Source organism: Anguilla rostrata, chromosome 3 (assembly GCF_018555375.3).
Source record: "Anguilla rostrata isolate EN2019 chromosome 3, ASM1855537v3, whole genome shotgun sequence".
Classification (NCBI taxonomy): Eukaryota; Metazoa; Chordata; class Actinopteri; order Anguilliformes; family Anguillidae; genus Anguilla; species Anguilla rostrata.
Window position 1 is genome coordinate 44,196,183 of NC_057935.1, and position 144,179 is coordinate 44,340,361.

A 144,179-nucleotide genomic window follows, 5' to 3' on the forward strand; every position below is an offset into this window, starting at 1 on the left:
ACCTCAATATTGCACAGGTTTTACCTGGATATAGCCTGGCTACATCCTAGTCAGCTAGGAAACTTTTGCTTTTCAAATATTCACCATTTTAACCAAATTTTCACCACAAAAATGTTCATTGGGTAGCAACAGTCATCGCCTGTAATGTGTGACTAGCTCTTCAGTTATATGTAGTTTGGGATATGTTCATTATGTATGCATGTTTGTGTGTTTCTTGTATTTGGAGGGGATGTATTACCATGGTCACTAATCCAGAGGAAGGAGTCACCACTCAGTCTCATCTAAATTCTCACTTCTATCCATAGCTGATTGTACAGTTTCTGTCTCGGTGAAGATTGAACATATGCTGTGGGAATGCACTCAATATTAAATTAACAAGGAGAAATGGGGGATGTGATTAGCATGTTTCTGTGAGTACTTAGGGGCTCAATCAAGTTAACATTGATTTAAATCCTATTATAGCCAAACACTGCTTTCAAGGGCCAAATCTCAGGCAACCTGGTAATAGAGTGATAATCCATCATAGGCATGTCCTCCTGTAGGTGCCAAAAACCCTTCAGTCAACACAAGTGGAAACATTACACCACTGTCAGGCAAATAGCCTGTTGGATTTCAGTGCCTGCTAATAAAAAGTTGCAGCATCCCAACACTGCAGACACATAAATAACAATTAATGTCTTACAAAAAAGGTTTGAACTTGAATTCTGTGGCCCAGTGATGGTTGTGGCCCTGAACAACTGCCTGGAGTGTTCATGCTAGCAGCTAGCTCTGGGTTTATGGCTGCAAAATGAGTTTATGGCTTGGTTGGCCCATATATATATATATATATATATATAAAGCATGTTTCCGCCTCCATAGAGTCTCTGTGCTTGACTCTTGAGATGCTGCTTAGACCCTGGGAATCGCTGCTTGAAGCTGTATTTAATACTTATTTCTACTTCCGTGTCAACATCCGTTCTCTAGTTTATTCACTTAAGCTATTTTAAAATTTACACATGCATTTTAAATGTCAAGATTGAATGAAAATGCATAACGCAGTTTGATAATTAAATCACTTTAATCTTCTCAGCATGAGCACTGCTTAGTATTCCGATGCAGGTTAGCATTCAAATTGGCACATTTTAGCTCTGCATATTATAGTGCTCTTTTCTTACCGAGCAGCTCTGCACGTTTTAGAAGATGTATGTACATCAATACAATGTAATCAAACTTAAACCGTCAGCCATGGGATTGGTTATTTGGTTTGACGTCTGCAACCTGATAGACATACACTGGAATTCATGCATAAGAACGGTCCACTTATCGTCACTTGCGGATATTGTGTCGCAGCGATGAGATGCAAAAGGGGGGTGTGGGGGGTGCAGGGCACTGACATGTGGCAGGGGTGTCGGAGGGTGCAGTCAAATATAGGTAGCCAATTGTCTCTCTTCAATGTTTGTGAAATAATCTTACTTTGTTTAAGCAGGGAGTGGCTTTGTTTTTAGTTTTAGTATTTTTAATTTGGCATGAGATGCATTTGGGTAGCATGAGTGTGTCAGACAGAGCCTGAGTACTTCAATGTACTGGAGTACAGAGAAAAAACACCAGTACTTATTGACTACATTGTTTATGTTATAGCACATTAACAATGAAATAGGTTGTCTTGTTATGTGTTATGTGTTATGCATTAGGAATACTGCCACATTCAATAATATAATGATGGCACATTGCTGAACAGCACACCTCCATGAACACTTGTCAAAGGTGAGGAGATTATTGTTTGCTTCCTCGGGAGTATAGTGACCTTGGCAAGAGGATAATCTGCCTTCTCACACTCACAAGCACTCCTGTGTGTTTAAAAACAATTTTCCATTTTATCAAGGAAAATAAAAAATTGATTACAATTTTTTTTCCATATAACATGCCCATTTGTGTTACCTGTGTGCTGCTGTTTTAAGTACACATTATTAGTCCTCAAAAATGTTTTTGTATTGTGTGGGAATTCAATGACCTTTGAGTATTTTTTGTTTTTGGCAGGCATTATATTGTTTCATTAAGTAACTTTCACTGTTCATAATAAACAACTGTTGTGCTCATTGATGTCATCCTCAGACATCAGTTTCAGTTTTTAAAACTTTTCCAAAATTCACACATCCATCTGTATTGGGATGTAACATGACCCCTATGTCAAAATACAGAATGCAGTGATATTGTGAGGCAACTGTCACCTTTGAATGCTTTAGTGAACACGAAAGTGTGAGTGTGTTATTTGAGAACAGTTATAAATTGCTTCTATTTGTTCATTTTTATCACCTCCTTTTTTTTCTTCTCCACTTTTACTACCAAGGTTTTTTCCCCCTGAACAGATATTAACAATTTCCTTATCTGGGGCACTTCACATCTGGTTCTATCAGTGCTACTGCTCTAAAATGCGTCAAATGACAATCGCAAAACAACATCTTGAGGAAGTAAAGAAAAGGAGGGCGGGGGGGGGGGGGGGGGGGGGGGAACTGAAATAGCAGGAAATGTAGAGAAAATGGGGGAAATTATTTAATTGAGAACTGGATCAGAAATAAATTTTAATACTTAGTATGTTGTTACAGCTTTAATAATAAAATCTTTTGTATGTTGTTACAGCTGTTACAGCTTTAATACTCCTAATACTGCCTGTATGGAGCATGCTGGTCTAAATTACGCTAGAAAGTTTCAGTAAAAGTATATGTATAAAAGTGTCTTGAGAATGAGTCCAAAAATAATGTCTAGCAAATTGTACAGGGGTTATTTCTTGCATTTTTGCGCCACTTTGAGACTTGCATTTTAATTGTCATAAGAAGTACAGGATGTCCTCTTTTTATACAATTCAGTGACAAGGCTGCTTTTTAAAAAAAACAACTTCGATGTGTCATTTGTAGGTAATTGTACCTTTCAAACTTCTGCAGAAAAGGAACACTGTCTTCTGAAAAGTAGAAATCCTGTCAGAAAGGCTGACCCTAATCATTTACCAGAAAGATCCTTATATTCTTTCCTGTCACATGGTGTTCAGACATCAAGAAGTACCCTTAGAGGTTCTAGTAGAAACTCATATAAGCTCTGCTAGAGTTTAATTATCATTGAACATTTCATTGTATTTGTAGATAGATTCATAGGTACAGTAGAGTGATGGGCAGATTATTTTTGTAAAATGTCATGGCAGCTGGTGATTCAATAAAAATCTTCCTATGCGGGTGTACTGCTTCGCATTTTAGACTTTTAGCATCCTTACAGCACATGGTCATAGACCTGACAGTAGAATAATTACCATACATCACATACAGCATGCATTATCTGCCATACCTTCTGTTTGTGTAGTTATTTACTCTTGCCATTAGAGTGCCACAGGGTTGGCAGATTTTTGTTGTTACTTGGTAATTTTCTGATTAATTAAAGATTATGAGTCTGTTCCATTACATTACAGGCATTTAGCAGACACTCTTATCCAAAGTGACTTGCCAAAGCATAGCAATACATGTGATTACACGTGTAGCTCACCTTTTCTGGGGTTTCTTGGATCTGGTTGCCCGAGGATATCTCGCCATCAAGATCAAATCTTGTATGAAGTAACTAATTTATGATTGCAGTGATTTGGGAACTGCTTAATGCAAATGGTGTGTACCTGTGGCTTGCGGTTTGAGTACGCGATGCAAGGACATATTGTATAGCTAATAGGAAGTCTTGCAGCAACCTTATAAACAGTTGACTATAATGGAATGCAACTTATCCCAGAAGAACTTAGATGTAGAAGCCCTGTCTTAGATAGCAGTATTCAGACCGTTGGAAACACTCTGAAGACCAGTGTGGTGAAAAGGTTTTTTTTATTTTTTATATATCATGTACGTATATCAGTATGCAGTAATTCGCTTTAAAAACAAGTTCCACATTAACACATATTTACATACAGATAGTTAGTGATAAAGATTCACATGAACAGAACAACTAGCTAAGGTAAGATAGCTAAGACAAATAGCTGACTGTATTTGGGAATAACTAACTAGAGCTAAGGTTGCTTGCTAGCTAGCACTAACCATCTACTGTTCCCCTCAGATCACAAAAGTATGTACATTACAGTCACACAAACCTGCAAAGACTGCTCCACTTAGATAATATTATGTAAATGATCTGGCTAGCTGATGCTAGCTCCTTACTAACCTGGTCTCACAACCCATTAGATGCATTTCCAGTACCCTGAAATTTGTGCTTATTACATTACATTACATTACAGGCATTTAGCAGACGCTCTTATCCAGAGCGACTTACACAACTTTTTACTTAGCACTTTACATTGTATCCATTTATACAGCTGGATATATACTGAAGCAATGCAGGTTAAGTACCTTGCTCAAGGGTACAACGGCAGTGTCCTTACGACCTTTCAGTTACAAGCGCAGTTCCTTACCCACTGTGCCACACTCCGTCCCTCCCTGCTTATCCTATGAATGAAAGACTCCTCACCTCACATGACTTGACGTGTTTCTCCGAATGACTGCAAACCAGAACGAAAAGTTTTATTTCATTTGTGAAACAATCAATAAAGTTAAGCCAACTACATTGCATCTCCAACATGTATTTATAGAAAATCTTATTTTGGGATAGCAATTTGATGCATCATTCTCTTGTCTTTATCCCATGTGCCATGTGCCAATTTTGTTATATTATCCCTATCTTCGTGAGCTGCGAAGCTCTACCCAGCATTGCTAGCTATCTAGCTAGCTAGGTCCGTTCAGATCATGCATAGGCTGCAGTATGTGATTAGTAGTGGAACTGAAAACTAAATGATTAATAGTTTTGAATTGTATTGAAATATATAATTGGTTGACAGAACCAAGCAATTTAATTTAAGAAAGAACCATGTCCCAGTGTGCAGTATGCAGGCATGTGAATACTGTATAGTTTTAAATGTAGAGCCAGAAGAACACTCCTTTCCACCCCCAGGGTCAATGGACCAGGAAATTGCTTGGCAGTACATCTTATTAGACCTGCCAACTAAACCCTGGGTTTTACTTTATCCACTGAGAAGACTTTGGCATTGGACTGAAGTAGGACAGGGAGAAACAAACAGAGTATAACAAAAGTATTTGACTTTATTTAACTTAAGTTATCAAGGTTAGTCTCTCGAGGCACAATGTCTCATTTTCAAGAGAAACTTGCAGCAGCCAAGGATAATGATCTTATTGAGGGAACATCATTATTAAGAACTTACTTAGATCTTAGACAACTAACTTACATTATTCATTTTTGCTTTTCAAAAAATTGGAGAGGACCTGATTGAAAGGAATCACATAAGAACCTTCTACCACTTAGACAAGCAGGACACTGTCAGGATGGCTCCAAAACTTTCAGAGAAGCACATACCGCTCCTGGCATTTTCCAGTATGACAGTTAAACTTGCTATATAGGTTTTCTTCCACCCAGTGGTGGATGGTAAGAATCCAAACATACATTTCACATCTAAAAATATATTCCTTTAGCTGCACTGAATCAAATGAGTTAATCTACAGTTCATGTTACTGCAATTAAATACTTGCCATACAGAAATAATCTTACGCACCTAAATTTTATAAAATTGAGGGTATCCACACCATGGTGGAACTCGAATTAATAGCCTGTTTGACGTCTTAAATTCAACGTCAGTTATTTGAGATAGAATCTATGTCACATATAATAATTATACTTTTTTATTAAGATTCAGAGATTCAAATCCTCTGCGATGGGTACACCTACTAGTGACAGACAGCTCCAAATCTTACAAGACTTCATGTCCTGGATCTCCACATGGCAGTTTTGGTATTAAAAAAGAAGCAGCCAACAGCATTTACCAGTACATTGGATATGATGTAATTGCCACGTGTCATAGACTTGGTTAGTTACTGCACATAGACACCATGTTTAGATGTGAAAGGATGTTTTGGCAGTGTGGAGTATATGTAGTATGCCATTGTGAGGTTATCAAGTGGGCACTTTCTATTGCATATGTTTTGTTGATTTGGGCCCACAACAGACAGAAGGCTCAACAGTAGATCCCCCAGATCTAACCTCCTATACCTACAAGCAACACTCCCAAGAAGCACTACACTAACTAAAATCATAATAGGCTTAATTACCTGCCCTGACAAACTAAGGCATCCTAACATATGAAAATATATTCAAAGCAGAGAAATTAATTAAATTATGGCCTATGACAGTAAGATTACCACAGATAATAGTTGTCTGGGCCTGTGCATCAGTATTTTGACTATTGAATTATGCAAGAAGGTGTGGGTGGGATTGAGGACCAAGGAGGTGTGGGTGGGGTTGAGGACTAAGGAGGTGTGGGTGGGGTTGAGGACTAAGGAGGTGTGGGTGGGATTGAGGACCAAGGAGGTGTGGGTGGGGTTGAGGACTAAGGAGGTGTGGGTGGGGTTGAGGACTAAGGAGGTGTGGGTGGGGTTGAGGACTAAGGAGGTGTGGGTGGGATTGAGGACTAAGGAGGTGTGGGTGGGGTTGAGGACTAAGGAGGTGTGGGTGGGGTTGAGGACTAAGGAGGTGTGGGTGGGGTTGAGGACTAAGGAGGTGTGAGTGAGGTTTTCAAACACAGTGTCTACAAGGGCCGCAAAATCCTACATAGTATACCTTTAACAACTCGATATGGCCTAATCTGAAAATCTGAAAATGCATGTATTACAATGGCCATTGGAGGGCATATTTCAACTGTCGGATGCAGTGGTTGGATTCAGTGTGGAGGCGGCTTTAGGGTAAGTATGATCGTCAGGGTACTGGAAATTTGTTGAATAGATGCAAATGGGTTGTGAGACCAGGTTGTTCCTAAAATACGGTACTTAGCTGGTTTTCTAGCTTGTACGGTAATTATTGATCACTAGCTTACTAATGTTAGTACTACACAAGAAATGCACTGTTGCCTTTTCATGTGTTTTGACAATTTGGTAGATATACGCATACCGAAATGTGATCATTATTATGTGATAGCTATTCTAGTTTTTTGATATGTATTTATGGAAAGTGCCTTGTTATAAGTGGAATAAACCACCCCAAGTGCGGTTCTCATGACGTACACACACTTTGAAGACTGGACTGGCACTCCACTTTCAGTCTCATATACATTACCACCCCAGGCATGAATAAATATTGGAAAAACTGCAGAATTTGTCATGGTTTATTCCTTACACACACACACACACACACACAAACCCTGATAAAATGGTTTATTATTCATGCATATACATTATATTCTGTATGTATTTGGACTGTGACATTTCTATTTTTCACTTGTTAACTGAGTATGTACACTAGCACATTGGATTTTGAATAATGAAACATGTGAATTATAGGTTACATAGCACAACATAGCTTTAGTTGCAAGTATATTCACCCAATATGGGAAACCATGTTGGAATTTAAAATTATGTTCATTTGTCTTATTACATTTAGTCCTCTAAAATGGGGGGATAATGTATAAAAATGGATGTAATTCATATATGATTCACCTGACATGGATGTAAATACCAAATTAATAGTAAATTGAAGCTGACATTCTGCACTTTAACCTCATGTGTATTGTTTCATTTCAAATCCAGTGTCCAATGTGTCACTTTCCAAATACTTATTTACTGCACTGTATATAGAAAAGTCTGACTTGATGTTGCAATACTCATTCTGTCTGCTTGAAGACCAGTTGAGGATCCTTGCTGTGGTGTCATTGTCTGTCCTATGTGAAATGACTGAACATGTAGAAGGATCATGTCTTTCTGCTTTGCACTGTCACTGACTGAAAATCTGATCCATCTTCCTGGGCTTCATTCTTGAAAAAGTCGGCCATCGATTTTATATTTTCAACTGAAACTAATTTCTTAGTCTCAGGCTTACTGATGATCTTCTTTCAGAAGTACAGGGTATTGGAGTGAAGAGAGATATTCCTTGTTGCAAATAAGTTATAGCCTACTGGATAAAATCTGTTATGATGAATGCTTCATCACAAGGGTGAGGTCTAACATTTTCTAGAGACTAGTCTGTTCTTTGGTAGAGGTTGCAGAGCTCGGAGCCTAGTCACACAACAAAATCACTCCCCAGAAACTGAATTCAAAACTGTGGTTCATTGAGAGAATACCCTCAGCCAGCCTAAACTGTGAACCCCTGGAAGCATGCCTGTACTGCACTTGTCTCTTTTTTTTCTATTAGCGTATTGAAAACAATTAGATTCTGGACTTCTGTTTAATGGCTCTTGCAAAGGATAACACCTTCTACAGTGCATCACTGTGCTGGGGCATTGAGTTTCTATTTGGAGTGACCTCTAATGGCATACTACCACCTCTCCCAGCAGCAGCTTTTTCCAGGTGGTCTGCCATCTAAGTACAAATATACAAATTAATCTGGAAGCTGGCACACAGCGTGGATGTTTTGTGCCTGTCCCAACAGCAAGTTTGCAGGATGGTTAAACTGCTGTTCCCCCAGCATGCTCCAGGATGGGGTCCCTGGCCACTGAGCACGCTGGTCTTTGCTTATTTTTTTTCCACATTTCTTTCCACCCCTCAAGCAAACAATTTGGTCATGCATGCGTGACCAGTCTCCTGTGGCAAAATTTACACACCTTTCCATTAGGAGTATGTGAATGTGTGGCCACATAAGCCAGATGGAACCCCAGTCCAGCATCACAGAAAACAACTGTGGTGAAAAGGCATTTAACAAATGTAAGTTTTATTTATTTTTTTTAAACTGTGACAGACAGTGCATTCTGCTGCATGTCTTTGGCAATGGCATGTGATTTGCATGTAATAGCATAGATTCTTTCGAAAGGATTTTTAATAATGTCTGACTGTGGATTCGGGAGGAGGGGGTAAGGGTCATGAGGCTTAGGAGGACATTTAGTATTAAGTGGAAGGTGTAAACATAACTGTCACTCAGCTTAATCCATACACAGCATCAAGCGATGTGTCAGTTTCCACTCTTCTCCTTAGGGGGAGAAAATGGTGGCGTCTGTGACTTCATTTCCATTAATCCTTATTTCATGATGATTATTCCAAGTGCATTTGGTAAGCCCACCATGAGTCATGTATTGCATCTCAGGTTTGTTGCCAATGAAAGTGGCACTGTACTTTCTGTTTCTGGTAAATCCACCCTCAATTTCACATCAAATCCACCATGAAATAACATTTTCCTAAATTTTGGATTGCTGCAGGGTTTTTAGACGTGTTTGTTTTTCTCTTATTCTTTTATATTTATCAACCCTAGAGGCCTTATTAAAGTGACACGTGGCCATTAAAACAAGATATTGCTTCTTTAAAGCCCCTGAAAGCCATCCTTGGCTCTGCTTTCAAACAAATTATATTGTCATTTGTTTATCAACATTAAATTTGTGAGTTTGCTGGGATTAGAATTTAAGGTCACCATTTGGGAGTTTAAAAAGAAACAAATGAAGCAATAGTAAAATACTTTTAGCTAGAGATAATTGTACACAAAGAATCGAACACAAAGAAGGGAATATATTTAAATGTATTCAAACACAAATAAGGGAATAACTACTACTGTAAAAACTGTATATATGTATGTACATACATACATACACATGTATGGGGGTATAAAAAGTTAAGTGCTTTCATTTCTTCGTGGTGAACCTAAAATGTATAAGAATAGGCTACCATTTAATACAAGCTGAGCATTGTTTGTGTTTGATTACAAATCAAAAATTTTGGAGCACTGAGCCATATCAAGAAAAAATATGTCTTTGCCAAAAAAAAAAAAAACATGGATTTTACTGCATATAAAATTGTTAAAATGATCTTCACTGCATATAGAATTTAATTGAAGGGGCACTAGAGCAAATGAACGAGGCGTCTCCTTTCTGCTATAGCTTCATGTGGGATTACCCAGTCAGAGAGTGAACTGTGAAGCATCATTTCCCAGACAGGGTTTTCCCTGCACAGTCTACTGGACTTAAGAATACCACCCCCACACTCATTCTCTGCCCTACCCCCAGGCCCCTAACCACCCGTATACTTCAGGAATCCACAAACGGAATCATCATTTTTTCCTCTGGAGGCAGCCAAGTGAGGGTAGGGGAGTTCCGATGATTCCACGGGCCATGACTGACAGGACGCCTCAAAAAATGTTGTCAGTTATTGAAATTGACATTAATAAAATACTAATCTTTTAATGAGGCCAAAAATCATTGGTGGTGCCACATGCCGCTGTCTGGAGGCCTGCCAAAATGTAAGCTGTGCAAGTCTCCTGGATAAGATGCAAATTTGAAATGGCTTAAAGGTGCAGTGTGTAGAATTTAGTGGCATCTAGCAGAACGGACTTGACAGAAATGGAATATAATATTCATAAATATGTTTTAATTAGTGTATAGTCCCATGAAAATAAGAATTGTTGTGTTTTTGTTACCTTTGAATGAGCCCTTTATATCTACATAGGGAGCGGGTCCTCTTCCACGAGGCTACCATGTTGCACCGCCATGTTTCTACAGTAGCCCAGAATGGACAAATGGTTCTAGAGAGGGCATTTCGCGTCCCCCTTTTTAAATTTTGGTTGGTGGCGCAAATGCACCAGTTGGAAGGCAAAGAAGAAGAAAGAAAAGACTGAGTGGTCGTATATTGTCTTGGATAATTCGTTTGTGAAATAATTTGTGATGCCTGGGTACCTTCCAAAATACCTGTGCATAATACCACACGTGTTGTTTGTGGCGTTGTCGCCCCTTTTTAGTACAGTCTGGCTTGATTGACAATACATTTATTCAGTAGGTGAGAGTATAAGCTTTCTAACAATGTATAACATGTCTAATTTTGCTTTTGGAATAGTGTTTTATTGGTCAGCGATACCGAAATTTTTGTTATCATCGCATTCACTTACGCATTCAATCTGTGGTAGCAGTAAAAGACGCTGCACCTAACGAAACGTTGTCAACGATTTTTCGTAATTTCTTGGAAAATAATATTATTCTTCTGGGCATAGCTAAGCCATATGTTTGCTGATAGACCTAGCTGACATTGTTTTCTGGTGTAAGACAGAAGTGGATAGAATATACCATTGATTTACTGTCTCTGTCTCTATCTATTGAAAACAGATAAGATTTCATCATTGCTATGTAAGTATTACTGCTCAAAATATTTTGGTTATGTACGTTATTTTTGAAATTGAGTGTCATTAAATGGGTTAGTGGTGTTTTATAATGAGGATATTGCACACTGTAATCTAGGCTAGGCTAATTTAGTAGTGTAATAGTTTCTGTGATGCATCATGTCTTTCTATGATTTACCATGCAAAGCACCTAACGTTAGCAATAAAACGCTACCACAATGCTGAACAATTAATAATCATAATCACTATCTTACTTGTAAGCTATGACCTATAGTCTTACAGACTAAATAACTAAATACAATTTATAAATCTATCAAGGAACCTCATCACTTGACACTTGGCTACTCGAAGCTGTTGTAGAAAATGACAACAATGACAACATTTTTGGAACTTACAGGCCACCGTAGCTTCTCCCACGTCGTTGGAAAGGGAGGGGTGAGGGGAGGTGGGGGGTACCTGCTTGTGCTATATGAAATGTGATGCTTATGTTCCCTTGCCTAGATGTGTCATTAAATTGCCTGTCAGTCTCCTAATGCAAAAATGATATCACTCTATGTATTTGCTAACAGACCATAAGTTTAAAGTGAGTGTCTCTGAGCTGCCCGGGCTCTGAAAGATGTGCACCAATTATTGCTTTTGTCTTGTCAGTGAACTTTTTATTATTATTTTAAGCTTAATTTGCTTTCACCCCCCAAAGATTTATTTATGCTGTATTCAGCCAGCTGAACATTTATCAGATATCTGTGTGTACACTTCTCCCATTACCAAGATGGAGGAGTGTTCGCAGTTACCCGCTTTGTCCTTTGTTTTCACACAGAGTACAATTTTCAGTGTCTAATCAACTCTGATAGATTACTTATTACACTAATAAAGCACATTATATTTGATTATATCTTATAATATGTTAAGGAGGAAGTCACGGTTCAGAAATCTAAGGAATCCCTGACAAGGTTACCTTATAATCTTAGTTGCAAATGTTGCAATCTGTATTTTATTATATCATTAGTTGTAGAAAAAGGCTTCACATTATGCTATAAGTCTTGTCAATTGCATCAACCCAGGAGACCTAAAACATAAGGCAGAGATTGAGAAACACAGACATTACATTAACATCTGAAACAGCCACCTTCATAACAATGTTATGAAGAGAGAGTAAATGACATTTTATCGGAGAAAACAGCCAAATATGCAGAGAGCATTCATAACAGCTGTAGCTCCCCTAGATTGAGATGTGAATTCACACATTGTCATTCATTTTATATAAATAATTTCAGAATTGTTCATTTTCTGTGCATCAAAATCAGTTCATTCCATGTCAATTTTGTGATTATTAAAGAAAATGTGATTGTGTCTTGATTAAGTATGGCCCAGAGTCTCTTAATTGAATCACAGCATCATTAGAGCATTACAAAGCATTACATTATCATGTGATGTCTTTTGTCTGAGAGAGTGAGACAGAGAGAGAGAATGAAACAGAAGCATTTTCATTTTTTCCCAGCTCATTTTCCAGGATGCCAGTTCTAAAATTAATTTAGGAGCAGGTGGTTTCTTTGAGGAGCTGGCAACCAGAAACAGAGAGTTCTGTTATTTGCTTGTTATCTTTTCTTCTCCAGATTAAATGTCTCCTCACGCAGAAGGCCTGCTAGTCCAGCGGCTACCATTTGTCTCAAATGCCATGGCCTTGGCTGAACCGGGCCTCTGCAAATCTCCACGCCTTTATTTTCATAGAGGAGATTGACAGGAGAGGTCACATGATATGCCTGACTGTACAGATGCATCTCCTCTTCCTGACCAGGACCTGCTCAGGGGTCCAAATCAGATGCACAAAAAGGAAAAATGAAAAAGAAAAGCAGGTGATTGGATGAAGTAATGTCAGTGGTAAATGGATCGTGTGTTGTTCTGAGTCGACAGGTGAAAGCACAAAGAGAGTAAAGTGGGACGCCTGGAAGAAGGTTAAATGTGAATGGAAATTATGAGGGAATTCATGAAGTTTTCATCACAAAGGTGGGTATGCTTGTGTGCGCATGTGTGTTTGTGTTTATGTGTGTATATGTATGTGTCTGCATATTGTGATGAGCATGATGTGTATTTGTGACCTGCGGATATAAGAATCCTGTGTTGCATAGGTTACATGTGTGAGGGGCAGAGAATAATGGTGCATGGTGTAACTCGTAACTATCAAGCTCCCATTAAAGAAGCTATTGTCAAGCCGCCCCAAGTTCATGTCCATCTCCTTTTGTGTATATAAGATGGTCTAGTTACCCCTTATCTCTTCACACCGCACTGATGATCCAGCTCGGTGGAGCGGAGCAGGAACCGAGCCCTTCCAGCACTCAAACCTGGGCACACAGCCCTGTCTGTCACAATATACACGCAAAGAATTCCGTTCTGCTACAGTTTTTTCTACAATTGTTTGCACACAAAACCAGTACAATGGAAACAATGATCAAAACCTATAGCGCATTTCACTTGTTTTCACTTACATATAATTCTCATATGACCCTTTTTTCAAAGCGGTAAGCACAGTTCTCATTTTGTACGTGTCTTCAGAAATAAAGGCATCACAGTCACAGGCCAATGCAAAGCACTGCCATTCAAAATGCTACATTTCAATTATCAGTTGACTGCACTCACTTTCCTTGGCACAGTCTGCAATGTTCCCATCCCATCAGAGCGGAGAGAACCACCCAGCCTGGAACAGCCCACTTATGTTATCATTTGGGACAAAGTAAGCTTCCATCACGCTGCTTTGCTCCACATTTGGTTCAGCCACTATCCTCTATTTACAGTTCTGTTTCTCCTACCCTACTCTCCTTTCCTTCCTATCATATACAGGAGTTTTTCTCGGCATGGTGGTGGAAGGTTTATGACCACTCATGATTGCGTTCAAGGAGCTTGCCAAACTGGTTGACTATTTTGAATTCCAGAAACATGTTTAAGCAATTGAGAAAATCTAGTATGTAAAGGCATTTTCACCAGTTGCCTCCAAAAAACTGAATATTTAACCAAATCAAAGTCTAGCACAGATTTTTCCTTATTCATAGTTGTTTTAAGTTTAATTTAGGAGCCACAGAACTCTGTCCAGCTGAATTGCTGCATAGATCTATTTTTAATGGACTTCACTGAGACTTCAAAAATAGCTGCAATGATTGCTTTTTTCTGCTGTTCTGTCGTCATTTGTTCTCAAGATGCGGTGGTATCTTCAGGAACAGCCATGTCAGTGTGAGAGTTGGGAATCGCCAGCTCCTGCTATCTGTGATTTCGCATCTCCTCACAACAGGAGCGTTTCCCCGGGTCCCTACAGCGTGCTGGGGCATTGTGATCCACAGCAGGCTGTCAATAACGAGCCAGACGCAGGACTCACTGCACCCCCCCATGCCCCCCACCACCCCACACACATACAGCTAGGGGGCCTGCTGTGACACAGTGGAAATAATGGTTTTTAATGGTGGCTATTGCATGGGTGGAGATATCAGCAGGCCAAGGGAGTACATCACAAGTCCCCCTGGACCTTTTAAATTTCGAACTTTTGAACTTTCGCTGTACTACTGCATGACTTCCTTCATGCACAACCAATTCCATGGAGTGGATAAAAAAAGGAGTTCGCAGAGCAACAAAGTAAACAGAACAAGTCAAAGAGCGAGAGATGCAGGCTGTTGCAAGGACACTCCCATCAGGGTTGGGGAGGAGAACCCAGCCAAATGAAACCTTTAATTTCCTGGCTACACTGTGGGCCAAATCGTCATTCACGGTGGCACTGCCAGCATTTGTTTCAGGACAACAGGAAACACCCTTTCAAATAGAATTAGTGGACAAACCAGTCAGGAGAGCAATTGTCTATTTTTTGTATGAAGAAGAAGACAACAAAAATGTACATGTTTTCTGCTAAGGTTGTGAGGCTGCAAGGGTAGATTGACGGTATTTTTAAAATTAGGTCCTTCATTCTGAAAACAGGGCTAGGGTGGCGATTGTTTGGCCATGACAGTAGACCTTCATTTTCTATGATTGGTTCCATAGTATCAATTTGTGTGTGTAAACAATTGAGCAAACCCATCAGAAGTACATGGTAATCATGCAACAACTGAAATCTGATCAATTTTTACCAAAGTTCTAAATATGAGACAAAGAGCATCCTATATTTACAACTGTTGTTGTCTGAAATAGGGGATATTAATCTCGGTTAATACGGGCTGTGCTGGATTACTGCTGGTCCTCTTTGGCAGTGAACATCCTGGGGAGCTGACAGGAGCACATTTATGAGACAGGAAACCTGAGTTACAAACAGTCATCTTAGAATTTATTGCTCACCACTAACCCTGAACTCCTCTATTCAAAGCTCAATTCCACTGAGATATCTGTGTGTGTGTGTGTGCGTGTGTGTGTGTATGCATGCATGTGTGGGTGTGTGTGTGCCTGTGTGAGTGTGTGTGTGAGTCTGTGTTTTTGTGGTTCTGAAATGTTAAAGCAGGGAGAGCAATGATGGCAAGCCAACAAATACAAGTGACAGTACAGCATTTATAGCTGCGCACCCAATATCATTGCAATAAGAGCTGATATGCTTTTATGGAAAATAATGTTGATACATTGTGATGGTGTCATTGCACATATGCGAATTCACAGCATGCACAGGGATCACTTACAGTGGGCTCTAGGATGATTGTAACTGGAAGATGGGTGGATAAGGCTTCCTTATTACCCGTATTATATGAACACATTTCATTGGTGGTGAACCGAACAGCCCTACACCACATGAGTCTAGCTTTTATCTTTCTAACAGCATGCTGGCAGAGAAAACTGCCAAGCCCTGGCTTTACTGTGATAGTCATCACCCAGTAAGGGGGGTATATGAGGGGGGGCAAGTGTTATTCAGGCTGTAATCTAGTTAAAGGGCCATGTATAATATTAGAAGAAGTAACAGGTAGCAATGAAAATTTTAATAAATGTCATCGTCACTGTTAAGCATGATCTATGAATAATTATTAATAATTATTTTGATGTTTGCACATTTGTGTAGGAGGTTCAGTCACTCTGGTTTCTTATTGCCTGTAAATTCTATCACAGTGTACTGGAAACACTAGGCATAAACTATACTTATAATGACAAGTAGCTCAACAGAAATAATGGGTGCAGTAGTCACTTACTATAGAATCCCTAAAAGGCCATGGATTCATACATTTTATTTACTCATTTTTCCCATGATAATGAGTTAATTTTCTTTGTTTTCTTGAGATCTCAAGTTATGTCATTATCTCGAAATAACAAATGTTGTTTCCCTGAGATAATGGCATTAGATAATGGCATTTTCTCGAGATCTCGAGATAACAAAACTTTGTTTTGCTGAGATAACTAAATAAATTGCCAGATAAAATCATTGCAGGAAACTTGCAGTGTGAATTTAGGGACAATAAGTACATTTTTGTGAGGGTCTGAATTGAAAGTCCCAATTATAAAACTACCATTAGTGTTCAATATAATGATATTAAGCTATAATCAAATGCCAGTTTTCCTGAAAATATAACCCATCCTGCTTGAACAATATTATGGAAACTTTCATTTTTAACATAGGCATTGTAAAACTATTAATTTTCTGTCTAAATTAACATAAATTAAATGTAATAGGGTCTTAATTTTTTCCTTCTTTTTTTCTATATTTTAACAGGCACAATAACTTCAAGGAAACATAATTGCATGACTTGTTAATTATGACAAATATGTTGGAATTACTGATCACAAAGTGATCTTGGTATTTCAGATTTAGAGAAAGTTACAAAAAAACATACATACAATACACAGCTTTTACATGTACTAATCACTCCAGAAACATAATTTTTGAATGTCAAAACTTATAGGTTTGAGCACAAGCTTTTGAGATACGAGTTTCTCACTTTCTCACAGATGGTTTATTTTGAACAATTTTTGAAGAATCTGCCTCCTTACTGTTGCTCACAGTCGGTCATTTCATGGTACTCATGTCAAGTGTGACGTAAATGTCAAGAAACAAGCCTACATTAAATTTAATTAGTTTTGTTTTCTCGAGATCTCAAATTATGTATCTTGTTATCTCGGCAAAACACCTTTTGACATCTGAAAATCTCTAGAAAATTATGTTGTTATCTCTGGAAAGCAGCATTTGTTATTTTGTGATAATTACATAAATAACTTGAGATCTTGAGAAAACAAAGAAAATTAACTCGTTATCACAGGACAATGTAGTAAATAAAATGCATGAATCCATGGTCTTTTAGGGCTTCCGTAATGTAGAAAACATTGGTTGTTCTAAAGAAGACATAGGCAGTTCTGAGAAAATTCTGGATGTCCCACAGAAACTACAGGTGACTCAACAGAAGCTTTGCTTATTTATCAGATGCTCTTATTCGGAGCAGTTTACACTGCAAACACAAGCGCAAAGATCAGGGATGGAAGTGCAGAAATTCCCCAGGGGCGAAAGTATTGTCAAGTCAATGTGGGACTTCAACATGTAGTCATGCAGAAAACACAGATAGTTCTGTCCAGAAATGTTGGCAGTAATAACTGCCTCCACACATATACATTGATGGGAACTGCCTCAGGATTAGAAACGATCAGTCAGTCATTTTGTCCGTGCATTTTCAGATTTGCTGAATTAAATACATTTAAGTTCTATGACCAGAACAAATTTGGAAAATATGTAAATCAAGGAGGGAAAGCTGCTGGAGAATCTATTGGAATATAGTACAATGGATTGCAAGCAGCCAAATGGGAAGAAGTGGAATTCCTAAATTAAATCAGTCATCAGTCAATGGAATAAACCCAGAGGATCCAGAGATTCGAAGATGGAGGGGAGGGGACAAATTTACAGGTTTGAGTAGGGGATGGGGAGCTTTGTGAAACTGCCAAAAAAAGAGATGTTATATTTGATGTCCAACAATGGTCTAGACTTTCAGTGCAGTGATTTGGATGGGGGGGTGGGAGGGGTCCAGTGGTGCTGAATGAATGCTTTCCTTGGTATGATCTCTTGTAGCTGGAGGCAATGCTGTAGGTGCACATGTTTGTCAGATAACTGAGTGAGAGTGAGAAAGCGAGAGAGAAAGAGAGTAGTCAGAACAGGTGTTGGTTGGCAAGGCAACCAAATCCATCATGCGAAGGACAGCATGACACAAATAACTATGTGTTGTTTTGGTGTGGATATTCCAACTGGCTTCTTCCAGGTGTTTTGAGAGCAGCATGATTTCTCTTTTGTTTCCCAGCATTCCTCAAGACCCCTCTTGACATCAGCAGCAGCCGCAGAATCTTCCGTCAGCACAGATAGGGGCAAGCGTAAATCATGCGGTGTGCTGACAGCGATGCCGTTCAATCTCGCCTCCAGCTTCACCCAGCCACGCTTTCTCTGTCTGTCTTCTTATGGCAGTTGCGATGGAATGTTTCCCATGTAGTGTGGCTTCGTGGAGAAATCATGGCTGAATGCTGGGGGTGCGCCATGTCTCCTGCTGCAGATACACAGTCAGAAAGGCCAGACCTGACTTCTTGCAGTGCTGGGAAAAGTCCTCACTCATCACTCAGACTCATTAATCATGTTCATTGTGAAGAAGTCATTGCCACTTGGCTCCATGAAAATGCATCAGAGCATCTGCCACACTACACAGCTAAGTGTTTCAATAAAAAATATGTTTGAGCCAATTGCATGCACTCATTTTGCAGATGTGCCCAGCCAGTAAGCTGCTATTAGACTGTTATTGGTGCCAGCTGTGGAACCTCCAGTGTTTTGCAACTTGGCTCTAAAGCAGCCCACTTGTGGCAGAACCAAACTCTCCAGCAGCAGATCCTAATATCAGATATCTTGCTTCACTTGTCCACCAGGGGTCCACTGTAGTACTGGTTTGTAAAAAAAATAGTAAGCCACAGCAGCCAGTGGCTGACTACTAGTGTGCAACTAGTGGGCATTCTATGTTTGCTGGCTGGCTGAGTAGGTAATTTCCAGTAAGTATGGACTGTCCTTATTAGTGAACACATCCATCAAGCCAGACACGACAGGATTCTGTGTGGAACCAGTCACCATGACAACATCTTCAAACTGCCGATTTGCATAATTAAGACGCACATGTGCAGTGACTCTCCTCCTTCCTCAATGGATGAGCAGAAAGTTCTGTGCTATTTCTGGGCTAAGGCTCAGCAGAGACTCAGCTAGAACTTCCCATGTTAGATACTTTAGATTATTTTTGTGACAGGTGCAGAGGGTTTAAAGGAGAATATGCAACTGAGGTGCCTACAATTGATGCAAGCTACATCACTTGCTCGTCAGATCTTTATTTTGAGCCATAACCTATACATTTTCTTTTCTGTATATATTATGACAATTGCTCATGAATAACCTGCTGCCTCTGAATCACAGGTCAGGCCCCCTGCCATGTAAACAAAGACCACTGAACATTAAAGGGGTTAATGATGACTAATAAAAAATATATTAAAAAGAAAAGGATCAAAAAGAAAGGATTTTGTAGTGCTTATTCTCAGTCTGGCTCTATGAATACTGTATGTGGTTATTAATGCTAGCATGCATTATTCATATTGGTTTGACTAATCAGGAGTGCTTATTTTAAAGTCTGTGGCAATATGGTGTTTGGCTCCATTTGTTTCTCTTTGGTTCCATCCAGCTCTGCTTGGCTTGGCTCAGCTTGGTCCAGCACTCATACAGTACTTCCAAAAGGGGACGATCATTCCTCTGTCTCCTTCCCCTACTGTGTTCTTGTAGCAGCGGATAAGACAATAGACATCCACAAAGCCTCTATTCAAACTGGGTACCCAACATGACAACCCTATTAAATAGTTTTAGACAAACTCCGTTAAGCCTACTCTATCTAAGGGTTTCCTCATCCTACTGAAAGAGGAACAATTTCTTAAGGCTTATCTTTCATTCTTGGATCTTTCATATTGTCACAGGGGACCGTGTTATTTTTTCCTGAAAAGGGCAGATAAATTAAAACAGAATTTACATTTACATACTCTTAGGTTTTTATGTTTTTTTTTCTTAGTCCCTGTCATTAGGGGGTAATGAGTTGTAAGTAATCTCTTATTGTACCCTGGAAAGATATTTTACCCATCATCCTACAGTACAATAGAAGCCCAGATGCTGAAATTCTTCCCAGATCATTTTTAATTAAACACCCGGTGCTGCCAGAATCCACAAATAAAAATAATATAAGTAAAGTAATGATCTTATCTACCTGCAATACATTGTAACAACACTGTACATATGTATATATACACTGGATTGCGAATGAATAGATATGGAACAGTTTTCCGTTTATGTGTAACACATGAAGTACAATTATACAGCTTGAACTATCTTCTGTGATCCAACTGGTTCAAATACAAAAGTTACCCCCAAAAGCTCACTTAGTTTCGTCTTGCTGAACCTGAAGAGATTGAGTGGCTTATACCTTTCTTTGTCTTTTTTTGTTGAGAACATGGACCAAAATCTTTTATGTTTGGGCAGATCCTGGTGACACTAGATAGAAATATTGTCCAATATATCCCAGAAGAAGAAAAGCACTGTCAGGTGCTCCCAGCAGGGTTCTTGCTCTTACAAGCAGCAACATATCCACTGCTGTCTTCTGGTCTACAAAAAGACAGCGACAGCCATGGTGCCTGATGGGTAAATAAAGGGACTACTGCTGATGAGTGTTGGGGTTGGGGGGGGGGGGGGTCGGATGGCAGTCAACGATGACTAATCCAAATATTTTAAAAATACAGAAAATGCAACATTTAAAAAAGGGAAGCATTTTTTAATGATGATTCCTGACTAGGCCCTGTGGTTATTAACACTGGCATGCATCACTCGTAATAAGCTGACTAAATAGGCAGTAATCAGGAAAGCTTATTTTAAAGTCTGTGGCACAGAGGAGTTCTGCTCTATTTACCACTGCTGGGTTGGGTTCAGCTCGGCTCAGCTTGGCTCTACTCTGGCATTTCAGGCTTATACCACTCCACCATAAGACTGCCAAAATGAGTGCAGTTCATACCAATAAACCCAAATCACACACCCGACAACACTCATTTCTGCAGATATATCAAATATCTAAAACCAATTTCTAGCCAATCACATTAAGTCAGTGAAAGTTGCCCTGAGTGTGATTTAACCGTAGACACCGGGAATACTTTGAATACATCAAACTTGCATGAACCATCCTATGCGAATCTGACCAGTGTCTGTTGGCATGGCTATTGTGGTTTAAATCAAGGGCTTACTGCTGGTTCACTTATAGATGGATGGTTGCTTAGTGTATAGTGCCCCTCCACAACTACTCTCCGCCTGCACAGGCACACAGAGGAGAGCCCCATGTGTGCACCACTCTGCCTCCCCTCATAGTTTCTGGATAAAACATATTGCTCAGCTTTGCTCTTTAAGCTAAGCCTTTTGATGAATGTTTTTTTCTGTGTCATTCACCCTTTCAACACACACATTTCAGCTACACACAAACAAACATGACTCATGGGATGGAAAAAAAAAGACTTGAGAATTTAATTTAAAGGCCACATTGGATGGAGGCCATTTCTCTCTTATGTTCTCTCTTCAGCTCCAGCCCAGCATTTCCACGGCAATGGCTATACAGTACATAATAAAAGTGCCTGTGTCACCATGGCAATGTGTGATTTCCGCAATTGCCGCAGATGTCAAAATGCATTTGTTTACATTTGTGCTAACCATGCTGACATCGAAAAGCACAGTTTTATTCATTTTCCCACATAAATTGAGGAAGCTGAGACCTGTGATTCAGGTGAGCATAATCATGTTAGCTAAACCATTTGCTAATGTCCTTCATTGCATGAATAATTGTGTTGAACAACTACTAGCTTATCTTATTGTGATTGTAAGTAAATTATAGTTCACCAAGTACAAACTTGAGCATGCAGTTCTGCTATTAAAGCATACAAAAACCTCCAGAAATGTCAAGCCTGTCATGTCTGTCCTGTTCATTAAATGTGCTAAATAGCTTGTTTTATTTTAAAAACCTCCTTGTTCTCCTGTTCTGCTCATTATTCAGGCTTTTAAAAAAACTCAAGTAAGGATTATTTGAATGAACACGAATAATTTCTTATTTCTTCATTTTCAAAAATGAAATAACTCCAATTAAGATTTGAACAATGGGGCCACTTTTTGAACAATGGGGCCATATGAATCAAGAGACTTATTTTTGGGTTTGAGGAGGTATTTATAAAGGTCAAATCTCAGCAAGAGCGAGATGCAGAGTGTAATCTTGCTCTAAGGGAGCTCTTCAGGTAGGGGGAAGTGTTGAACAGTCCCTGACAGAGATCTCTCAAATGTAATAGAATAGAATGAAAAAGGTCATGTGCATCTGAGGAAAAAAAAACACTAAATCAGCTGGATCTCACAATTTCAGGTTTGCTCTATTCTAATGAAAAATGAACAGGTCTAGGGAGAGAGAAGCATCAATTTTAGGTTTTTTTATATTCTTACACAGAACTCCTCCCTCATTAGTTTTTCCTGGAGGCTTTATTGTACTGATGGAGGTTACCATGACAACACTGTCTACAGTACAGATGCAGGCAGACCAGGTATGACTTTTAATGTTGTATTGACTGACTTGACTTTGGAGGGTCAACTGACTAAGATAAACTGTCACCCACAGTCTCTGATTGCATCAAACATTCCAAAGAAGGATTGTGGGTAATGACTGATGGGTAAGCTGTCAAAAAAGCTCATGTCTCATGGCTGGCTAATGACATAGTCATAGTCAGTTTGAACCTGCAATGTCTCAGTTCCCAAAAGCAACAAAATATATATTTTTTCCCATAAATGGATTCAGTCCATTAAATTTTCAACATATATCTTTACACACCAATATCTTATTTCACACCAATTTATGAAATAAGAACCTGTTACTTGGAAAATACGAAATATAGTCAATTACATTGAGAAAAGTGTAGAATACCATTAGGAAATATTGTATACTGTAAAATATGAAATGAACTATTGCTGATTTTGTCTCAGTTTAACCTATCTGAATATAACCAGCATAATGTATTAAGCAAAAGGTCAATACATTAGGATTTATTGGAAAGATACAGTATATTATGAGGACCTCCATATATTCAACTGTATTGTTAAATGTATTTCTTATTATTTCTCACTATATGGAAAGATAATTTCACCTTTAATGGGCTATATATGGCCCAACTTGTTCCTGTAGGGCGCATCTTTACTCACTAATCCAGATAAGAGACCTGTTAAAGTGCCTGTAGGTCCCTGTATTGCTGCTTGTGGTAACCAACCGTGAGGCTTAACCTGAGGCTGGGCTCAAAAGGAGGATGGAAGAGAATAGGAGAGGCGGGAATAGATAGTGAGGGAGAAGGGAAAGAACAGAGAGGCTGAGAGAAGTGGGGAGGAGACAAAAACAGAATGAAGATAGAGAAAAGGGGATATGAATAGATATGCGGAGAAAGAAAAAACAGAAGGAGGATGTAGAGTAAGAGAAAGAGAACGGCAGAGAGAAAGGAAAACAAATGATAGAGAGCGAGAGAGAGAGAGAAAGTGAGGGAGGGAGAGAGAGAGGCAGGGAGATGACTAAAAATAACACCTTGCGATTATTTTCAGGCCATTGCACCAATGGGGGGTGGGGGGTGAGCTGCTGGCAGGGCAGAAAAAATAAGTAAGGAACAATGGTGAGCTTCGCTGGGTAGACCAGATCCCCGGGATGGTACAAGTCAGTCCGCAGAATATGAAGGAAAAGGCCAGGGAGGAGACAATAGTTAGTCATCGTGTTCACGAGCAAGCAATGGTGACAATGCACCACTTAAAATTACGTCTGGGACGGTAAACAATGTTCCCTTATTGAGCGTGATAAAGGTAATGAGATTCACGCCGTGTCAAAAGGTGGATAAATGAGCTGGGTTCGACAATAAACCACGTTTCTTTTATGCGAGGAGAAGGTAATGAACTGGGGGCTTCGTTACAAAGCAGACAGCGCGTAGTCATGAGAATGCGGGGCTGTGTTTGGTTATGATAACTTCTCAGCAGTGATTGCACATTCATACGGTGGCCCTCGTTAACCACACACAGTTATTACGCCCTGTTGCGACCGGCAACGGACAGGAATAAAAAAATATTGCAGTAAAATAATTCTAAAAGTAAGTAAATGAAAGGTCGGCACTCTTCTTTGTAATTATTAAAAAATGTTGACCAAGGATCGATCATTAATTGCCAAAGCTGGCCTTTCTTCAAAAGTTCTGTGCTAGGTTCATAACCCTAAGGACATTTATCAATTGACTGGAGCATGTCAACTAACTTCCAGTAACAACAACTATACTTCTGTGTGTGTGAGGAAATGTTAAGGCTTAGGAGTGTATGTATGTGTGACCTCTCCATGAATCATTGCAGTGGAGAGGCTTGTGTGACCTAAAGATCCAAAGAACTATGCTGTCTCACTCTTAGTATGAGGCTTCAAGCCAGACCTGGCTGAAATACAGTTACTAATGAAAAAGTTTTTATTTGAAGTGCGTTTATGATGTACCTGAGGCATTAGAAAATAAATGGCCCAAACAAATTTCTGTTTAAAGCTCTGACAAAGATTGTTGACTGAAAGCTCAACTCTTTAATAAATGTTCGTGAATTTTGCAACTGAGAAAATATGCGGATATCCTTTTTGAATTTATCACTTTTTCTGCTTTTGTCTGAGTGTCCGGTAGTTCCCTTTATCTATATTTGAAGCATCTGAAAATACTTTCTTGAGAAACCAAATAATTGTACTTTGAAGTATTTCTAATTGTCCAACTAATTAATTCACATATGTCAAAGAGACAAATATGAAATATTTGAAGTATTTTCAAATACTACATTCAGACACTTTTCAAATACTACTTCAAATACATTTCAAATACTTTCATCTAATACAGTACCCAGGAATGTATCAGCTTTTTATAAGTGTTTATCCATCTGTGGGCTCCACCCACTGCCAGGAGAATATATGCCCTGGCCCAATGGTGATTCAGCAAGCTTGGCAATAATCAGCCGATTAACACTACTATAATTATAAAGCTTTATAACGAGCCTAGTGTGTAGGGCACTGTGTGGAGTGAGAGTGTACGTGTGTGAGGTGTTGATCCAGAGTGGGTTGCCTTACTTGGCATGAGGGTCTCTCTATCATCATTTTGTCCCCATAGACAGAGACACATGGACAGGAGGGGGGGGGGGATCAGTTAGAGTGGCACTCCAGGAATTGAGAAAGGTTGGGAGGTAGAAAGACCTGGGGTTAGGCTACCTTCATGGAAAATTGAAAAACCTGCTCTTACTTTGTCCTGGAGTCCTTGTGGAGGGTGGATTCCTGTAAGGGAAAAAAGAACCATTAAAGTTCAGTGTTGGGGGGATAGCATCAGCAGGCTCCTGACACCCAAGACAATTCAGGATCCACCCTTTCTGGAACCATGGATGGTCAGGAAGACGCTGCAGCCATGCCGTTGCTGGGCGGGATTGGTGGGGTCACTGTCCCATGGATTTTGTGTGGCCAGTTGGTCACTAAGTTCTCCAGTGAGGAAGGCTCAGTTAAGTATGGGGGCTGAGGGGTTCAGGGGCAGGCTATGCTTTGGGTCTGGGGACTTGCGGAAGAGCAGATGGTTGACTTCGTTATGGGGCTCTTGAAGGATGCATCGTAAGATAAGTGATGTTAGTGAGGGCTGAACCTCCCGTGAGCTATACGAGAGGAGGTGTTTGCCCCCCACCCCCCACCCCCCACCCCCCCCCCCCCCCCCGCCTCCCTACCCTATTGCCACAGATTCGCATTAACTGTTTCCAGTGAGTGGAGGTCAAAAAAGAGTCGCTTGGATGCGTACCTCTTTTAGTCAAGAGGTGAGCCCGGGTTCTGGGGGTGGAGTGTAACCCTGAGGTAAGGGCTCGGAGTTTACCTCTTCAGACCCTCCAGCAGATTCTCTCAGGTAAATACCTTTTATCTCTGACTCAATCCTTTAAAACGGGACATTGCTTCAGCTATTTTAATAGGCTGAACTTGAAATCCTGACTGTAAAATCTTCCTTAAGCGGCGTACAAAAGTGTAGAACTTTATGTAGGTCAGGGGACATCTGGGATGGGACAGTTGGACTTTATTTTCAGGCTCCTTCATAATAATCTTTGATGGTTTACTATGGGGGCTCTCTACAGCAGACCTTGGTGCTCCACATAAAAAAAATTGCTTCAGAAAGCAATCGATACCAGGCAGCACAAATCATCCTGAATCCCTGTTACAACAAAAGAGAAAAAAAAATCACTAATGAAAGTGAGGGGTGGCTGAGGACAGCTTTCAGCTCTGCGTTACTCATTTCTCTTGAAACATTTTTTCAACACCCCCCCCCCCTTCCTTGTGGTTACCGCTGTGACACCCCTTCCTGCACAACTGGAGCACTCGCACTGAAGAGTATGTACTTCTCCCTTCCACTCACCTGTGAGCCAGCGACTCTTTAAATGGACTGCATTTATATAGCGCTTTTATCCAAAGCGCTTTACAATTGATGCCTCTCATTCACTCATTCACACACACACTCACACACCAATGGTGAAAGGCTGCCGTGCAAGGTACCAATCAGCTCATTGGGAGTGTGGTGTGGGGATGGCTGGTTTAAGCAGCCACACCTGCCCTGGGTCAAGCTAATTAGACCTGGCCAATTGGATAATGGGTTAAGAATTAGATAATTGGCCAGGCTAATTGGACCCAGGAACAGGAGTGGCTGCACCTGTGCGTAGTGAGGTAATCACTGCGCACAGGTTAAATCTGCCATCCCCACCCACATCAGTAGCTTCGGTCATGACTGGTTTACATCTGCTCATTTGGCGTTACCATCTTGCCAAACCCTCGTGAATAAATGTGGACTGTTTTAACATCATCTCCCTGTGTCTCTGTGCTGGAGGGCCCCAAGGAAAGCCACTTCGGTGGCCTGTGGCAGGCGTGTTTGCCACAGTGGCGCCCAACGTGGGGCTCCTCCGGCACGGCAAAGAGGCACAGGAGGGCCAGCCAGGAAGCACACTGGAGGAGGGGCGGCTGAGGTGTTCCCGACAGGGCTTCGGGTGGATCCTCCGGGCCAAAAATGGGGGGCTGAAGATGACCAGGGAGGGGAAGGAGGCAATCCTCAGCTGGGATGCTGAGGAGCTGCACCTGGCCGAGAAGGCAGGTCAGCGACGGGCGGTGCACGAGAGGTGGTCGCGCCGTGAGCTGGACTTGGCCGGGAAGGCGGGTCAGCCACGGGCGGCGCACGAGCGGTGGCCGCGCCGTTTTGCTTCCTTTCTCGTCCGTTTTGGTTGTTTTTAGTTCTTTGTTTTGGCCTGGTTGGTTTGCCCGGAGCCCATGAGGGGATAAGCCTGCAGCCGCCTGCCAGCAGAGCCGACTGGCGGCCACCACAGCCACGAGGGTTCCTGGTCCCCAGCACCACAAGGCCAGTCCACCAGCCCACCAGCCCAGCCACCCCACCACAGCCCCTGGAACAGCCCAAGCCGGTGACGCCCCCACCAGCCAGCAGAGCAGCCCAGGACTTCCCGTGCTCCAGGAGGGAGGAGGAAGAAGGGCTGCCTTGTCATCTGAAGGAGGGTCGCCGCATGTACTGGACTGTTCCGGGGCCCCCCACCCTGACTTTATTTTTTTAGCGTGTTTGGAGTGTTTTTGTTTTTGTTTGTTGTCTTTTGCTTTGGGAGTGTGGGGGTGGGGGGGGGGGTAGGCTTCGGCCAGTGATTCTCCCTGGCCTCAGTTTGGCGTTGGGGGTATGTGGTGTGGGGATGGCTGGTTTAAGCAGCCACACCTGCCCTGGGTCAAGCTAATTAGACCTGGCCAATTGGATAATGGGTTAAGAATTAGATAATTGGCCAGGCTAATTGGACCCAGGAACAGGAGTGGCTGCACCTGTGCGTAGTGAGGTAATCACTGCGCACAGGTTAAATCTGCCATCCCCACCCACATCAGTAGCTTCGGTCATGACTGGTTTACATCTGCTCATTTGGCGTTACCATCTTGCCAAACCCTCGTGAATAAATGTGGACTGTTTTAACATCATCTCCCTGTGTCTCTGTGCTGGAGGGCCCCAAGGAAAGCCACTTCGGTGGCCTGTGGCAGGCGTGTTTGCCACAGGGAGCAATTAGGGGTTAGGTGTCTTGCTCAGGGACACTTTGACACGCCCAGGGCGAGGGATCGAATCGGCAACCCTCCGACTGCCAGACAGCCGCTTTTACCTCCTGAGCTATGTCGCCCCCTACTCTTTCACTCCACTTCACCCAGCATGAAGACAATGGATAAATACTGTGGTAAACTGAGTGATATAAAAGGATTAAAAGATTTTTAATTATGGTTTTTACAATGTATACGCACAGACATGGACATGCACTCGTACACACTCACACTCACGCACACACACACATACTCGCACAAAGGTCAATTGTAATGGTATGCAGTGGGTGGGACCCCTCCACGGAGCCCAGGGGGTGGATAGTTCTCAGACTACCCCCACACCCCATGGCCCTGTCAGCTCCACTCAGCTCATCTTACACACTTTTAGGTGTTTGTGTCACCTGCAAGGCCCTGCACTGCCTGCTCGTGATGCCTGAAACCTGGCCCCACTGCACGTAAAGGGCACCAAACATCTTAACTATCGTGGATGTCTTAGACCATACAGTATAACTGCTGATTGTCCAGGTCTATACATGTCATAGTTTGCACACAGATTGTAAAATTGATTAATCAGTCCATTTGCACATGTAGCTCTTGTTATTCAGTTATTCAGGAATATGATAAGCAACACCTTATTCAGACTAATAAGTTTAATTACTCTCTAACTTGAACATGCTGCAGTATTTTAAAATGTTGTACAGGGGCATGTTAGGTTTTGTTAGAAGCAGTGGGAAATGCCTAAATTAAAAATGAGAGCAGTTATATAACATTTAGCATGGAAAAAAAAAGTTAACTAAAAAAATTAATCCATGATTCAACTAATTAGACACGGTCTTCAATCAAGACCTTAAGTTGAATCAGGTGTCTTAGCTCTGGTCTAAAACAAAAGCCTGAACCCACACTAGTCTTTTTGGATAAGATTGGACACCCCTGTTTTACATGGATTGATACTCAATCCTGATGCTGGAGAGCCACAGAGTCTCTCCAGGACCAGAAGCGAGGACCACTGGCTCAAACACATGCTTTTCGTGGCATTCAAAGTTCCATCTATGTTCACTTTCCTTCCTGACGTTCTCCATGTTAGATCAAATAATTGTTTGAATAAATGTCTCAATTAGAAACTCAATTGTAGGAAGAGTCACTTAATTGAGCCAATACAAGTTCAAAACCCAGCATGGTGGATTCAAACTGGTGGCCCTATATATAATCAATGAGCAATACCTACAACATTATCCCTAAAGAAAATCCAAAAATAAAGAGGATAGCTAATGAGGGTCAGGGGAGCCATGGTGCAGCCTGAAGAAGATGGACTTCAGGCAATAGATGTGACATGACAGGGGTATTGATGGACAAATTGCTTTATTATTGTTTTCTAGTCTGCCTTGTTGTTTTGGTGAGATGCATTCATAAACCTCTAGGGACTTTTCCTCCGCACAAGCTGTTCACTTATATTTAGTCTGTGTAGAACTCTTGTTTCATTCTGCAGTAATAAATAAATAAATAAATACATTTAAAATGCAGACATGTAGGAGAAAGCAGCCAGGTCCCTGGAGGCAGCAGAATGGAGAGCTCTGGTCGGTGTGTACGGTCCGATTATCTAAAACAGAGCGAAGATACAAAAAAACTGTCCCTTCAGCTGCCCGATAGGCTAACGCTAAAGTTTGATTTGATTTTGACGTAAGCCAATGTGAGTGGCCAGTGGAGGGAGATGCAAAGGAAAGCGACATGACCGAGCCTAAGGAGGTTGTAGTTCACGTAAGATACAGCGTGTTGGATGTGCTGGTAAAGGAGGGGAGAGCCCAGAAAGAAAGGAACTGCAATAGTCCAGCAGGGAAATGACAAACACCGGACTAAGAGCTGGGGGTGAGAAGGTGGTGAGGAAGGGGTGCGAGCGTGAGTGTGTATGCATGTGTATTTATGTGCATATTTATGTGTGTATGTGCTCGTGTGCATGTTTGTGTGCATATGCATGTGCATTCATGTGTATTTATGTGCATATTTATGTGTGTATGTGCTCATGTGCATGTTTGTGTGCATATGCATGTGCATTCATGTGTATTTATGTGCATATTTATGTGTGTATGTGCTCATGTGCATGTTTGTGCATGATCTATTGCATGTGCATTCATGTGTATTTATGTGCATATTTATGTGTGTATGTGCTCATGTGCATGTTTGTGTGCATGTGCATATGTATATCTGTATGTGTGCCCATACATGTGTGTGCATGTATGTGTGCCTGTTGCCAAACAGAAAGCCCTCTCTGTGCTGTGAGCATGAGCCTGCCGCTGGTCAGTGGGCCTTCAGCTTGGGTTGCCAGTCTGTGGAAGAGGTACTTGAATCCCACACTGCGGGTGGTCTGTACTAGAGGCAGAGAGAGATGTGCTTGGGGGCGGGGGATCTCCCACCCCCGCCAACGGAGTGGAAAAACACGCCTGGCATCTCTATTTATATCCCATTCAACCTGAGCTCAAAAAGCGCCATTTCCTCCCGTCTCCGTGTTCCAGATGGAAAGACAAAACATGCTTGAAAAATTGAGTCATCAGCGCGATACACTCAAGAGAGATAGAGAGTGAGAGAGAGAGAGAAAGACAAAGGGTTTATTCAAAATAATACCTTATGAGAGGGAAGGGGAGGATTGTTTTCATATACGGTAACAATGAGAATATGAGAACATGATTTTTCATTAGTGTGTATTGTGCAACTACAGCCATCTGGAAATTAGATAGACTCTATAGACCTCTATTTTAATAAAATGGCATACCCAAATGATTTTTGTTGAGAAATTAAACAAATCTGTGATAATCAATTGACGTTGTTTGCTGCTGGCCTGTTTCTCTCAGTGGTCCACCAGCTGAGCTGCACAGAAATTGCATGAAAGAAGCACCTACCTGTTTGCCTGGGTCCAGACCTTTGAATCTGAATCCGCCCGCTGCAGATGGAAATGGAGTGTAACAAGTCGACAATTCTGTCTTATATCAGGCTACCAACCTGTCACTGTTAGCGCAGGCAGGCAGGCTACAGGTGGCACCCTCTTGTGATGACTGTTCCAGGGCGACCCTAAATCCAGTTACTTTCCACCCTGCAGGACTGCTGACAACAGCCATCCCTGGCATGGTCAGGATATGATGGTAGACCATGGGGCATGTCGTTACACTGCAAACCAGCACTTTAATAGAAGAAATCAATAATGAATGTTCTACAACAGGGGCTTTCGACTCAAATACAGGAACGCCACAGCATCAGCGGGTTTTTGTTTTCACATCAACAAGCACATATGATGATTTAACTATGTGAAATCAATTGCTTTAATTGACCAATGACGCGTTCATTAACAGCAAAAACGTAGCACACGTTGCAGCCCTGTTCTACAAGTAGAGGGAATGGACATTTCAAGTGCATTGTCAGGCGTGTGCAGAACAGAGTCAAACCCACCATTTGAGCCACAGAGCTGACAGACAGAGCTACAGACAGACCACAAAGAAAAAGAAAGACCTGTCAACAGCAGAACGGATCACGTCAGACAAGCAGGGTACGGGACAATACCCGACAAGTGCAACTAGAACTCTGTCTTGTTCTACTTTTTCTCATGGTAAATAGGATCTTTTTTGCAACAATGTTTTGTGTTTAGCAGTTATGATTTAGAAACTTGTAACAGATTGCTCAAAGTGCTCAAATATAAAAGGAATACACAAAGCACAATACCAAAAAAATGCAACTTGTGACAAGTTGTTCAATGTATTGAAATATATAAATTTAAAGGAAATGCACAATACCAAAAAAACAATTTTTCCAAATTACATTTCTGTGCTGTACATTTCAGAGATTAGATATGTGAAAATACAGTCAGTGTGACACAGAATATCATTCATGTGGAAAACAGAAGCTTTTTTCCCCCATGCTCACACTTGTGGCCATGTGAATAGATGCATGCACCGTGTGACTCAACGTATACGTAAAAAGAAGTGAAATTTATTTTATTTGACCTGACAAAAATCCACATTACATGTAAACGTCAAAAGAAATTGCTTTATTCAGATGGCATTTCACCCAGTGACATTGAATCATTATTATTCTACAGTTACTTGATATATTCCACCTACTGCAGGGACTTCACTCTGAAATATCAATTAAATGTCACGGTAATGTCACCTGGATAGTAACACCGTATGACATTCTTTGCCCGTAGGTCTGACAATGCACATATTTCTTGAGCAGGTTTATCGTAATGCTGTTTTTGAAGACTGTTTTCTTCAGATTCATTTCGTTTATTTTGAGAGAGAGAGAGAGAAAGAGAGAGAGAGCGAGAGAGAGAGAGAGCGAGAGAAAGAGATAATTATAATTGGTTTTTGTTTTAACCCAGTGAGTCAGACCACCTTTTATGCATTGTAAGAAAAGGCCTATAGAGCTTTTGACTGACAAATCACAGGTAATTACACTGTTAAGTGTATGCCTTGACACTAAGGAGCCCCCTACTTTTTATGATAAGTGTCGTTGGATTTTTAATGACCACAGGGAGTCAAGACCTCAGTTTAGCATCTCATACAAACGATAGTGTCTCCAGTGTTCCCAACACTGCACTGCGGTATTGGCTCCCCAACGACCCACCATCACTTCCAGCAGCAACCTAGTTTGTCTCCCTTCCAAGTACTAGCCAATCCCACATATGCTTAACTTCAGCCATTCAGCATGAGCAGGATATATGGTGGTATGGCTGCTGGCCTACATATGGTACTTCAAACTGCCAAACTATACTTCTACCTAACTGTCAGCCTTAACTATGGGCCTGCTACCACACAAAGAGAGAAGGTGGAAGAGAAGGAAAATGACAAAGAAGGGGGTTTTTGAGTGAGATTAGGGGAATTACATGTGAAAGACTATTACAGTGTGCACTAATCTGTTTTCAGCATTCAGAGAACTGTCAGTTAGGTTGGGAAGGAGAAGAAGAATGTAGCAGTGTCTGACTGAACCTTACTGAATTACAGTTTCCACTCAATGTCACTTAGGTAATGAATGCTGACCCTTATGCCACTCTCTCTCTGATAATGTGTCAGGTGCCAAAATCATTTATAGATGTTTCCATATTTCTTGTGTAAATGTTATTGCAAAGTTAGAGACAGGAAGTGTATTGCAGTTTGAGGTCAGAATGCATACTTTTTTGACCCTATATCATATGGTACCATTCCATTGCATTGCCCTAGTTTATCATGTTATTTTGCAACAAACTATTTCCGTTTTAATTTTCAAACCATCATTCTCCTTCGTTTTTTTTAAATACTTGTCAGGACACCAACCCTCGTCATGGTGGAGGTTTCATTTGAACCTGCAGACCCTGGAAGACCTTTACACTATGTGAAAATCTATTTCTATTCTCAGATTTACACCAGTAAATTTCCAGCAGCCATACCACACATGCAATAGTAGTGGGGGGGGGGGGGGGGGGGTAGGTGGGGGTTATCTTCCTTCTGGAACAAACCAGTGCCCAGTGCAGTGGTAGAAACACTGTGCTGTAAGAGATGGCATTTTTCAGATAAGACATGAAACTGGAGTTCTGGCTCACAGTGCTCAATAAAGGTTCTGTAAATATAACCCTGTCTCCCTCACCTACCTCTGTGGTTCGAGAGAGAGTTGTGGCACAGAAAGGTGACTGAGTATTTCCCGGGTGGGGTCCATATATTGGCGGTGGTTATGGTGAGTTACAACCCCCACACTGCCACCCCCCCCCACCTGCAAGTTATTAGAGAGGCACCATCTCTAAAAGGTTGTTCTTATTGATTTTCCAATACCTTTGATTGTACCCTTGCAGTTGTGCATATATTCCTTTTATACGTAGAGCTTTAGACTACGAACATTGTATGCAATCTGCTGTATAAATGATCTCATTTTATGTTTATTTATAAGTATTTGGACTATTATTATGCAGCCCATTAAAATGTGGGCAACATGATTTCTCCTAAGCAGGCTTCAGAACCTGAACACATTGCTGAAAATGTACCTGGGGAGAGGGTGGCCTGGAATTACACTGTTAATTACAGCGCTAATTGTCCCGAATGTAATTACCAAGCGAGCTGATTTAAACAAAGATAACTCATCAGCTTCAGCTTACTGCCTCTAATGTGGCTGCATTGGCAAGGTATTGGTATTGATGGCCGAAGAGCAACTGTGCTGTTGCAGTGAGGCAAAAACTGACTGAAACACAAAGCTGGGAATTCGGTTAAAACCCATTCCCCCCCATACATTCCAAATTAACCATATTTCATTGTTATAGTGACGCTCACAAATGCACAAATGTATATGTAGGAACACATGAAACAATAAAATGAATTTTCAATGTTGATATCAATATGTTCACAAATGCATATGTAGGAACACATGAAACAATAAAATGAATTTTCAATGTTGATATCAATATGTTCTATTTCAGCAAAAGAATCAAGCATGGAAAATTGCTAGAAACTCTGGGTCCCCCTTGACTGGTGTACTTTCAGGCATTTAAGAAACAAATGCATTCCAGATGATAGAAATGCAAAAAACTAAATAATAATGCAATTCACTTACCAGCACTGGCAGAAATGCATCAAAATTCTGAAAATTAGTAAAATCTTGTGGTAATTATCACGATTCTGCCCTTCCTGTGTACAGATTAATTATGAAAATTGCTTAATACCCAGAATGCCGAAGACAAGAGCTGCCTTTAATAAACATTTTATTGCTGCTGGCCAACTCTTTGATAGAGAGCACAAAAATAGCCCTTCTGTCAGCCCTTTACATAAATCAGCTTCTTCTGATTTATGTTTATTGTATTTAGGGCATTGTCTCCCCCAATGTTACTCTCTCCCATTTTACCTCATCTAAAGTTTTAGCTACACTTATATCTATTAACTCATACAATTCAACTGGAGCTGATGGTCTGTTGATGATCTGTTTTTCCTTAAACTTTCAGAATGAATTCTGCATATATATAATATTACTATTGCCACCAGTGTAATCCCCAAAATTTGGAAGGCTGCACATATACTCCCTTTACATAAAAGGGGCAGATTTGGGTGATTAAAAAAATTATCATCCTATTTCTAAGTTACCTTGCTTAACAAAAATTTTAGAATCACTGATAAATGTGAAACTTAAGGTCTTCCTGGCTAGCCATTCAATCCTCAATTCAATTTAGTTGTAAATGATATATTGTATCAGCTGTGGACAATCATCAATTCTGCACAGTTTTGGTCACTGTATGCACATCTGTTGAAAATCTTCAATATCGTATGAATGAGAAAATTAAGAGCCCCTTTTGTGAACCTCTGCAGTCTGACTGGCTGTAGGATAGTGACCTTGCATCGTGTATTCAAAAGATATCGCTCTGAAACCCACCAAGTCTAGGAATAGTCAAAGATCCCCACAAACATGTTCACTAATCTCATAAAACACAACGGAATATGACTCAGTAATATTAACCTAGCAAAAGGAAGGTTCACAAAGTACACCGTAGCTAAGGCCCCCATCTTTGAGACCTGTATGCAACACCCACTACAAGCTCTAATGCAGTACCTATTTAACACTACTGTAAGGAAGTATGTCTGAGCTGTTATGCCATTATAAAATGGGATTATATAAAGCATCCATTTCATACAAAAAAATAGATCAATTTCAAGGAATAACAGTATTACCATAAGCCATTAAAGTGAAGCTGGTTTATCCTTTCTTGATTGAAAAAAAAAAGAGTAAAAATTATGGAAAACTTTACAAAATACAGAAATATAAGCAAAACTGGGTAGGACCAGCTGGTCCTCAAAAATGTACATTTTATTGAGGGCCCGTGGGACTAATCGGTTTGAGACGCAGACACTGCACACCGCATTTTCTGGAAGTTCTGCCTATCATTTCCCAGAAACGTTTTCCAAAATCGTTGACCTGGACGCTCCCAAGAGTTGGCTCTTCCTTGGAGAGTACAAACAGGATGAGATTCTGGAATCTTCTCCATTCAACTTCTAGTGTTAGAAGGCCTTCTGACACCAGATATTATTTATGACAGCCCATGCAGGCATTAATCTGTAACTGTGCATTAAGCTTCAGCTCGGGCAAGGAGGGGGGCTAGAGGGAAAATATGAGAAGGAGTGTGCTTCCCTGTACATCACGCAAATGGAACTTTAAAAAAAGGGGGGGAGGGGTGGGTGTGTTTGCCCATCCAGTGAAAATTAGTTTTTTTTGAGGCAAAGATCCTTTATGGAAAGAGAGAGACGCATAAAGTCAGGCTTTAGGTACATGCAGTTCCCCGTACAATGCCTGCTTGAAGGTAAGGCTGGTCCAGAAAGTTCTATAAGGGACTGAGATAAGGTTAGATTTATCATAGCCCCCATTGATTGCCTTATTATGATTAAGCTATTTTTTGGTTTTAACTAAGTTCTTAATACACATTTACACGCATGCTCCCTGCAACAGCCTCCCACTGTTAGGGGCAGATGGCCACATACAGTGTTCCTTCATTATTTGTAAGGTATACAACAGCCACAGATCAACTGGGTGGCACCAGCAGAAGATCAAATGAGTGTTCCCGGGAAATCTGGGTGCAATGTGCATTCCTTCCTAGGAATGTTGACACTTGGCAATTGTTACACCTCTGACCAGGATACTTAAACCCTCGCTTGTGGCTGTTACGTTAAGATTCAGACGGAATGTTTGTCGAAGCACCCTCCCTCCACAGAGGGAGAAGATTCCCAGCAACTGAAAGTAGGACACAGGATTAACCAATTCTATTGCCTCTTCAATCCAAATCCAAATCCGAATCCACATGAAAGCCGAGAATTGGCCTCACAGATGCTAGGCATTGTACTTCCAAAGCATTTGGTAAAGACCTGAAAGACTCAGCAAACGTGTTGTTGGGAAACTAGAGGTTTTTCGCCTGGGGAATCGGTCTGTGCAGTGCAAATATTTCAGCCCCATATAAATGAAACCCATTACTTCACAGACTGAATAAAATATAAACAGATATATCTTCTGCCTGAACTGACGCGGCAGGTCTTTAAGTAAAACACCCAGGTTTTTTGTAAGTTCTGGATATTGTCATATTTTTGTAAGCAATGTACTGCGGTGGGGTGGGATGGGGTGCTGTCATGGGGAGCAGAACAATCTATAAACTTAATGTGCGTCTTTAACAGCCCAACATTTCACAGGCGAATACAAAAAGTAAAAACACTGTTTGATTTGATAAGGTGCCAGGACAGGAACACATCAGGCGCTGACTGTTGTGGCATGGATGTGCAAAACAGAACGTGTCAGGTGTGTGTGTGTGTGTGTGTGTGTGTACTTCTGTGTGTGGAGAGGCTGGGGGGGCTGTGTTGTCAGACACTGTTTGATTTCATTCCCAGAGTGTCTGCTAGATTTCCTTTGCATTTACCCAAATCCAATACACAGGACAACAAAATGATATTCAAAAACCTCATGCAAAATGTATCACTTGTAGTGAACCAATGAAGATTTTGTCAGTTAAATGATCAGTGTATATGCATCATGGATCAGTTTATTAATAATAATTTAATGGGAATAATAATGATTGAAGTTGCACAATTTTATATCCAAAATTTTAGCTGTAAGAATATTACATCCAAACTCCCAAAGGTATTCAAACCACAAACAAATACAAAAAGCTTGTACATTGCTGTCAAATATTCAGATAAACGTTTAAATAGTTAATACATCTTCCAATACAGTAGTTACTAACTGCAGACCCATTTTACGTCATCTTAAGAGAATGGTAAATTGCTTGCCACATATCCTGGGCTGAAATCCTGAAAACCATATATACATAAATATGCATATGTCTACATTTACTTTAAAGGTACAGTACACCCGAAAAACAAATTAAGGTACATTTCAACTTACCCGGAGTAGTATCTGTCCATCTATATAGATTGGCTGAAATGTGACAAAGGACCTCCTGAGTCCATCTTTGTGTGGCCTCCAAGTGCCAGAAGTTAGCGCTCGAAAAATTCAACAGCAGTCTCAGCAATGTAATCCCGTGGTTACTCACAAACATCCACAGAGCTCAACTTAGCACGGTTTCATCGAGAACTATTTCTACCAAAGCACACCATAGAGTGTTGCAGTTTGTAGTCCTAAAACCCGCAAATGAGTCACCACCATGCAAGTTTCACGCTAGTCTGTCCACACAAGACTGTGTGGCTATTGCACAGTTGGTGTACTTCGATAGAAGAAGTTCTTGATGAAACAGTGCACAAAATAAGCCCTGTGGATATTGTGAGCAACCGAGGGATTATACTTGGAAAGAGACATTGTTGTTGAATTATTTTTATGTAAATGTTGCACACTTAGGCCACACGACGTTGGAGGAGTCTTTTATCAAGCTGAGCTGCAGCGAATACCAAGAAAACTTGTCACATTTCAGCAAAACTATCTGGACAGACAGATACTACTCCAGGTAAGTAGAAACATACCTTCATTTCATTTTTAATACAGCTGCAAAGCACTTCTCCTTTGCAATCAATAGTTCCCACTAATCCCATAAGCTGTCACTGTTATCTTAGCCTGCTGGTGTTCATCTCCAAATAAATCAAAGGCACATCTGACTGGGGTGAGGGTGGTGATTTTTTTGGGAGGGGGTGGGGGGGGGGCTGGTAAAGCTATCAAAGCTATCAAATTTTAGCAGTATCCCCTGCTACTCCTGATCTCAACCTCTTCTGTAGTCAAGCTATACAGTGCCAGGTTTGCAACAATGATGACTTTTTCTTTTTTATATTAACAACAACAGCAGACAAAGGTGGTGGTGTGTGTGCCACAAAGTGCTACGTCACTGGGGGAGATGCATTTATTTCATAAATACCTCGGTCTTGAACGGGAACACCACTGGTAAGAACATGCTTTGTCGTAAACCCCACACAAACAGGCTATAATTATTGAATATGAATAATACTCATTAATACTTTATCTTTTTTCTTTTGTTCTTAATTCAACAAAACCACAGCTGAACAGGCAGTGTGTCCTTTGCAGGCATGTCTACCCTCTGGGTAGAAAACCATTGCTGGGGTGGTTTCTCATTCACATGTCACAAAAACAAAACACCATTTAGAGATGTGACTGTATATGTACATATATGTCCATCTATCTCTCTCTCCACACACACACACACACACACAGAGACACAACTGGTCAAAAGGAGTTTTAGTACACCCAATCAGAGATAAAAAAAGGAATAAACACTTTTTGTTTTACAAAAAAATAAATAATCGAAATCTTACATTCCACCTTTTCAGTAATAACTGCTGAGCATATTCATGTAAATTTGTCTGCAAAGGTAGTCATATGGTTATGAAAGTTCACACCCAAATGTTTATTAATGGGTATTTTAATACATTTAGGTTTCACCATGTAGAAACGGCAGCACTTTGTATACATAGTTCCACCATTTCAGGGCACAAATGGCTTCACAGGTGTTTTGTGAGTAGTCAGGTGTGTTCAACCGCTTCCTTAGTGCAGGTATAAGACAGCTTTCAGTATTTACTCTTGATTCTAGGCTTTTGATTGCTTTTGGAAAAAGGTCTTGAGCACAGATGAAACCAGGTTTCACTTGTATCAGACTGATGGCAAGTGCAAAGTGTGGAGGCACCCCCTCTCATTTCTGAAACATGATGGTGGGGGTGTTCTGGTTTGGTCATATATGGCTGCCACAGTTACAAGCTCACTTGTCTTCATTGATGATGTAACTGCTGACATCAGCAGCAGAATGAATTCTGTAGTGTACCGAAGTCTCTTATCTGCTCAAGTTCAACCAAATGCCTCCAAACTCATTGGACGGAAATGTATCCTACAGCAAGACAATGGTCACATTTACATGCACACAGTAATGCTATTATTGTCTATATTGTGAGTGTGGCAACAGTTTAATTAAACCCATTTACATGCTTCTGCAAAAAGAGGTGTTTCCCTAATACTCCAGTTTCAATGTAAATAACAGATAATTCCATTAAACTGACGTAGCCTAATAGGTGGGCCCAGAGGCCTTTGGCCCAACTGTTCTTTACCTTTACATTGCTGTAAGTATTGTCTTAATTTCATAAAAATCGCATAATTAGTGTGCATGTAAATGTGGCCAATGATCCCAAGCATATTGCTAAAGTAACAAAGGACTTTTTCAAAACCAAAACCTGGGAAATTATTGACTGGCCAAGTCGGTCACCCAATCAGAATCCAATTGAACATGCATTTCATATGCTGAAGTGAAAACATAAGGCAACTAGCCCCCAAAACAACAGGTTCTGAATATGGCTGCAGTCTATGGGTCACAGATTTCAAGCAGTCATTGCATGCAAAGGATGTGCCACGAAGTACTACACACGACTACTTCCATTTACATTAATATGTCCCAAACATTATGGTGCCCTGAAAGGAAGTGGGGGGGGGGTGTATCTATAAAAAGTGCTGTCATTTTCTACATGTCGGAACCAACGTGTATGATAATACCCTTAAATAAAAGCTGAGTAGGTGTGCTTTAGCCATATGACAACCACATTTTATGATTACAAATCTAAAGTCGACAACAGAGCCAAATCAAGAAGAAGATGTCTGTACCAAAACATTATGGAGCTCACTGTACATGCATGCACGCACACAGACGCACACGTTTTCTACAGGTGCTGGGAATAAAATGACAAATCTTGTTTTGTCGACACTGTAATATCACATCACAAACAAATGTCACTGAATTAAGAATGAGCTGCATCTTGAAGTGCACACCAGACACTAAACACAGGGCACTGGGCCCAATGCATCAGAGATCCGAAGGAAGGGTAGGCAAAAGGCTCCATGCAGCAGAGGTAATACTTCGGAACAGAGGCAGCAGAGAAGACACCAGACATTACTCACTCATGGAAGCACGGAATCAACTAACAGACAGACCGGTAAACACTGGAGACACAGCCAGGTCTATCTCCGCACAAGTGAGGCCTGATTTGTAAAGCCTGGGTAAGACCAGTGATAATTAAAGCAAAACAAAATGAAGCAAAAAGAAACTAGAGCCGGACAGTGTTTGGGAGGATGCTTGCCAGTGATGTCATGTAGCCACTTGGGGAGAGGGTGGAGTTTAGATGGGAAGCTGAAACTTGACGTCCACCTGGGCCTCTTTCGCCAGCGAAACTATCGCAGAAAGCTTTACAACCTGTAAACACAGAAAGGAAGCTTTACAACCTGTAAACATGGAGAAACGCAACTTGACAACCTGTAAACACAGAAACACACTTTACAACCTGTGAAAACAGGGAAACACAGCTTTACGCAGATTACTAATTACCTACAAAGTACACGCTGTCACCCTCGACAACCATGTCATACAGTTACAGAAAACAAGTTCCTGTAGGTGCACGAGCCCATTAAACGCAGCAGGACATTTGCTGTTACGATTCACTTTTTCTTCATTAGCAAGCTACTTGACATTCACTAACTTTGCTGGCTGGTAAGGACAGTTCTGTGTACTCAGGACTGAACAATCACGGTTATGATCGTGACCTACGTCCATTGTTAGCTCTTTTCAAGTATTCGACAGCCGTTGCTCAAACAGTTACTGTAGTAGATGAGTGAATGCTATCAACCCATGACAACACCAAGCAGTCGCTGGCCGTGCGAACAACACAAGCCACTAGCATCGCTGGAGAAAATTGCTGGAGAAAATGCCAACATTACATGTTCCACATGCAAATGAGGTTCAAGAGACCTTTGAGACATGTAAACACTGAAAATGGAGAACTTCATACTCTGGAATACTGGAATGGAAATATTGGACACTGAAAGACGTGCGATACATTTCCTAGTAGCCTACCATTTTCGCAGCTTCGTCCAGGTCATCACAGGCCAGGATCTTAAGGGGGCTGGCAGCGATGAGGGTCTTCGCATCGTCCACCCTCGTTCCTAAAATACAGCAAGGCGCACGCTTGTTGGGCTGTCCAAAATAGCTTGTGTATTCAATCAGACCACCAAGTGTAGCAGAAAGCTGTTCTTATACTGAAGTGGGGTTGGAATGATCAGCACTCAGTAGAAGAGGATGGTAGTGGGTTCATGGAGGTAGAGGGTTATGTTCTGCATTCAGCACAGAAGAAAAAGAGGATTATGAGTTGCTGTGCTCAGCTGAAGGTGATGGGGAAAAGCAGGGTTCAGTAAAGGGTGGGCAGTGCAGCGGTGGTGTTGGGTAAACGGGAGGTCGGCGGTGTTCAGTAGAGTGGATGGAGGTGGTGTCAGTATAGGGGAGCATGACGTTTTCAGAAGAGAGGAGGGTTCACCAGTGCTCAGGAAAGGAATCCCGAACGCTCCGTACCTTGCAAACGAACAACGATGGGGATCTTCAGATCCAGGTCTGTGACAGCCATGATGATCCCCTGGGCGATAACATCACATCTCATGATGCCCCCAAAGATGTTCACCAGGATGGCTTGCACCTGCGACACAACAGTGAGGTGAGCACCTATGACAATCCACACAGCGAACGTCGGTCCCGATTACCAATCACCTATCACATTGCTCACATGCTGCAAGAGACGTGCGGTGAGAGAAGGAACACACCCGTTCATCCTGCACTATACACAGGAGATGCCCCTTTTGTTCCCATCACCAGTCTGTTCTCCCTATCCCACCATCATTTCATTCTCACCACCACTCTACAATGGCCTCCTCTAACTGGAAACCCTCTTGCTGTTTTTTTTTTTTTAATTTTCAATTAGATATTCTCAACTGTTTACTACTGCTTAAAATGATGACTCACAACTACTCAATGTACACCCTCTCAGTTTTATGTATCCAATATATATTTCCCCTCATCTAATGTCGCCAATGTCCAGCAGTTTATACACCTTGTTTTCTTTCAATAACACTTTTTTTAAAGAACTGTGAGAGTGATGAGTTTGGTGACACCTCCTACGGCTATAAAAGACTAAAAATGGGAAGTGGCATTTATCTTCCCAGAGAAAGGCACTTCTGTGGGACCCTGATTAACTAATCCAGCTCATTATTTTCTCCCTCACACCACAGACAGTAACTCACACCTGCCTCTCGCAGTACCTTTCTGTCTGAGGTGATCAGCTTGAAGGCTTCTGTGACTTGGTGTGCCGTGGCTCCGCCCCCTACGTCCAGGAAGTTGGCGGGAGTGCCCCCATGGAGTTTGATGATGTCCATCGTCGCCATGGCTAAACCCGCACCATTAACTATATACGAACAGACATTTCCACTGTAACGTGCTCTTAAGCCTTCTGAAACTACAATCGACCCATACAGCATGTCTTTTTCTCTTGCTCACATCAATGTGAAAGTTTTATAGACCAATAAGTCTAAATTTGAGATTATCGCAAGTAAGCAATTAAAACGTTGGCAAAGCAATGAAAGACTCTCGGAACTATGTCTACAACCTGTGAAGCATGGTGGAGAACCAAGTTTGGGGGTAGTTATTTGGTTTTGATTGTAGGCATCATGAATGCTGATAAATCCAACCAATCATGCGATACCCCTCAGGACAAAATTTGACCGGGAGCAAATTCATTCTACAGCAATTCACAGTTGTGTGCTCACCCAGGCAGCCGATGGTGCCGTCCAGGCCGATGTAGTTGAGGTCGGCTTTCGCCGCCTGCTGGTCCCGCGGGTCCTCCTGGGTCCAGTCCCGCATGTCAAACACCTTCTTCTGACGGAACGCCGCGTTGGAGTCAAAGTTTATCTTAGCATCCATGCACATCACTGCCAAGACACAGAGAGCAAGACATACAGATAGAGATAGAGGTATACCTGTTATTACATGATTAGCCTAATTACACACCTGTTCTTACACACACAGATGACCACAGCATATCAAAAACGTGGCCCTCTTATTAGACAACATGATGTATTATAAACTGCCAATATATCAATATAACGTATACTTTTTCATTATTTAATATAATGCCAATATATAATCAATATATCAGCACTCAGGTAGGGGTTGATGAGGCTGAGCTGGTGACATCTCACTCACAACAAAACTGGCCTCAGATTGGTTCTTGTTTGTAACTGAAGTCCCCACAGGTAACAGAACAGTGATCACCTGGTGCTCATACTCACCGTAGAGAAAGAAAAACAGTAAATCTTCAACACAAACCCACAAACTGGGCCTAGCCTAAACCATGAAAACCAGCCCCAGACTAAAGAGTCATATAGTCTATTTCAAGTGCCTAGGCAAGATGTTGAATCAGGATTACCGAGTTAGCTGGATAACTGCACCGTGTAAAACCCAGAATAGTTCTTTTTTCATGTTACAGACTTGGGAGCATTTCAGGTTTTACTCAGTGCAGTTATCCAGCTAACTCAGTAATCCTGCTTTGTGACTGCAACAATGTGTCTTTCATTTATTATTACACACATGAAGTCTATATCCATGGGCTACATCTGCACTGTTTTAAAAAACAATTTAAGTGTAGCAGGCAGAAAAATTCTCTGAGTCACGTTGATTACGTTGGCTTTTTGTCTAAATTTAACAGCCATTTAAAGTAATATTGTTCTGTACTTTCACAGAGTGGTAGATATTTTGGTCTAATGTGTTTTGAATGCAGGCGAAAAGAAACCCATTCATGAGTCAGGAAATGTATTGCCTCTTGAGTCACTCGTATTTGTATTGGTGAGCAATATAACCTTTGTTAATGGAATGCACCTTAACGACTATCAGTTATTCATTTGTAATATTAAAATTAATCAGTCAAAAAAAAATTTTCAATTTGCATGCCTAAGACAAACACACACGTCACACACCCCTCCCGCTTCATCTAAACTTCAACTGTCTTTTGGCTCTGGATGCTCGTGTTTTGTGATGCATTATGCTGTGAATGAGAAAAAACAACCACACTAGGAATAAACTGTGTATCTACTCTATTTAACCAACCTAATAAATTGCAGTAATCTAATCAATTAACTATTAAATCTGATTAATCAACCCATCTAATAAATGTATCTATTAAATACATCTAATCTATCCATTCATTTATTTTATCAATCTACATAATCTAATCGATTGATTCATCTTATCTCTCTACCTATCCACACACACCATACTCTAAAGCGTCACTGGAACAGGACCTGTCTGAATTCTGTTATGCATGTAACAGCAGGGCTAGATGTGAGTAGCACTGGTGTGATTCAGTTCTGATGTTTCTGAACCTCAGTGTGCAGGTGAACAGAAAGGGGTCCCGAACCCTGGCAGAGCAGAGCCAGACACAACAAAAGCTCAATATTATTACGGATGAAAGAGGATAAAATAGTCATTATTGGAAAATGGGAAAAAAAGGATGTGGCCTCCACTGGTCCAGAAGGTCAGGACAGAACCATGGCATTTGGAAATATCACAGAAACTCCCACCTCTCTCTGTACAGACCACCATTGTGGTACATCACATTTAGGCTTCACACATACACACACACACACACACACACACATGCACACACAAACTGCTGCAAGCACAGACAAACTTGCCCACACTGCCCAAATCAACTCCCCTCTAAACAGGTCTCTCACAAATGAAATGATTATTTTTATGGCCACTGTGTCCTCACTTAACCCTTAAAAGCCAAATGCATTTCTGCCAAGCTGTCTGTCAGATGCACCTGCGGCACTTCCACTAACTTACTTCACTGCACGACACCAAGCAGTAAACTGGCCCAAGGTGACAGTACGCTGTCCATTCCCGCATTAAAATGTAGTCTGGAGGTGAGACGTGCAGAAGCGTCCAACCTGTGATGTCATTGTGACATCAGCACCCACCTGCTCTCTATAAACTCAGCTCTTTCCACAAGCTAGTGGATACAAGAGCTGTGGATTATTTATGAATCTATCTAACTGCATAAGGGTATCATTTCTTGGGAGAAGGGCAAGTTGAAGCCAGTTATTAATATTAACAACCTAGCTGTCAGTTATTGGCTTGATATACTGTATAATGAATCAGGACTGAGAATGTGTGATAGAAAATTTTCTGCCAAAACATCAGACCATTTGAGAGAAAATGGGAGGTGATTTATTTATTTTTTTTATATAAAACCAAAAAAGGACTCAAGGCAGTACACACTCTAACAAGCGGGACAGAAATAACTGCAGTGTCTGTAAACACAGTAATTTAATGAAGAGTGGGTTTGGCTGTGCTCCAGTGTACACAGTACTGGGGATCGTACAGACCAGTGAGGCTTCCGCAAGCCACAATACAGCCACAGGGAAAACGGCCCAACGCTTAACACCGTATTCATACCCAACGCCTTAACACTGCCTTAGTACCCGAAAACTTAACACCATTTTCATACCCAAAGCCTTAACACTGCCTTAGTACCCGAAAACTTAACATCATATTCATACCCAAAGCCTTAACACTGGCTCAGTACCCGAAAACTTAACACCATTTTCATACCCAAAGCCTTAACACTGCCTTAGTACCCGAAAACTTAACATCATATTCATACCCAAAGCCTTAACACTGGCTCAGTACCCAAAAACTTAACACCATTTTCATACCCAAAGCCTTAACACTGCCTTAGTACCCGAAACCTTAACACCATTTTAGTACACAAAGCAGAACACCGCCTTTGTCCCTGAATCTTTAACACCACTTTAGTACTGAAAGGGAATGACACTGTGGAGAAAAAACAGGAGCAGCTACAGGGAGGTCAGAGAGGGAAAGGGAGGGAGGGAGATAGAGAGAGTCAGAGAGAGAGATAGAGAGGTAGGCCCTCAGGTAGGCCACCCTCGGAGCAGTGATTCAGGCCCCCGTCTCCCCCCCCAGACCATCACGTCTCCACAAACGCCTCAGAGCAGCCCTCACCTAAACTGAACGAACGCTGGTCCTGGCTGCGCGCCAAAGTTCAGTTGCTCCGGCCCGCCTCCGCAGGCCCACGACGCACCCCGCCACCCCCCAGCCCCGCTACAGGCTGCTTCACGTCACACAGTCATCATCCAAACAGACAGTTTTACAGCGTAAGTGTGAAGTGCTGCACTCTCGCTGAAGTAAGAGACAAGGAAGATCCACTGAACTCAACAAAAACCTCATTACAGGAGCAGTCATCTCCGTTCTTAACTCTTTTTAATGCACTGTTTTGACTGCGCTGTCTACTCTGAAAGATTTGAACATGCTTTTCCGAAAAGATTCCGTCTCGTCGCAGTTTTGATCTGGACTGTGATTGAGGCATTTCCTGTTGCTACGCGCTGTATTCCACACGGATATGACGGATGTGTGCGCGTGTGTGTGTGTGCATGTACATGTGCTAGCGTGTGTGTGTGCGTGCGTGAGCTTTTGTGTGCGTGTGTGTACGTGTGTGTGTGTGTGTGTGTTTTTGTGTGCGTGTGCACATGCGCAGCAGTGTACCGATGCCTGAGGAATCCTCCACCATTGGGTTGATCTCCACCATGGAAGCGTCGTATTTCATGAACAGGTTGTAGAGCTTGACCATATTCTCTGCTGCCTCGTTTATCAAACCGGGTGGAAAGCCCATCTTCCGCGCCACCTTCAGGCAGAGAGGGGGACAGAAGGAGTGAGGGAGGGAGAGAAAGAGGGAGAGGGGAAGGGAAAGAGGGAGGCAGGGAGGGAGGGAGGGAGGGAAAAGGAGTAGGATAGAAGAGGGGAGCGAATGTGGGAAAGGGTGACAGAGGGACAGAGTGAGAAGGTAGGAGAAGAGAAAAGAGAACAGAGATAGATGGAAAGAGAGAATAAAGTAAAATGGGAGAGAAACAGAGATTTTGTATTCATCTGTACATGAAAGCAACCTGGTCTTTCCCATGTGCAACTGAAACAGATACTTACAGATGTTAGTACTTTGATAAAAAAGAGATGGCATGTGCCAAACTACGTTATTGGATATCCTTCCCCTATTCTACATTGATCAGGGAGACTCTAAGCTGCACACACACACACAGAGACTGCAGGCTGTACACACAGGGAGACTAGGTTGTACACTCAGGGAACCTGTAGGCTGTACATGCAGAGAGACTTTAGGCTGTAGATGCACTGAGACAGCAGGCTGTACACACAGAGAGACTGCAGGCTGTACACACAGAGTGACTGAGGGCTGTACACACAGGCAGACTGACAGCTGTACACACAGTGAGACTGCAGGTTGTACACTCAGGGAGACTGAGGGCTGTACACACAGGGAGACTGCAGGCTGTACACACAGAGAGACTGAGGGCTGAACACACAGGGAGACTGAGGGCTGTACACACAGTGAGACTGCAGGTTGTACACTCAGGGAGACTGAGGGCTGTACACACAGGGAGACTGCAGGTTGTACACTCAGGGAGACTGAGGGCTGTACACACAGGGAGACTGCAGGCTGTACACTCAGGGTGACTGAGGGCTGTACACACAGGGAGACTGAGGGCTGTACACACAGGGAGATTGAGGGCTGTACACACAGGGAGACTGAGGGCTGTACACACAGGGAGACTGCAGGCTGTACACACACAGAGACTGCAGGTTGTGCACACAGGAAGACTGCAGGCTGTACACTCAGGGAGACTGAGGGCTGTACACACAGGGAGACTGCAGGCTGTACACTCAGGGAGATTGAGGGCTGTACACACAGGGAGACTGCAGGCTGTACACACACAGAGACTGCAGGTTGTGCACACAGGAAGACTGCAGGCTGTACACTCAGGGAGACTGAGGGCTGTACACACAGGGAGACTGCAGGCTGTACACTCAGGGAGATTGAGGGCTGTACACACAGGGAGACTGAGGGCTGTACACACAGAGAGACTGCAGGTTGTACACACAGGGAGACTGCAGGCTGTACACACAGGGAGACTGAGGGCTGTACACACAGGGAGACTGAGGGCTGTACACACAGGGAGACTGCAGGCTGTACACACAGGGAGACTGAGGGCTGTACACACAGGGAGACTGAGGGCTGTACACACAGGGAGACTGAGGGCTGTACACACAGGGAGACTGAGGGCTGTACACACAGGGAGACTGAGGGCTGTACACACAGGGAGACTGAGGGCTGTACACACAGGGAGACTGAGGGCTGTACACACAGGGAGACTGAGGGCTGTACACACAGGGAGACTGCAGGCTGTACACACAGGGAGACTGAGGGCTGTACACTCAGGGTGACTGAGGGCTGTACACACAGGGAGACTGAGGGCTGTGCACACAGGGAGACTGAGGGCTGTGCACACAGGGAGACTTTAAAACAGCAAGGGGATAAGAGGTTGAGATGAGAGCAGCTAATTGACAGAGTGAGGAAGAGATGGAGAGCCTGTCTGAAGACTGATTGCTGACTTCCATCTTTGGCCTTTATCTTCCTTCCTCTCCATTTTGCACTCTCCTGCCTCATTGCCCCCCCCCCCCTTTTCTTTCTCTCTACCTCTTTAAAAGCAAAGCGGACACCTTTCTACTGCCGTACCTCGACAGCCTGCTCCATCTTAATGCCCTCTATGATGTCGATGGGCTCTTTCACGATGGCGTCAGGGTTCTCTGCCGCCACGTCTTCAATGTTCACGCCCCCCTGAGAGCTGCCAATCAGCACCGGGCCCTGCCAGTTGGTAAGGGCAAACATGCATAATTAACTATTGCACTGAACAATCAACAAGGCCCCAAATTGATAGACACAAGCCTGGTCCAGTCATCACCAGGCCTTACACAGAAGAACATGAGCCCTATCAAGTCATGATATTAAAACCTCAAGACATTCAACCTGGTCTCAGGGTCGTGACCATTAATCACAACCCAAAGACCACAGCCAATGAGAAATTTCCTTACAGGAACAATAATACTGAAAACAGCCAATCAGAACCTCCCTTGTTATATACCACAATCTTGAGAGTACAGCCCATCAGAATATTTCTTAAACCTCTGATTGTTTTCTCAGAGGTCTGTGGGATACAAGAAGGATTAAAAATACACTGCAACGGTGAATAGAGATCAGGAGGGCCAAACACATGAAAATGGCCAGAAAATGTGTGTCTACAAAACACTCCTGAAATATTTATGTAGTTTTATACTAAGATTAGATTTATTGCACATGTGAAAAATAAATATATGACTTAGCTGGATTGGAACCTAAGAGAGACCTGGAGTGTTGCAAGATTAGTGTCCAAGCAAAATAAACACAAACTTTTTAAACATTTCTAAATATGAAATTTATAAAGTATAATGTGACCTATGAGGATGAACTCAAGCCAATGCAAGAGACAGAGCTTTCCGATCCCTGCCTGTGCACACTACAGAACTCAGTCAAGTCATCACACACAGCTGAAAACAACATGAAAACCATGAACTTAGCCTGTGAAACTGCAAAAGTGAAACAGAGAGAGAGAAAGGGGGAGATAGAGATAGAGATAGAGATAGAGATAGAGATAGAGATAGAGATAGAGATAGAGATAGAGATAGAGATAGAGATAGAGATAGAGATAGAGATAGAGATAGAGATAGAGATAGAGATAGAGATAGAGATAGAGAGATAGATAGAGAGATAGACAGACAGACAGACAGACAGATAGATATTAAATTAAATATTTCAGTTTAACAGAGATTAAGGGGCAATAGCGAAGCAACGCTAATGTCTAAACCCTCCAATGGTGCCACGTCGCTCATTCGGACTCTTCTTAATTTATCACCCCGGCTGCGATGCTTCATATTAAATAGTTGTCAGAGGGGATCAACTGGGCTCCACCCTGCAATTTTGGCAGGCTTATCCTCTAATAGAGTGTCTGGCCAGGCTGCATATCTGCGAGTATATACAAAAGCCTGGCAAGCGAGGCTATCATCATCATAATCACATTAAGGCTGTTCTTATGAGAGGACGGTTAACTGACCGACCCTCCATCTTGTCAAGCGTTAACTGGCCCAAATTTCCCCCAAGTCTTACAACTTCCCTCACGCAGAAACCATGTTCTAAAACTTTTATATAATGCAAACTGTATTCATATAAATGTATATTAGAACTGAACAACACAGGAATTATGCTCATTTTTGCTTTTGCTAGCTATAATGACAGCTAGATTCAGCCAAGAAGAAGATTCCTCAGCTGTCACACGTAAATATGTGACAGTGAACACCAAATTAAAATAGCATGTTACTTTAAATGTTTTGTGACGTTGTTTTTACATAAAAGCATTTGCGCGTCACTGGTGTACCAATTTAGAAGTGAACATACTGGGTTAAGCCCTCGTCGTGGAAAACCACATTACATTCGCTAGCCAGCTGTATCGGAAAAAATGGGCCTCAAGCAAGCTGACTACGTCTGCCGTCACTAATCTAACATGGAAGTAAACGTCAACGTGTGGAGCCGGATCTTGTGCGAACGGTGAGGACCTAATACCACAGTGTGGTGTGAATGGGTCAGACGTGAGTTGAACCCCAATGCGTTCAATGTCCCGCGTCAAACCCGGGTTTTGTGTGTGAAAGGGGCACAACTCAACACATCGTACTGCTTTATCCTCCTGTCATTTAGTGGCAAGAACCAGCCGTATCACCTCACCAGTTCATTCCTCTCTTCATTTGCTTTCCTGGGACAGAAACTCTCATACCATGACACACATTTCCACATTAGAGCATGAAAGACAGTGATCATGTGACCCTGGATAACTCACCTGATAGGACCTCTCCATGGTAATGGCAAAGTAGTACTCCCTGCGGGGGTACCTGCGCTCGCAGATGAACACCTGGTTGCAGATGCGTCCCTGCACTCCAGTCTGCTTTGTGTACAGCTTTCGACCAATCATCTGAGAGGAAATGTCCCGCGCCTCCTCTGGCCTATGGGGCAGTGCAGCGCACACACCCCACGCGAAAACATATAGCAATAGACGACAATATAACAACACATACAAGCACACACATTCACACACACACACACAAACAAACATTCATTCTGTCAGTCCTCACCTCACACAATGCATTACTGAACATTCTGCTAAGTTACACATTAATCAGTCAACCTGTGCGTGTGTCTATGAGTCTGTGTTTGAGCGGGAAAAAAACAGAAAGATAAGCCAAAGTCACTTTTTAAAGTTGTTTTTATACGATGCTCATATGTTCCATGCTGTGAATTATGTGGTGTCTGTACAGGGAGGGAACTGGGCGTGTAAATCAAAGGTTGTTGGTTTGATTCCTAGCTGGAGCACAGCTGTGGTACCCTTCAGCAAGCTACCTAACCTGAACTGCTTCAGGAAAATATAAATTTATAATATAAATGGACATTGGTAAGGTAAATGGTAAAGACTGCATTTATAAGCGTTTTATCAAGCGCTTCAATTGATGCCTCTCATTCGCCAGAGCAGTTAGGTTTAGGTGTCTTGCTAAAGGACACTCGAGTGCCCAGGGACGGGCTTTGAACGAACCTCGACTGCCAGACAATGTTTACTCCTGAGCTATGTGCCCATAAAGTGGGCGACATGTAAGAGTGTCTGCTAAATGCTATAGTGTACAGAACACAAACACGTTTGCCAGAGAGCAAGTCATAACTGAACGTGTGCGTGTGTGTGTGTATGTGCGTAAGAGTGTGTGAGTGTGTGTGTGTGGATAATAGGGGGCTTTTCCTAAGGCAAGGCAGTGCCCACACTCACGAGTAAACGATCTTCACCCCGCCCTTCAGACCGCCCTCAAACGTGCCCTTCCCCCGCCCCCCCGCCAGAACCTGCGCTTTCACCACCAGATCCTTAGAGCCTGAAACACAGACAGAGACGCTTCTCTAAGACAGAGAGACAGGGAAACCATGCCAAGCCACTGAAAAAAACCACTTTGAGACACAGAAAGAGAGAAACCATTCTAAGACACAGAATAGGGAAGTTACAACATACTGAGATCTGAATATTCACGCAAGTGTATACAATTTGATTAGCTTGTCAGTGTCCTGTAGAAAATGTATTTTTTATTTGGCACCATAATACTGACAGCGTAGTTAAAGTGTAGATTTAAAGTGTAGATTATATACAGTGTTCAGTGACAACCGAGACAACATAAGTTTGTCGCCATCCAGAGGCCATTTACTGTACTGCAATGACACATGCGCGGCATTAATACCCCAATAGTGTCTGATCTAAATTATTTCATTCTACCTGCAATTTAATTTTGCATTTAAAAACTTGTAAAATGTGCTTCCAATGATGCCTAAGAACTAGGGAGCAAGCAGCATCCATTTGTATTGGAAACAGCTTGGATCTAATTGCTTGCATACATCCAAGGCTGGTTTTCACTGTAGCTTTTCATCCAGAGTAGAGGTAGACCAATAAATCAGCATGACCCATCAATTGGGCCATATTGAACTTTGCAGGATATTTATATCCATAACCAGGAAACAAATCATTGAAGGCAGACGGGTAGAGGCAAGGTGGGATTCACGGAGGGAGTATCAATTACCCTCGGCGACACTGATCGCAGCTCGTAACAGCTGGCGCAGTCACAGGTGGTGACAGCAGCGGCCCTCTGCAGAGGCCTGCAAGACAGCACGTCTCACACTGCCAGCCCTGAGCTAAATTTACCCAGGCTGCCTTTCATAGCCCTTCTCTAACACGATGACGGAGGAATCGCTGCCGTAGGGCCGCATTTTGAAGCGCCCGCTCGAGCAGTAGCCTAACGAATGCTCTGTTTGAAAAGATTTGGAGCTCCACCTACTGGTTCCATGTGTCATTGTACTGAAAATGATAACAATAAAGACATAGTTTGAACAGGCTGCTACCACACCAAACCCCCACCACCACTACCACCACCACCCCCTCTGGAAAATACCGTTCATCACAATAATTTGGCTTGCAGTAATCCGTCAACCCAAATTTCATTTTGTGGCAGACTTACTGCTACACTAAAGTTAATGAATTTTCATAAAGCGTTATCCCCAAGGATAAAACATCCAAAGCCTCTTCACAAATAATCATAATCATAATAATTTCAGCTTCACTGGTATGGCTTTTAATGCTCAAGGCTGACAAAGTGTACACATACACACCTGCAAGTGCTTGATGATGGCATCGCGCAATGCAGGGAGCTTGCGTGGGCTCAATGCGCACAGGGAAATCATGTGCAATCATGCATGTGCTCACATTTCGTAACTGCATGTATATTCATAGTGCAGTACTGTGCACTGCAGCAGGTGGCAGCTGTTAATACTACCAAGATACTATAGAAGGGAAACTTAAGAGAGACAACAAAAATCTGTTACAAGTTATTTGAGGCTATGGCCAGCTAAAGACGATAAAAGTCCCCATCTCTAGTACTTTCGTAGGTTTCTGGCTAAAAGCACCTGCAAAATGGTGAATTGTAAATTGCAAAATTAATTGTTTAAAGTTAACAAGGAACCATCCATCCATTATCTATACCCACTTATCCAGGGCAGGATCGCAAAAGGCAAGAATACACCCTGAACAGGCCACCAATCTATTAACAAGGATCCATTGAGGTAAATATTAAGCAGCCAAACGGTACCTTTATAATCAATCAATCAATCAATTTTATTTGTATAGCGCTTTTAACAAAGGAGCTTTGTCACAAAGCAGCTTTACAGAGAACCGGCCCCCAAAGAGTAAGCCTAGGGCAACAGTGGCAAGGAAAAACTCCCTGACTGATAACAGGAAGAAACCTTGAGCAGAACCGGACTCAGAGGGGGAACCCATATGCCATGGGCAGGCACCACACAGCTATTTTGTTTTATTAGGGTGGCCTCTCAGTGTAGAGACTCTGTGCGTGTGGCATGCCTTACCGATCTGCTTGGCGACAGAATAGGCCTCCTCGGGCGAGCTGGCCACAATGCCCGCGGGCACGGAGATTCCCGCCTCCTTCAGCAGGTCAATGCTCATGTACTCGTGCAGAGAGAGGCTCCGCCTCTGCTCCACCCCATGGCCCCTGAGGAGGCCGGAGGCCCCGCCCAGAACCTGCAGGGGGGGGGAGCAGAACACACACACACACACAGCTTAACACACGGTGGACAGCAGAAGACATGTGCCAATTAACACAGTGAAAATACATGCACGCTACTTGACAAAGAAAGCGCGCGAGTGCTGATTAACGGATGGGAGAGACCAGACATGGACACCTGTTGATTGCCACTCAGCTCTGGGCACTATGGCAGCACAAACTCTCAGCAGAAACATCACCAGAAACATACTCCCCTTTACCTCTATCACATCTCCCTCCATCTGCTGTTACTAACACACCACGTGCACAGTGGACAAAGGACACGATTAGCAAAAGGCAACATTAAATAAATCACTGCAGGACAGCAGTGAAAAACAATAATGATAATGGAATTTTTACTAAACTGCTCTTCACAACCAGTCATATAAATGCACTTTGTGAAGCAGCAACTAAATTCATTCAACAATTTAGTTACATTACATTAAATTACAGGCATTTAGCAGACACTGTTATTTTTTTAATTTTTATTACATAGCATTTACATCGCATCCATTTATACAGCTGGATATATACTGAAGCAATGCGGGTTAAGTACCTTTCTCAAGGGCACAAAAGCAGCGCCCACCTGGGAATCGAACCTGTGACCTTTAGGCTACAAGACCAGTTCCTTACCCACAGTGTTTTTAAAAAACTACACTCAACAACTAACTCTGTGGACACTGTGGATTTTATTCAAACAAGACAATCCGCAGAGAGGCAGACCATCTGTTTCTATCAACCCCATAGCCTGCACGAGATGAAACCTGACCCCAGAGAGGAATAATATAAATAGAGGGGTTAACCTTTAGCGATTACTCTAGAGAGGACCCCTGGGATTTTCAATATATTCTTTTAGTATTTATTTATTTCTATGAAGTTTTAGAAAAATTAGATAACGTTAACTTGCCCATTTTGTGATGAAAGTGAGGGTTTGCTTTTTAAAGTAATGGAACAAATGTTGCTTCCGCATTACAAAACCCGACTGAAAACATGCAAACATGGCCAACAACTGTAACGTTAAGGCCATTCAATGTTAAAATCTTTACATTTCACTCAATGACAGCCTGCATGTAGCTAGCCAAGTTAACTTACTGAGTGAGTTAAGCCATTCGTCGCTGGTCCAAACGCTGGTTGTATTAAGTTAGCTAGCTAACGTTGACAAGTACCAGTCACCATTGGGAAGCAACATCAGCTAGCAGTAGAAAGAAGATTCTCAAGATCATAGACAGGATTCTACAAGTTCATAGCAATTTGGATAACGCAAGATAGCTGAATTTAGTTTGCTTGGTTTTAAATACACCTCGTTTGACGAGTTTAAATGCAAGGACACAGACAACAGAATTGAGCTAGTCCCTTCCTGGTTTGCTACACAGTTTGGCTATAACGTTCGCCGTCGTGGAAAGACAATTTTAGGGAACTGACCATTGTTAATGTCAAATGTTAAGTGAACTTAGCATGTCACTGAAGCCGTTCTGAGTCATTGGAGGTTTCCGTCACTGAATGGAATTACTACCGCAGAAGCCAATCGTAAGTTAAAAGTAACGCTTATATACGTGAATGAACTAACCTTACACGCCGAGCTTAAAGCTGTCCTGGACCCATAATTTCTCAGTCCTACAGACAACCGGCTGCAAATCAGGGACGTCGCCATGATTCTCCCTTTCCATCTATCATCTGTACCAAAACAAATCACAAAGCTGCGCGTGCGCAATGGGCCATATAAATTCCATTTTGCGCCTGTGCGTAGCTTACAACCACTGCCGTGCATAGTGGAGTTAGCGGGCTGTTTGTTCGATTTCATCCAAGTCATTCTCAGTATCCTATATAGTTGGACATTTTTAAGACACCTTTGCTGTCCCGAAAAGGTTGGGCTAAATGAAGCAATATTCAGTCCGTTTTTTTCCAGTCACCAACAGAACTCAGCCAAGCTTTTAAAGTCGTGAATACAAATTGGAGTCTTAGGATGCATTCGAAAATGTTTAAATCACTATATGAAATGTACAGTGTTTATATTGCCGTTGTGAACTTATGCTGACCGTTTTACTGATCTTCTGAAAAGATTGTGTTGACCTAGCCTACACAATGAAAGTTGTGTATTCAAACCGTTGGTTCAAGGAGTGAAGCTTAATGACAAAAGAGCTGTCTTGAGCGGAAATAATTTCCTCAAGTTGACGTGAATATATTCCGATTGCTACTGGATTATAATTTTTCAAAACGAACATTTTAATGTATTGACATTTTAATACCCGGAACCTAGTAGTACGAGGGACATTTTCACTGTCGACATCGTTTTGAGTTGCACTCTTCCAGTTCCAGTAGCCTACAGTGGATGTCACAGTTCTGTGAACTTAAAATGTTTACAGGCAGCCCATCTAATATAAGCGAGGGGTGGTTTTAAATTTGTGAAATTATGAAACGTTATATTAAATTTTAAAATACAATTTTACTACCCGGAGATGACAGGGGTGCAGAACTGCATCCTAAAGCGACCAGGCGTTGGAGTAGGCGTTCTTGTCACTGATAATGTTTTGAATCCTAATTGTGTACTCCTGGGGAAGCGAAAAGGCTCGGTTGGTAAAGGTACTTATCAGTTACCTGGAGGTCATTTAGAGTTTGGGTGAGTGGCTTGTGTATGAGAAATGTATTTATGGATTTCTTTATTTATTTGAGCTATGTAGCGTAATTTTCTCTTTATAGGGAGACGTGGGAAGAGTGCGCTGCTCGGGAGGTTTTGGAGGAGGCGGGAATACACCTGAAAAACGTCCGCTTTGCATCGGTGTTGAACTCGATCAAACTGACGGAAAACTACCACTATGTAACCATCATTATGCAGGGCGAATTGGACAGGAGCTGTTCCGCTGAGCCTGTGAATTTGGAACCTGATAAAAATGAAGGTATAAAGGTTATTTTTAGACCTCATGTCCCAGATGCAGAGTAGTTTTTTTAATGTCTTTGTGCACTCAGACATGTAGCCTACGTCTCGATACAGTTTTTTAATGGGTGTTTTAAGAGGGTCTTTTTTGTACAAATATGCTCAACTAGTAAACTAGTCAAGTTGAGAATTATTTTGCAAGTGTACTAGCTTACACGAACCATAATTTACCAGAGGTGGAAAATCCATGTTTGGAAAGTAAAAGTCATCCCCAGTATTTTGTTCCAGTTACCTGGATTTGCCAATTAGCACAATTCTTCAGCTAGGAGGTAGAACTAATTGGTGATATCATCTGGCTGAGTTCATGGGTGGAAGAAACACATGGTAGAACTTACTTTCTGACCTGTGAAATTTCCACTTCTGTGATTTACTGCTTAGTTTACTAGTTGAGCATTTTTGTGCAGTAAATGGCAACTAGTGGCATAAACATTTTATATCAAAAATAGACATTGGAACATGTTTATCAAGGTACAACATTGTGCAGGAGAAAGTACTAGTGTAAGAAAAAACTTGATTTAAGGTCAGTGCTTTGATGACATAAGTGTCTTATTTCAGACTTCTTATTTAGACTTACTGTAACCCTTGATTGGTAGACTGGGAAAACTATGATGTCGCTGGAGGTGTTGGTGGGCCAGTATAAAGCAGTCTTCCTCCTGGACCACGTGCATTTCAATGCCTCAACTCAATGATGAGGGTACTGTGCTTAAGGAGGTCCAATCATTTGGATGCAATATAAATTTTTGGCTCTGACTTGCGCTGTGGTCATTGTAGATGTTATGGCACTTCTAAGGAGAGTAGCAGTGCTTATGCCATAACCTGGTCCGTTTCCCACAAGAACAGTCTCTGACTGGCCACACCATTCCTTGCATTCGCTACCCATTTATAATTCCTCAGATAGCCGCTGAAAATGACTACCTGGCAAATTATATCTTCAATTTGCCATTCCCTGACATGGTTAAATAAAGTTTGAGCATCAGGGTCTGGAAAATGTGCCATTGCTTTTTACACTGTGTACTGTTACAGGGTGGGCTTGGACCAGATGGGAGGACTTCCCTCCAGAGGAACAGCTGTTTCTGCCCCTGGCATGTCTAAGGCAACAAGGCTTTCAGCCATTTTGGGATGGCCCTGCTAAAGGAGACGGAGCTGTAAAATGTAATGGAAAAGCATAACAGGAGTATTGGAGCCACACAGGAAAAACAGCCAGGTTTACTCAAAACGTTGTAGTTATTTTCAAAGTAGGAAAGCATATTTAACAACCCTTTTCACAATTCACCGAGTCTAATGTGAATTGTTGGTATTAAGTTAAATGTGTATTTTTAAATAAACGACATTCATTTTTTATATATTTTTATTTGTCATTCTTTGTTAGTTACCCTCACACCTAACCATTTTCCAATAAGCTTTGACAGTGTGCCACAGTAAACTGAACTTTGCTGTTTAGTCTGGAGCCAAAGAATGTGATTGTCTGTCAAATCTGCTGGTTCTGCTAAGGCATCGTAACTGTATTTTTTTTTTCCTTTTATACTAACCACAGGTTTCACATGGGATAGCCATGTTAGTCACCCACCTCTCTTTGAAAATAACCCTACAAACATGATTCCAGAGCAGTTATTTCTGTTTTATAGAACAATGTTGAATACTGTGCAGTTGAGGACCTCATAGTTCCATTCATAGAAACAGGAAAACAAAGCTGTAACTGAGCACAGCCATTTCCTCACACAGGCACACACTGTATACTACGATATTGTGCTGTGAAACTGAAAGTGATCCATTTGGAATAAGACTTATAGTCTGGTAAAGGTCTAATTCCTGACATTACATAACAGAGATCAAAATCCAGTTTATAGAAGAAAGTACATGTTGGTGAGTGGTGGTTCTTATGGTGTAGGCAGAATGTCACAGAGCAATAGCTGTGGCTCATTTACATATTTTTGTGCAAAATGTATCAGAGAGGTTGTGGTCATTGCAGCTGATCCAGGAAGAGTGTTGTTTTTATTTTAATGTATTATTATTTAATTTTTATTTCTTTGAATTTTTGCCAGAACAGCATTCACATGTTTGTGTTCCTATGTGTGCATGTCCTGGGTATGTTTGTGACACCTAGTGAATGGAATGTATACTATCTCAAATGCATGAAAAACAATCATTCATAAGTAGACATCTTTTATATAGCAGTTGTCAGGTAGCTATTTTGTGTACTGGTGAAGTTCATAAAGTATATGTTGTTTTGAAACGTGGAGCTAAGCATATCTGCAGGTAACAGCATTATCATTGCAATGGGTGGCTGCCTTCATAAAGTATATTTCCAAATATAAAAGCTGGGTAGGTCCTGAGAAATAGAAGAGGGGGGCAGGGGGATACGGGAGGTAGCTGACACACCTAGTCTGCCTGTTGTCAGACGTCCTGCGTCTGTATTCTGACTTCGCAAAAGCCCTTATCAAGACAATTCTAAACCCATAAACTTCTAAAACCCACTGGTTGATTGGTGTATGTGGAACAAATTCCTTTACAAAGCACAATAGCAGTCCAGTTCTCTGCTCACAACATGTCAAATGATGACTTGGCTCTTTCTCATTTTCTCCTTCTGATACCCAAATTTAGGCATGTAGGCCTATGTCTACATGCGTGGCTGACATTGCAGTTTGAATGTCCACCCACCACCTGAAGCACAGAACTCCTGTTCCTCCGAGCAAAGGATTCCCCATGGACTCTTCAGTGGCAGTAGATAGCTCTACAGTGTCTCCCTCCTCCTCAGCTAAGATTCTTGATGTGACCCTGGATGACTAGCTGAACTTCTTGGGACACATTGCAGGAACTATCCAGACAGTCTACAATTTTGAACACCCTTAACTGGCTACCTGCGGTTGCCTGCATTCAACTCAAATCTGTCTACCTGGCATACCAAACTGAATGGCACTGCCCCTTCCTATCTTCATAAAGACAGTAATGACATACATTCCAAATAGACCTCTCTGTTCAGCATCCTCTCTTCAGCTGGCTGTCCCATCATTTTGAGCAGCTGGCAGCTGCTGCTCATGCTTCTGGCTCTTCTCTGTTTTCATCTCCTGATGGAGGAACAACCTTACCCAGTCAGTCAAGAAGGCAGATTCACTGGCTTCTTAAAACTCACTTTTTCAGACTGTACCTCAAGCTTTCTATTCATTTACATATCCCTAACCCTTATCTCTCTTGTAGGCCCTGAGGCATGATTGTGACTGGCACTTGTATTACTGTCCTTTTGCCTTTCTCTGGCTATTGTGGTTTGCTTACCATGTGAAATGTCTGCTAAAATAGACATAAGCCATGTGTCTTGGATAAGGGTGTAGGCCTATGCCAATAATTCATGTACAATAAGAGGCGACTGAAATCATCGGTATGAAGGAAAGGATACAAGTCATTTCCCCGTGGATTTGGTTTCCATAGATAACACCCTCTGCTGGTGAGGTTTCAGTCACAAGGGGAAGTTTTTCCGGTATTAGATGTAATCGGATAGCACCAAAGGTCGGTGAGTGTTTATCTGCGTGATGGTTTAAGGCACAACAGAGGGCGAAAAGAGAAAGCTGTTGAACAAGAAATCAGAGGAACCTGAGAAGAAAGCAGTTGTAGATTTTCTTCGTTCAATTTGATATATAAAAGAACACGCAGTTTTCACAATGGTTAAAGTGTCATTTAATGCATCGCTGGGGCAGAAAGAGCCAAATAAAGAAGTGGAAAATAGCGAAGTCCTCATTCCAGAGTCCAGGGTAAGTTGAGCATTAAGGCTATTCGCGCAGCAGACGGTTGACGGAGTAAATTAGTCCTATTTAATGATAAATGAAATACAAGAGAAAACTTAATGGGTGTGTGTTCGCTAGCTGCTTAACCTAATGCATAAGAAAATACACGAAAGCCAATCAGGGTGTGTAGATTACTTTAGTCTATCTTGTCTATGCCGAATGCAAACTGGATTGTGAACGTTTGTGTAAAAAAAGTGATCTCCAAAATCATTCGACTTATTCGTCTGAAATTTCGCAAAAAAGTCTGACGTCCACACTAAAAGGTAGCCCAGGCTGCATGTATTTGGAAATTTTTGTTAGTTAATTATTGGGTTTAATTGTCTATGGCGCACGAATTTAGGATGTACATGTTACAGCCCACTGGCACATTATTGATTCATATTTGATTGTACTGTGAAGCAAACTATTGCTCGTTTTTTATTCAGCTTTTTTACACTATCACATCACTTGTCAACTGATGTCTAGCAAAACAGCAGTTATGTGTACTTTGAAGCACACGATGTTTTCACAGAATGTGCTGTTACCTGGTGTGGCAAGCCCTAGGCTATGTTGGTAACGGATCAGAGACTGCAGAAAAACACTTTGTTTTTGTTTTTTGCTTAACTTTCCTTGTTCCGTCTGTAGTTTTGTTCACAAATGAACACGATGACATGGCCGCCAATATTAAGAACACACCACTCCAGTCTAAAACTTTTCCAAGACTTAAAGTAGCTACCAAGGTCGCAAGTGCTGATTTACGCACTTTCCCCTCCGGTATAAAGATGTAGGGGACAGCCCTGAGTTATGATAATTTGTCGCGGCGAAGGTACCGGTAGTGTGCAGTTTGTCCCCATAACTAGAGTAAATTCCCAGCCCCCCGCCCGTCCACCCCTTCCCATCCTAAACGGTCTAGGACAGGACAGCAATCATAGAGCAGTTAAACGGATGCACAAGTGTTGTACTCGCTACTTGGACCATAATTACAATGCGTTATCATCACTTGACAGTCTGTTCATTGCTGCCACTTGTATATTTGAATGTACGTGCATTTTAAAAAATCCTGCGTAACTTCAAATGACCATATGGCAGTCAGAAACATTTTTCAATTTTCAAAGTAAACTCCTCAGAAAAAGTTTGGAAATTTGTGTTTGGTCGATTATATCTCTGTTGTCACTGTATTATAAGCATTGTATGTTATATCATTGGAAAGCCTTTTCATTTCCCTTTACAATGATGTCCCATTTGTAAGGATCATGCATTTGTGGGATGAGCAGCACAGCTGATTATGTGGGATGGGTCCCAAATGAAATGTGCCAAATTTCCCTCGCAATGTCAATGGAATGGCCTGCCAACAGCGTAGACCTCAACCCAATTGAACACTTGTGGGATCAGTTCGGGCATGCTGTACGTGCTAGAGTGACCAACGTAACCACGTTGGCTGACCTGCGACAAATCCTGGTTAAGGAATGGAATGCCATCCCACAGCAACGCGTGACCAGGCTGGTGACCAGCATGAGGAGGAGGTGCCAGGCTGTTGTGGCTGCGTATGGTTCTTCCACCCACTACTGAGGCTCCTGACTGTTTGCTCAATGAATAAAGCGTAAAATTACCAATATGTCTTGTTTGTTCCTTGTTACTGATTGAGAGTTCAGTCATCCAATCCCTCAAACAACTCAAAACAATAGAGTCAATACCAACAGGAGAATACACTGTTTGACATTGGCAGGGAAATTTGGCACATTTCACTTGGGACCCCACCCACATAATCAGCTGTGCTGTTCATCCCACAAATGATGATCCTTACAAATGGGACATCATTGTAAAGGGAAATGAACAGGCTTTCCAATGATATAAGATACAATGCTAATAATACAGTAACAACAGGGATATGATCGACCAAACACAAATTTCCAAACTTTCTTTGAGCAGTTTATTTAGAGATTGTGTGAACACTGAGTAAACTATTGCTTTAGTTATTACAGATCATTATTATTTTGGCGGTCCTTGTTGCCGTGGGGGGATGGGAGGTACAGGTTTATGGTAAATAGGAATTGCACACGAGAATGGAGTGTTGGCTGGCACTGAAAAACTGCAGTGGTGAGGACAGGATTAAAGTTGCATAATGCAGCATGTGTAGGCTTGTTCACCTGGTTTGCGTAATATTAAAGGGCCTGAAGCCTGTGCTGGGAGCTGCACCTGCCATTAGTTCCTCTTTTTTCATTTAATACTAAATAGGAACAAACAGTGCAATTTAGCGGACAGGAGAGGAGTAGGAGAGTAAGGAGAACACAGCAATCTGGCCAATGACAATGAATACTGGTTCCGTCATTTGGGAAAGTAGAACTCATTCTGCACAGTCTACCATTCATCGTAAATGACATTTCCTGGGAAAGGAGTCCATGGCTCTTGGTCTTGCTTGTTCATCCAGAGTTAAATTGACGGGTTGTGCTCCCAGGCACTCGTAAGGCTTAACGCTGGCTTATGCTTTATCTGTGCGGTTGTAGAGTTCTGGTGACAAACGGACTGTATTGTTGTTTCTGATGTCATGAGCTGAATAGGTACTGTATTGGACATTGTGATGTCAGAGCTGTGGAGAAAGTTTGTGACCAAATTTGCTTTATTGGCATGACCAGTAAACATTGACATATGGTATAAAAGCATATGAGAAATGAAAAAGAATACGTAAATGCAGCAAAGAAAAATATATTTACATTAGAATAACTATGGGATACATATGGGTCTCAATTAATTATATAAATCTTTTTCATTTTTTGTCCCTCAAGTTGTTGCATGTGCTGATGTCACATATTATCTCCTGTCACTCAGTAGGAAAAGCAACCTGTTTTCCTCTGAGAAGATTCAAGACAGATTTTCTTAATTTTACATTTCGAATTACAAGGCTATTTCTTCTCTGTACTTTGTGCACTTTCTTTCTCTGTTTCTGTGTTGCTTGTTTGCTTCAGCCGGACAGGCTGTTTCCTGTGGAGCCCTGGCCAACAGTCTCCCTTCAACAACATAGCCCTCCTCCGTAAACAAGCTACATCCAACTCAACACAGAATGCACAGAGCTGCCACTTAGCTCAAAAAGAACATGTCTCTCACACCACAGTCACCCAGAGAGTGAGAGCCAGACCTTCACTTGTTCACACTGGGCATGTACAGAATACACTAGGGAAAACTTGAAAATCACCTCATTAATTCTTGGTACTTTCAAAACATTATGTTGTTTTATTACTCTATCAGTTCCAAACAGCACTGTTTCTATATCATCCACCTATATTTTAGAGAAATAAGAAAGTAGCATTAATGAAAGAAAAGCAAAAAGGGAAAAACCAAAACAATGAAGAGAGAAAAGAAAGAGGGAAAGGAAGAGGGAAAGCACAAAAGAGTTGGAGAGGAAGGGAGGGAGTGAGAGCAGTAGGGGCCCTGGTACATTTGGTGGTCAAACTATTTAAGAGGTTTCCTTGTATCTGGTCTCTAATATGTCTGTGTGCCTGATGTTTGTGTAGCTGTGGTTATGTTTAAACTGTGTTTGCTTTGAATTCCACAGTATTCCGTAACCATGTGCAATCACAAAGGAGCTGCTCTTTAATCATTCTATAATACATTTTCCAGTAATGACATTTCACAGACCTGTGACACATTTTGTACACCACTCTTTAAAATGGACTTCATGTTCTGTGAGAGCAGAATCTTATCTATTTTTCTCATTGAGAGTAGATTTTGTTTCATATCTGATACTGGGCTCACAGCCTAAATTCCTTTGAGGAGTCACTCCTTTATCTATTTTAACCCTCCTGTTCTGTTCATTTTTTAGGTACAGCAAAAATGTTCCCGGGTCAATCCCCATACAGGGGGGGTTTGCAAATACATGAAATGAACCATTTTCATTTAAAATGTTGATTACACTAATTAAGGCCAGTAGAAGAAGTTTCATACTGAACAAATAATTTTAAGTATTTTTCCTAGATTTTCAAACTTTAAAAAGGGTCAATTTGACCCGCAACATAACAGGAGGGTTAAATGTTTCTCAGGATGAACTAAGCCTATCAGTAATTCAGGAATTCAACCAATCAGTTTCAGAACTTTTAGCATGCCTTTTTAAGGGCATCTACCTGCCAAGACTTGACTGAAGTGCTTTATTGAGAGGTGTGGTTTAGTTTACACCTCAGGGGCACTAACTGATAATTTACCCTTTTATTATAAAAACAGAAGTGGCTTTGTCCTTTGTAGGGCACTGTTAACGCCTCAGGCAACCTCATGGTTATGAAATAATATTTAATATTAATAGCGATTGGTCATATTGTACTTCTGAAATCACTCTGTCTTGTATCAGGACACTGGAGAGGTAGGCAGAGCTAAGGTGCATGGGAAGGCCGTCTCCAGATGCCTGGTCGCTGTGCGGTGTGCGATGTCAGGGTTCTGTGTGCAGGTTAGCATGAGTAGAATGTCCCAGGTTTTCCTCAGGTGACTGGCTACCAACCAGGGAAATCCACACCTGGATTAGTGCACTTGACGGTGGGGAAGAGGTCGCCTGCCTGCCTCTGTCCGTCTCTCCCAGTCAGTCTCCCCCTTCCTCCATCGACTGGATAACTCCGGTTTAAGGATGGATATGAATTAAACTTGGACACAGCGCCTTTTATACAGGAAGGAATGACGGCATTTCAGCGACAGTACAGCACATGATTAGCGTAACAGAGATTTGTAATGTTCTGGCTGCTCTCTTATGGCACAAAAGCTTGGATTTCTTTTTCTTTTTTTGTTTTGAAATTATACATTTCAAGCTATACATGAATTTACGTTAACTGATAACGTATATATATATATTTTTTATTTTTATTTTTTATTTAAGCTATGACACACCCATTAGATGTTGGATGCATGCCATACTGAATTGATTTAATAACTTTTATAGATTTATTTCTTATTGTATTTTTGGTCCAATTTATGGTGTGTCAGGTCTGTGGTTATTATGTAGAGAAATGCTGTGTTATATTACTGTGTCCACACTGCTCCTGGCCCTGACGAGTGTGTGTGTGTGTGTGTCTCTGTGCAGGAGCTGGAAAATGGGGTTTCTGTTTTGAGGCAGTGCAGGGCCTGGTGCATGTGCCTAGGCCTGGCCATCATGCTGTCAGGTGTGGTTTTGGGTGGAGTCTGTCTCTACAGGAAGGTACAGGTACCCTTCTCTGCTTTCTACCTGTGTGAATCAAGTGAAAAGTAGGAAAAGAGCGTGGACTGTGCCACTCCTTAAAAAATGTGGGCGGAGCTGTGGGAGAGGGTGGGCGTGACTGTCCTCAGTGCTGTTCTTTGCAACAGGAACGGATGTATTTTTGCCGGGTGAGGGGTGAGGACATTGAGGAAGATTTCATGGTGCGGGACAGGGACATGGCAGTGCCATCCCGCCTGCGGGACATCCAGGAGACAATCCGTGTGCTCCAGGACGATGAGGTGGAGCTCATCGACGTACCTATGCCTGAATTTGGTGACAGCGACCCCGCCAAAATCGTACACGACTTCCCTAGGGTGAGACACACTTCCCTCCCTACCTGTAAAAAAATAAAATGTATTGAATTTTTGCTTATCCTTGCCTACTGGCACTTCACTCGAATTTATATGTGGATTGAGGATTTATGACACTAACAATGGGAGGAGCCACCATATTATGAACCAATCACTACTCTGATTGTTTCAAACAAATATGTTTTTAACAGCTCTGCCCAGTGCAGTGTTCATAAACCAATGGTCCCATTACTGCCTGGACACTCAGCTGTTTAAGTGGATATTTGTGAAAGCATGCTGTTCTCTGGCAGAGGCTGACCGCATACCTGGACCTGAAACTGAACAGGTGCTACATCATCCACCTCAACACCTCCATCGTCATGCCCCCCAAGGACTTTCTGCAACTTCTGGACAACTACAAGGTAGTGAGAGCGAGAGAGAGCAGACAGCTGGGTCTCTGTAGAGTATCATTAACAATTGTGGTGTAGCCTAGTTGCTATTTTTGTTTTTCGTCCCCCATTAAGTATTTTGGTTCACTGGTTATTTCATCATGCCAGTACTTTTTATGCTTCATGCTTAAATTCTTTAAACATGCTTGATTTTTTTAATGTAGAAAAGAAGTTCTGCTTAAAATTTTGCGTGTGTGTGTGTGTGTGTGTGTGCATGTGCGTGCGTGTGCGTATGTTGCATGTGTGTGCATGTGTGTGTGCCTGTGTGTGCGTGTGTATGTTGCATGTGTGTGTGCGTGTCTGTGTGCTCACTTCACCAGGCTGGGATGTACCTGCCACAGTCCTATGTGGTCCATGAGCAGATGATGGTGACTGAGCGTGTGGACAGTGTAGACCTGGGATACTTCATCCGCAGCCTCTGCTACGGCAAAGAGACCTACAGGCTGCAGCGCAGAGATACTGTACTGGGTGAGTTGCGTCTTTCACTGACAAGAGAAAGCACTATACGGACAACACAGGACCAACAGATGTGCTACAGCTGTACTTCCTGGTCAGTTCAAGTCTTAATAGGATTTGCTTACTATTTAGTGATTAGTGAGCTACACAATTCTGAAACTAGGCAGTGTATGCAGGAGTGCCTATGCTCAATTGAAGAAAATGTCTCTCACACACACACACATGCACACACGTTGATTGAGTTGAGGTAATGCAGTACTTTGTAGCGCATGCTTTTCTGCAAGTGTAATTTGTCTCCCTTGTTACAGGCATGCGGAAGCGCGAGGTGCAGATCTGCCACAAGATCGTCCACTTCGAGAACACATTTGGAGTGGTCACCACGATCTGTGAGCCGCGAATTATGGTGTCGTCCGCTTCCAGTCAAAGACATCTGATTCTGCTCTTGTTGTTAAATGTGTTGTTTGTGTTGGGATGTTGCTGATCAGCTGAGTGTCCAGGTAATGATGGGACATGTGGTTTTTTTGTAATGTGCTGCAGTTACATTTAGCAATGGGTTTTGTTCATGTAAAGTTGTCTCCTTATCTTTTAGCAATATATACAGTTGGACAGATATATACAGTATGTGAACAAAAGTTTCCATGTGTATATCCTCTCTATTTTCCTCATCTCTACCTTTCTCTTCTGGATCTAACAGCTAGTTTGGGGATGTAATGAAAACCAGGTTAAAGAAATTTGTGGATATATATTTTTAGATTATCTAAATGAACAGAAATTCAGAAATGCTGCTGCAAAAAAATCGTAGGAAAACTGGAGGTAGCTGTTTTAAGTGCACATAAATCTCGCTAGCCCTGGGGATTTTTTAGGTTTAATAGTTTCATTTTTTGTATTAATGAAAACACACTGCAGAAATAAACTATTTTGTTAACAGAAAAACTATATTTGTGCTGGGATTGCTTATCTTGAAATAAGAATGTTTAAGATTCAAGTTAAATGTATAACGTCTGTATTTTATAATAATTTCTTATTTTAAGAATCTTTTTGAACATTTTGTTGTTTTTTCTTTGGAATAAAATTACAGAATTATAAAGATTTTCACCACACATCCTGGTGCACTTGTTTGTAAACAACCTCTGTAAAATGAAAAAAAAAAACTAGAAATGACCATTCCCTGATTTGACATTCCCACAGGCAAATGTTCTGGGGGGTAGGGGGGGGGGGGGGGGGGCTTGACAATGCATTATGTAATAACACCGCATTATGTACTAACTACAATTAAATTTCACTTCATATGTAATAACACCCGATTGTATATGTCACTTTGTAGTATCGAATGTATACATTTCACTCATTTATACACCCGCATTTTGTAATAATTTGCCGCGTTTGGAATAAACAGCCTTATGTAATAACCAACCAAAATGGATGTCTTCATTCATAAAAATCGTTATAACATTATAACAGTAATGTTTATTTTATGCTTTCTAGCATGAATCATACTGACCTTGAATTGCCACTGTGTATGAAAAATGTGTTATAAATAAAGTTACATTGACTTGGAAGAGGGAGAATAAGCAGTGTTGGGCAAGCTACTTGGAAAGTGTAGTGAGCTAAGCTACCAGTTACTCTACATGAAATGAAGCTTCACTACACTGAAGCTACCCCCAGAGAAATATAGCAAGCTAAGCTACAGCAACATGGCAAAAGTAGTTTACTAAATCAAAGCTATTTATTTATTTTTTTTTTACATTGAACCAACTTCATTCCAAGTCAATGCTATCTCAGTGATCAATAAAACTGTCAGTCAAACAGATAGGCAGGCAAAAAATGTTCAGTTCAATTGTTTATTAATCAATAAGCTGTGCTCTCTGCTCTCACTGCTCCAAAACCAATTTGGCAACGAAAAAAAAAAAGTGCTCCACATAATAACAAAAAGCAGGTGTCGAGAGTGTGTGTATGTTCATCTGTGTTTATTTGTTTGTGTGCGCGCGCGCACATGTATGCACGTGTGTGTGTGTGTCTCCTGACATTTGTGTGTACCAGTACTTAGATGTTTGTGTCAGTATAATACTCAGTGTCGTGCAGTATCTATGTCTCCATGAACCCTCAAGTACAGTTTCTATTAAGCTGAGGAATACAGTTACACTTGTAGTTTTGACCAATGAAACATACTACTAATCTACTGAACTAATAGTATCTTTTTAAAATGAATTTTGAGTCAGTATGATTCATGCTAGAATGCATAAAATAAACGTTGTTATGTTATAACGATTTTTATGAATGAAGATATCCATTTTGGTTATTTGGTTATTACATAAGGCTGTTTATTACAAAATGCGGCAGATTATTACAAAATGCGGGTGTTATTACATAATGAAGTGAAAATTTATTACATTTTGTCGAGTTACTACAAAATGCAGCAGATTATTACAAAATGTGGGTGTTATTACATAATGAAGTGAAAATTTATTACATTTTGTTGAGTTACTACAAAATGCGGCAGATTATTACAAAATGCGGGTGTTATTACATAATGAAGTGAAAATGTATTACATTTTGTTGAGTTATTACATAATGCGGTACCCACTGCAGTCCTCCAGCTTCAACTTATCTTGTTTTCAAGTTCTGCTTCACTGTGTATCTGGTCTTCAGTTTATGAGCCAAGGTCCTTGGGTGGGGGGGTGGGGGGGGATCGGGGGTGGGAGGGGATGCAGCGTTGGCAGGGGCAGGCAGTGGTCACAGTCTCGTCTTTTCCTCTCCCCATTCATCACTGGCCCCACCCAATGCCAGCCAAACCACTGCTAGTACGTAATGAAATGCTTCTGCTGTGTATCGCACCCATCCCTGTTGCTTTTTTGAACTACTACACACAATTAAAAATAGTAATAACTCACATAAGAATATGTTGTTTTCAACAGGCCACTCAGTCCCTCCGGGCTGGTTGTTTGACTATAGAGCCAGGTCACTGTGTGTGGGAGGGGAATTGCACGCACACACACACACATTCATTGCCTGGAATTGTTCTATGTGTGTTTAGATGGACTGGACGGCAGCCAGATTTCTTTTCAAGGTCACTTGGTTTGGTCCTGGAAATCCTGTAATTCATTTACTGTACCTGCTGTAGATATGGAAAAGTATGCGAGGGAAACTCTGGCTGATTGCATCAGTGTGGACCCTGATGCAAGTCTTTTTTAAGCACATTTTTGTTGGGCTTTTTTCACCAAACAAAGATCGTCTGTGTGACAGTGCACCTGTAGTGACTGAGCAATGTGTGAAGCACGAGGATAGAAGAGAGGAGAGAAATGGAAAAGTGAAGTACAGGAGAGGGGACAGGAAATAGGCAATAAAGGAAGGGGGTAAAGAGCAGAGAGTAGGGGTAGGAAACAGGAGGCATAAAGAGCTAGAGGGATAGGGCAAGGTAATAGGGGAAGGGGATACAGAGAATGAAGTAGGGGGAACAGGATAGGGAGCATGCTGTTGAGCCGGTTTATTCAGCTACTTTTCCACAGGGGGCAGGTTCTTTTCCCATGAGTGTCCGGACGTCTGCCTGAGTTTCCGTTGTGTTTTCCTTTTTTGTTTTTTGTATGTATGCATGAGTTGTGTGTGGGTGCACGCATGGTGTTTGCTTTTGTTTCAGATTCCTTGAGTTCCTGGTTCCCACCCACGCTCTGCCCCCCATTCCTGCCTGTCTGCCTCAGCCGAATTATTCAAGTCCCCACCTGCAACTCATCATTTGCTCATTTCTCTAGCTATATATTCTGTTAGCTCAGTTAGTCTGTGCCAGATCGTGCCTCTGTGTGACTCAGTGCCGTTCAAGCCGTTTCCTATGTCTAGTAGTACTTCCTGGTTTTCGACTTTTGCCCGCTTTAGCTGTTTACGAATTTAGCCTGACTCCTCTGATTACTATTGCTTCAGTTTTCGAATTCTTGCCTGTTTTTCTGTTCTTAGCTCTGTACCCGTTTTGTGCCTTTGCCTGTCTGGAGTTTTTTGACTGTTTTTGGATTTTTGACCTTCGCCTGGATTGTGGTTTACGAGACTGTTTGCTGATTCTGTTGCTTTGTTGTTTGATAATAAACCGCCAAGTTTTTCCCTGATTTTTTGGGTCTGCCTTTGAGTCCTACCCCAGATCCTGACAATGAGGCTCCAACCCATCGCCCTATTCCCAGGTTACAGGCTGTTCTTCTCTCTTGGTCTTGCTGCACTCTAATACCTCTAAAATGTGCCTATATTAGTAAAAAATAAAACTGCAAAAATCAATATTGCCTATATTTAATTTTGTCATACATTAATACAGATTTTGTTTTGAGGTTTTTCTAAGTGTGTTTCTATTTTTCCATTTAGGACATTCTCATTTTGGTTTTATTATATCCCAATGTATTATCATCTGCTTTAGATGTCCATGACTTCGGACAGCCCTGTTTACGAAACAAATATTGCAAGCTTTTATTTTTGAGAAGCCGTTTATTTTCATAGAATACGGAACTGCCATTCTTTGGGTACTGTGAAGACAACTGTGATCAGTGTGGGCATGTTTCTTTGAGAGCAGAGAGAGAGAGAGAGGAGGAGCATCATCTACTTCTGACATGGGCGATGAACCCCTTTGGAAACCAAGAACCTTTAGGTCAGTCTGCAGACAGACCCTGGCTCATTTTATGAGAACCAACTCGCGTCGGTACAAGCCCCACTTGTAGACCGCAGCACGAAGAGAAAAGTGGCGGTGACATCATGCTTGGAGGACCTCACATGCTTGTCTGCGCTCTCGCAAACTGACAATGAAAGTTAGGATGAGAACTGCGCCATGGGCATGACCGGGCACACCGAATTGGGGAGGAAAGGGGAAGTCAAGCATTGAAAGCCTTTTCTGCTTGACACCTGCTTCTAAAGGTAAACAAAAACCACACGGAAAGAGGTGAGAAGCCTCCATGTGCTGAAACAAGGATTCCCACCAGGTTAGCAATACACAAGGCTGGGCTTCAAATTCAAATAGCATGCAAAGATGAACCATGATCATCGCTGCCTGAAGAAAACCATATTTGTATCAGCGGTGTGCAAGCTAATATAGCCATTGACTATGTACAATATGTAGGACTCCTGGGTGAGCAGTTTGCACATTTTACGTCCCACCCAGTGCTCCATTACCATAAAACTGCTTGTTGCATAAGAAATAAAGTCTTGCATTCACCAGTGGTCCACAAGAAGACTGCAATAAAACAATGTACAAATGACCCTGACTAAATAATTCACTGGATGTATAAACCAAGTTTAATGGATTTTTATTCCAGTGATAAGACATAACAAAAACAACTTATTAAAAAAGAAAAAAAAAACATTTCCGACTGTACATTAGGAATGATAGACTTGGAGTATAGAACACCAAATAAGGAACAAACCATGACATCACAATTGTAACCAACTGCTCAGTTCCTAGTTTGCCAGAGATTCCCAACATTTCAGAGCCTGTGACCCTATATGAGCAAACACATTTTCTGTGACCAACCCACTATTACAATACAGCATGATGACATGGAATGAACAAACCAATTGAATTGTAACTAGCATAGTGCATGTACCATGTGGAGTATTACATTTGACTGGGATGAATATCAGTGAAAAGTGTATTATATACAGGAATTTTTTTTATATTTATCATCCAAGGACCACCCCTCCGGCAACCCACAGCTTGGGAATCTCTGCTCTAAGCATACATTCAAAATGAAATTCCTTTTTTGAAATTTTTTTAATGTTTGTGGGGAAACTTCCCTTTTCCATGTTCTCCAGACACATTTCTTTAAAAACCAGATGCACACACAGTACTTCCAATGGCCAATGAATAAGCAAATGCCCGGAAGATTTCTTTTTTTAAAATATTTTTTTGCAGGGTCAGCAAATTGACATGTCACAAGTTTGTCTGCCTGACACACTATGGCATGAGATAGAACACACACTACAACTGACAAGCTTCTACCATACTTCATTGCATACAGGAAACGGGGGGGGGGGGGAGGGACTAAGTGTGTGCAGACAGTAAAGTGCATTGGAAGACGAGGGGCGGCGACGCCACGCCCCCCCCCCCCCACCACCCCCCTCACCGTTCCAGGTTGGCCATCAGGGGCTCCGTGGCTGCCAGGAAGGAGGCCTCGAACTCCTGGTCGGAGAAGCGGGCGACGGACAGGCGGGCGTTGCGGCGGATCTCCAGGCGGGCGGCGGGCGTCAGCGCCAGGACCCGCTCCATGGCGTCGGCGTAGCCGTCCTCGTCGTCTGCCAGGAAGCCCGTGGGCTGGCCGTCGTGCGGCACGACGATGTCCAGCTTCGGCCCCCCCGACTTGTGGGCCAGTATGACCGCTCCGGCGGCCATGCACTCCACCACACCTGAGGGCGGGGCACACACAGGGGACAATGAGGACAAGCGGCAAAGAGAAATAAGTGCATCCACATTTAGCAGACAGCTTACTCATATATATACATACATACATACATATATACATACATACAAATATATATATATATATATATATATATATATATATACAGTATATATTATATATAAAACAAAAAAATCTTTTTCATTTACTCAGCTGACTGTTTCCTGAAGCGATTCAGGTTAAGTACCTCAAGTGTGCTTAAGTGGACTTAAGCATCTCACCTGGGAATTACAACTAAGTTCAAGTTCCCTTATCATTATTCTATGCTGCCAGCACAACTCCTTATAGATTTTCTATTAATCCTCAGACAATTAGTAGCCCTGGCAAGGTTTGATTCAAGAAAAAGGAACAAGCATAAATTCTAGCACTAAAAAGAGGAAGTGCAGTTGTGTTAATAGGAGTGCTTCAGCCAGATAAGGCACCCCAGAAGACTGTTAAATGCTAAGAGTGTCCATTTCTGAGGTTAGAAACAGGGACTAAAAGGGTTTGGAGCCCTTTATATCTTATGCCTTAGCCCCATCCCATCAGTCTGGAATGAGGAAAAATGACAGACACCTCCAATCAGAATTTATTGTCTTTCTACCAAGACCCCTTCTCTGTGTGACAATTACTGTGCAGTAGCCTTCATGTCCCTTCTCTGCAAGCTTGAGTCAAGAAAAGTCTGAGTCTCATTTTCTGTTACATCTGGTTTACAAACATAATATAAATGTAATGTTTATGATACATTTATTAAATATATACAAAAATGAATATGAGTAAATAATATAATCGAATAAAAATAACAAAAAAGCCAACTGGATAAGACCAACCTAGGATAAGTCTGGTTATCAGACTTATCCTAGGTTGCTCAGCACACTCTAACAGGAAGTGATGTGCCAGGAGGCAGCTAGCGTACCAATTCCAAAATGCTCATTCCACATGGTGTGGAGTCCGATGGTAGCGCCGGTCAGCTCCCTCTTCAGCTCCTCGAACGGGATGTTGAGCTTGAACTCCACCCTATCGGCCACGCCCAGCTCCTGGCACAGCCCCCTGAGCATCAGCACGCGCTCCTCGTCCTCCTCGTTCCTGCAGCCGCCAATCATCACCAGCGTCAGCGCCTCCCGCTCTGGCCCCTCCCCCCTCCTATCCAGAAGCTTCCGGAAGGAGCGGATCTGGAGGCGGTGGTCCTTCTCCGGGCGGAACTGGGCCACGGAGACCAGGCGGTGGCACTTCCTGTCGGCGTCCTCCTCCAGCGAGGCGTCCAGGAAGGCGCGCACGTCGCAGGGCGGGTACACCACGCTGGTGCGGTTGGGCGCGCGCCACAGGGCCAGGATGTGGCCCAGGGTCCAGGTGGAGTTGACCATCACCGCGTGGCTGCAGGAGCCGGCCAGGCCGTAGAGCAGGGCGAAGGCGCAGTAGTACACCACCTTGAGCGCGCTCAGCACCGGGTTGCTGGAGATGAAGTTGGCGTGGTTGAAGCGGGGGTTGCGCTCGCGCACCACGGCCAGCATGTCTGTGCTGACGGTGGGGTAGTGCACGTAGCTGCCCACCCAGCAGCCGCCCAGGTAGCGGAAGAGCGGAAGGGTGAAGGCGTAGCCCATGGAGTCCAGGTAGACGTCGGGGACGAATTCGGTCAGCGCCTCCCAGCCCAGGAAGATGGAGCCCACGCTCTGGCCCAGCAGGGTGAAGTGTGGATAGACGGCGGCCTCCACCAGGAGGCGGTGTTTGAGGAACACGAACCTCACCGGCCTGGGCAGCCTGATGTCAAACCTGCGCTGCGCTCCGTTCAGGATCTGCTCCCCCGTCACGCCCTGGTCACCGGTATACACTACAAAGGAGAAGTCCTGGTACCTGCGGCAGCACAGGAATATTACAACACAGGGGAATGTGACCATATGAGAACATTAGAAAATAAGAACTAAGCATATCAAAAAAGCAGAGAAACATAAGAACGGCTTCAATGTTTGGGAACCACGGGCTAAAAGGATTCATTTCAAGCTTCTATGACAATGTTACTTTAAAGTATAATTCTTTGATAGTTTTTTTAAATCCTGTTTGTTTCTTAATGAATACAACTGCAACACTAAGCAAAAGCGTCATAATACAGAGAGGGGCTTTGCTCATTTATACAGTGCTTTAAGCTTTGCTTTTTCCCCCCGCATTTCACCTTTACCTATTCTGCAATGCCCTGAGAGCGCACCACAGCACCCTCTCCCCGCCGCCTCCGGCGTTGCAGTACGGGTGAAAGAACGCCACCGTGGGGGACCTCTCTCGGGCCCGCCGTGCACTCCTAGCCCGCTGTAGCCACATTCTGACCCCGATGACCAGGAGAACCAGGATTGCAGTCAGCACCAAGCATAGATACAGACATGGCAGAAGCAGCGTCCACAACAACCTGCAGGAGATATGCGAATTAGACACTCACAAGGCAAACACGTTAAAAGAAACGTAAAACATCGTACCTGACACAATGAAGTACAACCGGGTAGCTAACGTTGTAGTAAAATGTCTTGTTATCGTGAAGAATCCGTGACTTGTTTACGTTATTTTTCACATTATGCATCCACCATGCATAATCAAAATCAAAATTGCACCTACAAAAAATTGAATCTCACCTCAAATCTTCCCCTCTCACTACTGGTAACAAGAGCTAGCTAGCAAGCATAGTAACGGGACAGCGTCTTCATCTGGAATTCTTATTTTTAATTTAATACGTGTGATAATTTGAGTTAGTTAGTAGGCTGGTTGTTAGCTAGCTAACAATAATAACTTTCTGCCAGTGCCTTTCTGTGTTTTAACAACGAGTCAACAGATTAAGGCAAAAGGCAGTTATTGAATCCCCTACAGACCTGTCTACTTTCAACATCATTCAATTCTCAAGACACCACAAATCTTAGCTATCACAGCTAACGATACAATCAACAGCGTGTGTACAAGAAGCTAGCATGACAAGTATATTATTATAGTCTAAATTTCACACAACTCTCCACTTCAAATATTTCATCTTCTCCAGCAATCTATTTTTTCACATAACAGCTTCAGATGTAAGACTGTATCACAAAAAATGGAATTTACCTTATTAAGTCGCATAGGCAGAGAGACAAGTGGTCATGGGCAGCCATGTTTGATGACAACACAACATTGCCTGTGACCCAGGATGTAAATACACGCGTTTCCGTTGATATTCGATTGGTTCGTTTATGAAGCAAAATCCCTCCTTATGCTTTCATGCCAACTGACTGATCAAAAGTTAAAGGGGCCGTATGTTTTTCCGACTGTTTTTTCTTTCTTTCTAGTTTTTTCAATTTGCCCGTAAATATTTTTAAGTGCGATGAAGGGTATTTAAAATATTTTATTTTAGATAATTTAGATAGGCCTTTTGACAGAACTTTTCTAAGTTCCTCATGACCTGCTGGTTTTACAATGGCTCCTAGCTATAATGGCATTCGCAACTCCTCATGGTTTAAAACAAATCTGTTAAATTTGAATACAACAAATAAATAAAACAACAAAAAAAGAAAGAAAAATTATGTAAAAAAAAAAAGAACCAATACACTGATATCTGCTATTATGATACAAACTTAAAAAGCCTAAGAAGTTCCATGTTTAGTGTGTTGTTCATGCATTTTTTAAAATGTAGGCTAACTAAATGATTCAAAAGAGAGATTCCTGTCAGAAAATTTGAAGCTGTTATAGGAGGGGTATTTTTGAGCCATTTCATTTTTTGTATATAAAATTTAGATAAAATAATTAGATTAATTACATATTTTTCCTCGTTATTAAAATGGCGTAACCAAATAATAATAATAATAATAATAATAATATATCCTTCTTTTCTAAGTTTTTTTTGCCAATATGCAATTCAAGGTCTAGTAATTCAAACCAATACATTGTCACATGGATGTATTCAACAAACAAGTGTTCTTTCGTTTCTGCATGCCATTCATAAAAGGATTATTTGCTGCTTACAAATGGTAAGAAATTACATGTGGTATTCACCAAATAAAATCTATTCGCAATTTTGAATATTTTTTTTAAACTCTGTTGGGGACTATACATTTATGTAGCAAAGAAAATGCAGTGTTCCACTTTCTTTTATCCACATAATACCATTTATGTTGCATGCAGGTGTAGTAGTGGATTGAAGGAATGTTACATTTTTTGCCAAGGATACACATTCCATTAACAGCATTATTGTGATTGTCTCATGTATACTGTAATGGCTAAATATATAACAGTGATTTAAACAGTATATTTATCAATAAAATCCTCATAAATGTTTAGGGAACCATAACTGTCTAGTGACCAGCAGATTGCGTGTCATTATCAAAATTGTTAAAGAATAATGTTTTGTTTCTGAATAATATGTAAGTATAGATTTTTAATTGCAAGGAAACTAGTTATGTCTTTAAAAATGGGCCCAACCCAAGAAAGCTTGTCTATGGAAACTGGTAACTTTAACTAAAAGTTTTCCAACACTTCAAAATAAGAAAATTAAGACCACTTAATGTTTGGAAAATAGGTCGCAACATTCCACATTCTGACTGAGTTGTTCAGGCAAGAAAATGTACCTCAAGTGACTCCAAAGTGGGTTGAACGGTAACTTATGCCTCCAAAGGTTGTATGTGTGTATATTACCTGACTGTATCATTTAAAATATATATATATATTTTTGGTTGAAACTGTTTCCTATGTGCATGTTACCTGAGATGACTGTGCTCATAGAAAGAGGCACCAGCACAAATAAAAGTTGATATTTATACGTTTATACGTTTGGAATTGTGAATAAATTTGCTAGCTGTACAAGCTACTTCAGACTTACCTGAAATGCTATATTTGTTCTTGGTTTAACCAATTATGTTCGGTTTTTGGTCAAATTTATCAATTTTTAAGTTTTATTTAAAAATAAATGATATTTTGGGAGATATATATTTCATAATCAGTGACTAAACCAGCATAGATTTTGTTCTTGTTTTGTGTTTCTATTTGTTATTCATCATCTGTATTTACTTTATGTAAAAAAAGTTGAGAATGTCAAGTTCGAAACAATAAATATCAATAGGGTTACACGAAGGTTAAACCACAACTCCGCGAATGCCTCTATAAAAGTCATTGTACAGCCGACAAGTCATCACAATACTGTAGCCTACATATCCGCCTCTCGTATAGAAGTAACCACAGTACAAAGGTATCGTCTCAGGCTGAATGTTTGTTGTTGTTTCATTATCGAAATCGTTTTGACGTTTTACGGCGATTGTCGCCTGTAGTTTCGATTGTCCCACTCGAGGTACCATATCTACATGTAAACATAACCCCGTGCATGACTGAAAATAGGCGTGCCGAATGTTTGCAGGCAGCAACACCACTCAGTTTTTTAATATTAAAGTTTATTAACTTGAGACACTCCTTTGTGCAGCAGATTTTCAAGAATGAGTGTATCACAGGGAAAAATAATATCTGTCATTGGAAGGTGAGAAAGGTCTAGCCTGTGTATACTGACTAGCTAGAAAGTAAGATAAACCTGACATTAGCATGCTAGCTCATTTGTATTTGAAGTTTTTAAAAAAAAAGCATGAATAACTTGATCTGGAGACTGAAACACATTAAACTGAGTGTCACATGATACGGATCAGATTTTGTCCAGTTTGCAGAACACAACAGCAATAAACCTTGGATTCTTGTCTTATATAATTCCTCCACTTTGGAAGCATGGTGTTACTTATATAATACCAACCGTCATATTCGAAAAATGTGCGACTATTTGGACGTAGAGATACACTGTGTGCATCATTCTGAATTGATGGAGAATGTTGCAACAATAGAAAAACTGATATTTGCAATTTGACATTTTCTATTGGGTGCGAAAGCAAATAAATACCTACATAATAGCAATTGCAGTGGGTTTATGTGTGACTCTTTTCAGTGGCAAGACTTGTATGAAAACAAATATGACAATTCTGCCTGTGCTGTGTGACTGTGAATTTCTGCTTCAGTTAGTGTATTATTATGCATCTGTTTCTTTCTCTATTTAAATGTATTTGTAACTATTTGTCTGATTGCCATGTTTGTAAATCGGTTTCTTTGTGTAATTGCTGTGTTCATGAATTGGTTTCTTTGTGTAGTTGCTGTGTTTGTGAATCTGTTTCTTTGTCTAGTTGCTGTGTTTATGAATCGGTTTCTTTGTGTAGTTGCTGTGTTTATGAATCGGTTTCTTGTGTTCCAGTGGACTGATTGGTCGCTCCTGGGCCATGGTGTTTCTGAGCGGAGGGTTCCGGGTGAAGATCTATGACAGCCAGCCAGGACAGGCTGCCAGTGCCATACAGGAAATCAGGTAAACTAATGAAAGTCTGCAACATTGTTACTGCAGCATGTTTTCCATTTTCATTCTTTGGGAAGTTTGGGCCAAGGAGCTTATCAGGAAGAAAAGGTGAATGCGTTTGATGTGGCTCAGTCAGTCACCAGATTTTAACCCCATTGAAGACGATTTTCACTTGCTCAAAAGGAAACTGAAGTCCGAAACCCCAGCAAACATACAGCTACTGAAAGAGGCAGCGGTAAAAAAACTTGGTAGAGCATCTCAAAGGATCACTTCATGAACCTTGTGATGTCACAGACTCAATGCAATCATCAAATGTAAGGGATATGCAACAAAATATTGACCTTCAAAGTCATTACATTTGTCAAAAAATTGCCCTAATACCTATGCTGACTTGGAAATCATTGTATGGTGAAATCATGAAATCATTGAATGAGTCAAGGGGGCTTGATTCATTGAACGGCATTGTTGTAATATAGTTTGATATATATTCAATAAGCCATGAAATAAATACAGGCATTCTGAGTTTTGCCTCAGCCATTTTTTGTCTTGAAGTCAAAATTATGTTTAGTACAGAGGAAAAACAACCAATTTGCGGTGACTGTCCCAATGCTTTTGTATTTAACTTGCACTTAAATATATGGCAACTTTTGTCTGTGAGGGATTTGCAGTATGTACAAAAATCATATATTATGCCCCAGGGAACAAGGATTCAGCCAGCCTGCCTTGTTTCTCAATAGAAACTCCTCTGGTCAATCGATCAGCTGCCTGCAGCTTGTTTGCAGTCTGCCTGCACCAGCTGCAGCATCTGCGCAGTCATCCAGTGTGCTACAGATGTTCCAGCTGGCTGCATGTGTTTACGGACTGTCGCTTGTCTGTTTTGAGATGTTCAGTATATGTAAACCAGGCATATAGAAATGAACAGTTGAAACCATGTGTCACAAAGGCAACATTCAGAGCAACTTTCATAAAACCATGCACAACCCAATATCAAGAGCAAAATCAGTGACATGCTTTTAAAAATAATCTTTCTAAAAATACCCTCGGCCTACTGCCTTTAACAATTTGAAAACATACCCTTGGTCCAGCTGTGTGCTGAACAATTTATTTATGCACTCCATGCCATTGAAACCCAGTATTTAGCTCATACCAGTTAATCTACAGTTATTGTATGTATGAAGTTGCCATTTTGTTTTCAACTGTTGACCGGGGTACACAGTTAAATTCCTAGCGGGCTGGCGTTTAATGTTACCGTTTGCTCAAACGGATTCTTTTGACATCATTTCCAGACAAGATCTACATGGCAATGCTGAACCACAATAAAACATTTCACCAAGGTATACACATTTCAACAGATTTTATGATATATGTTTAATCAAATACATAATTGACTAATTGAATAATCAAGAGCTGCAGTTGCCATAAAATCCTACAATAGATTTAGGCTTGACATGTACCACTGGCCTTGCCACTATCCAATCCAATATCCAATATGTGCACTTCCTCTTTCCAGACAACAGAGGGGGCAGCAGAGCTTTATTTTTCACATTACAAGCTACAAGGTCATGGTGCCGAGTTCATTTGTGCACAGTAAAAATCAGGTATTTTATGTGCCGCCTGTTTGACCTGCTTCGTCTGTCAAACAGTGCTTCACAGGCAAACACATTCCAGTCTTCATTCCTGCCCTCATTCCAGAAGTTGCTTCAGCAGTCCTTCCTCTGATGAAAAAAAGCAACTGCAGTTTTCTGTTTCTGTTTAGTTTTTCCCCCACCAAACGCTGTTTGCAGTATGGGGCTGAGAAAAGCTGTGCTCAGATCTACTGCTAAGTTTTGAGCGAGTGATGTGCCAAAAACCCTTCAGTTGTTCTCATGTAGCTATTTAGCTGAAAGCCAGTGCAAACCATTCCAACTGTGTGTGTATGTGCTAACTCTACTGCGTGGGCGTGAACCCTTTTTGAATTAATGTGTGTGTTTGTGTGTTCATGTTGAGCATAGACCAGCCAAACAGAAATGCTGTCTATATGTGTTTTAACTTATTTTGTGTGTTTGTGTGTTCACGTCGAGGATAGACCAGCCCAAAAGAAATGCTGTCTGTATGTGTGTTAACTTAGTTTGTTTGTGTGTGTGTGTGTGTGCGTGCACGCACGTGCACGTGTGTGTTAGACCAGTGTATACCAGCTCTGCAGTGTTTGACCTTCCCATTTCAGGCCTATCCTTCCCTCTAGGGTGAAGAGAAGGCATGCCGGTTTCTCCTCCCCCTGTCAGGTTTTAATGATTACATCATGGGTACATACTGATGATGCCATAATGGGATTATTGTCTTTATCTAAGTGTACCAGAAGTTTATATTTCTTGTTGCTATGGTCAAAGTTTAGCTATGTTAGTGTGTTTTGTTTTGTTTTTTCCTCACCATGTGTCTTTGTATAATAACCACAGTATGTGTGTGTTTCGTAGAAAGCAGCTGAAGGAGGTGGAGCAGGCCCAAATGCTCCGAGGGGACCTCAGTGTAGAGGATCAGCTGCTCCTGCTCAGTAGCCATGATGACCTCTCCCAGGCACTAGAGGGTGCCTTCTTCGTCCAGGTAGAAGTTCAGAGCCTCGACAGGCGTCCCAGACCACACTCGCACCAAATTTTTCCTGTGTGGGGCTCCTGGCACCTGCAGGGGTTTGGGGTCCAACCTTGTTTCTGTATCACTCCATCAAATCAGCATCTGGATGGGAATTCATTTTACCTGTTATTGTTGCCGGTGGCAATCAGCTTCTGACCATAAGATACCTTAAAGGCCCCCACATATTTGTTACATTATTATTAACCCTTGTGTTCTGTTTACTTAATAACTCCTGCAAAACTGTTAGCCTGGGTCACGTATACCTAGGATATTGTTGGAACTTTAAAGCAATACAGAAATAAAACTTATGCAAAAATACTGAATATGCATTATATTTATCTCATTCCAAACAGTATGAGCAATGTACGTGGTTAATGGTTGCCATTCACCTCTGCTAGATTATATTTAACAATGACAATCACAAAACAACCAGATTAACATTGGCTTAGTCACTGGTTTTGAAATACATCTCTCAAAAGTGTCATTCCTGTTTTACTAAAAGTTTAAAACAGGTAAAATGGACCAAACCAAACACAAGGGTTAAATGCTTGGTCGTGTGCTTTGTCTAACATGCCCCAGTTATGCTGGTAAATTATTACATCTATTAAACATGACAATTTGCCACTTTTGGTCCCAGAAAAAATCACCAGACAAAACAAGCCAGTAAGATTTGGGTCCAGATCTGACGCAGATTGTGGATTTCAATAAAAGCGGCCAGTCATCTTTGATCTGCTGCTTGCACTTAGGTGCTCGCACGCATATCTTAACCTTGAGCGCAGCATCAGCGCACCATTAATGAGCTGCCTGTACAAGCATAAACAAAATGTCAGGTGTCATTGATAGTCACATTAAGTGCACTAGGACCACCCTCCTTGCTGGTGTGCTCCACTCATTTCCCCAGATAACCAATCAAGGCAGAGTACGTAAGAAAACACTGCATTAAAACTGTAGTTTCTGGAAGCTATCCAATCTGATACATTTCTGTGAAATCTTGGGTGTGTCGGTCGTTAGTAGTAGCTTCAACATGAGTATTTCCAGAAACTTCTGAATGCTTCTGGGCCACGTCTGATTGGGGATTTCTGGACTCAGGTACTCCCGATTCGTTCATGGACTCACGGCATGTCCTAAGACGTGGACATTCCTTTTATTTAATATCAGTGCGCGAGCATTTTCTATATCTCATCTTATATGTATTTAGTTTACACACCTGATTAAAAGACTTAGTTTTTTGGACTGTTTGACAAGAGCGCAAACTATTTTCTATTTTTTGATATTTTTTCTAAGACGTGGGCAGCCATGTCTAGTCATTTATGCCCAGTAACTGAACAAGAACACCTCCGTGCATTAAATTGTATCCATTTTCGACACAGAACCATGTTTTCCCACATTGATGCATGCTGCACAAGGCAGGAAATGTGACCGTTTTCGAATTTTTGTCCGCCCTGTAAATGCACCTTTTTGTATAGTGAAACACACATCCCCCTCCGAAAATGGCCACTGGTTATATAGTTTTTAAATGTTTTGTCTTTTTTAATTTTAAAAAACTTTATCAACATGTTTGGTAGACCTTGTGGAAGATTGCCTAAAAAGTAGAATAATCGGGTACTTCTAAAATCCCTTGTGGACAAAGGTTTGCTTGTTGCTTGCTTACTCACTAACATCCACCGCCACCCCCCCCATAGGTAAGTATTCAGTTGAAAGGGAGTGCTGGCTACATTTGGTCTGCACTAGACATGGTAGATTCTTCCTGGTAAATCTCAGTTAACACCTGGAATGACAGGTCAGTTTGGCTCTTCACCGCCCGGAGGGACTGCACTGACAGTACCTAAGGGCTTGGTCTGGAATGGCTGGAATGGAAGTCGTTGCCAAGTTGGACATGGCAGTTTTAGCCTTTGTGTTTTCCTCATTGTCAAAAATTACCTTTTCCCGAGCTTAACAGCAGTGAAATTCCCCTAAATTCTTTCAGCATGAAATTTGATGACATTTCCTGGAGTGACTCTACCGATAAAAAAAATTAAACATTGTCCTTTTTATATATTTTTTTATAATACAATAATAGGTACATTGTCAGGGTGCAAAGATTGTCTTATGAGGCTGTTTAACCGTGCAGTAATTAAATCAGAAGTCATAATCAAAGTTAAGTGCCACACGTCTATCACAGCAAATAAATTAATTATGTTGATGACAGTCTCTCTGGACTGCAAAGTAGGAAATAGTTATTCACTGATTTATTGAGTGACAGATTGAAAAATATTGATTTAGGGTTTAAAATTCAATGAAGAAGCTGTCTCTGGGGATCCAGCAAGTTTGAGTCATTTTTGACCCTGTGGACGCATGGTGCACACATATGAAGACAACGCAAGGGTTCATCTCTGCTTGATTGTCCTTACCACAGACCTGCTTCCACTGTATAGGTACGAGGTATGGCAGTCTGATGATACATTTCTGATCACTGACCAGGAAATTGCCTATTAGTCTGATTTGAGAGACATGCAAGCATGTGCTTTCCTCCAAAGCATGTGATGCTGAGAGCTCACACCCCAGCTCATTGGTCAGCCTAGAGATGAATCGGGGGAAGGTACTTAATGTGCAGCTCAACAGGGCGGATGTGCGGGCGCCGGATTGACCAGCATGGGACGGTAGAAATAGTGTAGATTATGCAGATTGCTGCTGGCTGAACGGTTTCTGACCCTGAGTGATGCTACTACCAATTATATGCTACATCACCCTGTGTGACTACCAGCCACTGTTGTCACAGTTGATACAGTCGGGATTTGATCCAAACTGTAGGGCCTAGTGTTTGTGCAATTGCCCTGGGTGCCGGACCACTAGGGGTGCCACGCCTAAAAATTTGAAAAAATTGAGACCGCTATCTGCAAATAATAGCTACATGGCTTTGTCAACTGCAGTACATTTTCTGAACACTGTGGTCTTCTGAGACACAGTGGTAAGGATCTCCACAATTAGATGGCCAAAGCCCAGTGGTGCTGAGTATAGAAGGCGAGCACAAGCAAGTGAGAAAAGCCTGGATAACTGTCCAAAATGGACAGACTTTTCCCTAAATTCAGATACTATCTAGTAGGCCGAATCTTAATCTGGCTAGTTCTCATGCCGTATGGACTAGCCTAGCTTCAGAACACAAAGAGCAGAGGTACATCTACCGGGAAAATGTTTTGGATTTGCACCCAAATGTCAGAGTCACACATCGCTTATTTTTAACTGTACCTGTAAATCTGTCATCTGGAGAGAGGAGTTTTTTGTGAATGATAACCAACTATCTGCAGTCAACAAAGATCATGAGAATGGATTGACTGAAATTTGCAATAGCCAAAATCAAAAAATGTTCTGTTTTAAATGTTGTCAATGTTAAATGAGTCAATGTTGTTCATTCATTACACATGTCTCGAAAATAGGGGTCAATGTGCAATAAATTGGCAGTTTTCACATAAAAATTTGATATTAGGGTGGCATATCTGTATTTTACCCATAACCCCTGATTGTCTTTCCCCAGTCCTGCATATAGCCAAGCCAACAAAAAATAAAAAGACTTCAATTAGAATCTAATATTGAATGTCAAGTCATTTTCCTCTGGGCAGAAGTTTCACAATCAATTAACCAAATGTTATCTGTAGGATACTGGGACCCGGGTTACACATTATCAGTCTTATCGCAGTATGTCTCCCTCCTTTAGACAGCAGTGATTCAGTGGGGCTTCTGCTGGACCAGAGAGTGGGAGGCGGAGTCATTGCTCCTCTCTCTGACACTCACTATGTCTGCTACACTGTGTACGTGTGTGTCTCTTTGTGGATTAACCCTTGTGTGTGTGTGTGTGTGTGTGTGCACATGCATGTGCTTATGTACGTTAACCGCCATGTATCTATGTGTGTCTTTGTCTTTCTGTGTATGTGTGCTTGTGTGAATTAACCCCTGTGTGTGTGTGTGTGCATGTGTGTGTGTGAGAGAGAGAGAGATATTAGATTGTATTAGAGTTGATGAATGTGATGAACCAGTTTTTTTGCCTTGGGATGACTAAAGCTCTCTCACTCTGATTGAGAGGAGGTTGCTAGGACACAGGAAAGTTGTCTGTGTGTTGCATTCATGAGATGCATATCAGTGCATTGAAATGTGCAGAGGGGTAATACTGACAGGCACACAAGCAGATTCTTGACCACCCACAGAAAATATTCCCAGAGGATTGTGGTCATTGTAGTCACATATCACAGATTATATAGATTAGGCATCAAAGATCAGCAAAGACCACAGTTACCTTTGAAGTCTGAGTAGGAGTTTTCTCAGCAAAACTACCGTTTAAACAAGGGTTAGTTCTTCCTGACAATGGGAAACAATGATAATAGAACAACTTAAAACTGTATGGCACTAGCATGCTCCCGGATCATTGATTCAGGTATGATTTTTGTGGCTCATCTGGCCTCATCATTTACCTACAGACTAGAAATGATCCAGCCCCGCATCAAGCCTGGACTTACGTGCCCAGTAGGGTGTGTGCTTTGATTGCATGACCTGGCAAGCTGTTTCTGGAATATACTTATTTTGTGTGTGTGTGCATGCGTGAGGTACAGAGCGAGACATTCAAATAGGCATATTTTTGTGTATATGTAGGCACGGTTTAGTTAGATTCTGCCGGTATTTTGCCCCACCTTCATGCAGAAACAATTACTGTAATCCTATTTTAACAGGAACTTTTGTTTCTTAATCTCCAAAAAACAAACTGCACCTTTCTTGGAAACACTGGAGAATTCAGTTGTACTGCATTGCCATGATGGTTGTGGCGTGCAGACATGGACTGAGGTGACATCTCTCTCTTTGTCTTTCCTTGTGAGCTTGAACCCAGGTGCCAACAGTACTTGGGGAATACTTAAGCAAATTTTGACCTGCCATGTTCTCTGTTTTGTATTGTGTGTGTGTGTGTGTGTGGCAGGAGTGTGTGTTTGAGGATCTAGACACCAAACAAAGCGTCTTCCAGGAGGCGGAGGGTCACGTGGGAGAGAGCGTCGTCCTCAGTAGCTCCACATCCTGCCTGTTGCCCAGCAACGTTTTCTCCCGAGTCCAGAACAGGAAACGCTGCATCGTGTCTCACCCGGTCAGTACTGCACCACCGTAATCTCTCTCTAATAGAGAATGTCGTTTTTTGCGTATTTCAACATGTATGCATCCAAACTTGGCATTCAGCAAATGGGTGGTATTCTGTATGTTAGTAGGGCTGGTTACTTGTGCTGGACAAACATTTTAATTGTACACTTAATCCTGTGTTACGCAGGAACAGTGAAGGCCCCTCCTCAGTCAGGGGAGTGCCTGAAATGTTTACAACTTGGCATTACAACTTGGCAGATGCTTGGAGGTGTCTGTTCCAAGTGAAAAAGCAGTACACGTGGCATGGGTGAACATGAAGGCTAATCAGGTAGCATAATCGGTATTTGATTATGCCGAAGAGCTGTGTTTTTACATTTTTCAGAAGTAGTTTTTTCTTTCGTATCTGTCTGATCACCACTTGTGTTCTATCTGTATCTATTCCAAGCACACAGGCCAATTTACTGTCATTTTAATAACTCGCTGCTGCTTGGTAATTCCTTTATTCTGGCTTTCACATCTTTTGTGAGTTGGAGGAAAGAATATGGTCGTTATGACCGTCATGATGTATGAGCGTACCCCAGGCCTCATTGCCATAAAGTACATTTGGTTCATTCATTGATTTTAATATTTTGAGTCCGATAGTAATTGGAATTTTGATTTGGATTGACCTAGTAATGGCACATAAAGCCCATTTTTTCTTTCTCTTTCAGTTAATTCATAATCAAGCAAAATTTCCCCTGAAATGGTTTCTTAAGTCAAGATAAGTGTAGTTATTTGTTAATCCTGTTATTTCCTTCTGTGATACAATTTTGAATGATTTCCTGAGAGCTGGGCCTGGACAGAATGTTTTTATCAGGGCCAGGCTTTGCTGTAATCCCCTTTTTGTAGGTTACAGCAGAACTCTGTCGTCTACGTAAAGGAAATATTTACTCTAAGTTCTATGTCATGTAACGTGAGGCCAGGTGAAACAGATTGATCAAATAATTTATCCAATTCATTTATGTAAATGTTGGAGAGCGTAGAACTTAAACTACTGTCCTGTGTTACTGCGCAACCTGAGTGAAGAAATCTGTTTAGTTTAACTGCACATCTACTATTTGTACTCTATAGCAATTTAAATAATTTTAAAAAATATGCCCTCGTACCAAATCAAATGATATTCTTTTTGGAAGTCAACAAAATAGGGAAAAAAATATTTGTTTTGGTTGACATAATTCTCTACAAGGGTATTTTGGGTGAAAATGTGATCGATGTGATTGATGGTAATCAACTTGACTTTTGCTTGACATTGCGCTCTCTCTTTCTCTTCCCTATTCTTCCCGCGCTCAGTTTTGTTTAATCTCTCTCCCTCTCTCTTTCTGTGTGAATGCCAGTTAGCACTACACCATACCCCCTTCTCTCTCTCTCTCTCTCTCTCTCTCATTAAGCTATATGTCTGTATTACACAGTTTTAGTTCACACTTTTCACTTCAGCTCCATTTCAGCCATAATATGCTTCAATATGTTGTCCTGTTTATTGAATACACTTTTGATACATTACCCTGCAACCCTCACACCCCACATAACTGTAACTCTGCCCCACCCACATACCCCTACTCTTCCAGAGTCTTGTGAGAGTGCATATGGAGGTTAGACTGTGCTGGACTTTAGCCTTTTTCTATAGGCTGACCACAGAACATCCATTGTTAGCTTGCACCACAGCCATGACACACAGCTCGCTGAATGTGTGTGCTCACGCACATACCTCTGAAAAAGAACCTGCACAGTGAATGTTTAAGGATGATCCAGTCATACCCTGGAGCGCTGACATTAAAACACTTTTTGCTCACACTACTAAAACAGGAAAATAATGATCAAACAATTCAACCCTCACAGAAAAAGACACCAAAGAAAGAGAAGACTGTGCAACACTTCCCCTTTCCAATATTGATTTTTTCTTAGCAGACTCACCATGTCTGTTTTCTCAACACGCTTTGGGGGATTTGCAAAAGGAATTCAAGGTGAAATAGAGATAACTTTTCCCTCTTGACTCATTTAAATGGATCGCTAGAAATTCTGGTCACCAACAGTACTTGTGTACACTAGAGATTTTTTTTATCTTGTAGGTTATATGATAATGCATGTGTGTTTGCTTGTGTGTGTGTGTGTGTGTGTGTCCTGCAGGTGAACCCGCCCTACTACGTGCGGGTGGTGGAGCTGGTTCCCCATCCAGAGACGGTGGCAGAGGTGGTGGACAGCACCCATGCCTTGATGACCCAGCTGGGCCAGGCGCCGGTCCGGCTGAGGAAAGAGATCGATGGGTTTGTCCTGAACCGTGTGCAGTATGCCATCATCGCCGAGTCCTGGCGCCTGGTCACGGTGCGTTGGGAGAAGGAAAACGGGTGTACTAGCACCCTGTGGGCTGACGTTATGTCTGCACTTATAGAGGAACTCCACCCAAAAATATCGATTTGTATGTTCGGTCCTACCCTCAGAATAATTGGTGTAACCTGTATTTCATGTGTCAAACAAGATCTTTCGTATGTATCTGCATACGACCATTTCAAGTGATGATGTCATTGGAATATTTATTCTTCATATCTAAGTGAATGGTGGTGTCTTCTGAACAGAAGAATACTGTGTGGTGCAGAAATCTCCAATGTTTTTCTATGCATTTATTCTGATGTCACTATATCACAATATTTAAGATAACTGAAGGTTTCATCTGAACTACAGGTTGACAAAAGTTTCAATATCCTTTCTGTACAATGGGACAATGAATGTAGTATATGTGGCACATTTGGAAATTGTACTTAAGGGCATATGCATATGCAGGAATTTTCTTCTTGAACGAGCCCTGTCAGCTTGTCTTTTTGCTTCGCTGTATCTGGGCTATTGCAGTGGCTAGAAACAAACACTCCACTGATCTGATCCCAAACCACAGGCTCTGCAGCCTTCCCCACACAGGTGAGTGCCACGCCCAGAAGCTTCCCAAACACATTTTAGAATAACATATACAGGTAAAGGTGCATACATTTAACAAAAATGCATAAAGACAGAGGTTGCCAGTGCATTATAGATGTGCCTTAGCATGGTTATTTTATGATATTTTCTAGGTAAAAATCCAGCATAGTATGCCTTTATGAAGACAAACATATCGATGATATTTGGTTGAGTTGTACAAGTTCCTCTTTAACAATGTTTTTGTAGCTTGTGCAAAAATATGAGTACTGCAGCCTTTCTGTTGAATCCCCAAACTGGTGCTGTACAGTGGGGTTTGGAACAGGATAATCTGCATTCATGCGGTACAACATAAAGCCAACTTTTTAAGTAACAGTAAAATGGTTAACCTAATTAATTCATAGATGTGGCCATGTCATGCTCCAAAGCATGTTCTTTTCACTCAGCAGTCCTCCAAATGAGCTACACAAATAAGCTGCACTGGGGGACTACACAGCTTTCAGAGCACTCGTCCCTGGTAGTTGTAGTTTAGATTATTATTGTGTGCCTGTGTGTGAATGATTGTGTGCATGTGTGTGTCCATGTATATGTGGTCTGTGAGTCAGGACCTGTTTCCATACACTACTGTAAAGGCCATTTCCCAGGACCATTTATCAGTGCTTCCGCAGTAAATTCCAGCTGTGTCTCAGTAAAACCCATATGCCCAAAAGCTGCGTTCAAGGAGTGTATAAGCCTAAGGCTTATAATGTAATGAGTGGTTGTGGCTACTGCCACAAGCATCATCCCTCTCTCTATTTGTGCTTACGATAACACTGAATGGGCATCAACAATTATCTCTTAAAAATAAAACAAAAGAACTGGCCAGGAAGAGTTAAAACATGACTTTGAGCCCAGACTACACTTTGGCTTATTGTGGTGAGTCCCTTCAGTCAAACTTTTGCTGGAAGTAGAACATGGAACATTAGATTGTTCAAATGATTAATATTGAGGACTTATTAACTGGATATAAATGTATTTTTTAGCCAGTCAAAGGGATAGTACAATTTCTAGTTGTTGAGTAATTATTATTGGCAGTGCTTAACTCATGTATGTCCTGAGGGAGTGCTTAGTAATGCCACAATGGAGCCAGGTGAACTGAATGAGAAGAAGTCAGCAAAATGGAAAATAATTACACAATGTTATGCTTCTATGAAACTGACACTTGTTTTGGAGGAGCGTGTGGTGCCTTTTTATTTCCCTTTTCATAATGGAAAGGAAGAAAAATATGAAAAAGAAAACTCCCAATTCTCTCATTTTCACGGCCTCTTACTCTCATATTCTCTCTATCAGTCTTGCATGTTTTTCATTCCCTTACTGTCTAATCTATCTAGCGATTGAACAGAAACCACTTTCAGGGTTGCATTGCAATGCAAGGCAAGATTTTGCCTTTTGAAAACTTCCAGCAAGCAATCCTGACTTCCATTTGCTGTTGGAAGCTGGAGAAATAAACCCGATTCCATCTCTTCCATCCCCAAAGACGGGCAGTGCAGTCCGCTGAACCAAACAGGTCATGGTATCACAAAAGCCAGCCGCTGCTATTTTTAAAAACGATTTGTTTCCCATTTATAATATTATGTTGTGCTGATTTAATGTGTGAAAGTACATAACAGATCCATGTTGATGAAGATGATTCTTTTTGCAGATTACATAGTCTGACTCACACTCACATTCTTTCTTTTGCATTTTTCTCTTTCTCTTTCACTCGCTCTTTCATATTCTCTGTCAGTCATTCTTTCACAATTCCTGGCACTCTTCTTTGCTATTAGTCTCGCCTCAGTGCAGCCCTACTGTAGTGTGGATAGATCGGTTGGGTGTGTGGCACTTGGTGAGTGGGTGTTCTGAATTGAGGTGGGTGTTGTGGATGAGGGTGGTGGGTGTTTTGTGAGTGTAATCATAAATAATCTTTTCTCTCCACTCTTTCTCTTGCTCTCCTCTCCTCCCTGGCAGGAAGGGGTCATCTCTGTCCAGGACATTGACCTGGTGATGTCAGAGGGCTTAGGGATGCGCTACGCCTTTATTGGCCCCATGGAAACCATACACCTCAATGCACCTGAAGGTATGCCATACCTCTCTCTCTCTATCTTTCTCTCGCCCTGCCTATCTCCATCCACCCATCCATTTTCTAACTGCTTAGTCCAGATTAGGGTCGCGGTGGCAACAGGCAAGCAGAGCAGCCCAGAAGTCCCTCTCCCCAGTGACTTCCGCCAACTCTTCCTGTGGGATCTCCTTATGAGATGCCCGAATCACCCCAACTGACTCCTTTCGATGCGGAGGAGCAGCAGCTCTACTTTCAGGTCCTCCCGTACCGCTGAGCTCCTCACTCTGTTAAGGAGAGTAAGCCCTGCCACCCTACAGAGAAACCCCATTTCAACCGCTTGTATTTGCGATCTCCCTCTTTCGGTCACTATCCATAGCCATACCCATGACCATAGGTGAGGGTAGGGACGAAGAGTGACTGGTAAAGCCAAAAGGATGACGTCATCTGCAAACAGCAGAGATGCCACTCCTATGTCCCCAAACTGGACGCACTCCATACCTCGACTGCGCCTTGAAATCCTGTCCACAAATACCAAGAACAGGAAGGTAGACAAGGCGCATCCTTGGCAGAGTTTGACACCTACTTTAAACAAACTTGACTTAATGCCGAGAATGAGAACACAGCTCTCGCTCTGAGTATTCAGGGACCGAATGACCTGCAATAACGTCCCCGGCACCCCGTACTCCCGCAGCACCTCCCCCAAGATACCCAGGGAAGCACGGTCATATGCCTTCTCAAAATCCACACAACACATGTAGACTGGACAGGCAAACTCCCATGCCACCTCAAATACCTGTGAGAGGGTAAGGAGCTGGTCTGCTGATCCGCGGTCTGGACAAAACCCGCATTGTTCCGCCTGAGGTTTGACTATCGGTCGTAGCCTCCTTTCCAGCACTTTGGCATAGACTTTCCCTGGGAGGCTGAGGAGTGTGATTCCCCAATAATTTGAACACACTCTCTGGTCCCCTTTCTTAAAGTCTTAAAGATAAGAGGAAAAAATGTATCCATTGCTGGCCACTCTTTCTCTATGTGTCTGTCTTTCAGTCTATCCACCCCTCTCTCTACCTCTCTCTCTCTCTTTCTCTTTCTCATTCTACCTGGACATCTGTCCCTATCTATCTGTTTGTCTCTCTCTGCTGGGAGCGGTACGGCTGGGCCGTAACCACATCAGGAGAAGGTAGAGGTTAGGGCTGGGTGGATTCAGGGTTTGGTTCTCGGATGCAGTGTAACCATCCTTTTCTGGAAAGGTCTCCCTATGCAGGAGGGTGAGCAGTGATTCACAATCATGTAGTAGAAGACCAACGACGCAGTTGAGCTGTACATCCTCCATTCACAGAGCATCTCTGGTAGCATTCTGTAGAACAGACACAAGAAACAGTACAATTTTCTAAATTTCAATTGCCATTTTTGCATGGAAGACATGCATTCATATGACCAAATGTTGTCATTGTACCTGATAAGTGCAATGCAGTATTTCGCAACAGATCAATTTTCTCTGACTGGATAGAACTGGATAAGAACAGGTTCTGTGGGATTGTTGATCCTGTTAATGTTTCCTCTTCAATTTCTTAGAAACATGTGTGAAAATCCACTCAATCACCACAGTCAGCTTATTCTTTGTTCTTGTGGATATTATTTTTGTTAATACGTATGAGCTTAGAAATACAAACTTAAGAATCATAGACTCCCAAGTGGCCGAAACTGGTGTGAATCAGTATGTATACTCAGTTTTACTGATTGTCAAGCCTTTATGATCACAAATAACAGGTGAACATTTAACCTGAACAAAGGTTCATTAAAGGTCACTTTCCTTTAATAAAAAATACAAAATAATAAAATTATTGCTAAAAATGCAATATGGGAATATCAACAGTGGTTGATTTAAAGAAGGGCTTGAACAAAATCAAACGTGTAAGAGGCCAAAAATGGTAGGTCATTGAAAAGGTGTGATGTGTTCTGTTCCAGAGCTTGGCTGCCCTGAGAACCTGTGCTTTAGCTAGGTGAGGCACCCAACAGCCTCCAATTGAAAGAATTGAGGAAATATTGGGTAGCATTGCTTTGGAATACATCTTGCATCATGTAATTTCGGTGAGGCAAGATAGCCTATATTGTTTGTAGTACCGTAACTTGGAATCATTTTGATATCAATACTTTTAATGGCAGGCCTGGATTTTGGCAGTCTGAATGAATGAGTTATAGACGGTGTATGTCTTGTATGTGTGAGTAACTTGGCATTTTCGTACGTTGAAAACGTGTTTTTTATGAGATGTACCTACACACAAGGAAAATGTTGTTTTTAACAGGACTATAATTTTTAATCATTGGTTAAGTGCTACTCCTTGTGGAGGCCAGCACAGCATGTCCTTAAAAAATATTTTTCTTTATTAATATTAGACAGAAAAGACAGGCACCTGTCGTGTAAAATTGCTGAGTGCATTGAGTTCAGTCATCTCTTAAGAATTCAAGGAATTCTCCCCTCCACCTCGTCCGTTGTGCGGTGAGGGTTTGCATATTAAAGAGCAGCTGTTGGAATCTGTGTACTGGTTCAGATGATTCACTGATTCACACCCATCTGCCAACCCCCAACAACCACTCCCTTCCTCCTCCCTTCCCCCCCTCCCCCCGCCTCCAGCCTGGCAACAGCCAGCTTCAAAACATCACTTCCAACACATGCTTCCATCAAGGATTGTTCACCATGACAAAAGTGCCTGGAGCACCAAAACATTTAAATCCTTCCGTAGGCGTGTGGTGCAGTCCGCTGGCTGGCCGGCTCATTAGCCGTGAACAGGCATACCTGGGTAAAAACTCTCCATCAGCTCATTGGCAGTTGAGAGCATGCTGCAAGGCCAGTTTGGGCCTCTCTCTGATTCTGTGTAATACTCTGTCAGTGACTGGCCACCAATTAGCAGCTGCTCTCACGCATGTGGCCGCAGTCTGGCTTGAGCCAGGGTCTTTCTGCACAGGTACAAGCAGGAACTGTAAAGCCTGATTTATACTTAGTCGCAAAGACTCTTTCGACACGTGTCGCATGACAACAATGATGTATTTCCAACAGAAAATAGTGTCGCAGGACACTCGTCAAAAGGGTTGTACGACGAAGTATAAATCAGGCTTAAGAATCATGCTACATGAGAACACCACTGTTACATGCTTTAGTTCAGCATTTGCGGGAAAAAGCCTTTATCCTGGGTCACCCGCAGTGATCACGGTTTCACTCCGTGCACATATGGGACGCCACAGTCCATCTCGACAACAGCCATGAACAGCCTTTCCTGTTCGTGAAAGGAAAGACAAAATGGAAACAATTTCCCTCAAGGGGAATATTTTTTACTTCTGTGTACACAATCAAATCAAAATGTTTGTTCCGTGCATGCAAATTAAAATGTATCATGGAAGTATGATCATACCATCCGGACTTTATTTCTTTTTTTGGTTGTTTCTTTTTTTTTTGTTCCTGCCCATACCACAAAGCTTGGGTGTGTCCTTGACCATAATTGTTTTTGTTTTTGATACACAGTTACAAACCTTCCTGGTTAGGAAGGCTAATCACATTGTTTGATTTGTGTATTGTGTAATCGTTCTCTTTTTAGCAGTCTGATTTGTCTCTCCTGTCCTTGGTACAGTATATTTGCTTTATTTTTTGATTTGCATTGATTTGATTAGTTAATTTTTGTTTAGCCTTTTTTCTACTTTTTTATTGTTCAGTTTGATTTTATGTACTGTACAGCATTCTGAGAATGTGATTTTATGTGTTTTGTAAACTTTACTTTCGGTTTAGCTCTGTGTGAGAACATCTGTAATATTAATATAATTAAGGCAGAGTAAAGTGCAATGGTTTTAGAAACGAGATTGACACACAAAGGTCTTCTGGTTTGAACTGAAGCTCTGTGGTTGAGCAAGGTAATTATATCACAATTTTTTCGAAATATCTATACATATGTGATGAGTGATGCTGAGCAAAAATATCTCAATCAACAGAACAGTGTATAATAGCTGATATACTGAAAATTAGGCGAGGACATACACGATCCTATTTAAGTTTTACTTAAAGGATAACTCCAGCTAAAAATCATTGTTTAGTAGGTGGGTCCGAACCTTAAATTTATATTATCACATTATAATTGATCTCATTGCTGATGCATCGCATATAATCCTTTATCCCCACCCCTAGCAATGATGTTACGCAGGTATAACACCTCCTCTTTCCCTCTCTGTAGAGAATGGAAGACTGTGAAGGGTTTCCAATGGAATGAAATTAAAACAAGAGAGCAAGCAAGAGAACATGTTTGTAGGAATTGAGTTGATTATAAACAAATATTTCTTGATGTTGTCTTTTGTTACATTTCTTTTTACCCTAGTAGGTAATTCTGCCTTTGAACAGCTGGCTCAATTTTGAGATTTTTTTCATTTCAATATTACCTAATTAAGCCACACAAAGACCCATTTCTGGGACATTTTTCACAACATTCGTTCATAATTCATATCAATGTATATTTAGCATGGTAGTGGGGCGGCAGTGTAGCATAAAGGGTAAGGAACTGTGCTTGTAACCAAAAGGTCCTAGGTTCAATTCCTGGGTGGGACACTGTTGTTGTACCCTTGTGCAAGGTACATAATCTGCATTGCTTCAGTATATATCCAGCTGTATAAGTGGATGCAATGTAAGTCACTCTGGATAAGAGCATGTGTAATGGTAGTACTCATGGTGGCCTACTCCTATAAACTTTAAAAAATACATTTTTTATCACTTAAAGATTTTTCTGCTTGTTAACCCATTTTGACATTAAGCTGTTTTGAATGTTCCTACTGTAGTTATTCCCCAGTTAAAGCACTGAATAGCAAAGCTAGCAGACCCTGTCACTCTTCAGGACTGGGTGTCCCTGCAGATCCTGTGGCTCTCAAGAACCAGGGTTAGGGAGCCCTGAAGTGGAGTAACACTTTATGTGATTTATTGCAGGATTCTATTCACAGATTTTATTACATTTTTGCATAGCTAGCTCTGTAATAACCTGTGACCTGTTGATTATTTCTGTGGTGGTTTTCACAAGCGTGCAGTTATGGAGTGAATGGAAGGATTGCCTAAATCATGTTTACTTCAACAGAACTAAAATGTCGAGATTTGCTCTCTGTTTATCAATGATTGCACAGCAGATTTTTTCTAGTTTTGGTCTTTGTGGCTGTAGGTAAACTATGCCATTGAGATATAATCCAGTAAAAACTGAGTTTCTACGCACTTGCTGCACCTCCACTGCATGTACATGGAAAGCAGGATTACAGACTTCCTGCTGGGATGTGCATGCGGTGCTTGTTTAGGGTGATGTTTGAAACAGACTGGGCATGTGCAGTGGAGAACTTCCCCCCTCAGTGCCAGGCCATCAGTGCTGTATCTGTTCTCCCCTGCAGGCCTGGAGGACTACTTGAGGCGGTACAGGGAGGGGATGAAGAGGGTGCTGTCATCTTTCGGGCCTGTTCCAGAGTTCTCTGGGGAAGAGGCCAAATCCATTAACCAGGCATGTGTGTGTGTCTGTGTGTGTGCATGCATGCATGTTTGTGTGTGTGCATGTATGAATGTGTAGCGCCTCCCCCATATAATCGTCTTAATTATTATTTTATTGTCATTATTATTATTATTATTATTATTATTATTATTATTATTATTAGTAGTAGTAGTAGTAGTAGTAGCAGTAGTGGTGGTATTGGTAGTAGTAGTAGAAGCAGCAGCAGCATTGGTTTTTTTAATTAATTTGACAGTAATACAATATAGCATTTCTGTAATGTCATGCTACAAACCCTGTTTGAACTTCCTTCTACCCCAAACGCACACAGGAAATGTGTGACCTCATTCCCAATGATCACCACCACCTGTCTGCCAGGAGACAGCGGCGAGATCATCTCTTGATGGGCTTGGCCAAGCTGAAGAAATGACCCGATCCCTAGCGAAGATTTCAATAAATGGAGTCTTGAATTTTGACTGATCACATGTGGAGGAAAACCTCAGTACTTGTGTCTGTTTGTTCAGTAGAGTAACCGAGTCAACCAAATATGAGATGGGTGATTATTTTCCTTAGAAATGCTGCCATATAGTTACTACGATTTGACTCTGTTATTTAATTACCTTGCATAATCATCATAAAGATACATTCCAAAATGTAATCTAACAAGTCTAGCCTATGTTAAATTCTGTTTTGGTTTTGTGAAGAACCAAAGTTAAGTACTCTATGAAGTAAATTCAGCAGAATGGTACAGAAGACATGATTCTTAAGCTGCTGTCTCATTAATAATGTAAATAGCTAAAGTCTGTGGAGATAGATCAAAGGAGTTGTGCAGAAAAACCGAAACGGTATTGAGGAATATGGTGACCCAGAGCTGTCCGCTGGCAATGACTGTATATGCAATCTTTTAGGGCCAAAGCCATCCTTGGGACACACAATTCCGTTAAAGATGGGTATGATTTATGAGCATTTTGGAACTACAACAACCTTAGGGCTGGTTCTGGGCCAGCCCATAGTAATGCTGGTAGGGAGAACATCACTTCCAAGCAAAGTATTTTGTGATTTGATAGCCTTTTCTATATACGTTCAAAAGGTGAAAAAAACATTATAGGGTATCATTTTCCTATTATTATTATTATTATTTACATTTTTGTATTATTTTAGGCTCCATGGTGGTGCAGTGGATATCACTGTCGCCTAACAGAAATAAAGTCCCGGGTTCAGTCTAAAGACGTGCAGGATGACTGGGACGTGTAAATTGCCCACCCACGGCTTTGAACAGGAATAAGCGGGATGGATGGAGTAAATTATTATTATTGTTCTTCAATATTATTCGTACTAAAAAAACAAATTATAATAATGAAAGCAAGAATTACTAACGAATGTTGTAGCTGACGTCACTTTTGTGTCATAACATTCCACGAAATAACCATTCGATAAACCTGAATTTCTAGTTATGCTAATAGAGCGAGAGCGACTGCAATATGTTTATGTGTTCGTATAACATATAGTATATGTTATAACTTCTCAATTGCTATGAATTTCCAAGAATAGCCAAATAAGCACTGTTTTTAACGTCACATAATAGAATTTAACATGATTGGAGCTCAGGGTTTGGCTCGGAATTTAGAGCCCATTAAGCTCCGCCCTTACAATCAGGTGGATCCTCAACTAAATATAACAGGTGAAGTGGTCACTGTTCATAGCGCATCTCCTGAACTCCAAATAAGTATTAGCAGCGTCACTAGTTGTGGCCCTCTTCTGAAATACTCGTTAATTTCTGCGAGCCGAGCTGAATGTAATGGAAGTGTTTTGACATTTTTGTGAGAAAGGTAAGATCTTTTAACATTGTAATGAATGTTTTGGGTAAGCAATAAGCCGTCTACCAGTTACTGCTATAGGCTAGTAAAATGAATAGTCTACTGGAGACAGATGATAAACTGATAATAGATTTGCGAAAAGACGAATACAATATTTACTACTTATTCGTTTAAATGAAGTCGGTAGTTAGGCTTAATTTAAATTACGTTCTGATAATCAGTGTTGTGTTTGATAATAATCGCACAATCATTCCATAGCCTATTTGGATATTGTGAGATTGATGAACGAATCCGTAGACATTTTCCTCCTTTAAATCTGTCACTTTGTTTCGTCGTTTCTTTAAAATGAATTTCTTTTTATATTTTTATTCGCTAGCCTAGGCTATATAATGTGCCATCCTGTCTGTATCAATTTCTTTTGGAGCTACTTTTTAGCCTACATTTTACCATTTTCATTATCATTAGGCCTATTCGATATTTTATTGTTGGTAGCCACTGTTCGTTTTATTTCTTTTAATAATAGACGTTGATCTGTTATTAATTTTACATGGATTCTGGTTTGCATCTTTTGATTCTTTGTCAAATAAGGAATATTACCTATATAATTTAGGTAATATAATGATTTGCTTTCTTCGTTTAGCCTGTTCGCGTCCACATTAAAAATAATAGGGTGGATTCAGCAAGTGTGGGACACTTTTGGTAGCTTCAATCTTAGTTTGACGTCTGACCACGCCCACTGTAAACACGTCAGTCCAATAAAAACAATTGTTGAATGAGAGTAACTATTGTAGCAACAATTCAAGAATGTTTTTTTTTTTATTGGCTGTTGATTCGTACATAGCCGAGTAATGCAAAGCTTAGGCTAAGTGTCCCACTTCTGCTGATATCCCACGTTTGCTGAATCCACCTATTTCAATACCATTTTCCGGGTAGCATTTAAATAGTAGGCTAATCCATACTCTGAAATGGGTACCACCAGCATAGGCTACTGTATTTTGAACTCACAACACGTTGTTGCAAGACAGAGAGCATATGAGCGTATAAAACCACCCTTTGTCAGAATTTGTCGGCTACACGCCCGTTTTTGTCCGACACCACTGGACTGTCCTTAAATCGGTTTTCTTTTTTAATTATGAATATCCTCAGTTTTATCCTTGGATTTACTGAAATATTGGCCTATCCGTCTTGACGCTAAATAATTCTATATAATCCGGAACGTTACTTTCAATAACTAGCCTATTATAGGCGACTGTATGACAAGTCGTTGTTTCATCTTATCAACTCATATCCTTTTCTTTTGGTTTAATTAGACTTGGGTGTAATCATCGCAGGTCATTCAACTAGTTTATGAAATGGCCTTTACCTGAGGGGGGAAACAAGAAGAAATGTAACCTAAACCGTTCGCTCCATCTAGCGTCCAGTTCCGCCTCATTTTGTGCTGTAGGATTTTTAAAGTATTTTTTATTTTTATTTTATTTTTTACAAACGTAATTCAGCATCTTTCGCAATTAGGCTATCATCTATCATACATTTTAAAAATGAGAAGAAATGAGTAAACTAATAAATAGCCCATAAATTAATTTAATGTATTCGCGAATAAATAAATGGTACGCGATTTGTAGACCTACATTAATTTCAGGATTTCTTTCATCAAATTACCTGTTTGAACATATAAGCTTACCTGTTCAGTTTTTGGACAATTCGACATTTTTGCCTCTGCGTAGCGTTACAAATTCCATTTTATTTTCAACCCTGCTGTCAGGCCGGCGGCATTTGTCAATACGGGCGCTCCAGAGTTGGCAGTTTGGTGCTCAAGCAAACACATGACCTGTCAGGGTGATGAGGGGAGGGACGATGTTATGACCAGTGACTGTCATAAACAAGTTCAGATAGAATGTTCTGTCGTTTGTCTAAGATGTAATTATATTCTGAAAAGCAATAATCAAAGTAATGTTGTAGGAGAGCCACTACCGGAGGGAGGCAGTGAACTTACCAAACTGGATATAGGCCTAGTTATTCTTAATTTATTGTGACTATCAATCTCTTTGACAGTTCAAATAATTTACTGTTCCCTAAATAATAATGCCGTCGTGGCGCAACACTGGCCACAGTTGAGTAAAAAGGAAAATTCTGCTGTGATATTCCGCAACTACTCTGGAGAGTTTCTGAATTGTGAAGAACAGTGTAAGCAAGTTCAGAATCAGTGCAACGGGGAGCGTTTTGCCTCCCTTCGTCTTCATCAGCTGCGCATCTCTCCAGCTGTCCAGCTGCGCATCTCTCTGTAGATGTGCATTCTGTAATTAGCATCACATCTCTCCCGCTTCTATCCTCTGTCCTTCTTTCCCCACTTTCAATGTGCCAGATTATCCATTTCCCTCTCTTCTCTCTCCTGTTCTCTCTCTTTCTACCTCCACCAATCTTTCAACCTTCTTTATCCCACCTCCTCCTCTCCCTCTCCATCATTTCCTCTAATTTCTCTCTCTCTCTGTCTCTATCCCACCATCCCTCTTTCTCTCCCCTCTGCCCACCACTCCCTCTCTCTTCTTCCATCCCTCCCTCATTCTCAATCCATCTCTTTTTCTCTCTCAGGTGTTTTGAGCCGAGTGTGAGGAGCATGAGCTGGGGGGCACTGTACGCCCAGTTGGGCGGAGTCAACAAGCACTCCACCAGCCTGGGGAAGATCTGGCTGTCGGTCCTCTTCATCTTCCGCATCATGATCCTGGTGCTGGCGGCGGAGAGCGTGTGGGGCGACGAGCAAGCCGGCTTCACCTGCAACACGCAGCAGCCCGGCTGCAAGAACGTCTGCTACGACCACTTCTTCCCCGTCTCGCACATCCGGCTCTGGTGCCTGCAGCTCATCTTCGTCTCCACGCCGGCGCTGCTGGTGGCCATGCACGTGGCCTACCGCAAGCGCGAGACCAAGAAGACTATTCTGCGCAAAAACGGCGACCAGGTGCAGGGTGACCTGGAGGACCTGCGCAAGAGCCGGCTGTCCATCACCGGGCCGCTGTGGTGGACCTACACCTCCAGTCTGTTCTTCCGGCTGATCTTCGAGGGCAGCTTCATGTACATCCTGTACTTCATCTACAATGGCTTCCAGATGCCGCGGCTCGTCAAGTGCGAACAGTGGCCCTGCCCAAACAAGGTGGACTGCTTCATCTCCCGGCCCACTGAGAAGACGGTCTTCACCCTCTTCATGGTGTGCTCGTCGGCTATCTGCATGGTGCTGAACGTGGCGGAGCTGTTCTACCTCATCTGCAAGGCGCTGATACGCTGCTCCCACCGGAGGCAGAACCGCCAGCGCCGCCGTATCATGCTTGCTGAGGAAAAGGCCCTGTCTCAGAATGAGAAGAATGAGATGTTACAGTCATCCAATGCGAAAGCTCTGTGAGAAGGAAGTCACTCTGCCCTGGTGCCATTGACTGCTGCTGTGCTAAAACCACCATGATCCAGAAAGCAAAATGACGTTAAACAAAATAATTTGCAAGGGGACTCAATCCCACAGTGTCCCCTAGTGGCTATACTAATATACTGCAAGAAGACTGCTTTTATTCATGCACCAGTTGCTCCAGTGAAAGAGCAGTAATATGATTGGCTTTGGTGCATGAAAATGACCGGTTGAACCTAAGAGATGTTGTAGGACCAAAAAGTGTTATGCCTTGCATTATAGATCGTTAGTGAGGCAGTGTAGCTTCCACATGCTTGAGTTTCCCTGAGCAGGGACTAAGGTTTAGTACTTCCCGCTAGCCCTCTCATAGTATAGAAGTCAGGAACGTGATTTGCTTTGCTATTTAAATCAACAAATGAAGGTGAAAAATGAAGTTATGTCAATGATGTATTCACTTCAGCCTTGACCACTGTCACTGGTTGTATTGTTTTCTGTTTTATTTCTTAATATAGGTAACAGCTAAACACTTTGAGTTTTTTTTGCTTTTTAGTCCAATTTAATATTCTAAAACCCCGTGCCATCATTTATAATGGTCATTTCACCTAGACTTCGAGATTATTTTATTGACAAGGGTGATGAAACCTTAATATCTGTCATGAACCTTGTACAACATGTAACTCGATGTATTTGTGCTTGTTCATCTGGCAGTGAATTGTGCGGACAAATCTGTAAGTTCTGGAACCCTGCAGTTCCGTTCCCCAGTGCTGTTCCCATTACTGCAAACCATGGAACCTTGAAGCTGGTCTTGAGGTTATTTTTCTGTCCTTCACAGAATTTGTAAGATTATGAGGGCTGATCATGCACATGGTCAGTGGTCCTTCATGGATGTTACAGATTGCTTTGCAGTTGGTTGAAAGTTTTATAGGATGCATGATCATGTCAACTGAAGGATTTCAATGTATTGAATTGTATTTCATTTTTAAAAAATATATATTATTTGCGTGACCTCTTTTAGTAGAAACCCATACACTGATATCAATGTGCACAAATACTTTTTTTACATTACTTGAATACTTTTAATAAAAAAAAATTATAATAAATGAGAACTTTGCCTTATTCAGTAAAATAAGTTTTTTTGTCTCTTCAGGATATAAATAAAAGTGGATCCTAGCTGTGCAATATGATGCTGAAGGTCAAATCGTGAGCTGCGAATCGGGATCCAAATATACAATATACATATCCGTCCTGTTTCAGAAATGTAAGAAAATCTAGTGTTTCTCAGAATTGGTAGGCCCACTTGCAGTATGAAAAAATTATTTAACCTATATTACACACGGTGTGCGTCCACGGACAACCGAAGTGGGGCAGTACGTTTCTAGGTTATAGCTGAATGGGAACAACAGTCATTTATACTAGTTAGTTTTGTAACTATCACCAACTACTGCTCACAGCTGCAGCACCGACCTAGCATCTTTTTGATATGCGTCGAATTTTAAATTCTCAATTCTGCAAATCATAAAGTGCGATTTTCAGAGAATGTTTTTTTAAAATAATGATTACCATTTTAATAACACACAGCTCCAGCACTTCACTGAAATCCAGAAAGCAATGATGCAACAACATAAGAGTTGTAAACGATATGCCATGTCCCCTCTTCCCACCACAAGTAATATTAATGTGAGGATCCCTGTAGATTTCGGTGAAATTAGTTATTCGAATTTGGCAGGGGCGTGGCGTGCGCGCGTGCAGGCTGATGACTCTCGGGATTCAGTCATGCATGGTCACACAATGTGACAGTCGCGATGGCAGGGAACCGGAGGCAGCAGCGCTTCGCGGAACCCCATCTCCAACTTCAATTCGCTTCGAAAATCTAGCTTTTCTGGCTGCGCGAGACCGGCCTCGAATCCACGCGTGAAGAAGGCTTTGCTTGAGATAAGTTGGCTGGCTGGCGGCTTTCAGAGGAGTTCGGTAAGCTGGCAGGGCCGCTGGGCATTTTGGGGGGCGAGGGGGGAGAGGGGTGGGATGCTCCTACCTGGGACGGCTCTATGATATCCAGCGCTATCAAAATGTGACAGCCGGATATTGATTTAGCTGTCGATAAGTCTGAAAACCCCAGACCGAGGTATAATGGAGAACTTGGTGCGTGTGAACGCCTTGATTGACCAAGTTCAACAAAGAGTGTGATGGTGATGTTGCTACTCCAGACGTTTTAATTATTACACGAACTGATTTATTTTAAAAAAACACATTTATGAATTTAAAAAAAAAAAACATTGCACTGGTGTCAGTTAACTCGACGATAACCATCAGCTTAAACAATAGTTACGACACACAGAGTCAAAAGCTGCGACTTCTATGGAAATTCGTCTGGTACCTTCCGCATTGTCTGGTTGTCAGACGGCTTGTCACCACATTAAACCCCCCACATTTTAAGCAGTTAATACAACTAAATTGAAATGGATAGTCTTCATTGTGACGTGGTGAACCTAGACCCAAAAGTTTAAATTAAACAGAAGTAGTAAAACGGCCAGAAATCTTCTGTTTCTTTTGCATTAAAGGAATTCACTCGATGGGTGCGTATTTTTAAAAATATCACCAACTAATAATTATTATTATGACTAGCCTGCATAATTATTGCACATTGTGTACAGGCCTAAACAAAATTCAATTACTGAAAAACAGTTGGTCAAATAATATTTAAACTCTGGTTTAAGGGAGTTTCTTTAACCTATTCATCGACTACGTTTATTGCTCAGTGAACGATCAGTCGATGTGGCGAAATATTTGCCTTGATCAGCATTTTAGAATCTGATGAGACCAGCACTTGCCCTGGGTGGGGGCCTCACGCGGGGCCCTCGCGCCCTTATTACCGTACTCACATATTACACTACGAATTCTTTTGGAACACCATCCTTGTTTAGATTTTTACGAATGCTCATTTCTGTACTTTTCCCAAATGACATTTAGTGGTAACGATTATGAATGAACTGGTCGGCCAACAACTAAATAAATAAACTGCAGTGAATAATGTGCACACGCGATCGTACAAAACAAATGGACTCATCCTACTTATTGTAACACTGCACACTTTCATTGGTCAGATATGCAGACACACAGAAAAACGGTAAATGGTAATTTAGCCAAATAAGCCTGCCTTAATAATCGAAAACATGAACTATTAATTTACATGGACGTGCACGTGATTTATCAACAATTAATCAAATTAGGTGTTATTAGGTATGTTACTGTGCTACCTCCTGTTTAACGTTCTTTGTAAAAATGTAGGTTGCATAGTGGTACTAACAAACACAATTAGAAAAACACATTGATAATCGGACAATTGCAAATGACTTATCAACTTTAATATGAGCGAATCAAAAGCTACTGCTCTTTAAAAATATAAAGAGATATGGTTCAGACCTGCAGTTATAAAGATAATATCAGTGACATCAGTCAAGGTGTGGCAAATTCACATGACAACAACTGTGACATCTCATGAGAGCATCAAATTACGTCCCCAAATTCTCACGCCTGACCATGTAAATATGTGAACTACAGCAGCCATTGTAAAATATAATCTTAAACCATTTCTAAATGAGACACCTTGAAACATCCCATCTTGAGGAGCAACTTTATTTGAGTGATTTAATTATGTAAACTAATATCACACCAACCCAAGATGCCCAGTTGGAGTGCAAGCATGGCAAATACAGAGAGAATCAGACAGAAACCAAAACTGCAGTTTTGGAACCATCTAATACCTCAAAACAATCATAGTCTGCTCCAGCCTCAAAAAATGATGCACACGCATTCCTAATAATAAAATAGTAATCACATCTCATTTGGCTCATAACCCGATGGATTAGGCTGCTTGCTGGAATTAATAAATAAAACTAAATTTATTAACAAAGTCACCTTATGATGTTCATGAGTGGTGTAACAAAATTACATTATAGAATCATGCAACAAAATAATAAATATACAGCATTTAAATATTTTTAATGGATCGGTTCTAGAATGAAATTAGTATTAAATTTTCATACATATGTGCATTTCTTTTGGGGGGGGAGGATAGCATTTACGTCAGGTAATACAACACCACAAAAAGCACTCCTCCCATGTATAATCTTAACAAATAGAGCTAACCAGTTTTCTAAATAGCTTTTAATTTAAATGTATCATTCCTCCTTTGTAGAAACAGAGTTGTTCCTATTAACCCCCAGAATATTAAAATATAGTGGAATAGATACATTTGATTTCACATGCATACAGTTAATTTATAATAAACACAAGTAAACACAATAAACAATAAATAGAAGTGTTTTCTGATTTGAGATGCCTAAAACATACAAAAAGTACAGACTGTATCCACATGCTACAAGCATGTCATCATAATCGACATAGCACAACTAGAAACCTTTCTGCACTTTTAACATTACATTACATTTATTTGGCTACATTACATTTTATTTCGCTTTTATCCAAAGCGACGTACAATAAGTGCATACCAAAGGTAATTGGAACAACTACAGAACACCGGTCCGATAAGGTACAATACTCATTTTGTACAATTATACATAGCTGTAAACACATGAAGTCCAGTTCAAGCAGTTTTTACTCTGACCTAATCTAAGTCAAACTAGGAGGACTTTTAAGTGGACTGGAAATCACACAGAGAGTCATGAATAGTTCACAGACTCATGAATAGTTGGGAAAAATATGTGATACAAGTGCTAGATACAGTAAATTATATCACCAGTTTTTACTGTACTATGATGTGTGACTGCTAGTTCAGAAAATCGGCCTTTTTATATTATTCATGATAATGTCTGTTTCATGACAAATCTGTTATGTGTACAAATATCATGACAGTAATCTTTTACTCTCAGTACTCGCAAAAGAAAAAAAATAGAAATTTTTTGAAGAAGTCCCCTCTACAGTAAAGTTTTGGTGCAACTTTCAAAATGCCCACCATGAGGTTGAATGCTTAGTATGATAAGAGGGGGGGATCTGGCAAACAAAATGTTATATGTAATACATAGAGCAAAATGCAATAAAAATGTATAAGAGTGATATGTACAACCTTTCTCAGACAAACACAGATCACATCTAAGATATAAATCAACTGCTACAACCTCTTCAGCTGACACTATTTTGTCAATTTTGTCTTTCTTTGGGGTCAATGAGCTGCCAGTACCACGTTTTCACATTACTATAGAGTTCAGGATGAGGCAGTCAGTCCCTGATAGTCCCATAAGGATGAGATAAGGGTGACTATTCCCAAACCCCAGAACCCCCTGACTTTCCCCTTTGCCTTCAGCTGTCAGGGCCATTTTGTGCAGCTCAGCACATACCTGCTGCACAGCGGAGTGGGTAGGTTGGAGAGAGAGTGGGAGATAAAGAAAAATTAGCAGAGCTAGAGAGAAAGAGGGACAGAGGAAAAATGTGAGTATGATCTGGAAATGGAAAGGGGGGGTAACAGAAGGATGAAGAGTGGGGGAAAAAGAAAAGAGACAGAGTGAGAGAAATTACATAGACATCGCACATTTACATGAACTAATGTAAATGTGTTGGGTTAATCTTTGCATTCGTCAATAAGAGCTTCTGCTAGTATATGTATTTGACCTTGACAAATAGCACAATTTTACTCTGATACAATGATGTAAAGTAAGCACGGGTGCAATAGCTTAACACAGAGATAACTATTTAAGTTCTCATAACAGCCAAGGGCCATTTAAATTAGACACTGGCCTCTAATGATAATCATTTTGAATGGAATGAGGGGAAAAGGGTTTTTTTTAACAGAGGCTTGCAATTTATTTCAACACTGACAAAATAGTTTAACACAATACCACCATTTAACAACTCAATTAGAATAATAAGCAAAGATGTGTGATGTTCTGTGCAAGGACCCAAACGCAGACCAGGGAAATCCAAAAAACGTTGTCTTTATTCAGTCCAAAGTTCAAAGCCAGGTAATCAGAGATAGGACGGTACAAAATCGAGTTTCCAAAAGAATAGTGGTAAACAGGCAAAAAATCAAAAACCAGGTGATCAGATAGGCGAAGGTACAAAGGAACAGGCAAAAGAGAAGCCAAAACAAAGCGAAGGTCAAACCAGAAAGCAATCAAACAAAAGGGGCAGGCAAACTCGAAGTCGTATGGAAAAGGCGTCTCAGGAATCTCGATAAACAAAGGCTTACAAAACATCGGCACAGTGAATACGATCAACGTTCTGACAGGGAGCTGGTGGAAAAGACTGACATTTATACACTGGGGAAGGTAACAATCAAGGAGGGGTTACGTTAGTGAGGGCGGAGTAACAAACAACATCCAGGTGAAGAACATTAGGATAACTAATTAAATGACAGGGGACTGACAAAACGCGGACTGGAATCACATAGACAACAATGATAACAGACGGCCTGGGTTTAGCAGGTAAAACACGTGCAGAGAGAGAGAGAGGTGCAGATAGAGCAAGAGACAGGTGCAGGCAATTGCAGAACTCAGCGTTAGGGCAGACTAGAAAGAAAAGGGGCGGAGCTACAGCGCAGCATGGAAAAGGGGAGAATGGTTAATGTATTAGTATAGTGATTTAAACTATCAAAAACCCAAAACTAGTGTTTGTTAATCCATTAGTAATATTAACATGTTAGTATATTAATGAGGTTAGTACTTTACAATCTATAAGTTAGTAAGGATTAGTAGAAATTAGTAAAACTAGATATAAGCAGGAAGTAAGTAAAACGAGACTGGAAAGAAGGGGGGAAACCACGAAAACCCGGAACCACCCGAATAGTGAAATCACGCAAATACAGGGGAGTGAAGCAGCTCAGGGAACACAGACACAGAGACGGCACTGGGGAGACAAGTGACCGGGAGAATGAAAATACTGGGACGGAGGATGTGAAAAATAATAAACTTACAGAAACACAAAACAAACACTAACAGCAAACAGTATACCAATACAGACTACAACAACATGTGATTTAACAGACACCATAACTTGATTACTCACAAAAGTAATTGTCACTGAACATTTCATCTTATACAGCTTGTACAGTGGGGGTGCACAGATGGTCTGTCTGTGGTCTTCTCCTGGCACCTTACCTCTGAAACTCACCTCTGTTACTCCCATTCCACTTAGAGTAAAATCTTTTCACTCTTATACAAACCACAGCATGTCTGTCCTATGTGGTTTTTACTATTACATCATACTCATCAGTGCCCAAGCTGTCTGTCTTCTTTTAAAAAAATAAATGGATGGACCAGAACTGTGTCAAAAATCACCATGGGTCAACCATTTTTTTACAGTATTAATAGGAGAGGCGACAGCTTTGTGTTTCTCAGAATTATTTTTACATAAAAACCATCTCCCTCTTTCTCCCACCACCTTCGTCCACCATGTTTATGCTGACCTGCACTTTCTCCCCAGGCTGGAAATCGTGAAGGATGGGTGACTGGAGCTTTCTGGGGCGGCTGTTGGAGAATGCTCAAGAACACTCGACGGTGATCGGCAAGGTGTGGCTGACGGTCCTCTTCATCTTCAGGATCCTGATCCTGGGGGCGGCGGCTGAGGATGTGTGGGGCGACGAGCAGTCCGACTTCACCTGCAACACCCAGCAGCCCGGGTGCGAGAACGTCTGCTACGACGAGGCCTTCCCCATCTCCCACATCCGCTTCTGGGTGCTGCAGATCATCTTCGTCTCCACGCCCACCCTCATCTACCTGGGCCACGTGCTGCACATCGTCCGCATGGAGGAGAAGCGCAAGGAGAAGGAGGAGGAGCTGCGCAAGATCCGGCTGCAGGAGGAAAAGGAGCTCCTCTTTAAGAACGGGGGAGGGGGCGGGGCGAATGCTGGTGGAGGCGGGAGAGGGGGCGGCGGCAAAAAGGAGAAGCCACCGATCAGAGACGAGCACGGGAAGATCCGCATCAGGGGTGCCCTGCTGCGCACCTACGTGTTCAACATCATTTTTAAGACACTGTTCGAGGTGGGGTTCATCCTGGGCCAGTACTTCCTCTACGGCTTCCAGCTGCGGCCACTGTACAAGTGCGCCCGCTGGCCCTGCCCCAACACGGTGGACTGCTTCATCTCCAGGCCCACGGAGAAAACAATCTTCATCATATTTATGCTTGTGGTGGCTTGCGTGTCCCTTTTGCTGAATTTGTTAGAGATCTATCACCTGGGATGGAAGAAGGTCAAGCAGGGCATGACCAATGAGGCTTCACCCGAGCATGAGTCGCTGCCCTGTGCTGACCCGGAGTCTGAGCCCGGCCCCGCTACCCCAATCCCTGCCCCGAGAACTGTTGCCCCCGTCCTCTGCTACCCGCCGAACTACACAGAGGTGACTGCGGCAGGGGGCGGGGCGTACCCATTACCAGCGGGGCCCGCGGCCGAGTTCAAAATGGAGGACCCGCGGGAGCTGATCTCCTCCTTCTACACCAGCAACAACAACAACCACCAGCAGCAGCAGCACCAGCGGCGGGCCTTGGAGCAGAACTGGGCCAACCAGGCCACCGAGCGGCTGCAGACTCTGGAGAGGAAGCCCGAGTCCCCCTGCCCCTCCAAAAGCCCTTCCTCCCCCTCGTCCCCCTCCCCGACTTCCTCTCCTATCTCTGATGGCAGTATCCATGGCGACCAGCCACAGGAGCAGCCGCCGCCCCTGGACGACGGCGAGCAGTTACCGCCAGACAAGGGTCGCGTCACCACCATGGTGGAGATGCATGAGGCGCCCCTGGTTGCCATGGATACCCGGCGGCTGAGTCGGGCCAGCAAGACCAGCAGCGTCAGGGTCAGACCTAATGACCTGGCTGTCTAGACCCCCCTCCCCACCCCACCTACCCCCCCCCCCCACCCCACCGCCCACCCGCCATCTCCCTGTTTATATATGTTCGTACATATAAAAATATATTAACAAATTGAGGAATGAAATACCAGCAGTGGTGTGAGACAGGGCACTGGACCTGGGATACTCTTGGTATAGATCTGTAAACAGCGAGACCTGACCCGCAGTGCAATCGGTGAGTTGTAGCGTACCCTGGACAGGTTTGTTACTCTTTAAATGCGAGTGTATTTCCTGTAGGCATTGCTGTGGTTGGGGGGTGGAGAGGGGAGGGGTCTGAGAGGGATGCAGACCATACAGATAAAATGCTAGATGGATTGACATGGTGGCTGCAGCAGCTGCATTCATTCCAGCTAATTTTGTGTGTGTGTGTGTGTGTGTGTGTGTGTGTGTTCTTGGCATGCAAGGAAATTCTAGAGATGTACGTGTTACTCATTTATTTATTTATTTTTGTTTAGTTTTTCTTTTGTGTAATTGATACTAGAACTCTAGGTTTTTTCCAGTTTCAGTTTCTTTGGCCCATCTGAGTAGGTCCTGTCTGTTAATGTTCAGTTGATGTTTTTGGAAATGGGGGCGCTAGCAGTGCAAAGAGCTAAATGAGCAGGAGGAAGAGGTTGTGATGTCCCGATGACTCTCCTGTAGTGCAGGCTGTTTTTAGACCAAGCAGAGTAGTTGCTTAGTGTTGAGGTGGTATGAGGCTCTGCATAGGTGCTGTTGCTGATGTTTTCTATCAGTTCATTTATTTTTTATGGGAAAGAACTCATGCTGCCTTGGCAGTTTCATCAGGGGTTAATTGTCTTGAAAAATAGGGTGTCATCATATGTGATCTGTAAGAATAGCTTGTAAATAGTTGTATAAATATACACAGAATATAAATATATTATTTTAATTAAATGACCCCAAATGATGGTGGTGTTTGCAGTGCCCTTGAGAATACATGTTCTACTTGTAACATAATACTGCAGCATTGAAAGACTAGAGACTAGTGTAGGCACCACTGGCTTTAGACTAGCCAGTACTGTTTCATATAAGGAAATACCTTTTTTGTCTGTTATTGAAATAATTAGGAATGTTAATTTTATTTGTTTATTTATTCCTGCCAATGAATACAAATCATTTAGCATTATATGCAGTTATCTACACTGCATCTTAATTTGAATCTTTTTTTCACATTCTGAAAATAGATTAGATACCAACGTATGGAAAGGCCCCTTCAATGTTTTTTTTCCCCAAATGTAGTTGAAATCTGTCAATGTGAAACTACAACTCACTGATTCACCAACAGGTCTGCAAGTTCATTCTCTGTCTTGGTTTTACCCACTGTCAATCAGTTACCAGACCCTTTTAACCAGAAGCATCAGCCAATTACTATGCAATTCATAGAATCTTCACCCAATCACTGGTCTCTTCATAGAACTAGCAACCAATCACTAAACCTTTCACAGAACTGCAAACCAATCACTAATCCCTTCACAAACCCTTCAGCTAATCAGTAACTCATTCACAAAATTGACTAAAAATATCATGGGGTCAGAGAGATTAGGTGCTAAATCAATCTGTAGATAGAATAGGATCATTCACATAATAAAAACATGTTAGAAAATGACATATTTGGCTTTAATATCAAGAATTATGAACATATATAAAGGAAAGGAGTGGTTCTCCAGCTAGAAACAATCCATGGAAACGCGCACACATGCACATTCACATACGCACACATACAGTCTTATCTATGGGACCTCTGGAAATAAAACATGCAAGAAGACTGTGGGTGGAACACAAGGGATGAATGAGCTTCTGACATGTCCTGCTGTTCACCGTGTTTATGTGCAGACATTTCAGGTCCTCTTCTGCGCCACAGGTTGGAGCTCTGTGCCAGACCAGGCACTGCCATTCCAGGCCCTGCTGTGACTTTTATTCTTTTGAGAAGAAAAAAAAAAACTCAATCCAACCAAAGAGTGGAGGATGAAGAGGAGAATTATGCAAATATACTCTTTTAAAAAAGCAAATGCAACTGCAAAGAATTTGGGAGAAGAGTGATTTGAGATGATCAAGCGGTAGTCACCAGCAATTGAATGAAGAATATTATTTTGTGCAGACAATGGATGCTGTTTTCTTTTACCCATGACTGCCCAATCTTTTGTCTGCCATAGAGACATGCCTTCACAAAAACTGACCATCACTGTGTCTGTAAAAAATAATTCTATGTGATGGGACCCCCATGCCCCCAATACCCTCTGAACTCAAAAATTTTACAGTAAAACATCAGTTCAGTTAGCTCCGTATATAAAGCCACATATTTTTATGTTTTCGTGATTTATTCTAGTCAGCAAACTCATTATTTTAAAACTATGATTTGACTGTAAAGACTGTAAAGAGTTTTTATCATTATTATTAAATGAAGACTTTATTGCCATCATAAATACAGTAGTACATTGTGGACTGTGGAGAATATTTTGTGCACAGTTCCATATATGACACCTTAAAATCTTTTTCAGTTTTATTAATTTTTTAAAAGTTATATTAAAAATAATGAAGAAAATAAAAAGGGGCAATTTGCTTAACTGTAGTCAGTAATAAAATGACTGGCTGACTTTTTTTTGTTGATGTTGCCTTGACGACTGAATGTGGTACAAAATGAACAGATGAAGGCAAGAGCCCCTAGTGTATTAAGGACAACCCTGGAGTCAAGGCCCCTTCTTCTCCCTGTTCCTCTGTGTTTAAACTTATATTCATATTATTTAATAATTCACTCCCAAAGTATTACTATAATGAGCAAATATATGTCTTCCATCTTAAAGATGTGAAATGTAATGCCTATTTTATAAGGTATCTGACATTTCAGGGAGGTCGGAATAAACTATGAATAATACAGAATATTGCACATACACAAGGCAAAACTGTTCAAGATACTTTCAGTTAGATGGGAACCTTTGTAAAACTTTGTTCAAGATGGTATCACATTTGCAAAAAAAGAAAAAGGTCACTTTCCCAGATGTATATGTTACTTTTATTTTCACATATGTTAATGTATACAAAAATTACCAAACATGCGTGTTCTTGTCATTTTGCTTCTTAAAGTTTACAGTTTAGTAGATCAAGACTTGCACATAAAAAAACCAAAAACAAATCTATCTTGGTAGGGAGAGAACGGTAGAACCAGACTCTGTCAGTGTTTTTAAATATTGAAATACTAAAATGTCTTAACAGTGAACACAGCAGCTCTTAATATTAAATACAGTATTATGAAATAAAAAATAGCATCAAATGTGATTTTAAGAAATGACTTGTAGAATACAATATTTTAATTAGCTTATTTGTTGAGTTTAGGACTCTTTCTCTTTGTCTGAAACAATTGTCGAAACTTTGTACATTTAAAAGAACCATAAAACCAAAAATATTTTTAAAATAAAGGCACTTTCAGCCTCTTACATCACCGTCTGTAGTGCCATGACATCATAATCAGGTTGCTGCTAATGTTAATGTTGAAAGAATGTTATGTACTTGCTTTGGTAATAAGCCCCACCCAACCACACCCTAATTAGCAGCACAGTATTAAACATTGATTTCTTGAATCCCAGGGTCTGATGTCAAAGCCCCTCCCACACAAACACGCACAGTCACTTGTGCCACTCCTGCAAGAGCACTACCCCAGGGGTGGCTTGTAGGAACCCACCCAAAGGAAAGAAAGTTGCGTTGTGGCCTTGCTGAGATCTCTGGGGGCAGTCAGGGTGTAGATCCCCTTTCGACATGCTCAGCACGCTGCTTGTTCCAGTGCTGTCTTAAGAGACGTGCCTTCCGTATAAATAAAATTTAGATTTTGTAAGGACAAGTTGATGTAAATGTTAATTTACCTCAAATGTTTACAAAACTGTGACTAAATAAACTTTTTGTATCATAATTTCTGTTATGTATTTTGCTCTTGGCTTTTTTTATGGTGATGCTCTAATTTATTTCAGTCACAAGATGAAATGGCTGTGTTTCAGGGTTGGGGTCATTTCCTTTTAAATTCTCTCAATTCAGGAAATGAATGTAATTTTAATGAATTGACTGAAAATCCCCATTAAACATTATTGTCATTTTTCAGTTCATTTCCTGAACTGAAATGGAACTGAACCAAAGTCTACGGCACACAGTGCAAGACTTCTTCTGCTTACAGTTCACATTCGGATCAACTTGACAAAGGAATGTAATCAAATGTTCAACTCACAAATAAACTGTATGCAGATTAAGTCAACAGTGTGCTACTATTTATTTTGTTTTATGTTAGTCCGTGCTAATCTTAGTGTGGCCACAATCCTGTGGTTTAATGGCAGACTATGCAGTGGTTTTTTTTACTTGAAAATATTATAAAATGACCATGCATACCTATGACGCACTGGCAATCTCTGTCTGTCAGTAACTTACTTTTAGCTAGCTACTTATGTTAGGCAGCTAGATGCCCAGGTTGAGGAGCTTTTGTATTGAATTATATTCTCCCATCAAGATGTCAAGATCCTATGGGAACTGCTGTTACTGTTCATAGTTGCAACTTATTCTGTGTTTGCTCTATTGAAGATAGATTAATCATTTTTTTAATATACAACCAATATCGCTTGGCTATGATTACACACCACAATTACATTTCAGGGACATACCATTCACTAGCAATCTGACCGAAAGTCCCGAGAGTAAAATGTAACTTTCAACCTCAAGGTTGGGGTAAAAACTAATATGGCACGGGGTACCCTTAGTCTTAAAAGTTAACAGAAAGAAAGGGAATTCAATACAGTCCCATGTTGTATGATTCAATATTTTATTCGTTTTATTTTCTGTTTACATTTATGTTTTACATTTATGCCTACCTACATTGGTGAGAATCTATCACTAGATTAGGCTACATTATTCTCAGGTTCCCGTAATAGTCTGCTTACAACAGGTTTTGCAAGTTTGCCTGGTTAGCAATCCCAGCCAGCTAGCATGCTATATTAAATGGCAATATCTCTCGAAATAGGATTTTAGCTCTCCTGGCATTCATTGAAGACAATGAGATGGTAATTCTGCGTGTTTAAGCTGAAATACGTCGTTCAAGTGGTGTATCTACATAAAAAGTCTGTTACATTTTACAATGTGTTGCTAACAAGTTGCCATAGTATGGAAACTGCAACGGTTGTCGTGTGCAGGCACTAGCAGGCTAGTATGGAAACTTGAGTGTCAGTTTCTCTGATGCGACCGTTGTTGTAGTTTAAATATAGCAACTTGTTAACAACTTACTTTTTTAAAGCACTCACCGGCTCGAAGTTCATGGTTGAGATATGAATGGGTGTAATTTATTTCGTAGAACAAAACGTAAAACTTTCTAAGGTTTAGGCTAACCACAGCCCTTATTTTCCTTAGAAAACGAAATCCCTATGTGGAAAAAATCATTGGATATTGTGAGGGAACCATAGGGGAAGGAACCCATGGCAAAAGAAACTTCTGTGTTGGGCTACAAAAAGACGTATTCACTGTAACACTCCATAAACAAAGAAATTATTTTCAGATTGGATACTCCACAGAAATACCGCAAGCCATGTTAGATTTTTTTAAATGCATGTGCCCTTGTGAATATATTATCATTCCTTTTCTTTTATAAGGCAATAAAACATTGAAAATACCTCAGATAGTCAAAAGGCCTGGTACCGTTTGATGTTAGCACCTTTTATCCTCCGTAGTTAGTTTGTGTTTTGAAACAATTAATTTCGGCAAGGTCGCGAAATGAATGGGAGTGGATTGGAAAACTGAGACGACTGGCACTGCTGTTAACGGTCAACAGGCACAGCTGATGTTTCTACTATTATAGAGGTATACCACCACAAATTACGGGATAAAATAATGAAGTTCAGCCAATGGAATATGCTATATATTGAGGTGCCTTTCACTATCTAGGTCAATAAGCTATTGCATTCACCTTTTTATTTTGACTACAATAGTTAATTATTCCTAACTGCAGTATAAAGTAATATCTGTAACATTAGAGTACATTCAGTAATTTCCACCACCTTTGATTATTTTTCATAAAATGAGATTGTAACAGGTACACTCTTTCATTGTGGAATGAAGCCCGATTTTTCTACAGCATGAAAAATTTTTATTTCAATATTTCCCTTCTAAGATTTGTCTTGTAGGATACTTGAATTCCAGTATTTACAAATTACAAGCATACTGGCATGTCCTGCACATCAAATGGCTATCCAAGTAACCACATCCTGCATATGCTATTGCTAGCCACCCAAAGCTGACAACATGCACGAGAGCAGTTTGCTGTGTACTTTCTGAAGAAAGCAAACTATTAATTTCATCAGGCACAATCATTTATATGTGCACCAGCAGCACTGGACTGAAAAAGAGGCTCTTAATATCACATGTTCACTGGACATATAAAGGGTTCCTTTGTTCCTAAAGGTGTGGAAGTTGTAGTTGCCATATTTATTCTGACTAAAATCCAATGAGACTCACAAGGTCTTTCTAATTTCTGTTGGCGGGTACTCGTACCACTCTGTGCTTATACAGTGTATTGTCCTTAGGCTCTTGAGTGGTTCATTTGGTGGGCCATATTTTCAGGCTTGAACCTCTACTATAAGCAGAACAGGAGTGTGCAATAGTGAGGCAGAGCTTCGTTTCAGCCAGGCTTCCTTTAGTTCCTCCAAGGTGCCCACAGGCTACCATTTATCTGTGGGAAACACACATGCCCAAATAGCCTTTCTCTCCCATGTATATGGACTGTAGGACAGAGATACTCCAATCAAGCCCTCAAAAGCCAGCAGTACTGCTGGTTTACTTTTCTGCCTCACAGTTAATTCATCGATTAACGTCAATGATTAGCAAGATATTTAACTCACTTGGAGTGCCAGGTTTAAATCAGCCCGGATTAGAGGGGGACAATGAAAACCAGCAGTCCTGCTGGCCTCAAGGGCCAGATTTGAGTATCTCTGCTGCAGGATATGTAACAAATACCTGCCCACATGCTAATCCATTGGAGGAACTTGTGCAGGTACATCATCCGGCCATTCAAAATTGATTAGTGTTTAGTAGAGATCTGATCATATGTATTAACCTGAGGAGGCCTCTTTGGTTAACTAAAAAGTTGGCTGTGTATGGTCAAAGTCAGAAAATGACCTGGCTGACATTAATTTCAAGAGATTACTCTTCCTTCCTATTGACCATAGCTAATGTTTTATCCAGGCACATTTCACCGGTGAGTAACTTGGCATGCTTTACAGATCACTGACTCACAGTTTGAAACTCAGTCATAATCCCACAAGCTTCTCATTATGTCCAAACAGCTAGTGGGACAGAGACAGATTGCTAGCTAATTGCTAGAGAAATTGATAGATTGCAGTAGATGTGCCACTATCATTAGCAACTTCCCAACCTTTCCAAGCAAGCTTTCAAATTCCACTTGCTTGGAACCCCTCTTAAAAAAATGGGACATGAAGGGTTGACATGAAAACCTACAAGATGGTAGATCTCCAGGAACAGGGTTAGGCAGCCCTGGGTTTGAGCGATTGTTTATTGGGGGTAGGGGTGGTGGTGACCGCAAACCTTGGGGGAGGGTTTCATCAATCATCAATGGAAACAACACATGGATTTTTTAAAGTTTCCTTTCGATTTCTGTTTTCTCAACCTTGAATAATTTACTTCAGACACAGGGCCTTGTTAGTCAAATATCCATAACTGCTGTGATTGTGTTAGGCAGGCCCTTTGTGAGAGAGATTCTATGTTTGTGATTGGTGGGCAGGTAGGATACACCCACCACCTTTCACTCTGCATCGTCCAGTCTCAAACATGGGATGGGTCATCCTAAATTTAACTTAATCCTCCCCCCAAGCATGCGGGTAAGCCTTTTAAAATGGCTTTCCAAAGGGTGAAGAGGTGAGACCCTGTGCGTGGGGGCTAGACCGTCCTTGGAGCCTGAGGCTTTGGGGGCCACTTCAAACACTGCACGGACACTGATAAAGACTGGCCATGGCAGTGCCATCAGGTCACACACATCAGTGAGAACAGAGAGGGAATGTGGCAGGGACGCAATAATGAGCCAATATATAAAGTGCCGGCTGTCTTTCTTGGCACGCCTTTTTCATTTGAAACATTTTCTCCCCATTTCTTTCTTCTTACTGCTTTAGGGGTGGGTGGGGATCACAAAAACCTTAAAAAACTGTCATCCATTATACTACCCAAGCCACAGTTGTACACTCTCTACCTCTCCATCTCTTGTCTCTACTGTATCTCCCTCTGTTTTATAATTAAATGGCAATATTGGTTCTACCATGTGATTGGGTAAGGATTCATAGCACATTAGAGGCCCTAATCGCTGCCTATAGCCTGGCTTTTGCCTCTCCCTCTGGGGCGTCCTCCCCTGCCCCCCCTTCCTGCTGATGCCAGCACTTTCATTATGGGCATGAAAAGGCCTGGGATTCAACAGAGACAAAAAATTTGGTTGGGGGGTAAAAAGTGTTTTTTGCTTCCCCCCCTTCCTGAGGCAGGCGGGTAGGTTTGCTTTGGCTGTACATGAATGAGGCAAGTTTTTGGAGTCAGGCCAACTTCCAGATGTGAGTGTGTGTGTGTGTGAGAGAGAGAGAGAGAGAGAGGGGCACAAATAGACAGGCACTCCATATTTTAAAAAGGGATGATCTTTTAATCATAAATGATTGCAATGTCCTTTATATTCCTATGACTGTATTTCATACGGTATTACAATAATTGCATAGCATTACATACAGATGCTCCTTTCCAGTGATTTACAATGTAGGTGAAGCATAATTCACCTGATTAATAATTAATATGAGCAATCATGCCAGACGTGGCCAACAACATAAAACACAAGTGCAAGTTAACGAGGCTAACCGATAACCAAACTACAAATTCAACATACCGACTACATTGACAACAAGTCCTAAGAAGAGAAACATATAGTCATAAAATACCATATGCTAAATTACTATAAAGATGGGAATACTATGGGGTGGGGATGAGAGGGGAAGCAAGATGCAGTGGGGAGAAATGGAATTTCATTCTGCTTCAGAAGAGACTAACAATTCTGCTTTCCTTTCCACTATGTGAAGTTCATTCCACCACTGGGGGATTTGTTCTGACTGGCATTGTGACTTGGAAAAGCAACCACACATTGATGGCATGAGATTGTTAGCACTTATTTGTTGACTAGTACCTTTTAAACTTGATGCGAGCTATAACAGGAACATGATTGCGGCATGGCTGCCTTCTATATTAGCTGCAGTGGTTTAGTGGCACCAACAGTGAGACCAGTGAGAAGGGAACTGCAGTAGTCCTGGCACAAGAGTACAGCACTGTGCAAAAGTCTTAGGCACCCTAGATTTTTAAATATAATATATAGTGTATATTTGGTCTTAGATGTTTATTTTTTGTTTTCTGCATTAGTGTGTCAGTAGAAAAGAGCAAATTTAAGATTTCCAAACATGAATTTTCCCAAAAAATGAAATTTTGCAGATACATTTTTGAATTTTGTTAAATCAAGTAATATTTTAAATAATAGACTACTTCTCAGATAAAAACTTGATTAAGGGTCTCTGGGACTACCTGGAGAGCCAGAAACAAGTGAAACAGCCAACATCTGCAGAAGAACTGTGGCAAGTTCTCCAAAATGCTTGGAACAACCTACCAGCCGATTTTCTTATAAAACTGCAGGACAGTGTACCTAAGAGAATTGATGTAGTTTTAAAGGCGAAGCGTGGTCACTCCAAACATTTAATTTAATTTAGTTTTTAACTATTTACTTCTCTTTATATTATTTTTTTCGATATTTATAACCTTTTATTTAATTATTTTTGAAAGCATCTTAGCTGTACAGCATTGTTTTCACGGATGCCTAAGACTTTTGCACAGTACTGTACCTGGGCCTGGACTGTGCAGATTAGGTGGAGAGGAAGGGGCGTTTTCTTTGGATGTTGTTGTGCCATTTTGCCAGATGTAGCTCTACACTGTGGGGTTTTCAGTTGTCATCAATGACAAATTATATGCCTGCGCAACAATAAATAACATATCAAAGCAATATCCATTATTTACCATTTTTTCTTGTGATTTCCTGTCCTAAAGTTCCTCTTCCATATTTTCCAAAGTGAGACTGATTATCTAGGGCCAAACTGGATCTCCACAAGAAAATTAGGGCAGGTCATCTTTCATATTTGGACTTGGGCGAAAAAAATGCTAATTTAGTATTGATGGAAGGTGTCATGTTTGAGGTGGTCCCTCCTGGAACACTCTTTTCAGTCACTGCAACCCCCAGAGACTGCCACTGCAACCCCCCCCCCTAACTAAACCCCACCCTCTGCCTGGCCTGGCTCCTCTTCTCTCTTTTTTCCCCCACAATAAACAAAAATGTGGCTACGTGAACCTTTCATTGTGTATGCATGCGTGGCAAATAATGCTTCTCTCTCTGGCCTTTGTACTACGGCCACTGTAAACCTGGTCACATGACCTGTCTCAGACAAGCCAGCACAATGGGGTGGTTGGGGGCTGATTCACATACCCCAATACCCCCCAGGACCAGACTTTCACCAACCTCGCCCCACCGCTCATCCTCATCCCCCCTCACCTTTCCCCTAAAAACATTGACAATCTATTTGTACAACATCTGCTGTCATTTTTACTCATAACCATTCTCAGCATCTCCATAAACATGTGCACAAACAAGAGGGAACCATGAGTCATGAAGGTGATGATGTCATTTCCCATTTCATGGGGCCCTGGCCTTGTTTTGCAGACAGGGATAGACCACTGAACCTCACCTCTCCATCAGGGTCTTCATTAGAGCCGCTGCTGCTGCAGCCCACTTGAAACCAGGCAGAGTGAATACCTGCTGCCTCAGGTTTCTCAGTCACGGTGGGGATACCTGGGTAAATACCTGCACTCTGGGTACAACTCGGACCTACACTCCTGCACACAGCCGCATATCTGCTCTTAGCCTCCTACGGCCCAGTAGGAGTCACACCTCAGATCAGAGATCTGCTGAATGTGTGAGATCAGAAACCTGCTGAATGTGTGAGATCAGAGAGACCTGCTGAATGTGTGAGATCAGAGACCTGCTGAATGTGAGATCAGAGAGACCTGCTGAATGTGTGAGATCAGAGAAACCTGCTGAATCTGTGAGATCAGAGGCCTGCTGAATGTGAGATCAGAGAGACCTGCTGAATGTGTGAGATCAGAGACCTGCTGAATGTGTGAGATCAGAGAGACCTGCTGAATGTGTGAGATCAGAGACCTGCTGAATATGAGATTGGAGAGACCTGCTGAATGTGTGAGATCAGAGACCTGCTGAATGTGTGAGATCAGAGAGACCTGCTGAATGTGTGAGATCAGAGACCTGCTGAATGTGTGAGATCAGAGGCCTGCTGAATGTGTGAGATCAGAGACCTGCTGAATGTGTGAGATCAGAGGCCTGCTGAATGTGTGAGATCAGAGACCTGCTGAATGTGTGAGATCGGAGACCTGCTGAATGTGTGAGATCAGAGACCTGCTGAATGTGAGATCAGAGAGACCTGCTGAATGTGTGAGATCAGAGACCTGCTGAATGTGTGAGATCAGAGACCTGCTGAATGTGTGAGATCACAGAGACCTGCTGAATGTGTGAGATCAGAGACCTGATGAATGTGTGAGATCAGAGGCCTGCTGAATGTGTGAGATCAGAGACCTGCTGAATGTGTGAGATCAGAGACCTGCTGAATGTGTGAGATCAGAGACCTGTTGAATGTGTGAGATCAGAGCGACCTGCTGAATGTGAGATCGGAGAGACCTGCTGAATGTGTGAGATCGGAGAGACCTGCTGAATGTGTGAGATCAGAGAAACCTGCTGAATGTGTGAGATCAGAGACCTGCTGAATGTGTGAGATCGGAGAGACCTGTTGAATGTGTGAGATCAGAGAGACCTGCTGAATGTGAGATCGGAGAGACCTGCTGAATGTGTGAGATCAGAGAGACCTGCTGAATGTGTGAGATCAGAGAGACCTGCTGAATGTGTGAGATCAGAGACCTGCTGAATGTGTGAGATCAGAGGCCTGCTGAATGTGTGAGATCAGAGACCTGCTGAATGTGTGAGATCAGAGGCCTGCTGAATGTGTGAGATCAGAGACCTGCTAAATGTGTGAGATCGGAGACCTGCTGAATGTGTGAGATCGGAGACCTGCTGAATGTGAGATCAGAGACCTGCTGAATGTGTGAGATCAGAGACCTGCTGAATGTGTGAGATCACAGAGACCTGCTGAATGTGTGAGATCAGAGACCTGCTGAATGTGTGAGATCACAGAGACCTGCTGAATGTGTGAGATCACAGAGACCTGCTGAATGTGTGAGATCAGAGAGACCTGCTGAATGTGTGAGATCAGAGAGACCTGCTGAATGTGAGATCGGAGAGACCTGCTGAATGTGTGAGATCAGAGAGACCTGCTAGAGGTGTGAGATCAGAGAGACCTGCTAGAGGTGTGAGATCAGAGAGACCTGCTAGAGGTGTGAGATCAGAGAGACCTGCTAGAGGTGTGAGATCAGAGAGACCTGCTGAATGTGTGAGATCAGAGAGACCTGCTGAATGTGTGAGATCAGAGAGACCTGCTGAATGTGTGAGATCAGAGAGACCTGCTGAATGTGTGAGATCAGAGAGACCTGCTAGAGCTGTGCATATCAGGGTGAGCAGATTGAAGTGTGGGATCAGCCCACACTATACTACCCCACAGGGAACATAGATCTACACGACTGTTAGAGCCAATCAGGGGAAAGTCATCTCCCACTGACAATGTGTAACCCACTACATTACTGAAGGAACACATACCACAGCAACCTCACGCCCTACCCCCTGGCCCCCACCACTGTGGACTCCCCATCCATAATCTGCCAAAGCCAAGACTCATACCTGTGAGGTCTACAGCCTTCACACATGACAAGGGACTTAAGGCAATGCTGGGTTATACAGGAGAGCAAAAATTTTGACACATCAAAAACCTACACACATAAATAAAAGCAAAAATCAAGTACTCACTGCAGTTTATTGTCATATAAAAAACAACATATAGTCTACAACAGAAAAGAAAGCAAATATCAAAAACAAGCACCTTTTTAAAAAACAAAATGCATTAAAATTACCCCCCGACTCATAAATAAAACGAAACGGAAATAATACTCAAATTAATTTTAAGAGCATCTGACGTCAATTTCATCTTCAGCAACGGAAAGAGCTTATCAGGAGCCAAAATGGCTGATATGTGGGAGCACAGTAAAACCTGAAGGCTGTGCACAGTACTCCACAAACTGCAATGTTTGTTCCTGTGGTGTTTCCATAATATCGTGGAGACATCACACACTGTTATATGTGATAAAACCAGGTGCAGGGGGCCAATGTGAGACCCACAGCCACACACCGTTGTGGCAGCCCAACACAGCATGGTATTAGCACCCCCTTTTCAGTGACCACTAAAGATACCTGAAAAATAAAGCTGACTTTGAGCACTGTCCATTTCAGAAACACCACCAGCAGTTTAAATCCATCTGTTTGAATACCTTAAAGAGCCTGTTCTTCCTGCAGGACAAGTCAGCTATGAAGAAGCAGTTGTGGAAATCACCCCAGCCATAAACACGTACGCACACGCACACACAAATGCAAACACACAGATATGTGCACACAAATGCACAAACACACACACAGATATGCACACACACACACACATACACAGATGCAGACACAGATATGCACACACAAACACATACACAGATGCAGGCACACAGATTTGTGCACACACACATACACAGATGCAGACACAGATAAGCGGACACACACACAGATGCACACAGATATGCGCACACACACACACACACACACACATACATAGATGCAGACACAGATAAGCGGACACACACACAGATGCACACAGATATGCGCACACACACACACACACACACACATACACAGATGCAGACACACAGATATGCACACACAGACAGGTGCACACACACTTATGCACACACATACAACAGAGAGGAGAGAAGAGACACAGTGGGGCTGTAGTTTACAGTAGCTGCAGGTTTAATGTTCATAGGAGGAAAGAAAAGGTACACATGGCACATTCCCACTCAGATGCTCTACGTCCCATGGGGCATTCTGGGAAACCCCAGCCTCCAAAAAATCCAAACCAATCAGTAATAAATAAAGGGCCTTTATAAACGAGAATTTAAGAGTCTCAGCATCAAACCACTTCCGCTTTCCTCCTCCCTTTTCCCAAAGTATTTACACACACAAAGTTCCTCCAATCGGGCGTAGTGACAGATGCTACATCAGGGGTCTGCATTTGCCCAAAGCTGAAGAAGAAGGGGAGGGTGAAGGAACAAAAAAAAAAACAACAGCCATAAACTGTCTTTCAAGTTCCACCCCACTCCACTGCACAAGAGAGAGAGAGAGAGAGAGAGAGAGAGAGAGAGAGAGAGAGAGAGACCGACCTTCCTCCCAACCCCGACAGCTGCTGGTTTAGCACTGATTGGATATCAGTTTGCTGGAGGTTAAATAGCGGGGAGCATTGTGCAGTACTGCTGAGATTGAGCTCCCAGAAGGAGGAGAGGGACTGATGCTATTCTTTGCTGTCCTTGGCCTCTTCCTCCTCCCTCTCTTCTTCTTCCTCCCCCTCCTCCTCCAAAGGGTCCCGTCTGTTGTAGATATCCTTAATCAGCAGGATTCGGGTGAGGATGCTCTCCAGGGCGGTGTTCTCTAAGGGGGTGGAGCTGTACCAGAGGGGGCTATCTGAACTGCTGGAGATTTCTGGTTTCATGTAGAACACATCCGTCCTGTGCTTCAGAGCTGCTGGGCTGTGTAGACACAGCAAAACAAATTCAACGTGTGTAATATATGTCATAGAACAAAACGTGAAACTCTCTTAGGCTTATATTAACCACAGACCTTATTTTCTGCATAAATCAAAAGCATTGGAAATCTTGGCAAGGGAACCCATGGCTAAAAATGCAAACTTGTATCTGGGTTGTAGGGCTACTAACTGTAACACTCTATAGCCCTAGGTAAAAGCTATACAGTATGGGAAATGCAGTCCTAGTCCTAGTCCTAAATTATGGGAAACGCAGGAACGTTTGTTGTGTAATGGGACTCACCACTTGGAGAGGTAGAGCTCATATAAAAGACACTCATTCTTCTTCACCGGACAGCTCCCTGAGTCATTGTCTGGGGAATAGTCTGGATCATCGTCTTCCTCTTTGCGTTTTCTCTTCCTTGTCCCTGGTTTTACTGCTCACAAAGATAAGATTCAATAAAGAAAAAATCATCCAAACCAAAAGGTTCTATGCTGACCAAAATGAGAGAATATAGGGTGGGGTATTTTAAACTGGATTTAAAAAAAACTAAAGCAGATTTTGATACCAAGCAAAACAGGTGATGTAATCAGTTTGGCAAGCAAGCTGACACGATAGCATCCTTTAGCAAACAAAGTCCAGGGATTCTGTAAAAAAATAGGAGACAAAATACATGGTACTTCCTGTTCTCATATGAGAACAGTTCCCTTGAAAGTGTGCATTCTCTTCATATTAGCAGCTGTCATTATAATTTTCATTCCTCAAGAAAAGAGCCCTTAAAACAGCAAGGTTCAGCAGAAAGGCTGGCAGGCTGTGGTTCCTGTGGGAAGGTGTGAGATGGGGCTGGTACCTTGCTGTTCCGGTGAGATGGAAGGTATGCGGAGGCAGATGGAGAGCTCCTTGGTGTAGGGGTTCATTTTGCGAAGGCCATAGACGTTGCTGAAGGAGAGGCGTAGGTGCTGCTCCACGGTCCTCAGGCCCAAGTACTTGGTGTTGAGGTAGACCAGAGAGCGCAGCAGGGCGGCGGGGGAGTCCTGGCCCAGCTGGCTGCAGCTCCACAGGGCCTGCTCCTCCACCCGACCCCAGAGGGAGCCTGGAGTCAGAGTCACAGAGTCAGAGACTGAGTCACAGTGCCACAGACAGTCACAGAGTCAGACAGCCTGCTCCTCCACCCAACCCCAGAGGGAGCCTGGAGTCAGAGTCACAGAGTCAGAGACTGAGTCACAGTGCCACAGACAGTCACAGAGTCAGACAGCCTGCTCCTCCACCCAACCCCAGAGGGAGCCTGGAGTCAGAGTCACAGAGTCAGAGACTGAGTCACAGTGCCACAGACAGTCACAGAGTCAGACAGCCTGCTCCTCCACCCGACCCCAGAGGGAGCCTGGAGTCAGAGTCAGAGACTGAGTCACAGTGCCACAGACAGTCACAGAGTCAGACAGCCTGCTCCTCCACCCGACCCCAGAATGAGCCTGGAATCAGAATCACTGAGTCAAACTGAATCATAGCCAGTCACAGAGTCAGACAGCCTGCTCCTCCACCTGACCCCAGAATGAGCCTGGAATCAGAATCACTGAGTCAGACTGAATCATAGCCAGTCACAGAGTCAGACAGCCTGCTCCTCCACCTGACCCCAGAATGAGCCTGGAATCAGAATCACTGAGTCAGACTGAATCATAGCCAGTCACAGAGTCAGACAGCCTGCTCCTCCACCTGACCCCAGAATGAGCCTGGAATCAGAATCACTGAGTCAGACTGAATCATAGCCAGTCACAGAGTCAGACAGCCTGCTCCTCCACCCAACCCCAGAGGGAGCCTGGAGTCAGAGTCACAGAGTCAGAGACTGAGTCACAGTGCCACAGACAGTCACAGAGTCAGACAGCCTGCTCCTCCACCTGACCCCAGAGGGAGCCTGGAGTCAGAGTCAGAGACTGAGTCACAGTGCCACAGACAGTCACAGAGTCAGACAGCCTGCTCCTCCACCCGACCCCAGAATGAGCCTGGAATCAGAATCACTGAGTCAAACTGAATCATAGCCAGTCACAGAGTCAGACAGCCTGCTCCTCCACCTGACCCCAGAATGAGCCTGGAATCAGAATCACTGAGTCAGACTGAATCATAGCCAGTCACAGAGTCAGACAGCCTGCTCCTCCACCCAACCCCAGAGGGAGCCTGGAGTCAGAGTCACTGAGTCAGAGACTAAGTCTCAGTGTCACAGACAGTCACAGAGTCAGACAGCCTGCTCCTCTACCCAACCCCAGAGGGAGCCTGGAGTCAGAGTCACTGAGTCAGAGACTAAGTCTCAGTGTCACAGACAGTCACTGAGTCAGAGACTAAGTCTCAGTGTCACAGACAGTCACAGAGTCAGAGACTGAGTCTCAGTGTCACAGAGTCAAAGACTGAGTTACAGTGTCACAGACATCCACAGAGCCAAAGAGTGAGTCACAGGGGCATAGACATTCAGTCACAGAGTCAGAGACTGAGACAGAGGGTCATAGACAGTCACAGAGTCAGAGACTGAGACAGAGGGTCATAGACAATCAGTAACAGACTCAGGGACTGAGATACAGGGTCAGTGACAGCCAACTCCTCCAACCTGGCCCACAGAGAGCATGCAAACCCACTGCAGAGAATGGTGAAGTCCTGTCATGCTGTGTTTAACCTGACTGCAACCTAGCCTTGGTGTACAAACAGAAAGAAAGAAAGGAACTGAGGCAGGAAAGGAGGCATACTGTACCATCAGGAAGAACAGTAGGCTGCCAGCCCTTCAAGACTTTGTTTAGTTCCTGTCCAAAGCGGTGGTAGGCGGGGTCACTGAAGATGTCATCTGTTCTTCCATTGTCACGCAGATGCTAACAAAAAATAAATATCCCAAATAAATAAATAAATAAAGTAAATAATTCCACTGAGTCAACAGAGACTAGGGATGGGACGATAATTGATTATTTTTGGTTTAAAAGTGGGTCAAAATGTTGACATTTTTTCTGAATAAGCTGCACAGTTGTTGCTTTGTTTAAAAGCAGGCCAAAATGTTTACATTTACTTTGATTAGCTGCATGTGATTTTATTGAAAAACTGTTTATAGTGTATTTACTTCTGAATTCTGCTATTTTGTTAAAAATAGTAATATGAAATTTTAATGTTGGCACATTCTAACAGAGACCACTATAAAGTAAACTACTGGCCCTATATTCCATCCACCCTCCATAACTCCAGCATCTGAAAGGTTCTGGTGCTGCCTTAGTTATTGTACTCTGTTATTGTCTTTGACCCATTCACAGACATTCATCAGAAGACACAAAAAGACTACTTTAACCTTTAAAAAGTATTTTTCTCCCACTTTTTGGAATACCCATTCTTATTTATCAGCGTCAGTGTTGCTATGGATTCAGGAGAGCGCAGACAATCATTTGCTCTCCTCCCAAGCATGTGACCAGAGCTTCCGCTTTTTATCACACTGCACACTACAAGTGGGACTCGCACAGGCATGGGTTTGAGGACAGCATTTCACATGCAGCTCGACAGGCCCGACCGTGGGTGTCAGATCTACCGGACGGGGCTGCTAGTGCATGATAACACACTGTCGTCCTGGTCGACCAAAATTCTCCCGTCTCTGGGCAATGCTAGCACCAATCGGCCAGTTTGTCCTGCCAAGGTCCAGGTTCCACACCGGACCGTGGGTCACTAGAACAGCGCCTGAGCAGGATGACCCACCTAGGAGTTCTCAACTTAATGTTTAGACAGTTTTCAGACTGGAGAGTCCATTCATCAGGCAAGAAATTAGACAGACACGGAGATGAGAGACAGAGTCTCCTTGGTGACAGACCTGCTGGATGCCTAGGCAGAGATAGAAGATGCTGTCGGGTGCGTAGCTCTCCCCATTAGGCCGGCGCACCTCACTAACGAAACGGGCGAGGCCGCAGTTCAGCTCCGCCACGCTAAGGGACAGCAAGCTCCTCTTCAACCGTACCGGCTTAACTGCAAACAGGCCACGGCAGACAGCTTCAGAGCCAGATCTGAATATTCACACAGGGCTTCAGAGCCAGATCTGAACATACACACAGGGCTTCAGAGCCAGATTTCATCATTCACACAGGGCTTCAGAACAAGATTTCAACATTTACAGAGCTTCAGTTCAAGACTAAACATCAGAGCAAGATTTCATCATTCACACAGGACTTCAGAGCAAGATTTCATCATTCACACAGGGCTTCAGAGCCAGATTTTAACATTCACAAAGGGCTTCAGATCTGCAGTTCAAGACTAAACATCAGAGCAAGATCTCATCATTCACACAGGACTTCAGAGCCAGATTTGTTGATTTACACAACACATCAGAGCCAGACTTCAACATTCACATTGAAAGTCAGAGCAAGAGTTCATGTGCACACAGGTCTCCAGAAACAGGTTTCATCACCCTATACCAAATCTTGAAAGCTTTGTGGTAGAGGGGAATTCCTTCAGTTGACTCAAACAGTACATCATTGACAGAGTGATGTACTGTTTCTGATACATCAGCTTGGAGCTCAGTTAATGGCCATCCAGACCATCACTGGAATAAACCAGGGCCATAATCCAGATTGTTTAGAGTTTGTACACTGGTCTTACATGCGATCCACTTACCCCTCAACTGATCCTTGCCTTTTTCATCCAGGGGTTTTTCAGTTGAGGTCAGAACCCATCTCCTCCAGGCGTTCAGCCCATACCTGGCCTTTAGGGGGAAGGAACAGGGATTTCCTTCTCCCTCTGGTAGGGCTTCAGGTGTGGGGTCTGATGGGGCATCCCTCTCCACTGCCCTCCTCTTGTGTCCCTGATCAAAGGGGGTACAGTCGAACATCCTTAAATGAATCCACCTCTTTGGGTTATGGCTTAATTTCTGTTTTATTGCTGACTGGCATCCTCAAAACAATCAACCCACTGAAACAATTCCTATATCCCTCTCTTTCTCATTATCTCTAATTACACCAGGGGTACACAACTCCACTCCTGGAGGGCCAGCATGTATACTGGTTTTTGTTCAAACCAATTATTCTGGCCTAATTTTTAAACATGAATACTGATACACTCCTATATCAGACTGTAGTAGAACATTTACACTGAGGGTACATCTGTAGCTCATGACTTCTTCAAAAAAACATCAGAACAAGTAAATGCTTAACTAACTAAACAATTAAGAGCCAAGACTGGCCCCTTGCATTCGAGTCTCACTTTCTTTCTGACCGAGGGCCGAGGCTTCTCCTCTTTAATCGCCTCCGGACCCAAAGGCAGGGCAAGTCCCATTTCAGTCTCCAAACCCTCAACGGCAGGGAGCAGAACAGGAGCTACAGCAGAGAGAAGGTGAGAGAGGGAGCACTGGGTTTCATGAATGAACCATAAAGCATTGAGGCTTGAGGCATGACCACACCCTACAGCACTGGTGGCTTGTTGTCCACTAAAGGCTGTGTGGGCCCCGACAATAGTATTCCTACTTACATACAGGGGCATGGAACTTTGAATGCTTAAATATTAAACGAAGTGAAATACAGACATATTTTCGACTTTTAATTGCACTATTATCTTTACATTTAATCATGTAAAAAAGGATAGCATTAACATGCTAATAGTGATCATACCATTTATTACTGTAAGGCATACCTAAATTTAAAAAAATGTCAGTATGCTTATTGGTGATCTGAGCCATGTGAACCCGACAGCAGCTCTTCCGTATGCCAGATCAAAAGCAGCAAGCCGTCAGTCTGCAAGGTGAGAGCCCGCTGAGTGTCAGACTCCCCTCGGCCCTTGACACTACTTACATTCATGTATAAATACACCAAACCAAATCCCCAAGCCCGATACCGCTGGTGACAGCCCGAAATAGCGACCGAGGAATTTTAATCTGAACTACTGTACCGCTCCCCACAAACCCTTGTGACTGGCTACCGTTATACAAGATCAACCCATCCCCCCCTCCACCCCCACCAGTGTCAGAGCACAACATGAGACAATGGCAGCTGGGCAGTTAACATACTGAGGAGATGTTCATTATTCATCATATTATAACAGAGCTCTACATCCTTTTATAACCCAGAGCAGAGATGTTAATATCTTATAACACAGACATACATTGTGTTATAAAAAAGATTCTCGAAAGTAATATACTATAGCAGACTAGAGATAATCACTGTGCTATAACAGATATTCTCCACTGTTAGAACACAGACCAGAGATATTTCTCATGCTAAAACAAAGTGCCACAGCCCTTTTCTCCAGTGCCACAGCATGTTATAAAACAGACCACAGGTATTCACCATGTTATAGCACAGCGATTTTCCACACTTAGTAGTCAGTAAAGTGCCTGGGCTTGTGTTGCTCTTTAGACAGGGGCAATGCTGGTTAATGGGCCACGGAAAAGGAGGGCTCTTCCAAACCGTACCTTGGGGGAAGTCCTCCTCCAGGTCCAATTCGTGTTGGTAGGAGTTATCTGCTCCTTCCTGCCCCTCCTCTTCCTCACTCTCACTCTTTATGTCCTCTTTTTCCACACGTTCACGTTTCACACCTCAAATGGCAAACAGCAGAAAGCAGGGTCCACTCATTTACAGTGCTCCACTAATTCAAGAACCATCATACAACAGGACTTACACAAACCCATTCTGAAGAACAACTAAAAACGGTACGGTGTGTTTTTATTGTTTGAGTTTGAGTATTGTGGACCGTCAATAAAGCAACAAAAAACGTGGCTATTCCATCCCTTTCGGACCAGTGGCTGTATTACTTTAACTGATAAACTGGAGGATTTTTGAGGGAGAGTGTGTAGGAAAATTTTGAGACTCCCCATGATTGAGATGACGTCACATGTTAAAGTTAGGGTATTCCCATCAATGTTGATCAAACTGTTTCCTCCAAATTCTCGATGCTTCATGATAAAAATATATCACATGTATAACTATACACTCATATAATAAATATGTAATCCAATAAACCTATATCAGTAGCTGCAGCTAAGCTTATGGAAACGCAAGAAACCACAGTATCCACTGTAGAAAAAAAAGCAAACGCAGAAGGCTTAAAAAAAACCACACTTACTCACTCAGCAGAAAATGCTATTGCCAAATAAAAGTGCAAGAAGACTAATATTTTTCCAAAACTAACAAAACGCTAATGCCAAATAAAAGTGCTAGAAGACTAATATTTTTACAGTGACCCTTATGTAAACTGAATATAAATGGAAAATTACAGGAGGCTATACATTCTGTAACTTGTATGCTTAAAGAAACATTACAGAATAAAGACTAATTTTTGTTTAAGGGAAAGTTGGGGTAACATTCCACAATAACGTTATCATCTAAGAACAGAAAATCATTGTGGTGCCAAGAAGGTCAGGCCGACCCAAGAGCAGGAAATTAAAATCATTGTGGTGCTAAGGACAGATGGCTGGTATTTTAAGAAATGTGTTAAGGGGAGTTGTGGGGTATATTTGTGTATAAAATGAATGTAAAACTGACAATCGAGTTTCAATTCTGCAGAATTGATCTGGCTTTGTGCACCTGTGCAAATAAAGTCTAACTTTTCTGAAGAGCTTGCTGCTTTGGTGTCTTTTCCCTCGTAAAGTTGTTTTCTACAAATTAAAGATTGGATTTTGAATTCTGTCGGTTCCTCGACACGACAAGTGGAAACCCTGTGTTCAAAAGTCCATCAAGTATACCGTGTCATTTTGTTATGCTATGCCTTTGCTCTCAAAGCCTAACTTCACCCGTGAGGTAAAACTGCGCATGTGAACAAGCAAGGGGACACAGGTAAGGCCTGTGGGCGATGGCGCCCCCTACCTGTGAGGCTGGGTTTCTCATCGTCGGCCTCTGCGATCATCTCGGCCATGGTGAGCAGGTCTGCCTCCAGAGGGTCAGCAGGGACTTTGGTCTTCAGCTCAGAGATGGTGTGCAGGATCTGCTCCGCGTTGCTCAGGGTGGTGGGCAAGAACACTGGCACGGGCACCTAGGAGAGGAACAACTGGTCACCCAAAACTTTCGACAGCAGCTTCAGTGGGAGAGGACCGGTCACCCGCGAGACTTTCAACCCCATCTTCAGTGGGAGAGAGAGAAATAGTCACCCATGAAACTTTCAACCCCATCTTCAGTGGGAGAGAGAGAAATAGTCACCCATGAAACTTTCAACCCCATCTTCGGTTAGAGAGGGAGAGGAACAGTCACCAATGAGACCATCAACACCAGCTTCAGTGGAAAAGAGATGACTGGTCAGCCACGAGACTTTCAGCACCAGCTTCAGTGGAAGATAGTGGGACTGGTCTTCAACAAGAATTTGAACACCAACCCACACCTCACGCAGTTTCACCAGGAGAGGGACGCCTGGTCACCCGTGGGACTCTTAACATCACACATCAAACAGCTTCACCGAAAGATATTATAAGGAATTTAATTCAGTTTCATAGACCGGGATGGCAGAATTGCCATCTAGTGAGTTATTCCTTGGCAGGGAATGGCTCGCACTCAATAGGCTCCTAATTTAGGTTGCTGAACGTATGTGTTTAAGTTCTGTCAAAGTGTTTAAATGATTAACTGTGCAGGCTTGGCACATTATCATTTGCTTTGTCTTTGAATTATACAGTATCTGCCAAATTGTTAGCTTTAGTGACCATGTGTCCACACTTGTGTCCATACCAATTAGGAGACTAATGATTCACTTCAGTCTTTAATTTGATTAAGTTAAATTATTTTGTTACCTCTTTTTATGCAATTATTTGCAATGTACAGTAGCACTATAAGCACGGCAGGAACAGGACACCCTTGTGATGGACTGGAAAACCGTCCAGGGTGTATTCCTACCTCTCGCCCAATGCATGCTGGGAGAGGCTCCAGTATCTCCCATGACCCTGACCAGGAATAAGCAGGTATAGATAATGGATGGACACTATACTTTATGGCATGCATAGCTATTTCTGACATAATGTGGCTTAGGAGGGAAAATAATTCCTAAACAAGGAAACCATCTAATTAAAAAAAATTTTAAAATTCTGGGATTGCAACTGTGGTTGGAGAAAACCAGGGGGTCCCCAGGACTGAGGTTGGGAACCACCGCTTTACAGGGTTTCCCACAGAAATAATACGATTGACCAGACTCACTCCTTACAAACATAACCTACTGACCTCATGGAAACACAAGGTTCTAATACAACTTCACAAAACTCCACAATAAAGCTCAAAACTTATTTTCCATATTTCATCATTTCCTTTTCCAGTCCCAAGTTCCTTATTGCCAATTCTCCCCACTGGTCAATATCTACTTCATCCAAAACCAACACTCTTCAACCAATCACAACAACTGTTCATTCTTCATATTAAAAAAGTTTTTTAAAAAAACAACTTTTTGACATAAGTGCTTTTCAGCCAAAAGAACGTGCTCAAAAAGGTCTGCTTACCACATTGTTCACAAATAACATCACATTATTTCTTGGTTGAAAGCCATGATTACTGACATAAAATAATTCTGTGACTCAACTGTGTATATACGTACTCATACTTATTATTACTTATTAAATTCATACACGTTATGTACGATAAACTAAAAAAAGAGTATCTTAATAAATATGTTATAAAAATAGCTAAATACACAGAAAGAACACAATATATAAATACACCCAGGCATCTTTAAAAATAATTTTAAAAGTGTTTCCATATTTATGTTTGATAACACAATTCATACAGATAATGCCTTCTGGACCAGGATAATCACCTGATAGAATGGCCTGAACATCTCCAACAGTACATTTCAGGATGTCTGTGTGTGTGCACCCATAGTTAGTGTGTGTGTGCACCCATAGTTGGTGGGTGTGTGTACCCATAGTCTGTGCACATGCACGCGGTCTGACTGTACTGCGCTGGTAGGTTGACAGAGGGACCGCTTACCGGGACAGGTAGTGTGACAGAGGTGGGCGTGGCCTGCGTGTACAGGTTCATGGGCACAGGAACGTAAACTGGAACAGGGATGGGGACGGGAACATACTCCTTCTTCACCAACTCCTCTGCAGGAGACACACACACATGCGCACACACAAGCAGGAGTCAGACATGATGAAGCGGCACAGAGTAAATTCAATAGTACAGCTAGAACAGAGTATGCATGTGGGTAAGACTGTGTGTGTCTGTGTGTGTATGTATGAGCTGTGTGTGTGTGTGTGTATGAGAGGCGTGTGTGTGTGTGTGTGGGTATGAGGTGTGTGTGTGTGTGTGCGTGTGTGTATGAGAGGCATGTGTGTGTGTGGGTATGAGGTGTGTGTGTGTGTGTGTGTGTGTGTGTGTGTATATGAGTATGTGCTCACGGGTATACCTGTCTGGCAGTGCTTGCTCTGCATGTGTGGTTTGCAGTATGTGGCCTTGGTCATGGTGAGGGGTTTGCAGAGCACCGCCTTGTTCTTCACATCTTTCAACATCCCTCCAGCAAATGATGACACAACCGCCTGGTTGAATATCTACAGGGCAAATGGGAGATTGAGAGAATGAGAGAGGGAGTGCAGAAGTCAGGGTTTGTGTTTCATTACCATATTAAGCCTGTCAATGTAGGTGGTGTGTGTGAAGGCCTGTGAAGGTCTCACCGTGGTTTTGGCTGCTGTCAGCTGTGCTCCATACCCTGTAAATCGACAACAGCATCAGAGACAGGAAATGGGAAGACCCCACAAGCAGCCAAACAGATGGTTGAGTTTCTGTCCTAGAGATTTACAGTGAGACCACCTTCTTTCAAAACATAAGAGCTACAGACTAATTTAGATGCCAGTGTGTGGAGGTTTACAACTATGACTGAGAAACATGTACTGTCCAGTTAAGGAGAAAGGAAGAATCACCATCAAGTGCAGCCCTCTTTTTACTTTACCATTTCACAGCTTACTTTGCTCACAGACACGTTCCTCTCCCTCACAGTCTCTTACAAGCAGGATCTCTCACAGACAAGATCCTCTCCCTCACAGACAGGTTTCTCTCCCTCACACACGGGTTCCAGTCCTTCACAGACAGTATATCTCATAGATAGGGTCTCACAGACAGGTTCCCTTCCCTCACAGACAGGTTAATCTCCCTCACAGACAGGTTTCTTGTCCTCACAGATGGGTTCCGCTCCTTTACTGACAGGTTTCTCTCCCTCACAGACAGTGTCTCTCACAGATAAGGTCTCACGGACCGGTTCTCGTCCCTCACAGACACATTCCTTGTCCTCACAGATGGGCTCCTTTCCCTCACAGACAGGCTCCTTTCCCTCCCTCAGGGGCCAGAGGAGAGGTACGTACCCAGGGCCATGTTCTCAGGGCCCTTTTGAGTGCAGAGGTTGGGTTGGTTTTGCTGGCAGTAGAAACGCAGGAGACACTGCTGGTCACAGAAGTGCTTCATCTCAGCTCTCCACTGCACCGACTCCGTCAGGTTCCCCTGCAGCTTACAGCAGTCACAGCGCAATGCCTGGGACAGACACACACACACACACACACACACACACAAACACACAAACACACACACACGTATGCTTACACACCTCTCTCTACAGGCACATTCACTGTTGTATGTACCCTACTACAGTAAGTCAGTAAGGATGGGTCGAACACTGCAGCGATGCAGGGTGCGTCCACACGGGGGCGCCCTCACTTTGTAGTACCAGTCGTTGAACTTTTTCGCACAGGCCTCACTGCAGAAGTCCCGCTGCACATCGTCCACCTGCTTGGTCACGCCTCTCTTGCACATCTGGGTGCAGTAGTTGCACGTGACGCACTTCAGACCCAGTCGCCGCGCAAAGTCCTGCTTGTACAGCAGCTTACAGCCTGCAGCAAATACCAACAGACACACAATCAAACACGCATCTGATATACTTAATAAGGATGGAGATTTTCAATTATTTCACAGATCGAGTGATCGATGCCAAATTGATTCCAAGCATTGGGAAAAATCTATTTTTAGAATGCATCCTAGTCGTGCGGCACCACTCGCATGGATAATGCATGCGCCCATAACAGTGCACATCAGTACCAAAGTTTCACTATCATAACAAAGTCTCAATGCTTAGCCTATTTGCCAATAAACACAGTGTCAAGATATGATACAAAGAATTTTATTCTCAACTTACAAATATGCATTCCATTGCAATGGTAGTAAGTAAATGGAGGTAGTAAATTTGTCTCGAGCAATTTCCCTCTGATATTTTAAAATAAGTATTGCAAAATAAATCACTAAAATACATTTTAAAAAATCATTATTGTCAATAATGACTGTCATGATCTGTACAAAAAGACTAACTTCAATGCAATGATTCTTGTACAAGCACCCCATCTAGTGGATAGGCACAGGAAGTTCAATAATGGAGCACAGGGGAGACAAGAACACAGTGCACCCTGCTGGCTGTGGAGTACAACAACAATACAGGACTAAAACAAGCAGCACAGGCATCACTCCTTTGATCATTACACTTTGCACAAGAGTCCAAATCCGTTTCAGGATTCCATGGGAACTTCTGTTCAGTGTCTGCTATGTTATTCAATTAGTGAAATCCAGCGGTAACCAACCCTGTTCCTGGAGATCTACCGTCCTGGGTTTTACTCCAACCCTAAAAAATCACACCTCATTCAACAGCTAGAGATCTTGTTGAGCCGTTAATTAGTAGAGTGTGCAGAATTAGAGTTGAAATGAAATGCAACAGGGCAAGTTAGATCTCCAGGAACAGGGTTGGTTGCCACTGGTTTAATCATTATTTGATCTGATATTATTAATGTCATGCGCTACATCAGATGAGAAATATGTAAATATTAGGCCGGATGTGGGAGTGAACCAGCACTGGTGTATGCGGGCCAGAATCACGGCCTGAAACAAAAGCAGGGGGATTCTCACCCTCACTGCAGAAAGGCCTCTTGACCCCTGAGAAGCTGACGGTCTCGTGCAGCGTCCTCTCCTCCTGGCAGTACTCGCAGAAGGTCACGATGCAGTGCAGCTTCTTGTAATCGTCGCAGCAGGTCTTGCTGCAGAACTGATACACTTTATTCTACAGGAAAAGAGAGTGGAGTCACGGTGGAACATTTCCCGACCTTCCCAAAAAGACGTTTGGAGATGTGGCCATCGTTCAGGGGGAACGTTCAAATGTGGAGGGAGTTAATGGGGGAAACTGGGTGAACGCTGCCTCAGATATTGTTACAGGCTAATCAGATAATGCTGAAAATTGTGACCCCTTCCTTTCTTCTGAAAATTCATTATGCTGTGCAGTACAGAGTCTGGAAACTGTTACTAGCCATAACTGCCTGTAGTTGACAAAAAAGGAGGACAGGATGAGTGCAAGGAATGAGCATCTGGTTCGTCCGTGATAAAATCAGTGGCTTTCCCTGCCTTCTCTCTTGGGTATGACATCAGTAGTGCCTTATACTGTCATTAGAAACGGGCTCACCTCCCACTCCAGGACCTGAGGCTTTAGGCTGAAGGCACCCCGGCAGTAGTTGCATTTCAGCTGAACTCCGCTGGGCGCGGAGGCCACGGTCTGCCCATTCAGGGTCTGCATGTTTGCACTCTGAGAGAGTGTGTGTGTGAGAGAGAGAGAGAGAGAGAGAGAGAGAGGGAATAATATAGGATGTATTCATATTCATGACTATTGAATAAAACCCCTCTACATGCAATGGTAAAGACTGGGCGTGGCTATACCTGTATAAACACTGTGAAAGATTAGGCATATACCTACTTAAACAGACTGGGTGTGGCTATACCTGGATATACACCAGAAAAGACTGGGCGTAGCTACAGTACAGCTGTACAAACACTGTGATTGGCTTGGAGGGGCTATTCCAGTAAAAACACCGGGAAAGACTAGACATGGCTATACCTGTACGAACATTGGGACAAACTGGGTGTGGCTACACCTGTACAAACAGATCGGGCGTGGCTGTACCTGGAACTTAGTTACACAGCTGGAGCTGCAGAAGTTATAGACAGTGCCCTCAGGGAGCGTAGCCTGGTACTGCGGCAGGGAACTCCTCTTACAGAAATGACAAGTGGGCTCTGCTGCTATGGAGAGGAGGAAACAAAAATACATTTACCTACACACACACTCAACATACACTACTCACTCACCATACACCACCCTCACTATACACCACACACCATACACTACACACACTATACACCACCCTCACTATACACTACTCACTCACCATACACTACCCTCACTATACACCACCCTCACTATACCCCACACATCACACACGACACACTATACACCACCCTCACTATACACTACACACTCACCATACACCACCCTCACTATACACCACACACCAAACACTACACACACTATACACCACCCTCACTATACACTACACTCACCATACACCACTCACTATACCCCACACATCACACACGACACACACTATACATCGCACACACTACACTACTCACTCACCATACACCACCCTCACTATACACCACACACCATACACTACACACACTATACACCACCCTCACTATACACTACACACTCACCATACACCACTCACTATACCCCACACATCACACACGACACACACTGTACATCGCACACACTACACACCACTCACCACACACCACACTCACTATACACCACAAGTCACCATCCACCACACACTAAATACCACACTTACTATACATCACCCTTACTATACAACACACAATCACCATACACCACACACTATATATCACACACACACTACACACCACACACACTCACTATACATCAGACACACTCACCATGAACCACACAGACTCACACACAGGTTGAAGGCTTTTATCAGAGATAGACACTGTGTTGTCAAAACTTGCCGTTTTGTGCAAAATACTTTCACTTAATTGCACACAGTGCTCCCTAAGCAGCACGTTTTGCTAAAGATTGACTGTAATTTTGTTCATTGTCAGAATACTGTATCCTACTCCGTTCACTTAAGTTTTTGACCTGGACAGAAGTTACTGTGGCTGGTCTCTCCACAGGCACCAAATCACAGCCAATGAACTTGTTATGCTTTCAACAAGAACCGAATTACAGGCGACACAATAAAAAACCAAGGGCGGCAATCATCAGGGCGTCTCTCATTTGAATGAGTCACAGTGTTCTGGTCTGGAGAGTGAAGTTATTTGACTGGTTCAGATGACAGTGATTGACAGAACATAGCTCCATTCATTACAGGATTTATAAAGCCTAATTGCAAACAGATGTAATAGAGATCAGAAAGTCGTGACATCACCTTATACATAGAAAGTAGATAGGCCGTCCACCAACAGTGATTGGTGCAAACTACTTCCTGCTAATTCCCACAGGCAGCCAAGAGGTATATCCAGGAAATGTGCACCAGGCACCTTCATTGATAGAGCTATGTTTTCTATGTGTAAGATGATTTCAAACACTGTGGCTATACCTGTACAAATATTGGGAAATACTGGGCGTAGCTATACCTGTACAAACTCAAGGTATGTTCTCTCCCAATGCAGTGAGGACGCATGGGGACATGCATGACCCCGAAAAATGTCTGTTTGATGGGTGGTACTACGGAAATAATTCAACCAGGTTCCATCTGATGCCTCCATGGGATCAATACAGGGCCAAATGATGAACAAGTGACATAGCCCAGAATACCTGAATACCGGATAAATGGACTGCGGTCCTTTCGTTCAGCTCCCCATTTTCAAACCGTAACAACATGGCAGCCAGCTCATTCTTCTTATTTGGCCTAAACAGTCCACTAAAATATTTTAGGCGAGAAACAGGAAATGCAGGAAATACGGAACCTGGGTTCATATTTGATCTGCAATGCCTAGTTTGACAGTTTGATCCAAATTTTGTGAGCGAGGTGTGCTGTGCTGATCAGATTAATTTGCTAACAGGGTCGACATTACTTTAACCAAGTGCCGCAATGGCAATGACATACCACAGCACTGGGTGGGCTGGTTGGCTGGTGGGACTGGTTGGATCTCTTGCTCTACATAGAAAAGGAATAGAATGTGTCGTGCTGAGGTATCTCGCCGGAATCAGATAGAACATTCCATCAGGCAGACACTGGAAGGGGCTGTACCTGTGCAAACAACTGTTCAATCACAACCTGTGAACTCGGGTCCTCCAAGTCTTATCCCCACTTAATTTATAGCTGGTTTAGTGATGCTGGTGGTACTGGAAGCGCAGCCGGACTTACTGGTGGTGTTAGTGACAGTGCTAACAGTGCTAA

General features: G+C 42.1%; 8 protein-coding genes across 19 annotated transcripts in view; 5 read left to right on the forward strand and 3 right to left on the reverse strand.

The window, feature by feature from the left end:
* Positions 1–37,729: 37,729 nt before the first annotated feature.
* On the reverse strand, positions 37,730–56,789 carry LOC135250954 (succinate--CoA ligase [ADP-forming] subunit beta, mitochondrial-like). The gene is made up of 11 exons (XM_064327827.1): positions 56,666–56,789; positions 54,905–55,076; positions 52,776–52,875; positions 51,804–51,966; positions 49,616–49,744; positions 47,575–47,713; positions 43,779–43,940; positions 43,275–43,417; positions 42,535–42,655; positions 42,043–42,131; positions 37,730–41,385 (listed from the first exon to the last, which is right to left on the reverse strand). The coding sequence occupies exons 1-11, from the start codon at positions 56,747–56,749 to the stop codon at positions 41,311–41,313; spliced, it is 1,377 nt and encodes a 458-aa protein (XP_064183897.1). The 5' UTR covers positions 56,750–56,789; the 3' UTR covers positions 37,730–41,310.
* A 129-nt stretch (positions 56,790–56,918) lies between these two features.
* On the forward strand, positions 56,919–59,371 carry nudt15 (nudix (nucleoside diphosphate linked moiety X)-type motif 15). The gene is made up of 3 exons (XM_064327831.1): positions 56,919–57,715; positions 57,796–57,992; positions 59,054–59,371. Exons 1-3 carry the CDS (start codon positions 57,555–57,557, stop codon positions 59,197–59,199), a joined length of 504 nt encoding a protein of 167 aa, XP_064183901.1. The 5' UTR covers positions 56,919–57,554; the 3' UTR covers positions 59,200–59,371.
* Positions 59,372–61,437: 2,066 nt separating this feature from the next.
* LOC135250955 (integral membrane protein 2B-like) lies at positions 61,438–69,316 on the forward strand. 3 transcript variants are annotated; one of them, XM_064327828.1, is made up of 6 exons: positions 61,438–61,773; positions 66,842–66,971; positions 67,106–67,308; positions 67,596–67,706; positions 68,054–68,201; positions 68,498–69,316. In XM_064327828.1, exons 1-6 carry the CDS (start codon positions 61,684–61,686, stop codon positions 68,668–68,670), a joined length of 855 nt encoding a protein of 284 aa, XP_064183898.1. In that variant the 5' UTR covers positions 61,438–61,683; the 3' UTR covers positions 68,671–69,316. The 3 variants fall into 3 exon arrangements, with proteins under 3 accessions (XP_064183898.1, XP_064183899.1, XP_064183900.1); XM_064327829.1 differs by having other exon boundaries at positions 66,842–66,955; positions 67,102–67,308; XM_064327830.1 differs by lacking the exon at positions 61,438–61,773 and adding an exon at positions 66,182–66,217.
* Positions 69,317–73,425: 4,109 nt separating this feature from the next.
* On the reverse strand, positions 73,426–77,817 carry alg11 (ALG11 alpha-1,2-mannosyltransferase). Its single transcript, XM_064327832.1, has 4 exons — positions 77,663–77,817; positions 76,761–76,982; positions 75,504–76,438; positions 73,426–74,555 (listed from the first exon to the last, which is right to left on the reverse strand). Exons 1-4 carry the CDS (start codon positions 77,707–77,709, stop codon positions 74,272–74,274), a joined length of 1,488 nt encoding a protein of 495 aa, XP_064183902.1. The 5' UTR covers positions 77,710–77,817; the 3' UTR covers positions 73,426–74,271.
* Positions 77,818–79,905: 2,088 nt separating this feature from the next.
* Positions 79,906–99,610, forward strand: LOC135250958 (lambda-crystallin-like). The gene is made up of 8 exons (XM_064327835.1): positions 79,906–80,057; positions 80,811–80,918; positions 83,357–83,483; positions 88,450–88,611; positions 90,765–90,959; positions 93,528–93,636; positions 99,022–99,128; positions 99,445–99,610. The coding sequence occupies exons 1-8, from the start codon at positions 80,017–80,019 to the stop codon at positions 99,541–99,543; spliced, it is 948 nt and encodes a 315-aa protein (XP_064183905.1). The 5' UTR covers positions 79,906–80,016; the 3' UTR covers positions 99,544–99,610.
* A 303-nt stretch (positions 99,611–99,913) lies between these two features.
* On the forward strand, positions 99,914–105,414 carry LOC135250959 (gap junction beta-2 protein-like). Its single transcript, XM_064327836.1, has 2 exons — positions 99,914–100,942; positions 103,520–105,414. Exon 2 carries the CDS (start codon positions 103,545–103,547, stop codon positions 104,319–104,321), a length of 777 nt encoding a protein of 258 aa, XP_064183906.1. The 5' UTR covers positions 99,914–100,942; positions 103,520–103,544; the 3' UTR covers positions 104,322–105,414.
* Positions 105,415–106,093: 679 nt separating this feature from the next.
* On the forward strand, positions 106,094–117,062 carry LOC135250960 (gap junction alpha-3 protein-like). 2 transcript variants are annotated; one of them, XR_010329048.1, is made up of 3 exons: positions 106,094–106,286; positions 111,753–113,339; positions 115,023–117,062. XR_010329048.1 is itself a non-coding variant. In XM_064327837.1 (2 exons), the coding sequence occupies exon 2, from the start codon at positions 111,770–111,772 to the stop codon at positions 113,135–113,137; it is 1,368 nt and encodes a 455-aa protein (XP_064183907.1). In that variant the 5' UTR covers positions 106,094–106,286; positions 111,753–111,769; the 3' UTR covers positions 113,138–117,062. The 2 variants fall into 2 exon arrangements, 1 of the variants encoding a protein (XP_064183907.1); XM_064327837.1 differs by having other exon boundaries at positions 111,753–117,062.
* Positions 117,063–126,173: 9,111 nt separating this feature from the next.
* LOC135250961 (zinc finger MYM-type protein 2-like) overlaps positions 126,174–144,179 on the reverse strand; it is a 36,485-nt gene continuing 18,479 nt past the window's right edge. For 4 of the 9 annotated variants that reach the window (XM_064327840.1, XM_064327838.1, XM_064327841.1 and 1 more), the window contains 18 exons: positions 143,886–143,936; positions 141,881–141,996; positions 141,386–141,505; positions 140,839–140,989; positions 139,606–139,778; positions 139,257–139,422; positions 138,573–138,607; positions 138,308–138,449; positions 137,887–138,002; positions 135,793–135,958; positions 134,403–134,525; positions 133,199–133,311; positions 132,614–132,800; positions 131,817–131,968; positions 130,728–130,842; positions 128,844–129,086; positions 128,297–128,429; positions 126,174–127,999 (listed from right to left, as the gene is read on the reverse strand). In XM_064327840.1, the coding sequence (XP_064183910.1) occupies positions 127,765–127,999; positions 128,297–128,429; positions 128,844–129,086; positions 130,728–130,842; positions 131,817–131,968; positions 132,614–132,800; positions 133,199–133,311; positions 134,403–134,525; positions 135,793–135,958; positions 137,887–138,002; positions 138,308–138,449; positions 138,573–138,607; positions 139,257–139,422; positions 139,606–139,778; positions 140,839–140,989; positions 141,386–141,505; positions 141,881–141,996; positions 143,886–143,936 (2,537 nt within the window). In that variant the 3' untranslated portion in view covers positions 126,174–127,764. The other 5 variants (XM_064327842.1, XM_064327844.1, XM_064327843.1 and 2 more) reach the window with 5 other exon arrangements.

Bases quoted from the DNA above. Each gene is read 5' to 3' on its own strand.
- LOC135250954 (XM_064327827.1), bottom strand. From the start codon at position 56,749: ATGGCGACGTCCCTGATTTGCAGCCGGTTGTCTGTAGGACTGAGAAAT. The intron at 55,077-56,665 runs GTTAGTTCATTC...CCCCCCCTGCAG, and splicing joins CTTTAAGCTCGGCGTGTAAG to GTTCTGGGCGGGGCCTCCGG. The intron at 43,418-43,778 runs GTGAGCACACAA...GTTCGTATATAG, and splicing joins CGGCACCATCGGCTGCCTGG to TTAATGGTGCGGGTTTAGCC.
- nudt15 (XM_064327831.1), top strand. From the start codon at position 57,555: ATGACAGGGGTGCAGAACTGCATCCTAAAGCGACCAGGCGTTGGAGTA. The intron at 57,716-57,795 runs GTGAGTGGCTTG...TTCTCTTTATAG, and splicing joins GGAGGTCATTTAGAGTTTGG to GGAGACGTGGGAAGAGTGCG. The intron at 57,993-59,053 runs GTATAAAGGTTA...GTACTGTTACAG, and splicing joins GGAACCTGATAAAAATGAAG to GGTGGGCTTGGACCAGATGG.
- LOC135250955 (XM_064327828.1), top strand. From the start codon at position 61,684: ATGGTTAAAGTGTCATTTAATGCATCGCTGGGGCAGAAAGAGCCAAAT. The intron at 66,972-67,105 runs CTGCTTTCTACC...TGCAACAGGAAC, and splicing joins GAAGGTACAGGTACCCTTCT to GGATGTATTTTTGCCGGGTG. The intron at 67,707-68,053 runs GTAGTGAGAGCG...TCACTTCACCAG, and splicing joins AACTTCTGGACAACTACAAG to GCTGGGATGTACCTGCCACA.
- alg11 (XM_064327832.1), bottom strand. From the start codon at position 77,709: ATGGCTGCCCATGACCACTTGTCTCTCTGCCTATGCGACTTAATAAG. The intron at 76,983-77,662 runs GTAAATTCCATT...TATCTCCTGCAG, and splicing joins TGCCTATGCGACTTAATAAG to GTTGTTGTGGACGCTGCTTC. The intron at 76,439-76,760 runs GTAAAGGTGAAA...GTGCTGCCGCAG, and splicing joins CTCAGGGCATTGCAGAATAG to GTACCAGGACTTCTCCTTTG.
- LOC135250958 (XM_064327835.1), top strand. From the start codon at position 80,017: ATGAGTGTATCACAGGGAAAAATAATATCTGTCATTGGAAG. The intron at 80,919-83,356 runs GTAAACTAATGA...TGTGTTTCGTAG, and splicing joins AGTGCCATACAGGAAATCAG to AAAGCAGCTGAAGGAGGTGG. The intron at 99,129-99,444 runs GCATGTGTGTGT...AAACGCACACAG, and splicing joins AGGCCAAATCCATTAACCAG to GAAATGTGTGACCTCATTCC.
- LOC135250959 (XM_064327836.1), top strand. From the start codon at position 103,545: ATGAGCTGGGGGGCACTGTACGCCCAGTTGGGCGGAGTCAACAAGCAC.
- LOC135250960 (XM_064327837.1), top strand. From the start codon at position 111,770: ATGGGTGACTGGAGCTTTCTGGGGCGGCTGTTGGAGAATGCTCAAGAA.